Consider the following 114,700-nt stretch of genomic DNA (forward strand, 5'->3'; position numbering starts at 1 on the left):
TCTGATACAATGGATACATACTCATATACTGAAAATATTATGAGGCCAAGGAGGGCCTTGCAGTTCCTTAAAAGGGGTGGTTAATTTTATTTTGGCATAATTGTTACTAAATTAGTATTTGCTTTAGAATCAATGTGGGGACTTTAAAAATGCAGATGTCCGGGTCCCATCCACATATATTTTGCTTCAGTAGATCCGATGTGTGGTCCAAGACTCTAAATACTCAACAAGCTCCCCAAGCACTCTTGAAAATTGTCCATTGTCAAAAACGACCCCTCTGGTTCAAGGTTCAGCAAACCTGTTTGTTTGTTTGTTTGTTTTGCTTTTTAAGAAGTTGAGTTGAGATATTTTTGAAATATAAAAATTGTGTTTCTTTTCCCACCCCATCATTGTAAATAAAGGTTAATTAGAATGCAGACATGTCTATTCATTTATGTATCACTGTTTTCATGCTATAATGGCACAGTACTGAGTAATGGAGACAGAAACTGACCATATAACCCACAAAGAGTAAAATATTTACTATCTGGTCCTTTATATTAAAACAAATTCTAGACTCCTGCTCTCATCTGTTACTTATAAAGGAAACTAAGTAAAGCAATATAGATGATCACGACTGAAAATAACACGAACTGAATTCTTTGCAAATAGTCTTCATCTTGACGAGAAGTGAATCTTTTTTATATAGGGGTGGGCAAAGTAGATTTACAGTTTTAATACAAATAAACAATACAACAATTAATAAATAATAAACTGTTTCAAGTACTCACAACTGTAAACCTACTTTTACCCATTCCATATACAATATACACAATTTACCAATCAAATTAATTTTCCTGAGTTACACTGCTCCCTAGTGGTAGAAATTTTAAATCACAGATGCTTAATCAGATTAGATGTTCCCCACTGTTAATTATGTAATTCCTGAAATCAGTCATACTCACAGACTTTAGGAATCAGAGTTTATTTGGTAGAATTGACAAGCACTAAATAGCCTAGGGCAGTGGTCAGCAAACTCATTAGTCAACAGAGCCAAATATCAACAGTACAATGATTGAAATTTCTTTTAAGAGCCGAAAACCAACTTCTGTATACTGTATGTGCGCACCTGCACGGGTATTTTGACACTCTAGGTATCAAAGAGCTGCATGTGGCTCGAGAGCCGTAGTTTTCTGACCACTGGCCTAGGGCAAGGTTAACAATTCTAATCAGAATTAGAATCCCCTCCTTCTATAAAACCTTTCCTTTGAAGACCATGTATTTCTCCATATAGCATTACCAATTAGATAATGCTCATTTATCCCTAGGTGATACATTTTCTCAGGGATATTTTGGTCATTTGTGGTGCCATTCCAGTCTCTAAAATTGATTTTCTCCCTATTGATTAAAATTCTCTGAGGAGCTTTAAAAAAATAATGATGGCCAGATCTCCACCCCTGGAGAATCTGATCTAATTGGTCTGAGGATAGGCTTAAGCAGCAGTATTTTTTTTTTAAGTTATTCAAGTGATTGTAATGTGCAGCCAAGGTTATGAATCATTGTTCTACAGCAGTGTCTCTTAAATTTTAAGGTATATTCAAATTACTTGGGGGTATTTTAAATCTGTACTTTGTGATTCAGTGGGTACATGATGGCATCTGAGAATCTGATTCCTAATCAACTTTAAGGTGATGCCAATGCTGCTTTCTGTGGACCCAATTTTGAGTAGCAAGGAATTACATCATTCCTAATGTCCTAACCTAGCCCTAATTACGGTGTTTCCTGACAAACAAATGCCTTTTATATTTAAAGGAAAAGCAGGTACAAGTTCATGGAAAAGGACTATTGCAAATCTACCTTTTAAGACGCGGTGTTCATATCCTCCTAACACAGCATCATACTTCAGTGGTTCCAATGTCTTCAATTACATAAGCACCACCTGGGAGTTAACTAAATATGCAAATATGCAAGCTCTGGTCTCAGAAAATAAAATTCAGTGGATTTCAATTTTGAACAACTGTCCCAAGTGATTCTGAGATTCATAGTCTGAGAACCACACATACACTAACCTACGCAAATAATATTTACTTTACAAATCACATTTTTTACAAGGAGGCTGCCTTATTTATTAATTTCACAAGCTATCTTGACCAAACCTAAGGAAATTGTTTCCTTTGTTTCAGCTGTGGGAAGAAATTACCCCCAAAATCAGTGGCCTAAACCAGTGGTCAGCAAACTCATTAGTCAACAGAGCCAAATATTAAAGTACAACGATTGAAATTTCTTTCGAGAACCAAACTTTTGAAACTTAAACTTCTTCTAATGCCAATTCTTCAAAATAGACTCACCCAAGCCATGGTATTTTGTGGAAGAGTCATGTTCAATGGACCAAAGAGCCACATGTGGCTTGCAAGCCAGTTTGTCGACCTCGGGCCTAAACCAACAATTTTATTATGTCCCATGATTTTGTGTGAGAAATTTGAGTGGGGGTTGGCTGGGTGATTCTTCTGTTCCCCCTGTAGTGTCAACTGGTATCACTTAAGTTGTAAAGAATTCATGAATAGGCTGGTGTGACAAGTCCAAGACGGCTTCACTCCATGTCCCTTGGCTGGAAGGCTGGGATCAACTGGGATGATAGCCTAGAATGCCTATATCTAACCTCTCCAGGCATAGGAACTACCACAAAACCAAGATCGATAGAATGCAAACACAATTAATGAAAAACAAGGCCAGGAAAACAGTTTTAAGTACAGTGTTTTGCAGAGTGTAGGTGAAGATTGTTGAAATAAAATGTTGATGTGGTAAACTCTTAAGAGACATGATTATCTAGGAAATGAAAACAGTGAGGGTTGGCAGAGAGTACTGAAAGGAAATAGAAGCCATGATGGTTTGAGGAAGAGGAGAAAATCAGCCTGACTAGGATGGTGGTGAGTACAGGGATGTTGCCAGATAGATGAGAGGTGGAAAAAGGAGAGATTCATTGCTTTGGGGCACCCAGTCCCAAGCTGCAGAGTCTGAATTTACTCCACAAACTATGGGGAGTTAGCATAGTTTGTTTGTTATTAGTTTGCAGTTGGCTTATTTATGCAAACATCATAAGGGAAGTCTTCAGCTAAGACACATTCCAAAAGAGGTACAAGACTAAGATGCAGAATTTTCAAAGGAGGTAACCAGAAACCTAGTGGAATAATCCACATTGAAGGTACAAGACTTAGAAATCGGAGACCTGAAAGGGCTTTATAAAGGAAAGAATTCTTGAGAGACCCTGATGGTGAGGAATGTTTCCCTTTATCCCAGGAAAACTACCAGAGGAACCTAAGATATTTCTCTTGGACTTTGAAGGATATAAAGGCCTCGTACCTGGTTCCTTACTGAATAAACTCTTAAGGGGTAAGAGAAAGAATGACTAGCTACTTTGATGGAGGGAGTTAGAATTAGGCTGCATCCCCAGAGTTCTTTGGGGCAAAGATTGTGTTTCCTATTGTAGATGTCATGATGACTGAAAGACATGTTCCTCCAGCCACTGGAAGTGATGACAGCAGACAGCCCTCAATGGTCATCCTCCACATGGATTGTGTTGGCTGCAAAGAACTAATACCTGCCTGCTATGAGGGTATAAAGTCGCACCCCCACCCCCACCCCAATTTAGGACAACACTACAGGGCAATCTCATCTCTGAACTCCCAGATTGGCTAAGGTCTCCATTAAGAGTTCAACTAGTCCCACTGCCCAATTTTGCTTCTTTCCTTTCTTTTCCATAGGTGTTGACCCCAAAAGCACTCCCTAACAAACATCTTGCATTGTTATGTCCATCTCAGAGTCTGCTTCCAGAAAACCTGGCCTGTAATACCTGTGGATCAGATGTGGGACGCTGGGGAAATGAACCAGGATAGGTGATCTTTGGTTTTCCAAGGAATACCTAGAAGGGATGAACAAACATCAGTAGAGAGGATGCTTAAAAGTATCATTGGTGCCTGGCGGTGTGGCTCAATGGTTGAGTGTCAGCCTATGAACCTGGAGGTCATGTTTGGATTCCCCTTCTGGGCACATGCTCAGGTTGCAGCCTCGAACCCCTGGTGGGTGGTGTGCACGAGGCAGCCAATGGGTGATTCTCATCACTGATGTTTCTATCTCTATCTCCCTCTCCCTTCCTCTCTGAAATCATTAAAAATACATTATTTGTCTGGGTCGAGAGAATTGAAGGTGAAAGATATCCAGGTATGAGGAGGAGAGAGAGATCTTTGAAGAACTTATAAAACCATCTAAAAGAAAAGGGCCAGCTTTAAATTTTTACCTGGAGCCCAGCCCACAGCAGTGTCAATCAAATCGGAGCCTTTCCTGCCCTCTCCTCCGTCCTCTCTCCCAGGGCTCCAAACCCAGAGAAGTTACAAGGAGTTAGAAGGCAGAGGAGCAAGAACACAAGATAGAGTAAGAGAGAAGATGCCAATGCTACCCTTTCTCTGAATTTAAAATCTAAGACAGTCTCCCACCTCTCTTTTCCTTCTTTATATCAGTTAAACCTCACCCTTTCCCCCTAAACTCTAATACTCTACCCCCCCCCCCCTTATTTGATGAGGGGCTCCACAGTTTCCCTGATGTGCAGTCTCCATCCACTGTCAGTTGTTGCAAAAAAAAAAAAAGTCCCCCCCCAAAAAAAGCCTCACCTCGTCTAAGGACTGTTCCTGGTGGTCTCGTGCGGTAAAACCTAAAAGCTGCTTCTTTGCTGGTCCTATGCCTTTCTGGTCAAATCAGCTGCTTGCATACTGAGAGGCACGAGGGGAGAGACTAATAGCCAGCCGGCGCTCAATGAAATCCTCAGGTTTCCCAATTGCCTTCAGAGAGGAGCGCTGGGTCAGGAGCGGCCCTCGGACACGGACAACTCCAAGAGGGAGCAACCCGGAGCTCAGGCCAGTGCTCTCGGGAAGGTCTGCGCCCCTGTGGGAGCCTGGAGCCAGGTGGTGGCAGCGGAGCAAACCCATGCGTGCGCTCACCTGCGCAGCTGACGCCCCGCCCCACGCCCCGCCCCACGCTCCGCCCCACGCTCCGCCTCACGCTCCGCCCCACGCTCCGCCCCACGCTCCGCCCCGTCCCATGCCCCGCCCAATCCGCTCCTCGCCACTCTCCCCGCATCAAACTATTCTACTGCTCTGCCCCGCCCCGTCTCTAAGCCCCGCCCCATCCTCTAGCCCCGCCCCTCGCCCCACCCCGTCCCTTCCTGCGGCCCCGCCTGTCCAGCTCATCGGTCCCGCCCTGCTCGCTCCGCTCCGCCCCCTCTTGGTACCTGGGTCCAGAGGACCGCGAGCCAGCGCCATGGGGACCGCCTCATCGCTCGTGAGCCCCGCGGGCGGGGAGGTCATCGAGGACACCTACGGGGTCGGGGGAGGTGAGGCCTGCGAGATCCCGGTGGAGGTGAAACCCAAGGCCCGCCTGCTGCGCAGCTCGTTCCGCCGGGGCGCGGGGGCGGGGGCCGCGGGGGCCGGGCCCGGGTCGCTGCCCCGCGGGGCGGGCGGCGGCGGGCTGCTGGGGGCCAGCTTCAAGTCCACCGGCTCGTCCGTGCCCGAGCTGGAGTACGCGGTGGCCGAGTACGAGCGGCTGAAGAAGGAGTATGAGATCTTCCGGGTCAGCAAGAACCAGGAGTTGCTGTCCATGGGCCGCCGGGAGGCCAAGCTGGACACGGAGAACAAGCGGCTGCGGGCCGAGCTGCAGGTAACGCCGAGCCTGGCGCCCAACGAGGGCGGCCAGGACACCCCCCCACCCCGGGAAAGGGAGGCCCGGGCGGCCTGCCTGGCCGCGAGCCTCCTGGAGACACTGCCAGGCTGGACTCTGGACCTCGTTCCTTGCCCATCCTATCTTCTCTCCAAACCAACTACTTTGGAAAGTTGAGCAGAAAAATTCCTGTGCATTTTAATTTGAAGGGACATATTCTCTCGCTATCTGAACTGATTCCTTAACTAGTGCCAACCCTTTTCTGCTTCTAGTTCATTCATTCAGTAGCCTTGAAGCAGTCAGCCTGAAAGTGTCCAATGCCAATCTCCATGGGGCTCCAGGGAAGTAGGTACACACACAGGCCACACATACAAACTTTGTTGAAGCAACTCATCAAAACTTTCCCAGGAGTTTTTAACTCCCCATCCCTCCTAAAATGTTACCTACCTCCAAGGTGGGGTGTTCTGTCTCCGTTTCTTTGTGAAGCTCCATTGATCTTTTTTTTTTTTTAATATATTTTATTGATTTTTTTACAGAGAGGAAGGGAGAGAGATAGAGAGCTAGAAACATTGATGAGAGAGAACATCGACCAGCTGCCTCTTGCACACCCCCTACCGGGGATGTGCCTGCAACCAATGTACATGCCCCTGACCAGAATCGAACCCGGGACCTTTCAGTTCGCAGACAGAGCTCTACCACTGAGCCAAATCGGCTTCGGCTGATCTTGGTTTTTTTTTTAATGACGCTGAAGTGGATTTTCTGGAAGCCCCTGATTTTCATCATCTTAACTGCTGTGGTTGAGATGTAGTCAAATTCCCTTAATCCATTTAATTTACTTTTAAAAAAATTGCCTGCCCACTCTGTAGCAGATCTATTTAACTTATTAAAAATGTCTATAAAGCAAAAGGTTACTTTTCTGTGGACAGAGTTGTGAGACTTTGTGCCATTGGTTTGGGGCCCCTTTGCGAGTTGTGGTTCGTTTGCTCTCTTTTCTTTACTATGGAAGAGACTTCTGGACAGCCCAAGTGTTTCTGGGTGCATCACGCTGGGAATCGAACAAATACCTCAGACTGGGTTTTCTAAAAAGAAGCATTCTTCCTTCTAGACGAGGCGTGCTAGTTAACCCACCCTCCCTGCATTAGCTGTTATATATGGTCAGCACCGTTTTAAGGGAAGACATATTTATCAGCAGTCTATCTGTTGCCTTATCAGTTTTCCTAACTGGCAGTGTTAATACTTGTATGTATAAAATGGGTGTATGCATTTCAGATATCTGATCTCATGGGTCCAAGCCACTATCCAATAGGCAGGGCACATTGGAAATGACTGGGAGATGGAGGTAGAAAAGAGGTCTGGACCAACCAGGATAGAGTGTAGTAAAAGTGGACCACAGTCTCAGCTTCCTCCTGTTACCAGTCCTGATTCCTTATGTAATGCCTTTGATTCCTTTCTCACATATGTAGGCATTAAAAATGTTCTTCTTTATTTATTTAATGCATTCAGTCAGACATTAAGTGAAGGAAGTCTGCAGATAACAAGATGAATAAGACATGGAGGCAATGAGCACATGGTCTCTTAGAATTAATTATCTTGCAAGTTAAGTTTAGATATTATGTTTTATGTTCTCTTAAAGATCAGGAAAGTGAGGTGTAGGATTAAGAGCTGGTACAGTAAAGAAAAAGTATTTTCCATTGAAAGTGTAATGTTGAAGTGTCTTCATTTACTATAGTTCAAGCATGTTTGCATTATCTTATTATGTGTTTGAATAAAATGATAATATGCAGGTCTTGATAACTGGTAAAATTAGTAAGTATGTAGTTAAAAAATATATGTAATATGTATGTAAGATAATGTAAAATTTTGGAAGAACACTATTTTTGTTAGAAATAACAAGATAAATTATTCCAGGCACTTCAAAAAACTTACCAGAAGATACTTCGGGAAAAGGAGAGTGCTTTAGAAGCCAAATACCAAGCAATGGAAAGGGCAGCTACATTTGAACATGACCGAGATAAAGTTAAAAGGCAATTCAAGGTATTTTTTACATTTTTATCCTCAAAGTGAAGTGGAGTAATAACTACATATTTTCAAAGTTCATATAATGCTGCAATGAATATGTAATATAAGTGATATATAAATCATAAAAGTTAGAACTAGAGTAGAACACTGTTTCCATTTTTGATAAACTTGAGATGGTTTCAAAGAAAAGGTATAAAAGTGAACATTTTAATAAGATTTTGGAAAAAATGGAGTTTTTCTCTGTTGGGGAGGGCATTTGAAAATGTTTGGGGATGTTTTATATGGGAGGGCATCTTTTTAAAATATATGTTTATTGATTTCAGAGAGGAAGGGAAAGGAAGAGATAGATAGAAACATCGACTATGAGAGAATAATTGTTCGGCTGCCTCTTACATGACCCCACTAAGGATCGAGCCTGAGACCCCAGCATGTGTCCTGACCAGGAATTGAACAGTGACCTCCTGCTTCATAGATTGATGCTCAACCACTGAGCCACGCCCCATGGGCTGGGAGGGTATTACTATTGTACTATTAGCATTTAGTGGAAGTGGGGGGACAGATTTGCTAAACATGCAGACCACAGATAGCCCCACACCACAGATGTGCATCCTGCTGGAATTCCAGTGGATTCCAGTTACAAAACACTGCAGTGGAGGTTCTCAGATTATTCATCCTACAAAAGAGGAGATCAAAGACCAAATGAATGAAAGCTTTTTCCCTTCAAAGTTGAAAACAATGATTTTCATTATAGAAAAAGTTTCACAATTTGAATTCTTTCAAAGATTTTTAGGGAGACCAAGGAAAATGAAATTCAGGACTTACTGAGAGCCAAGCGAGAGCTGGAGAGCAAACTTCAGAGGCTACAAGCACAGGGGATCCAAGTATTCGATCCTGGGGAGTCTGATTCAGATGACAACTGTACAGATGTTACTGGTAAATGCATTTTCTGTTCATATTTTGAGCTTTCAATACAGGTGTACTGCTATTGTAAAGCCAACTTTGTTTGAATCCTTTTATTTACAAGTGATTGCTGTAATAGAATTGCATTTCTCTCTGGTTCTCAGCTGTTACAATAGCTCTTTCCTATGCAATGAATGCATGAGGTGGTCAGGGGCTGAGGTTCCTTCTATCTTGTTGCTCTGGCAACTATAGCCCACAGCTTTCCTCTTTGGTCTAAGATAGCTCCTCCAGGTACCACCATCACGTCTGCACCTTAGCCAGGGGAAAAAGGGAATACATTCCCTTCCTCGAAAGCACAATCTGAAAGCTATACGGATTACTCCCACTAAAATTCCATTGGCCAGAACTATGCCTAGAGTGATTAGAAAGTGTAATCATTAATAGGAGAGCCCTGTATCCACCTAAATTTGGCGTTCTTATTAAAGGAAGAAGGGGAAATGGATACTGGCAGACATGTAGTAGTCTCTGTCACATTATTTTTCCACATAATGATGTATTCTTTGCAACTATCAGAATGTCTGCATAGTATTTCATTGAGTAGTTTCCAATGCAGTGTTGTGAACTATTCAAAGAGTTTTTATTTTATAATTAAACAAATAAAATATGTTTTTTCTAGAAATAAAGAAAAGCCTGGAATCATAGAATGAAAGAGTCCACCATGTTCCAAGAGAATATTAATAAAGTGTGACTGATATTGGGGGGAAAAGGATTCTATTTTAAATGTGGTGGGGAAATGCAGCAACTTTCCCATTTATTAAAAAATTAATTATATTCTTAGAAATGATACATTTTGGAGTGAAGTATAGCAACTAATAATTCTCTTTTAATACATATTTTAATACCACTGGAATCTGACCAGCATCCTGGAATTTTTATTACTAACTTTTGAGGAGGGAAAAATGAAGTGATTCTTATTGGCTTAGAGTGACTAAGAAGATTCTTTTATGCCCCCATGTTAATACTAGTGGTTATTTCAATATTGACACAGGTTAAAATGTACAGTGTTTCAAAACTATTGTATTGTTTTGTCTTGGCAACTTAATAAAAACAACTTAATATTTCTTCCTAGGTCTTTCTTCATGTTTTACTTAACATGAAGGAAGAATGTCTGAGAGAATATGACTAACTCATTTGAGATTCAAAGACTTACAAATAATCAGCTCAATTTTGTGAGAGATTTAGCTCAATCTCCAGTTTACTTATGCTTAGTCAAGGATGCCATATAGATATTCTGGCAAATATAATTTACATAAAAAATCAGTAAGTTCTTAAGTACCTATTGATTCAGTTTTGTTGCTCTGGAAGATTGAAGGATGTATTCTTTATATCCTTAGCTTATAGCCTAATGAATTACCAACATTAATTATTGCTGTGTTAATAATAGTATTCCTTTGAAATTTTTTTCCTTGATACAAAATTTTAATTGATACCTAAACCATATAGTTGAAAGGTTTTTTAGAATTTTTATGTGGGGGTGTTTTTAATTTCTGTTATTATAATTCCTTTGGTTATTTTATTCATTTTTGAATTACATTTATTGTGATGACATAGGTTTCAAGTGTACAATTCTATGATACATCACCTGTATTGTATTCTTAATTTTTTTTATCTTTCTCTTTCTAATTCTCTCTTTGAATTTGAGATGATAATCAGAATTATATTAAACTGCAACTTAGAATTTGCCAGAAGTGGATGACAAAGTACTTTACAAATCATTAAAGGTTGAATATTTGTTGTATTTATAATATTGTAGTGTTTTTCTAAATTAACAATCCTGTGCAGAATATTCAGTAAGTTTCAGAAAACATTCAGATAAAATCTCGTGCTTTCACAGCTGCTGGAACCCAGTGTGAATATTGGCCTGGTGGAGCCTTGGGAAGCGAACCTTCCATAGGGAGTATGATCCAGCTTCAGCAGTCCTTCAGGGGCCCGGAGTTCGCACATAGTTCTATAGATGTGGAAGGACCCTTTGCAAACGTCAACAGAGGTAACACACACCATTTGCTAATTACCTTGGCTAATGGTAGTGACTGTTTATGTACTGTAATCTTGTGCTAGGCCAACTACTATCAGCAAAATATGAGATTTGTATACTGGGTGTCTTCCATTGTTAAACCATCATGTACTGGTGCTGTCACTGACCAGGGCTGATGAAGCTACCTTGTTCACATTAAGATTAGATGGTGCTCCCTGACCAGGCTGCTCATTCCGGTTCTAATAACTGAACTTCTAGTCTGAATTCTCAGGTAGTTTAGTTGAGCAGCAAGAATCTCCTATAGATTAACTAATAAATAGTAGTTTTCAGTCTTTCCCTCTGCATCTTTGATAAGTGTTGAAGGTAAGAGCAGGTTACAGAGTAGAGTACAAAACCTCAGTTATGTAATATAGTATTCTTAGTCAAAATAATATTTTCATTATTTTTATGTAATTTAGGTATCCAAAACAGCTCTAAGATCTGTATAGAATTTCAGTACTAATGAAAATCTGAGATTTTATAAGTAGCTCTACTCTTGTTTCTTAAAACTAAAATTATTTATCTACTGGAGGCCAAGCTGAGGGATCCACCAGTGCACAAATCCATGCATCAGGCCTCTAGTGTGCATTTAAGATCTTTGGTTAATCTCTTCCCACCTTCCCCACTCCCCCTATCCCTTTGAGATTCATCAGTCTGTTCCATGTTTCCATGCCTGTGCATTGAGCTTCTGCCTCCTGGTGGTCAGTGGGCATCAAAGCTACTGGTCAAATGGTCACTTAGGCTTTTATATATAGAGATTAGCAAAATGAAAATCATTTTTTAAATTATGCCTTTGTATTAACCAAATATTTCTTAAAATGTCTTTCACAGTAAATAGCATATGGTTACTTTTCATTTTATACCATTCTTGAACTTTCTTTTTGACTCAATATATTTCAAGAATAATAAGTAGGTAAAACCATAGGACAGCCTGGGAATATGGGCTGTCCTCAAGTGGCAAACTAATTGAACAGCCCATGTGGCACAGTTACGTGATATTTGACCAGAACCATCAGTACCCCAGCAAAGACCACTGGTGACATTGATTGCTTTAAGCCCCAGAATAGAATTTGGCATTGGAGGACTGATTGCCTTCTAATATGTTATTCCAGAAGCTATGTTAGTATTAACAAGTGAAAGTATATTCCATTCTGTGATGCCTATTGTGACTTTCTAAAAATCATCTTGTCAAATGTCCTCTGGTGATTTTTTTTTGTCCATTAACTTATGAGAAATTTTATTTTCAGATGACTGGGATATTGCTGTAGCTAGTTTGTTACAAGTTACTCCCTTGTTTTCACATTCTCTATGGAGTAACACTGTCAGATGTTACCTCATTTATACAGATGAAACCCAGCCTGAAATGGACCTTTTTCTTAAGGTAAGGACATTTGTAAATTCTCTATTCACTGATTTAAAATACAAGTTAATATTGTATCCTATTTCTGATTCTACTACGTCTAAACCAATTTGGCTGTTTCCTAGCTCAGAAAATTTGTATCCTAGGTATAATATGCTAGATTATATATCTTAAAGAGCAGGAAGCATTTTAGGCTTTTCTTAAGAGAAAATCTTACTCAGTGTTATCAGTATTTTTAAATTAAGGAACTGTGTGCTTTTAAGTGCTTCATTACACATTCTCCACAATGTTTAAGACCCTTGTTGATAGTGCCTGCTTTAGTAAATATCTGTCCCCCCAATCTTGAATCTGTTTCAAAGCAGTCATTAGGGGTAATTTAAGGCAGGGGTCAGCAGACTACAGCCTGTGGGCTAAATCTGGCCTGTTGCTATTTTTCTACGACCCAGAGCTAAGATTGCTTTTTACATTTTTTGAATGATTGAAAAAAATCCAATGAACAATACTATTTTTTGACCGTGCAAATTATATGAAATTCAAATTTTCTGAGCTAGGAAACAATAGTTATTAAGCTAGTATATTTTTGTTTTATAGGAAAACTTGCCTTTTCTGTTAAATACTTTTTAATATATTTTTAAAAATTTAACTCAGAAAATATCCCACATAACCTGTTCTAAAACATGCTTTTTTAAAGTAGTATGAAACTGTCTAGATCTTCAGTTAAATAAGTTGTGCTTTTACATGTTTTAATTTGTTTCTAGGAATATTCACCTAAACTTAAAAGAATGTGTGAGACAATGGGATATTTTTTCCATGCTATACATTTTCCAATAGATGTTGAAAATCAATACCTCACTGTAAGAAAATGGGAAATTGAGAAGAGTTCATTAGTTATCTTATTCATTCATCTAACTTTACCAAGGTAAACTAAAAGTTCTGTAATTTATTACAGGAGTTAAACTTATAACTTTTTCATTTATTTGCAAAGTCTCATGTGCCTGACCCATTATTGGAAGCCATGTGTAACAGTATATTTGGAGAGTGTTTTATACTAGATTTAAAAATATTAAAGTTATGTATGCCTTAAAATTTAATTTCATGCACAATTAAATTTAATGCACTCTTATTGTCTGATAATAAACATATTATATTTTAACACTAAGCTGGAACAGACTATAAAAACAACCAGTTCTGGAAAGCTAACTTGTTCTGCAACTGGCCTTTTTGGCCACTTTTTATTGCAGTAAGCCCCATTGCTGACACTTAGGTTGATTGACTCTTTGCTGTCACTGTGTAAGATAGTAAAAGACATACTGATTTCCATTCTAGCTTTCTATTGGAAGACTGTGAAGAAGCTTTCCTGAAAAATCCTGAAGGCAAACCACGATTAATTTATCATCGTTTGGAGGATGGGAAAGTCGGTTCCGACTCTGTCCAGCAATTGATTGACCAAGTTGCCAACCTGAACAAGACCAACAAAGCCAAGGTAAAATTCTGAGGGTTGCTTTTTAAGAACATGTTTGGCAGTGGCAAGTGCTAGAGCCAAGGCCATGGTGTAGGAGTGGTCTGGCATTTTTGAGAAAGGAAGGAAGGACAGAAGGGATTAATAGGAAAGGTAAGAGGGCACTGATAGTGAAGAACCCTGGAGACCATTTTAAGGACCTTGGTGTTTTTTTTTTACTTAGAGTGAGATGGGAAGCCATTGGAGGACTTAAAGCAGCAGCAGAAGAAATTTTATTCTGAGAAGGGTCTCTTAGGCTGCTGGGTGGAGAATGAACTAAGATTGGGGGTTTGTGGGAGAGGTCAGAGTTGGAGACATGTTGCATTCATCTGGTGAGAAGTGCTGGTGGCTTGGACCAGGGTGATGTAGAGGAAGTGATAAGAAATGGCAGGATTCTGGATAAATTTTACAGTAGAGTCAACAGATTTCCTGACAGATTAATTGCAGACTATGAGAGAAAGAGAGGAATAAATAGCAGTATATGGCAAAAAAATAAAAATAAATAAATAAATTATATATATATATGACCTGTGAGTGGTCAACTCAGATTCTTTCCTGTACTTTTTTCCCCTCCAACCTTTTTTATTTTCTTTCTTTCTCTTTCTCTTTTCTATCTACTGTTGACTACGGATTAGTGTAAGAAGGAGCCTTTTCATAGTAACCTTTTCTAAGAGCACTGGGAAAAGCAAAAAACTGATGATGAGTGAAGGAGATTTGATCATCCTAGATTCATGGTGGGATGGATACACTTTAGAATGGAGATTACAGGCTTTGTATGACTGCACACTGAGTTAACTTGGTAGATGAAATTGAAATAGAAAACAACTCTAGGATTTTTAAAAAGTTTTTGATTCTCTTTATTTCAGCCAGAAAATAGGATCAAATGTGAATTCAAGCATTTTTCTTACATCATGTAGTATTGAAAAAATAGCTTGATACCAGCATAACATTAAACCAGAGAGCCTAAGCCAAAATAAAGTGCTTTTTTTTTAATTACAGTTAATCTCCAGAACCATTTCTTTTTTGTTTTTTTATTACCACCTTAATCCACTAGATCTCATAAAAAATATATTAATTCATCTTCCTTATCTCTATTCTATTCTATAAATCTTGCTTTTACAAATTTGTATACTATAAGGATGAGTTTATTTTATGAAAATAGGATAAAATAAGATCTCTTTGCCATATTATAAATGTACATGTAGGCTAAACTTCCATACCAGTTCACTTGATATGCTTTCTAAAACCAGTGTCTTATTATAATCTTAAAAGATATTATAATTTATTCGTATTACAGATATCCTTTACAGATAGGGCATTCTTATTTTATTTTATTTTTCTAAGAATGAGAGAGTGAGAGAGAGACATATCAGTCATTTTTTTCCTACCTGGGGTCGAACCCAAAACCTGGGCATGTGCCCTGACCAGGAACCGAACCTGCCACCTTTGCGTGTATGGGACGATTCTCTAACCAACTTTATATAGCCAGATACCATTTTGCTTTTTTTGTTTTCTAGAATTAGCTTTCCTGACATAAAAATTGATTATGATGTATTTTAAAGGCTGTATATATTGAGTGGTTATTATAACATTGTTTTATTACAACATTGTTCACAATAAATCCCTTGTATGACCTTGGACAAGTTTAACTTGTCTCAGTTTCCTCTTCTGTGAAATGGAGGTAATCACAGTGTTTCCCTCAGAGGTTTGTTGTGGATAAATGAGCTACTACTATACACGGAACGTACTTAGTACAGTTCAGTTCATGACACATAAGCACTATGTTTATGTTTCCCACCCCCACTTCCTCCTGTTGTTATTGTTTCTTGTTGTTGTTGTTAAACTTCCTTTTTTCCCCCCCAGATTATTGATCATTCAGGAGATCCTGCAGAAGGTGTATATAAAACTTATAGTTATGTGGAAAAGATTATTAAACAGGTAAATATGCATCTCCTACAAGATTGCATGTAAAGTTTTTAAGACTGTTTTCCATAAATTTGTTTTTTCCAGAGAAAATTGCTTGTTTGTTTTTGAGAACAATACTCAGAGAGAGGGCCTCTGTTTCTGTTGGGAGTTCATCCTGTAGTATCATATGGTATTACTAGTACCATAAACCTTTACCTCTCATCTGTCTCACAAAGCTATTTGATGCTTCAATATCATTAAGTGTAAAATGGATTACAAAAGTGTTAGTTAAAAAGTATTTAAGAGAAAATGTTCATTCTACTTAATGGTAAATCTCCTCAGATTCTGTGTGCACCTTGAATTTTTTGTATTAGAAAAATCCTTCTCAAAATTTTCCACCATATTATTCCTAATAGCAGGGCTGAAAATACACCTTTAGAGGTTTGGAGGTATCTGGAGCTGAAAGTTTCTATGATGTCTCAAGTAATACCTTGAAAATATATGAGAGTTATAAATTCTACTTAATAGTATACCTGTGTTTAATTTTAATATAAAAATCATTTAAAATCATGTATCAGCAAAAAATGGTAATAATGATGAAAAGAAAAATAAACCTTCATCTTTAAGTGAAATGGGTGCAAGAGGAAGATGTACCATGTTTAGCCTGTGGTTGCCCATACTTGCTAAAACCTCCCCCAGGGTACTGAGGACCCTACTTGAGAAGTAAGGGATTAGATTACTTTTAAAAGTGAACTTGCATTACAAGTGCTATGGAGATATGTTATCAGAGAAAAAGTGAGCCCCAAAACATAATGATACGGCTTTGGCAATGCATTTTGTATAATGTCCCATAGTATACATAGTGACATAAGCAATTTTTATTTTTCACAACAATTTTGAACTTATGGTTCTAAGTTTATTCTTATGGGAACTATATGAAAGGCCATGGTTTGGGGCTTGCCTTCCTTCATAGGTGAAGCCTACCATAGACCTGTGTGCTAATGCTGCCGCAAGGTCTTGATGCGTTTCATCCATTTTCATGTGCTTGTTCTTGGTGTTCAGGACATTCTAGGCTATGAGAATACAGACCTGGACACTAAGGATTTGGGCAGTGAAGATTCTATTCCAGAAGAAGACGATTTTGGTGATGTTCTGTGGGACATACATGATGAACAGGAGCAAATGGAAACTTTTCAACAGGCTTCAAATTCAGCCCATGAGTTGGGATTTGAGAAAGTAAGTTAGAATATTGTTCCAACAAAGATCAATCTCTACTTAAAGGCTGTATTATCATTGTGTTTTGACCTAAATATAGTCAATGTTAATATTTGTGTTAGTGTCTGCCCTCATGGCTTGATTAACTGTTTTGAGACATGTGTTCAAGTACATATCATATGAAAGATAAGTGACACAAATCAAACCTTTTTAGTTACAAATTAGGATTTATAAACCACATGTTCATTATGCTTTCATCTGCAATTCACCAGATCAAGATTAGGATATCTAGGAAGTTTGATAAAAATAGTAAAGCAATCTGTTCTTCCAGTTCTTGAAGAAATCAAAATATCAAGCATTCAGAAAACAAAGCACAGTAGTTAATGTGATAGGCAGATCATGCCTTACATATCTAAGAAAATAACTGAAGAATTTGAAGTACTCCAAGAATCTAAGTCCAAGGTCAAAATATTTGGAGTGCTCTTTAAATTAATGTAAGAACTAATATTTTAAAGAATATTGTACAGTTGCTGTCACTAACAGCTAATTTTTATATTTTGAACTGTGTATGTTTATGTCCTAGTTCCATCATTTCCCAACTAGGAGTTTTGGTCAAGTAACTTAGCTCTAAACTTGGACTTTTTTGTCTATAAAATGATAATAATTAATAGCACCTATCACATGGTTGTTGGGTGGGTTAAACCAAATAATGCGTGTAAAGCACTTGGCACATACCTGGCACATGAAAAATGTAAAATTGTTATTTTATAAGAGAGCTATTATTATTGTTACTTTATAAACGAGGAACCTAAGATTCAGATTATGGTTTGCCTACGAGCACACAGTGAGTAGATTGCAGATCTGGGCTTTGAACCATAGACTTTTGGCTGCAGGTCCTATGCTCTTTCTTCTGTATTAAGAGGTTTTAATTTGGTAACCTTCGTATGGGTCTATAAATGGGCTTTATTTAGGACGGTGAACTAAATTGTTAGGATTTACAATTAAATCAGTGAAGCTTTTGCTTCTTCAGAGGCATCATTGCTATAAGTTCCTGGAGAATATATTCTGTATTTAGATTTGACAAATAGAAAACTGATTGAGAAACTATATAATCATTTATTGTAATTGCTGGAACTATCTGCTACCCTAAAGCAAGCCACAAACTGCTTACTACAAATTGCTTTAAGTCTTTATCAGCCGTCATTTAGACCACCAGTACAATTAATAAACATTTCAGCCCCGAAGGTAACTTTGGAATCTCCTTAATAGGTCCTGAGATATTTTGGTTTTCTGAACATGTCCTTTACAGCTCTGAACCAGTTTTTAGTGTCTGGGGAAGCCTGGGAAATATGGTTCTTGGACTTTGCCTAGAGCTCACTTATTTTCAGAAAGATCTCAGGTGGCCTGTCCTAACCTGATTCTCTGTAGCAACTGGGAGACTTCAAGTCCTCAGATGAAACCTGCTTTTGTTAGGATCTGTCCTCAGGAAACTCTAGAAACTGCTCTCCAGAACAGGTGTTTGACCAGGAGATCAAGGATGCCTGTGGGTACCCCCGTGAAGGCCTTCTGTGTATTTTCTGGGGTTTAGGTTAGTACAGTGGCCTCCCTGCAGCATTGTGCAAAACATCTGAGTTTTGTAAAGCCCCATGGGGTTCTGAAGTGTTGTCCCTCCTTCTTCATTCACCACAGTACTAGGTGTAGAAGAAATTGGGGCCCATTTGTCGTTTGCTACTTAAGGCATATTTAGCAAGTCATAAAATTAAACAATTATGAAGGGTCCCATTGACTGAAAGTAGATTCCATTTTCTCATGCAGCTTTTTACCAACGATTCCAGAGAGTGTTGACTCTATTTGCTATCCTAAGAGGCCTGTGCTTCCTCATAATTTAAATTCATATTTGTTTCTAGTATTATCAACGCCTCAATGACCTAGTGGCGGCACCAGCACCAATCCCACCCCTGCTCATATCTGGAGGACCAGGTTCTGGAAAGTCCCTACTTTTATCAAAGTGGTATGATGCAATGCAATTAAATTGTTATCATTGTGACGTTTGAATGACCGAATTCATTCAACAAATGTCTGCTTTCCTGCCTAGTCTGTACTAAACATTAAAAGAGCAAAAAGGAGTGAAATAATAGATTTGTGCTTGAAGTATACATAATATATATATTAGAAGATACAGAATGAGAAAGGAATAGGAAATGTGAGCATTTGTGATTATGTAGCTAAATGATATAGGTCAGAGCTAAGGGAGTGCTTTGTAAGGGAGTAGTCGGTATATGAGTGGTCGGTATATCATTGAATTAGGTGAATTCTAGAGGGGATGTGCCTTTATTTTCATTTATTGGCTTCATCTTAAAGGTTTCATTGGGATTTTAAATTATGTGAAACAAGACAAAGACTATTTAAAGTGAAGTAAGTCATAAAGAATATAAAAATAGATGATAACCTTTAATATGAATGCAAACTAGTTTTTCAAAGTATGGACTAAGGCTCATATAAACTAATAAACTTGTAATTTCATTTCAGTTCATCATATTATTTAAAGATAATTAGTAAAAATGTTTTCTTTCATAATTATTTATATTAAAGAGTTAGCACATGTTGGTTCTTTTTTATTGCCCTTTATTTAACGTTATGTTTGGAAAAATATTGTTTTTTATTTAATAAAAGAAACTTACTGTTTCCTCTAATACCATATTTGAAATTAGAGGGTAATGTTAATTTTACTAATACTTGAAATTCAAATGTATATTATTTTGGCTTATATTAGTTAATATCAACTTGTAATTTAATGAATCTATAATTTTTAAAATAAATTTTAATGGCTAATTTAAAAGGATCTAAAAGTAGAGTAAAAATGGAAACTTCTCATGTTTATTCAAAATGGACCATGTGATTGCTGATAGGTAGCATTTGATGCATAATGCACTGTGAATTCTTTTTTAGTTGGCAATAAAGGAGCTTTATCAGTCTTATAAAAGCTCTCCTTTCAGGATTCAATTACAACAGAAGAATTCCCCTAATACATTAATTCTTTCTCATTTTGTGGGGAGGCCCATGTCAACAAGCTCAGAGTCTTCCTTGATTATTAAACGACTTACTCTAAAGGTATAGTATGCCATCTTTTGGAATTTTCAGAATTCTTATTTAGATTCAGATTTTGTTGGGGCTAAGTACCTGACAATAAACCAATTTTCATTGATTACCCATTTGTTTTGGTTTTGCATAAGATTAAAAATAATGCTCAATATGATTGGTGGCTTGGTTTTGGTTCAGAGTGCAGAGATAGACATATTTATCACCAGCTGTGATAAAATACAACTACTTCGGTCTGTGTGCTCTCATCTGGCAGCTGATGCAGCACTCTTGGTCAGTGTCCGCTCTGACCCTGGATCCTGCTAAGCTTCTGGAAGAATTTCCTCGCTGGTTGGAAAAACTCTCTGCGCGTCATCAAGGCAGCATCATCATCATTATTGATTCTATAGATCAAGTTCAGGTACTGTTTTCACTTTGCAACCCATTGATATACTCAGAAAGAGACAAAAGTATCAATAATGACTATAGCAGGCATTTAATTTATATGTTCATGAAAAGAAAATATTGACATTATTTATTTCTGCTTAATTTCTAAAGAGGAAGCATGTAGACTTAAAAGAAAATAGTATATGCCAGTATATGCTAATATCTTATTGGGAAAGACCAACCGAATTTTCACAATTAGCAAAAATTGTTCATTTTGAGATATTTTTAGGGCCGGGACTTTTCCTTAAGTGTCCAGACTTTAGATCAGCAGCAATAGTCTTTTGTTCTTCTACTACTCTGAGATAAGTCTTCCAAAGATAAGATTTTATCCTTAACAGTAATGAGAAACTTAAAGAAAATGTTCATTTTACCTGGGGAGCTGTTATGGGTTGTTTTGAAATATTTTGAATTAATAGATTGAATTTTGTTTTTATATTTTTAAGCAAGTTGAAAAACACATGAAATGGCTGATAGATCCCCTGCCAGTGAATGTAAGAGTAATTGTTTCTGTGAATGTAGAAACATGCCCTCCAGCATGGAGGTACGATGCTAACTTTAGTTCTTTCAGATTACATGAAATGTTTTAAGTACAAACAAGGAAAGGTTTTTCATATGTGTTTGTGTTTTTTTGTATTTTTTATAAAAGTGGCAGTGAGGATGGGGAGAAGTGGACGATACCAGGATAAATATGCAATCTATAGGATTTGGTGGGAGGTTAAATCTGGGATGTGAGAGAGGAGAAGGCTGGGATGACTCCTCAGTTTCTGATTTGAGAAATTAAGTACATTGTTGTCCTATAAGCTGAATGAGAAGCACAAAGGACAGGCAGGTTTGTTTTCTAACATGGTTAGTTTGAGTTGCCAATTATAAGTTGACTAGTGATGTCTAGTAGACAAATTTATGGATGAAAATGGGGAAGGGCTGGGCTAAGACACCTGTTATCCTGAAATGCAAGCTCACTTTCACAGCCTTCAAAAAAGGGATGAAGTGGTTGAATTCAGTGGGGCAGTATTTCTCAACCTATTTTTGCCCCATGGAGCCTTTTTACTAATTTTATTCCTAATCACCTCCCTGCCAAGAAATTTAATACCACACATGTACTATATATCAGTTTATGCATAGAAACAGATATGTGTATATATTTGTGCTTTATACATCGAAAGAATAAGATTTTTTCACACACACCTCCCAACAAACAATTTTCCCCATTCCACTGAGAATACATATTGTAAAGTGAGTACATTTCAATTGGATTATAAGTTGCCTGTGGGCAAAGACTGTGTCTTGTACTATTCCTCATAGGTAGTAATACCTATGTTTACGATAGTGTACTTGGAACTAGAAATATTTTACCACTTTGCTATCTAATGTCCATGCTATTTATTTTACTACAGTCTTTGTTGTGATTAATAGCAGAAATGAATGATGTCAGAATAAATGAAATAATATTACTGAATAGAATTAACAAATTAGTTTTGCTTATTTAATAAAGGCAATATAAAAATTAATTTCTGTAGTGGGATTTTGACTTGTGGATAGAGTACAGCTTTGGTGGTATTAGAAGAGAATTTCATTTTTCTTTTCCTTAAATAAAAGGTTGTGGCCTACACTTCATCTTGATCCTTTAAATCCGAAAGATGCCAAATCTATTATAATTGCAGAGTGCCACTCTGTAGACATTAAATTGAGTAAAGAGCAGGTAAGTGTCTTTAATTGTGCTGCTATCTTTTTCTCTCCATCAGCTTTCCAATAAAACGCCTTGTATGAAACTTAATATTTAATATTTTCTATTGTTAATATAAATTGGAGCTTAATAATTACTGTGTTAAATGTATTTGCTTTTAAACCTATAATAGATACAGAAGAAGCAATAAAGAATATTTTGGTTATAGGTTTACTATATTATATTAAGCAGGTATTTTAATAGCAAAAAAAGCATTTACATGTCAACTTCACCTGTGGCCCACGACCACCCGGCAGTGAAGCTGCTGGTGAGATGGCAGGAACTGTGTTGTGCCTGCAGGGATGTTTGTGGATGGCTCAGTAGTAAAGGCCGCTTAATTCAGGGTGGTTTGTGTTTTTGTTTTGTTTTCTGGTAAACTGAGCAGGAGAAGAAGCTAGAACGACATTGTCGTTCTGCTGCAACCTGCAATGCCCTTTATGTCACCCTTTTCGGCAAAATGATTGCATGGTAAGTGGTGATTCTTTTACATGACTTTCTGCATGTTTTGTGTTTGCTACAGACTGCTTCCTCACCGTGTAAAACGGAGAACCGATCACTGTGACAATCTCTGGGGCCACTCAGATTCTGCTTATTCTAACAGTGATACTAACAACCTGTGAGAATGTGGCTTATAACTGAAGATCCATAACCTGTGAATTACCATAACTTGTTGACTATGTTTGTGTAATTTTCACCACACTAACCTTTTCCTTACTGGGGGTTGCAAAAGAAGGCCTATCTGTGAGTGCTCAATGTAACCTGCCTGAGACCCCTGGCTCTGGGGAAGTGAGGAGTCAACTGAGGCCTTAAAAATGTTACTTCGGTGTCTTTGACTGTCGGTAGGTAGGTAGAAATTTGTAGCTGTCTCTGTTATCAAATTCTGATAAACCTTTTACCTTAAGATAAATTATTCCATTTTACATATCCATCAGTATTTTACTTTTAGATAAGCATTAGAAAGTTTTATTAGTTTGATTTCTTCAGTACTGCCTCAGCCTATTTGCTTGTCCATTCAAAACCAGAGGTAAAAATGATTTTTTTCTTCATTACAATAGATAGTAATCCTAGCACAACGCATAATCTAGACCACATGTGTCAAACACAAGGCCCGCGGGCCAAATCCGTCCCACCAGGCCTTGCAATGTGGCCCGCACCGCGCTGTCATCACTGCACTCCACTGCGTTTCCATCACAATGACAGTTTATGACTGTTCAGTAAACCATTCGGCCCACGATTTAGGCTGGATTTTAGATTTTGGTCCCTTCTCTGATTGAGTTCGACACCCCTAATCTAGACACTGAATCTGGTACTCTTATCTCTTAATTCCACATTCTCATCTTAAGAACCAAATGAAAAAAACCTTCTAAAACCTCGACCTGTCCGTGATATTTACACTGTTCCTTCCTGCTTCCCAACTGAGCAGTGAATCTGGCCTTTGTGCCTATCAGTAGATTGAATAAGAATAATTCAAGAGTGCGAGTCACTTTCACAATTTTTATTGAAATTATCTACTTAGGAGGGACTATGGACCATTTCTTTTTGTTTTGATTTTTTTTTCTCTTTAGATATCTTTATATTTAAAAAAAATGACTGCTATGGTAAATATTGTATAAAAATTTAAAAAAACCCTCCTCTCCTGATGTTTTTCAAATTCTGGTTTTAAAAATTTTAATTTGCATGGCTAACTAACTAATAATACTTATTTATAATGATTTTCCTGCTTCTAATAGGTAGGTAGCATGCTTCTAGATGATAGGAACCATGTCTTACTCATTTATGCTCTATAATGCATAATGATTATTTGAATTTAATAAGAACAAGCATTTATTTATTGAATTGAATTAAATGGTACACTAAAATAAACTTCATGACTCCAGCAGCGCCATAAAACTACCATTTTTCTGTGTCATGTGTTATTGAATTTCTGTACTTATCAGTTGCACTATAAAATATAGAGATGACATGGTGATATTTTTTTTGTTTTTGTTTTTTATTGATTTCAGAGAAGAAGGGAAAAGGAGAGAGAGAAAGAAACATCAATGATGAGAAAAAAAATCATTGATCAGCTCCCTCCTGCCCGCCCCACACTGGGGATTGAGCCTGCAATCCAGGCATATGCCCTACAGGGAATCAAACTGTGACCTCCTGGTTCATAGGTCAATACTCAACCACTGAGCCATGCAGGCTGAGCAAGACCACATTGTTTTGAATCAACCCCCAGTGTTCACAGATGTTGGCAGTCTATAAGAAGTTAAATCTATTTTCAATTCCAACAGTGCTGGGAGATCAGGCAATTTAGATAAAATCCTTCATCAGTGTTTCCAGTGTCAAGATACGGTTTCATTATACAGACTTGTTCTGCGATCCATCCAGGAGTCCATGGCAAATGATGTGGATAAAGAACTCATGAAACAGGTAAGGTGTAGTAAATTTATCAAAGGAAGATTATTTTGCTTTGTTTGCATTTATATGTGAATTCAAGTAAATAGCAAATTTTGGTAAATTTGTGCTTAAATATGTTTCAAGCATATATAGGAATGTGCGCTTATGTCCAGAAGTGATATCTTGGGAAATCTGCATTTTCCTGATTGTCATTGAGATTTTTTATCTTTTAGTGTTCATTGGTTATTCTTGTTTCCCAGATGTGACTTCTTTGTTCTGAGTTGTTCGGATCTATAGGCATTCTTAAATGTTCTGCATGCTGAGTACAAAACTTTCGTCATAGAGTTTTCAAATGTATTTTTTCTTATATTTCCTTGTCTTATCTTTTAACTTTATGTGTCAAAATTTTATCAACAGTTGCTTTTAGGGTTTGTGCCTGTGTGTTTTCTTTTAAAAATCCTTTGTTCTCATATATATTTTCCCCTTCAAAATATTTGACAGTTTTACTCTTCATGTATAAACCCTTAATGCATGTTGATTTATTTTGTTTATTGTATGAGGAAGGAATCTGCTTTTTAATCTCTTATTATGTGGCTGATTTACTAAATAGTACACCTTTTCTACCGATATAGAATGCCATCTGTTGAGTGTCAAGAATATGGACACATGAATCCATTTCTAGGCTTTTCTTGATCCAATTTTGCCTATTCCTTGCCAATACCAGTGTCTTACCTATTAGAACTTTAAAGCGAACTTTAACATTTGGTTGGAAAAGCTCCCTGTTAATACTATTCTTCACAACTTTGTTGGCTAATTTCCTGTGTGTATTTTTAGAATTGGCTCAGCAAGTGCCGTGGAAACTTATTTTGGAATTCTTTGGAATTGGATTGAACTTAGAGATTAAGTTAAATAAATTATATGTCTTTTCCTCTATGGAAAGCTAAATGGCTCTTCATTATTTAGTCATCCTCTTTAATGACTTTCAATAAAGGTCTTACACAGCCTTTGTTAAGGTTTGTTTCTAAGGACTCTGTAGTTAAAATAATATTTTATTTGCTTTAATTTTTATTAAAGAGTAGTTGGCATACAACAGTATATCAGGTAATTGACATTTATTTATCTTATGATGTGATCACCACACTAAGTCTAGTAACATTTGTCACCTTGCCAAGTTACTATAATATTATTGAATATAACCCTCTGCTATACTCTATATTCCTGTAGCTTATTTATTTTATAACTGGAAGTTTATACCTTATTCCCCTTCACGTTTTTACCCATTGAGGATATAGAAAAGAGGAAAACCTAATGTACTGTTGATAGAACTGTGAATTGGTGCAGCCACTCTAGGAAACATTATGGAGATTCCTCAAAAAATTAAAAGTAGAACTACCATACAACCCAACAGTTCTATTTCTGGGTATTTATCTGAAGAAAACAAAAACACTATTTATTTGCAATATCCAATATATGGAAGTAACCTAGATGTTCATTGATAGATGAATGGATAAAGAAGATGTGGTACAGTTACACCGGGGAATATTACTCAGCAATAAAAAAAAAGAATAAAATCTTGCTATTTATAACACCATGGATGGAACTAGAGGGTATTATGCTAAGTGAAACGTCAGACAAAGAAATAAATAAAATGACATCTTAAAATTGTTCGTTATTAAATTCAGTTTTAATTCCCAAAAACTTACTTTATATTTAGCAACGTTGTTGAACTCTTATAGTTTGAACCTTGGTCCATTTTTATGTTAATTTCTCAACTTGGGGGCTCCTGGGGTTTTGCCTTTTCATCCTACCTCCTAGCTCATAAGTATCCCATGTCTGTGGGCTAACGTTTTCCTCATGTATCCCTTCACTGAGGGCACAGTCCTTGGGAGGCCCTGGTGGTTGTTGGCAGGCATTCTGGTTCCACCTCTTTGCCTCGTGGGGCATACGGGCTCACCTTCCATCCCCAATGTGGGTGTGAAAACGCAAGCCCTGAAGTTACTGGAGCGACTGCCTATCCTCTGTCCCCTCCTTCCAGGGGCAGCATCCTTAGCTCTTAGCTCTCTGATTTTCACTTTCCTATCATTTTTGGAACCTAGAGGATTTCCCTTTCTCTCCCCCGGCTCCGCTGTGCTTTTAGAAATATTTTGTTATATGTCATCTGACAATATATAGGTGTTTGTAGTAGAAGTGCTATTTTCTCCCACCATTTTCCCAGAATTGGGACTTCATTCATTTGTTTTAATACATTTCCTGCAGTTTTAACTTTCACTAAAAATTTTCTATATGTATCTTATCTTCAGCATGCTACCTTTTATATAGACACTATTGTCAACCTTAAAAATAAAGCAACCTGCCGAAACCGGTTTGGCTCAGTGGATAGAGCGTCGGCCTGCAGACTGAAAGGTCCCAGGTTCCATTACGGTCAAGGGCACGTACCTTGGTTGTGGGCACATCCCCAGTGGGAGATGCACAAGAGGCAGCAGGTTGATGTTTTTGTCTCATTGACGTTTCTAACTCTCTATCCCTCTCAATTCTTCTCTGTGTAAAATCAATAAAAATATAAAAATAAAAATAAAGCAACCAGTTATTTTATTAACAAAATGGGTTTATTCAAGAATGACAGAAAATTGCAGTTGGGGGACAAGCAAGTTATGGCAAAACCATAGGCAAGTCCAGATAACAAAGAAGGGCCTGTTTTTATGAGGTTTTAGAGGAAATTGGGGAGAGTTGTTTTGAACGAAAGTTCATTGGAGAACAAGAGTTGGAGGTTGTGACAGTTTCTCATTGGCTGCAGGGGCAGGAAGGGTCCTCTTTTCCCCTAAAAGCAGGAGATGAAATTCCCACGTGATTAACATCCTCCCTTGTTAAAAAACAATTCTCTTCCTTCTCCCTGCTGGGCATGCAGGCTGCAGTGAGTGACAGGTGCAGGAGATGTTCTCCTTTCAGGGCTGCCTGACACTTTAAGTGACATTTCCTTTATTTATTTTCACTCTATCATATTCTTGACTAGTGTCTTTTGGGAAGTGTGTTTCATTCTAAAAAGTCTGTTTCTTTAGTAAATCATTTGAATTATAAATTTGAGGAAGAAATCAATAAGCTTAAAAGAATTATGGAAATCTTAATGGCAGTTTGTTATGAAAAGTACATTATGATCATTGTTAATGTGTTTTTCTGCCTAGATTCTTTGTCTCATAAATGTTAGTCATAATGGTGTGAGTGAATCGGAATTGATGGAACTCTATCCAGAGATGTCCTGGGCTGTCTTGACCTCTCTTATTCACAGTTTACACAAAATGTGCTTGTTGACTTATGGTTGTGGCTTGCTCAAGTTTCAACATCTACAGGTAAATGTTATTTTAATGAGGCTTTTTTTTTTAACTTACAAATGTCAACATATTATATGCTATATTATACTATATTATACATTATTATTTTAAGTGTTTCAATTGTAAGAAAAAATTGAAATCTGAAATTTGGCATTATAAATTTTTTGCAATGATTTTAACTTAGATGTAAAATTTGGCTAGTAGTATTACAGTATTAATTTGACTAATAATTTGTGTAGTAACTTTTTAAATATATATTTTTATTGATTTTAGAGAGTAAAAGAGAGGGAGAGAGAGAGAAACATCAATGATGAGAGTCATTGATCAGCTGCCTCCTGCACGCCCCCTACTGGGGATCGAACCTGCAACCGGGGCATGTGCCCTTGGACGGAATCAAACCCAGGATCCTTCAGTCCACAGGCTGATGCTCTATCCACTGAGCCAAATCAGCCAGGGCTATGTGTAGTATCTTTATGACATAGTTATTACTTTAAAAGTAGTTTTGAAAGAAAAAAATTTATTTTTCCTATTTTATGACTTATTGAATTGCAGGTATAGTTATATATGTATTAGGAGCTTAGATTCTGAGTGTCTGTTTACAACCACACTCTTTAGAGCTTAATAGCAAGTTCTTTAAGCCTTGGGCAGACTTTTCCAGCATACCACCAGGGGTTGTGAAGAGAATTAATTGAAAATGACCTTGGTCCTTGTAAGGTATTCGACATAATGTCTTGCACATCGTAGTAATTATCTAGGAAAGAGTGACTAATATAATTCTTATCTGCAATGCCATAGTATATATATATACACAAATGGAAATGAAGTCTTTCATTTGAGTATGCTACATTATATTTGTAGGTGTGAAATGTTTATAACTTCACAGGCTTATCTTTCTCCTTTATTGTTATTCTTTTTAGTACTTCTTAAATTCACATCTTTAAGACTTTTTTTATTGAATTATAATTGACATACAACATTGTATTAGTTTCAGGTATATAACATAATGATTTGACATTTGCATTTCTGAGATTTTAATGTATGTAATTAACTAAAAGTTTGAAATAATTGCATTTTGAGTTCTTAATATGTTAGTACAGGAATTTTTATTCTCATGTCAGTTTATCACATAAATCCATCCTGAATCTTAAAATATTCTAATGCCATTTCTATTGTACAACAGTAAGATTGAAATGATTGTAAATTCTGTTTTAGAAATTCATAGAACAAAAAATAGACTGCCGTATTGTTTTCTCTCCCTAGGCTTGGGAAACAGTGAGACTGCAGTACATGGAAGATGCCACCATTATTTCTTCTTATAGGCAGAAGCTAATCAACTACTTCACCATGCAGCTAAGGTATTAGAAATACCCATGTTGTTCTCCTATAACTTCTGCTACCCAATTTACCTCCGTGTCCTCACTTCTCTTTCTTAACTTATAACTTAAAGTATAACACTTAATTATTACAAAAAAGATTAAATTCTCTCCGTATTCTGTTAATGTCAAAAGGACATTAAGTCTTTTAACGCTATACTAAAGTGCAAAACTTTAGTAAAATCAATTTAGGATCACTTTATTACTTTTATTTTATCCCAGTTAAATAGTTTAAAAATATGTATATTGTTGTGTCCATTTGGGTCTATTGAGGAGTTTTTTTAAATAATTCAATTTTAGGAAAATATCTTTAGAGTTTGCTTGGTGTCCCTGATTATAACTATTTTCTTAGATTGGTAAAGTTTCTCGTTTTGACAATTAAAGAGTCAGAAACATATGTTAGATAAGTTTTCTTGCTTCAGCGTCTGGCTGAAGCCTTTGGAAGCGATGTCATGGCCGGAAGGCACTGCTGAGTGTTGTCCCTTCTCCTCTATAGTCAGGACCCAGTGACCTGGAGAAGCGCGGATGAACTCCCCTGGCTCTTTCAGCAGCAGGGAAGTAAACAGAGGCTGCACGATTGTCTTCTCAATCTCTTTGTGTCTCAAAACCTTTATAAAAGGTAAGGAACTTATATGTAGAACACCCTTTCCCAGAAAAACATATTGAAACAGTTGTTCTGCTTAACAACAAAAAAATAGAATTTTTTTTTTTTTTTCCACAGAGAGGAAGGGAGAGAGATAGAGAGTCAGAAACATCGATGAGAGAGAGTCATCGATCAGCTGCCTCTTGCACACCCCCCACAGGGGATATGCCCACAACCAAGGTACATGCCCTTGACCGGAATCGAACCCGGGACCTTTCAGTCCTCAAGCCGACACTCTATCCATTGAGCCAAACCGGTCTCGGCAAAAAAAAAAAAAAAATAGAATTTTTAAATTAAAAATTAGTCCAATTTAAGTGCTACCTAAAATATAAAACAGTGTGGGAGGAATTTAAGACAATTTGCAAATTACCATGAGATTTGCTTTTTTTTCTAAAAGAAAACGTAAAACAACAGAGTGGCTGTTTCATAAAATCAGAGCTAGAATGATCTTGAGACTGCTGTATACCTTAATCTTGCATTTAAGCAGGTTTGACTCTGAGTCAGGTAGAGAGGTGTGGTTTATGATATGTGACTCTCAAGGCTTTCAGAGACCTCAAAGTGTATCTGAGTCCTACAGAAAATCTGACTGGTGTTGAGTTTAAAGAAAGGATTACCCTTTAAAAATAAGAATATTGTTTTGTCTTCTCTGGTATATTTGAATTTGCCAATCTCAGAACCACACCTTCTTATGAGTCAAGCTACTGACCTGCTAAGACTGATGGAATTTTTCTGTCTCACTTAGAAATTTCGACATTTCTCATAATAGCTGCGTAATTTTTTTGCTCCTGAGTGAACTCTCAATTTTCTTTGTTGTACCTTGTAACATTTCTTCATTCCATGATTTTTTTTTTTCATGATTCCTTTGAAATCGGTTTCATTCTTTAGCTTACCAGCTCTCCTGGTTAATATCATCTACACATAATTAAGCTTACTTTTATTATTCAATTCCATGATGAAAATACAAAGTAGATATCCTATGACAGTTTGTGTTTCATTAGTTTCTCCTGTTCTAGTTTCCATCATTTAAAATCAGTTTTTGGAGTAACTCAAATTGATTATGTATCCTGAAGTGTCTAAAGGAATTCTGATAAATTATCATTGATGAGTAACCATTATGATGTTAATGATAATAACCCACGCTATGGAGATTTTCTAGGTGCAATAATCTCCTTACAGTAACACCTGAGGCAGGTAGTGTCAGTGTCTCCCTCTCTGCAAAAGAGGAAATTGAGGCAGAAGAGGTCAGACATCCTGTTCATGATCACGCTCCACAGCTGCGAGCTGTGGACTCAGGTGACAGTCTGAGTCCTCATTGTTACCTCACTACACCATACTTGCCTACTAATGAATTGTCAATAACTTGATATGAATTCTGGCGTTTTCACTTGACAATGGCTTTGAAAGTTTGTTTTCCTCTAATTACTGTTATTTGTTGAAACAGAGGACACTTTGCTGAGTTGCTGAGCTACTGGCAGTTTGTGGGCAAAGACAAAAGCGCGATGGCAGCCGAGTACTTCGATTCACTGAAGCAATATGAGAAAAACTGTGAGGGCGAAGAGAACATGATGTGCTTGGCAGACCTCTACGAAACCCTGGGGCGCTTCCTCAAGGACCTGGGCCTGCTCAGCCAGGTAACCGTAGCAGGCGTCAGAGCCAGGGTGGGTTTTTCCTGTTTGTTCTGCTCTCCCTTCAGGAGTTAGTGCAGCTTTTATTTGCTGTGCTAATCAGGTGGTAGAGCTTACACTTTTCTACTTTTCACTCATTTCAGTTGTCCTTGAATATTTCTTCCCCAGGCTGTGGTACCTTTGCAGAGGTCACTAGAAATTCGAGAAACGGCTTTGGATCCGGATCACCCCAGAGTAGCTCAGTCCCTTCACCAGTTGGCAAGTGTGTACGTGCAGTGGAAGAAGTTTGGCAATGCAGAGCAACTGTACAAACAGGCATTGGAAATCTCTGAAAATGCCTACGGCACAGACCATCCGCATATTGCTCGTGAACTTGAGGCACTTGCCACTTTGTACCAGAAACAAAATAAGTAAGATTGAGATCACTAATACTCTGGTTTTATGTTGGGGAGTTTCAGTTCTAAATGTACTCATGTGGTAGGCTTTGTTTTGTGGCTCAGTACCTTTCCTTATCCTATATCTTTTTAATGCATCATGTTCAAATACTGTTTGTTGGTCTGCGTCTTCTTGGGGCAAACAAAAAAATTAGAACTGTAAGACCCATCTCTATCTGAAGATGAGTGGAGGATAGAGCATGGAGTTTGGAGTCACATAGCTGGGTTGGAATCTGGGCTCCCTCACTGACCAGCTTTGTAACACAGAGTGCATCACTAACACAAGGGCTAAGAACCTCGGCCCCTGACCAAGTCCAGGTGGCTTCGTGCTTTGTAAACAAGGTTTTATGGGAACACATTTGCATTGTTTTCATTTACATATTGTCTGTGGTTACCTCCTCGCTTCAGCTTGGCGGTAGAGTTCATTCAGTATTTGAGACAGAGACTATATGGCCCACAAGGCCTAAAATACTATCTAGCCCTTTGTAGACAAAGTTTGCTGGTTAAAGTATAATAAGAAGTATCTATTTGATACCCACTGAATGGCATCTTTTCCTCTATCAGAAATCATTTCTTTTGCTCCATCATAACTGATACATATTGGAATATTTTTAACTTTTGAAATCTTGCTTACACAAATTTTGGATTTTGACCAAACATTAGCCTCTACAGGAGAAGGTGATATAGCAAGCTAAAATTTTAGATTTTCATTTAGATATGTTGTCTTTTAGAGATCCAAGTGAATTGTATCAGTTAAAAATCTGTTAAATGTCGATTACTTGGAGAACTAGGTTTGTTTTGTTAGATGTTGTTTTATGAAGGGTTATGTTAAAGATTTGTAATTACATATAACTACCACTTCCATATAATAGTGCCAGTTTTAATAGCCAGAAATAGCTTTACACTAGGTAAGGAGTGCTTTCACTTCACTGAAATATAGTACCTTGGATATATTTCTTTTGACTTACTTTACTTTTTTTTTTTTTAAGATATGAACAAGCTGAACATTTTAGGAAAATATCCTTTAAAATTCGTCAAAAGGCTATAAGGAGAAAAGGCAACTTGGTAATGAGAGTTTTCTTTTGTTTTGTGTTTTGAACAAAGAGGACAAGAGCATTTCTGACTATCAGATAGATGCATAAACCTCACAAGTTTTAAGAACTTTGGATTATAAGTGACTTCTAAAGTACTGATTAGTATTTTTATTTATTTATAATGTGTTTAAATATTAATATTACTGAGAGTTACAACTTAATAGACTTTTAAAAAGTATAATTATATATATTGTGTTAACCATTCTGTAATTTATATGTACATTAAATCATCACGCTGTACATCTTAAGCTTACACAGTGTGGTATGTGAATTATATCTGGAAATTTAAAATAATTTTAAGTGAAACCTAGTTCATTTGAAAGTTAGACTCTGGATGGTAGACTTGAAAGCTGCTTCAATTCTTTTCTTTAAAAGGTTGGAAAATGGAGTAAAAGTAATTTTATTAACATTTTATGTTGGATTCAAATGCAAAGAAATTATTACCCTTGAGAACAAAAAAAATATTTTCACATTTCTAAGCTGCTGTTAAATCTAAATAGAGTATATTTGTTTTAACTTAAATGCCATGTGCAGTTTTTAATTGAAATATATTTGACATGCAGTATAATATAAATTTAAGGTGTATAATATATTGATTTGTATACTGTAATATGATTGCCATTGAAGTGATACCACATCACATAATTATCATTTCTTTTTTGTGGGAATAATTATGATCTAGGTCTCTTAGCAAGTTTGATGATTATAATACAGTATTGTTGTCTATATTCATTATTCATTATACATTTGATCTCCAAAATTTATTTGTCTACAAGTTGGAAGTGCTACATGCAATTTAAATGCTTGATGTTTAAGTGGTTAGCAGTGGGACTGACAAATATCTGCAAGTTAATTCTGTTTCCTGCTCTTTTGAAGCACTTTGGGATTCAGTTCACTTTGCTAAAATATCTCATAATCATTTATTTGCTAAAATATCTCATAATCATTTTCACAATAGTTTTTAATGAATTTTGGAATGTGATGCCATGTGGGAATATGTGTATTTTCTATATCCATTAGATTAACTTAGTGTGATATTTAAAATAATTGTAATCTTCCTAAATTGGACAAAAGGTGAAAGGATTTTTTAGAACCCCAGTATATTGTTTCAGAACCTAAGATTGCATTTACTTTAGTGATTGCTGTGAATTTTTTGTGTTTGCTCCAGTATGGATTTGCCCTTTTGCGTAGACGGGCCCTACAGTTAGAAGAGCTTACCTCAGGTAAGGACACACCTGACAATGCTCGGACCCTCAATGAACTGGGCGTTCTCTACTATCTTCAGAATAACTTGGAGTGAGTACCATGGTGTTTATAATGAAAACAAGTATCCATTTTTCTCTAAAGTGCAAAGGTATTTTATATTTCTATCAAGTCAAGCTAGAAGAAATCAATAGAAACCATGCCAGATTTTATGTATATATTATGAACATAGCCACACTTAACAAAGACCATGGCATTCTTTCTGCTGTTTTCTTTCACATGGTTTCTTCAGTAACTAAAAAGTTATTCTATAGCTTCCTTAGTATTTTCCATGTTTATGAAAATTGAGTTTGTGTGGCTATCATACATGAGACCTCGTAGACTAAAGGAGAATAAAGAAAATAATGTAGATGGGTGCTAGTTTTCTTCATTTTAAATGGACATAAAAAATGATAATATTTATACTTTCTGGGAGGCAAAAGTGTTTTGGGGCTTTTTTGGATGTCAGAAATATATAACAAATTTGATACTTTGGACATAAAAAATGTAACAAAATTTAGTCTACTTCACAAAAAGTTTTTGTATTAAAAATTATTAAGTACTAACCCCAAAGGGAGAAAGAGTGAATATCAAAATCTTTTGTTTGAGTTAAGTCTAATTATTATATATATATACATATATATATATATACATATATATATATATATATATATATATATATTGACTTCAGAGAGGAAAGGAAAGATATAGAAACATCAATGATAAGAAAGAATAATTGATTGGCTGCCTCCTGCACATCCCCTACTGGGGATCTAGCCCGAAACCCAGGCACCTAGATCAAACCCAGGACCCTTCAGTCCGTAGGCCGATATTCTATCCACTGAGCCAAACCAGCTAGGGCAGGTCTAATTATTTTAAAGGTATAAAAAGTTTGTTTTGGAAAATATTTACGGGTTCATCTTTTTGGAGAAGTGAGGCAGGCGTCCAAATGTTCAGGCCTTCACACTGTCAGGAAGGCATTTTCACTTTTGGAAAAGAGCAGGAAGGGAAGAGGGCTGGGAAAGAAAAGAGAAAGGGCTTTGAGCTGAATCCTTCATTTTAACTCCCTTGGATTTAAAAATGAAAAATGCTTCAGTTCTCCACCTAACCAGGACTAGAGATTCTGATTTCTAGAGAATAAGCTGTTTAAACCTTTTTTGGGGTTTTGCTCATAGAACAGCTGACCAGTTCCTGAAACGTTCCTTAGAAATGAGGGAGCGTGTTCTGGGACCAGATCACCCTGACTGTGCCCAGTCTCTGAATAACCTGGCGGCTCTCTGCAATGAAATGAAGCAGTATGATAAAGCGGAAGAGCTTTATGAAAGAGCTTTGGACATTCGGAGGCGAGCACTAGCTCCTGATCACCCTTCTTTGGCTTACACAGTGAAGCATCTCGCAATCTTGTATAAGAAAATGGTAAGTAATCCCCGGAGTGCTTGCTTGTGCTTTATAATAACATAGCTATTAAACCATAATTGCCATCAGCAGCATCGTTTGCCTTCTGATAGATTTTTTAAAAGATTTTTTGTTGACTTTTAAAGAGAGGAAGGGAGATGGAGAGAAACATCAATGTGATGAACATCTTGGGTAGGAGGATGATCCTGCACTCCTCCTACCCAAGATCAAGCCTGCAACCTGGGCATGTGCCCTGAGAGGAATCAAACTGGCAACCTCTTGATGCTCTGGGCGATGCCCAAACATCTGAGCCACACTGGCCAGGGCTGGATAGATTATTTTCTATGAGCTTTTAAATCATAATGACATAGTTTTATAACAAATAGCTGAGTAGTACATTTAGAAATATTATTTCAGCCAAAACCGGTTTGGCTCAGTGGATAGACCATCGGCCTGTGGACTGAAGGGTCCCAGGTTCGATTCCGGTCAAGGGCATGTACCTTGGTTGTGGGCACATCCCCGGTGGGGGGTGTGCAGGAGGCAGCTGATTGATGTTTCTCTCTCATCAATGTTTCTAACTCTCTATTCCTCTCTCTTCCTCTCTCTAAAAAAAAAATATCAATAAAATACATTAAAAAAATAAAAATATTTCAGACAATAAATTAAAGCACTGGTTTGATTTTATTAAAATGTATTCTAAATACAAATGCATTCATCAGCATTCTAATTAAACTTACTCTCATTTTACATTTCAGAAGTTCTGAAATTCACCAGTGTTGTTTGCTGTGTTAAGTTATCATAAGCATAAGTAACCCAATTGTCCTGGCTAAAGGAAGAGTTTTTGTAGTTGGTTCAACAAGCATTTTAATTTCACTCTTTTCTTTGTCTACAAGTAAATGTAATGAACTAAACACCATTCTTTGCCATATGGTTCTAGCCAGAGTGATGTTTGGAACTTATATAGCTTTTTACCAAAATATGCCAGAGACATTTGCTTTCATTTGGTGGCAGTAACAGAGCAGCGATAGGCTGTCTCTGCACTTTGCAGGACCCTCTGCTGGCCATGCAGCCATGACGTTGTTGTAGTAAGAAGGCTCTGTTGTTATTATTTCTCCCCAACAAGTAAAAAAGAAATAATTGGAAAAATCTGAAAAGGATTTGGTGGAAAATTAATTTTTATTTTGATGCCATCTCCAAATTATGTATAGTAGCAAACATATAAGATGAGACAAAAGGTTTACATAAATAATGGTTATTAGTTATTATATTACTTTCCATACAAACAACTATAAACCTACTTTTGCCCACTGTACTTTAATTGCAAGGTTTTCACTTTACCAGAAACAGTGTGTAATAATGGGTGATCCTAAAGAGCCATCTGAATTACCAAACAAAATGTTTTATGCTCAATATTACTTACTAGAATTCTACTAGAATATTCTACTAGAATTTAGCTATCTTTAAACTTAACCATTAAATCTGGAGGTAATGCTGAATTTTTTTCTCAAAAATAACTTTTTGATACAAAAGTTATTTATGGAAAAGTTCTAGTCAGGTGATACATATTGCTTTAATAGTTTTATTAGATTTCACTTTTGTGTTTTAGGGGAAACTTGACAAAGCTGTACCTTTGTACGAGCTGGCTGTTGAAATCCGGCAGAAATCCTTTGGCCCAAAGCACCCTAGTGTAGCCACTGCCTTGGTGAACTTAGCTGTTCTCTATAGCCAAATGGTAAGTTCCCACACTTTAACTCTTTAAAAATGGTGTTTAGGTACGATATAGGTCAGTGGTCGGCAAACTGCAGCTCATGAGCCATGATTTGCTGCTTTGTTGACTAATGAGTTTGCTGACCACTGTGTAAGGCATAACCCTTACCCAGAAGTTTTGACTTCAGGTTAAAGACATTAGTACATTATTAAAATGTTTTTTAAGTGTTTTTCCCTAAGGCAGTGGATGGCAAACTGATTAGCCAACAGAGCAGCAAACTGCAGCTTGTGAGCCACATGTGGCTCAAGAGCCACAGTTTAGCGACCACTGATAAAGGTAAACATGAATTAGATGTGACTCAGTAAAAATAATTAAAGCAGATTGAAGGTAGTTTATCTCCAAGTGCTTCCTTTAGTACTTGAGAAATTACTGAAGTCCCACTCCTCTTCGTGTAAAGCACTGACTGACTGGTTCATTGCATAGGCTGGAGACTCCCTACATCTCTCTATCTAATATTATCTTTAAGCTTCAGCATTTGCCTGTGATGGGTGAGAAACAGGTATGGTACCAACTGGGCCATAAAGAAACACATAAAGTTTGTATTTATAACATTTGATTAAGGTCAGTGGTTACCAACCCAGGTCTAAAGCCAGTTTCTGATTTTCTATTATTTTGCCTCTCCCATGATGATTACTTATAAATTAAGCTATTAATTTACATGTTTTAGGAGGATGTTAACATTTAAAAAGAGCTTATTCAACTTCTCAGCTTAATCTAGATTACATTAATAGTAATTTCATAAACCCAGAGTGTCCAAATGAGTGTTGTTGATTTTTTTAATAAGAAAAAACACATCGAAGCCTTGCCACTGTATGAAAGAGCATTAAAGATTTACGAAGACAGCCTGGGTCGGATGCATCCTCGAGTTGGAGAAACTTTAAAAAACTTAGCTGTGCTTAGGTAAGAATTTTTTCACTTTCTGCATACAGCCTAATTGCCTTTTAGAACATCTTTTGACTCGTCATGGAACAACAACAAAATACCACTGAATGTTTTTATCTCCGACGTGGGTTGTTTCTGGTTGATTTTCTAAAACATACAATTGTATCTAGAAGTGAAATGAAGGCTACATGATGTATAGTAGCCTTCATTTCACTTCTAGATACAACTAGAAGTTTATCATGGCAAATAGTGAAGGATGGTTTACATGTGCAACCAGCTGGGTCTGGAATAATATGAGCAATTTGCTGTCCTCAGAGCTCACTTACCATGAAGTACATGTTGGCTTCTGCTTTGTGTGTGTTCAACTCAGGACATAGAGTATCTAATTTCCCTTAGCAGTTTCACTGCATCCTTCACAACAGTCTTAATGATGTCCATGAGAAACTTAAATGTTCCCTAGCAGTACAAACAGAAAGGAAAAGAGTTTGGGTGTTCTATTTTTTTCTGGTCTGTCTTAGTAAATAAATGCTCTGGAGGGGAAATGAGTGATTACTCACTTTTTTTGTGGGTGTTTTTGGAGGGGTGTATCCTATAAGATCATTTAGAATTGTTAAAAGGTTGTATTCTGATTTAAGAGGTTTTTATTTTCTCTCAAAGCTATGAAGAAGGGGATTTTGAAAAAGCTGCTGAACTGTACAAAAGAGCGATGGAAATAAAAGAAGCAGAAACATCACTTTTGGGTGGAAAAGCTCCTTCCCGACACTCATCAAGTGGAGATACATTTAGTGTAAAAACAACCCATTCTCCTAATGTTTTCCTTCATCAAGGACAAAGGTAGTAGCAGCAATCACAATTCACTGAAAGTGCGTATTATAAGAAAATAATGAAAAAACATTTGGGACATTAGAATTTAAAACTTACTAAAAATGTTTTTAAGAAATTTTATTTTTACTTTGTCTGATTTAAGATGTATTTGTATTAAATTGTACTGGGCTACATTGCAGTTTGAATCATAATTATGTCCTTTTAGTTAAAAGAGTTAACTTTCCAGTTGTGGGATCCAGGGCTACAGACGTTAGAACACTAAGATGCCGTGAAGAATGAGTTGGTCTCTGTTCAACAACAGCTGGCAGAGCAGTTACGCAGAGTTTAAGAACTGCGTGATTCTTCTCATCTCTCAAAAGCTACTTTACCTCACCATTCCTTATGTTCCTTTTCCAACAGTAGTCTAGCCCAGTTCTCTACCTCAAAAAAAGTTTCAAGGAATAAAGGGATAACGTTTATGAAACGTATGAATTGTCTCTATAAAGTGACTAGTAACGGGAATCTCTGCTACTTTTTTTTCTTCAAATTATACCTTTTCCTTGAGCAGATTGGGCCAAGTCCTCTACTTTCTGTGCTCTGTATATTGTATATAATTTGTCTGTGTAGTATATGCATAATCTGAAGTCATTAATGCAGCAACAAATCAAGCTGTTGGCATTCTTTGACCTTACCCAAAATATGGACGTGACATTCTCCTCGATTTTCTTAAATGGCCTAACTCTGTCTCTTCATTTATCTCCAACTCAAATTAGTCTGCCTTTTATACTGAAAATTAAATATTTTTGTAGCTTTTGTAAATATTGCCACATTTTGAATATTATTTTGTACCATCTATGTATTTATATATAATAAAATCTTCAATTTTAATACTTGGTAAAAGACATAATAACCATACTTGACTGTTTTAAAATAAAATGCAATTTTAAGTTCCCCTTTTTCTACTCAATACAAGAGGGTTATATAACTAAAAAAATACATTACCAAAAGGACTGCAGATTGTCACTACTCACTGAGTAGTTGACTCATCTTGAGCTTTGGTGACTGTATAGGCTTTGGTGACCTTAAGGCCTGGCTACTCACTGGGTGGTCCATGAACCCAACATTGTCAGCCTACAAATACAATTTAGACATTCCTATCTTCAAAGCAAAAAATAAAAAATAAAAAAATAAAAAATCGTCAAAATAGGAGATTGGCAATAACTGTCTACAGATCTTACCTTGGCTTCTGTCTTCTCCTCATGACATTGGGAACATGAGTGACATGGGCACTCACTCAAATAATGGTTACAAATGCATGTTTTTTTATTGGTCTCCAAACCATTAGAATTTTATTTTAACCAAGGCTCTCAAAGCCTTCATTATTTGTATACAACTCTAGGAAAAAAGTTTTATCAATTTATGATTTAGAAGTCATAATCTTGGAAAATAATACTCTTCCAGTAAATAAATATATCAGTCATTTCAGAGGCACTTTAGGCCTCTTTAATGCCCTATCCAGGACAACCCCTTTCCAATATTTAATTTCCTGGGGAATCAAATTTAAGTGAAATAAAGTATTTATAAGGTAGCCCATATCATGAGTACAATCTAGGTGAGCTTAGCCTGAATTTATCCATTACTCCTCAATAAAGCAGAGTGATTCCAGGTATATGTCCATAGATGCAATGATTTCCTTGGTCAATGCAGAAATATAATTTGTACTTCCTCAAAGGATCTGTATCTGTCTACCCATGGAAAAAAACTTTTTAGTTGCCTGATTTTGAATATAGAATCCATAAGTTTACAACTTTTCCATTGACTATATTTCAATTTGTAATCAGGAAACATTTGAAAAACTTATTATTTTATAGGTTAACTGTTTTAAATTCATTGCTTGCCAAGTTAGTAGTACTGGCAGTTCTCTTGTAGAGAACAATACCAAAACAATGACTACATGGCCTGCTAACTCAAATCAACAGGTTGTACCTCTTGCCCTTTTCCCTGTATTTCAGGACCACATGTTGCTTTATTGCCCACGGCCCAAACCACAAGGATTACTGGAAAGAAAAGGAATGTGTACATACAGCATCAAATTGGTCCTTTCTCCCAAAAGGCCAACACATTTCAATGGCTAAGTTTTCAACAAAACTTAAAACTGCCTAAAATAATCCTTTGAAATTTTCTTACTAGAATGAAACATGAGATTTAGGAGAGTTATTTAGTTGTGGGTGAGGTAATAAGAAGCAACAGTAATAGTATTTTCAAAAAGTATAACAATTTAGCAAAGAATACACATCAATTGATGTTCCCTAAGTTTTGTCAGTTTTAAAATGACTTTTTAATTGCAAAGGAATAGGTTTAAACTCAGAAAATATAGTCCAGTCCATTATCTACATATTCTTCATTTTGGCCATGAGATCTTCCAAGCTTTCACCAGAATCTTCCACTGTTACATCAGGAACAGAATCTTCTTGCTATCAACAAGTGAGGGAAACATAGTGAAAAAACAACCACATAAAATTCTTGATGCTTAGAAATATATAATCAGTAAGCTTTAACCATGTTCTACAAGTTTACAAAGTAAACTTTCTTTAGTACATATGCCTTCTAATTTTTAGGAGAGACAAAGTCCTTTACTTTCCTCACTAGTATTTTGATTTATAAGGCAGTAATTTCAATATTCCTACGACATCTACTAAAGTGATACTTTTAAATGGTATTGTGGCTAAAGCTACCAATTTAGAAATACGATATTTTCATTTAATCCAAATCTATTTTACCTGATCCATTAATAACTGAACAAAACTATTTTATATTTGTTTTCAAACAGTTAAATTGTGCTGTGCATATGTCCATAATAGAATACATCTCTTTCAGAAATCTTAATGCCTATAGTAAAATATCTAATACAGGAAGTACTGTGTTGGCATTATAAAGGATGAAGATGAAAGATAAACACTTTTTTCATGTTATTTACTTGTGGTAAATCAGATTTTAGATGTACCTGTTGGGGAACTGTATAGGCCACTGTAATGCCTTCAGGTAAGTCAGGAACTGGACCTGAAGAATTTTTTAGTTCCTCTTCTGAAACCTCAGATACCAACTCAATACCTGTAGAGTTAAATTTGACCTTATTACAGTTTTCGAGGAACTTAAGCAATAACAACTCAAAACTTGTATAATGTTAATTATAATGGCATTCCCTCCCATAAAAGATATGTCGTATGCTGCTATTTCCATTTATGAAAAGATTCCTACCCCACTCATTGTCTTCATGTATTATCTCTTCCTCTTCTTGAACAACCTCCTTTTTGGGCAGTGCTGCTACCTTTTTCTGTAGAAATCAAACAGTATCAAAGTATTTTTATTCATTCTCAGTTCTCCCAAGCATCCTATATGATAAAAACCTAATATTCTAAGTGTCAGGCCATCTGTTCAACCAATCAAAGTGTAATATGCTAATGATAAGCTAAAGCAGCTCAACCGCTCGCTATGATGTGCACTAACCACCAGGGGATAGTCGATAGGTCGACCAGTCGCTATGATATGTTCTGACCACCAGGGGGTATGTGCTCCAACTGGTAGGTTAGCTTGCTGCTGGGGTCTGGCCAATTGTGACAGTGAGCGGGTTGGACACGCCCCGGAGCACTCCTGAGGTATCTCCCCAGCTGGCCAACTTCCCGCATCCCTCCCCAGCCCTGATCATGCACCAGTGGGATCCCTTGACCTGGCCTGCATCCTCTCACAATCTGGGACCCCTTGGGGTAGGGGTGTCGAACTCAATCAGAGAAGGGGCCAAAATCTAAAATCCAGCCTAAATCGCGGGCCGAATGGTTTACTGAACAGTCATAAACTGTCATTGTGATGGAAACGCAGCGGAGTGCAGTGATGACAGCGCAGTGCGGGCCACATTGCAAGGCCTGGCGGGACGGATTTGGCCCGCGGGCCTTGTGTTTGACACATGTGCCTTGGGGAATGTCAGAGAGCCGGTTTTAGCCCAATCCCGCAGGCCAGGCTGAGGGATGCCACTGGTACACGATTTTGTGCACTGGGCCACTAGTTAATAATTCAGGTAGGCTTTTTATCCTACCAAAAGCAAAAAAGGACTTTTAACAGAATTTTCATTTGGAGACATGGTGAATAAATTAAAAGCTTAAGGACCCAGAATCCAATTATCTTAAATTCCAAATCTAAGTTTTTGGGTTTTTTTTCTTTTTTAAAGCTATTAACTTATGCAACATGTTCTCTCACACATTCTCACAGACTGGATATACCTTATATTCTTCCTGCTGTTTCCTACAGTTTTTGTCATTGCACTGAGGATTTGGCTTCATGGACATAGTAGGAAAGAAATCTTGCATTGCATTGTATCCGAGGTAAAAACTAACAGTACCAAATTTTAACAGAAACCTACAAAAACAAATCAAAGTAGACTTAAATAAATAAAAAGATAAAAATATTTTTAAAAACAGATTACAGGGCCTGGCTCATATTTGTTGGACGAAAGCAGGAAAGAAAACTCTATCAGCCATAGAACTCATTTTTGAACTTCTAATAAAGATAAAATGCTGCTGAAACCAGTTTGGCTCAATGGATAGAGCATCAGCTTGGGGACTGAAGGGTCCCAGGTTCAATTCCAGTGAAGGGCATGTACCTTGGTTGCGGGCATATCCCCAGTAGGGGGTATGCAAGAGGCAGCTGATTGATGACTCTCTCTCATCGATGTTTCTAACTCTCTATCTCTCTCCCTTCCTCTCTGTACAAAATCAATAAAATATATTAAAAAAAAAGATAAAATGCTGCCAATTAAACTAAGATTATGTTAACAACTTTAAAAAGCATGCTGATTTTAGAGAGATTAAATGTAGAAGAATGATATATTAAAAATTCCTGAGATATACTAAATCTAACCAATTTAAAATATTTTTATATAAAACTTACTATAAAGTTTACAATCTTAAATGTATAGTTCAATACAATTTTATAAATGTATTCACCCATGTAGTCACTACCAGATCAAAATTATAGAACATTTCCAGTATACCACAAAGCTTTCTATGCTCCCTGCTGGTCAAATCTGATTCTTTTTAGAAAATCATGTATATAAAGTAAACAACAAAAGAAAAAATATTTGCAAATTTATGTTCTTTTTTTTATTGTTTTATAGAAAGAGAAACATCAATCTTTGTTTTGCTGGTTGATTCTTGTTTTTTAAATTTTATTTATTGACTGATTTTTGGAGAAAGGAAGGGAGGAGGAGAAAAAGAAACATTGGTTTGTTGTTCCATATATTTATGCATTCTTTGGTTGTTTCTTATATGTGCCCTGACAGGGGATCGAACCTGCAACCTTCATGCATCAGGATGTCACACTAACCAACTGAGCTACTCAGCCAGGGTGTAAATTTATTTTCTTAACCCTTTGCACTCCGAACCATTCTGGACATTGGCTACCAGCTACTCGACGCTACTTTGCGGTGGAAACATGCGTTAAAATAACTCAATTCCTCGTAATCATTAATAAACTGCAATGTCCCCTGAGAGGGGACATCCGAGTGATATGCTAGAATTCCGATGTCCCCTGAGAGGGGACAGCGGAGTGCAAAGGGTTAATATACATAAAGGAAAAAACAAATTGAGCAGAGAATATGAGCAAATAATTCACACAAAAGTACAAGTGCTCAAATTATCACAAATAACAAAATTGAGATACCCATTCTTCACCTATTAGATTCACCCAGATTAAATAGTTTTGCAATATCAAATTATATCAAAGGTGTGGATGGATTAGGTACTCCTACACTGTGATGGAATGTACAATCCCTCTGAAAGAAAAATTTAGTAATTAGTCAAAAAAATTTTGCATAAGCCCAGAAAATCCACGCCTAAAAATTAAAACTGTACAAAAATCTAGTATACCAAGATATATGAAAAGCTACTGTTTGCAGCATTAATAACTTAAAATCAATAAGTAGCCTAAATGTCCATCAATAGAGGGCTTATACTATAAATATGACATGTAAGAGAGTAATTTATAGCCATGATTTTCCCCCACTTCAGATCATTCTATGAAATGTTTAGGGAGTTTGCACAAGCTATAAAATAGCTCTAAACAGTTGCTTTAAGAGTTCTTATGTATGCTTTTGACAATATCTTTGCTAGTTGTGGACACTTCTGATATCAGAGTGCCTCACTATAGCATGTTGCAGTTTGTTCTTACATTGGAGGCTTAGGAAACATACCTAAGCTTATTCGAGTTGCAACAAAAAATGGCCTGAGAGAGGGAACACCTAAAGGACTTATACTTTTAATTAAGAGTGAATTGATTCAAAATCTCTTTGACATTAATTTTAGCTGTAAAGAAACCTTTGTCCTTTTTAGTTACATTCTAAGTCAATGATTTTCAACTGGTGTGTTGTAATAATTTTTTTTTAATTTGTTTTTATGACTTCAGAGAGAAAGAGGAAGGGAGAGAGAGAGGGAAAAAAAACATTGATGAGAGAGAAGCATTGATTGGCCACCTCCTGCATGCCATCAAGCCTGTAACAGAGTATGTGCCCTGACCAGGAATGGAATCAGTGATCTCCTGGTACACAGGACAACACCCAACCGAGCCACACTGACCAGGGATGCAAGAATTTTTAAAACATGCAATACCTGTCCATTTAAATTATGTCTAGTAAGGTATATTACATACAAATAAAAAGAATATGATATACATAGTATATAAAATAAAAATATATGTATATTTAAAACTAAATTTAAAAAACTAAGTTAAATACTTTGCTGATAGTTCCTATATTTAAAACACTTCATGAAGTAGCTTTTTAAAAAAAATCAAACAAGACTATTCAGAAAAATTAACCTTCACTCACTTTAACACATTTTGTACCAAGATCCCAGCAACCACGCCCATAGTGGTAGGAAGACTGGCTGCACAAACACCCTCTCGTTTCAGAGTCTTTTCATCAATATTTGCAGCAACTACAAGTGGCGGGGCACACTACATGAAAAAGAATGAGAGAAAATATATTTCAAAGAAAGGGAAAAAGTATGTGTGCCAAGTAGCAGTTAATCATATTCAAAGTCTGTTTTTCTTTGAACTGTAATAAATATTCAATGCCCCTAAGAACTCTTGTATTTAGTGAAAAATAATTCAAAATTTATTATACATACCGCAAAACAAGCAGATTCTCCGGGAATCATAAGCTGTATGTGCCCCGAAACGGCATTTTCACTGACCCCAGACTCCATCCATGTTTGTCCAAGTTCATTACAAGCCTTGGTAGAAGTAGACAAAAATAAAATAAAAGAACATAAAAGAACAAGATATAATTTACCATGATGTCTTTTCCTAAAAAAAGCGGCATTAACTAAATGGATTACCATGAATTTTTTTAAATTAGTTTTCAAAATAAAAAAATTAAAGTTATAAAAAATGGAATTCCTTGGCAATTGTCACACTCTGTTTAAAATAAACTGACAGGTCTGGGGAGAGGTTAATGGGGGGGGGGGGAGGAAACATACTTTCAACAATAAAGAATTAAAAATTTAAAAAATAATAAATAAAAATAAACTGACAGGTAAGCAGTCAATAAATATCTAATTAAATTAATTTTATTGGATTTCTTATCATATTAATGTAAAACTTCATTTTTCTAAAATAATTTTGGCAACAAAAATGCAAAACTTCATTTGAAAAGCTGAAAGCACAACAATTTAAAGATTCAGTTTTATTTTTCAGAAACCATGTTTAAAGGCAATTTATATGTATTTCATCTTTATTGAAAAGTAAAGTAACAAAAGTTAAAACCAAAGCTGACCAAGAGTATTGTAAGATATTCATTTATTTTAAAAACTGTACACCACAACTATCTGCTATTTTATAGTTTCCTCTTTTGACATCATTGAGTGGGATATTGAAACCTATGAGATAATAGCAAGGCTAAGCAGGTCCCACAGCCATTAGAAAACATTTCAAAAGTAAACTAAGGGAACATTAAAAATAAATAAAACACATTATAAAAGAGTTTAGATGCAGAACAATTTTTAGGATGGGAAATATATACTGATAGGAGATATAGAATAGATAAGTCCATGAGAGTAACATTTTACACAGTAAGAATACTCACTGTATTTATTGTCATTCGAGCTTCAAAATTATCCACACAGCTAAGAACTAGGTCAACAGGTTTTCCATCTTCTAATCCACCATTACTAGGCATAGGAAATAAATATTATTTGAAAAAATCAGGACACAAATACATTCTAATTAGATTTTATTTGTTCAGTCACACAATTACTATTTCAGTAAATGTTTAAGTATAATTATAATATACTAAGTATTGAATATTAAAGATCCAGTATATATAAAGTATTGAGTAACTATTATGAATATAACATCAATGATACTATGGTATTTTTTACACAAGACCTACAAGGATGCAAGTATAAATTCTGTTTACAAAAGTTACCATTTACATATTAGCTTTCAGACTTTTATTCAAATGTAATGAGTTAATTGAATAAAATTCATTATTTTAGTGGTGTCACAAGAGTCTCTGCAGAAAACCACTTTCAGACAGAAACATATTCTAGAACACAAAAATGTATAATTAAGGATTCCTTATTATACTATTATAATAATAGGGGTTTTTTTTTATTGGTTTTTCTTTTGTTATTACCACTGTATTTTGGACAATACATACTTTTTACTGAGCTCCCAGTATGTAAAAATTACGCAAAAATTAATTATTCTAAAAACAAAACTATGTTTCATTCTATCAATGCATTGCATTAATCATCAGCACATTTTCTATAATACTTATTTAACTGAGCTGGACATGTGCAAAATATTCATAAATAAAATTTTACCTTATTCTATCCATGAAATGTTGAAAGTTTTCTACTGTGGTTATATTATAGTTGTGTACTTCAAAAAGAACATCAGGATTAATGTTCCTAAGAGGGGAAAAAGGAATGATTATAGTAGGAATAGTGAGAGAAAGCAAGAAAAAGTACTAAAGATCATTTAACAGAGATCAGAGAAATGGAATTTAAGCTATCCAAAGAAAATCCTGTCCTCTTCTACTTCTTTTGTCCCACATCAAGGATACATTCAAGGACTAGGTTTATAACGTGATTATCAGAAGGCTTACAAAAATGTTCCCACAGCCTGTGAACTGGAAATTAAGTCTTATCCTCTCTGTTAGCTACATTTCAGCCTGACAAAAGAGCTCCTAATTCCTTTTTCAATTCAGTGCAGCATGTTTGGGCTCACAAAGAAAATTCCTAGAGCAAGGGTTGGCCACTTATGGCCTTTCCAAAATTGACCTGCCACGTATTTTGTAAGGTCTGCAAGCTAATAATGGCTTTTAAATTTTTAAGTGGGTGCAAAAAAGAAAGTCAAAAGAACAACAATCATTTCATGACATATAAAAAAACATAAAATTTTTATTTCAGAGCATAAAGTTTTATTGGAGCAGAGCCTTCTTCATTCATTTTTATATTGCCTATAGATGCTATCACACTATAAGTGCACAGTTGAGCAGTTTTGACAGAAACCATACGGCCCTCAAAGCCTAAAGTATTTACTATCTAGTCCTATAAGGAAAAAGGTTGCCAAATCAGATCCAAGAGATAAGAGAATTCTTTGAAATCTGCATTCCTGTAGAGAAAAATGCAGGTCCATTTATGCATTAGATTCACTCATACCAAATACACAAAGATTTCACTAAATAGTCTTTAATTGCTATTCCACTTACCTCAAAGTATGTTCTGCTGCTTGAACTTTACTTAATCCTGCTTGATGAGGTTGGAAGAAAAGTCTATTCATATTGGCCAGTTCCACTTTGTCATAGTCAAAGAGTAGTAACTAAAATGAAAATAGTGATATTCTGATGAAAAACCTAAGAATGAATGGACTGGTGGGTTTTACAGTTGATGGGTTTAACAGTTTGGCAGTAATAATAAACTCTGAAACTCTAGGTGTCAATATTAACTCATTCAATGACCATATGAGGTAAGTATGTAGATACTATTATCCTCATTTTAGAAAGAACTAGGACACTTGCTCAAAAGCCACTGAGTTAATTTACAACAGAAAAGGGATTTGAATTCAAACATTCTCAAGGCAGCATCTCCAAAATATGATTTATTTAAGCTCAACAGTATTTACTAGATCAGGCCACAATGCAGTACTGACTCTAAATTATTTGTTAAGAAATTAATGTTCATTTTATTTCATTCCTATTTTTGACAAAAGCCAAGAACTCATTAGATAAATAAAAATTTTCAATAAGAAAAATACGAATGCCATAACTATAGTAAAGCAAGACTCCTTTTGTGAATCTGACACTACATCTACAACCATGCCATGGCTTATGCATTATTCCAAACAGAATTACTAACCAACCACTTAATTATTGTTTCCTGCTATATATTTAGAAATGACACTGTTATACACACACACACACACACACACACTTTAAAACAACCAAAAGATCCCAATTTTTATGAGACCAGGTTGGACCCAAGGATTGCCAAGTTCCCTTCCTTGGTCTAAAATTCTGTGACTTTGTGATACAATTCTCAGCATCCTAAACTTAACAGTAAAAACAAAAATGGTATTTTCTTCTCAATACAGAAACACTAAGCTGGCCCATAAAAACGGCATATAAGTAACCCTTAAAATCTTGGTAGAAAAGATAATACTTATGACTCCTATGATAATTTTCTAAACCTGCAGTCTCCAAAATATGATTTATTTAAGCTCAACAATATTTACTAGATCAGGCCAAGCATTAAGTCTGATTTTTGGCCTCAAAGCTGATTTATGAATAAGTTGCAGGAAATCCTAAATTTGGGGACAAGTGGTGTGACTCTGTCACTAATTAGCTCCAATCATGAATAAGACACTTTCACTTTTTTAGGGCTTTTCCTCATCTATAAAATAAAGCAGCTGATATGGATCTGGTAATCCAGGCTATGCTGAGGATTCTGGAAACTTTCAGGAATAAGACATGGTCTCTGAGTCTCCAATCTTTCACTTCCCTACTTCAAGAATTACCTTTTTTTTTTTTTTAATCTGTTTTACACATTGGAGAAAGAGTTTTGAAATTTACCTATGTGTAGATCCTTAGCATATAACCTTGAGTGCACACTGGAATCACTTAGGAAGTTTTTTAAAAATACAGATGTCTGGGTCCCATTCCCAGAGATTCTGATTAACTTTTTATGGGGTGCAGTGTGGACATCAGAATTTTTTTAAACTTCTCAGGTAATTCTCATTACAGCAGTGTCTGATAATCACTGTTCTAGATCCTTGCTACTCATAATGTGGCCTAGGCTAGCAATATCAGCATTACCTAAAACTAGTTAAAAATACGGAAGCACTTCCTCAACTTAAGTATGCATATGAATCATCAGCAATCTTGTTAAATACAGATTCTGATTCATGTCTAGGGTGGGCCTGGGAGTCTTCATATCTAACAAGCTCCCAGGTGATGTTGATGCTACTACTTCAGGGACCCGCCTTTGAGTAGCAAAGATCCAGAGATTCTTAAACTGCCATTCCTGGAATAACATCAGAATCACATGGGAACTTGTTAAAAATTAAAATTCTTAGATCCACCTGAAGCCTACAGGATCAAAACCACCAAGGCAGGATCTGGCAAACTGTGGTTTAATAAGCCTTCCAAGGGCTTCTGATGCACACTCAAACCTGAAAATCATGGATCTTATCCTTGGTCAGTCAACTATAAGCAACTGTTGACTGGCTTTTGTAAGTCTCTTTATAGACTGAAATGTTAAATATTTTTAGTATTTTGATGTTGTCTTTTCTATATTGATAAATGAATGCCAACTTTGAAACCACTTTCCTTTAAAAATTTGGTGCATGGAGTAAACCAACATATTAAAAAAATATTGATAAACTTTATGGGAAAGTGCATGCTTTATCAAAATGACAAATTAAAGGGTATACATTTGTGGAAAGCTCATGTATTCAACCATATATATTTAACATCATGGAATCAAGCTTTATAAGCCTAAGATTGGTAGACTGATACCTAGTATAATGTCACTTCTCTTTCTTATCCACAATGTAAACCAATTTAGAAAAAAAAATAAACATACTATATATATATATATATATATATATATAGTACACACACACACACAATACATGAAATTAAAAAACATCTGGAGCATTCTCTAGTTCAATTTCAAACTCTTAAATCCAAATTATTTATATATTACTCCAAACAAAAATGTTCCTGAACATAATTAGGTAGTCCTTGTTTTAAATCAGCAATAATATCAGCTTCCAATTTGGTGGGGTTATGTCTTAACCCCCTCAGGTAGAAAGAAAAATCTGAATAAATACACCACAAATCAATAAACCATCAATAATGGGGGAGGGGGGGGTTACGCAGATTATAATTTGTACCTGATTTATTCCAGAAGTGAGTAGTTCTCTACATGATAGGCCAAGAGAAATGTTTTTACCTTACCAATGCCACATCTTGTCAGCATTTCAGCAGTCACACTACCAACTCCACCAACACCTACTATTGCTACAGCAAAGGTACGGATTTTCTGTAAAATGAAAATTTATATATGTCTTGGTTAATAAGTCTTCCTCAAAAATTATTTTAATTTACTGAAATCATCTTCAAAAACTTGGAAAAGTTTATCATACCTCATAGTCGCTTACAATTCCCATTCGTTTCAATGCCATCAGGCGGCTTAAAACAAAGAAAAAAAAATGTTTTAAAGGTTACACAATCTTAGTGACATAGGTAAACGTACATCACAGAAAACAAACGCCAAATTTCAATCGTTACTGATCTTTTAAAAGAGGAGAAATCTTTTCATCAGTTCCATTTTACCAGATGAAACTAAATCAGTGGAGCAGCTTTAAGAACACTAAAGCCTGAATACACTTTCAGCCCATGGAACAAGATTTTTTAAATTGGAAATAATTTTCTCCCTATGTTTCTAAGATATGACTGCAGTGTCTTCTAGCTTCTGGAATTTTATGAGGTGCCTACTGTGAATCTATTTTCATCCATTGTGCTGAGTACTTAGTGGACACTATCTAATTGTTTTTCAGTTCTGGGAAATTTCCTTGAATTTGATGATTTCTTGTTTGTTTGGTTTGTTTTTCCTGGATTATCTTTCTGGAATTCCTATTATTTGCAAGCTGAGGACCACTTGAACTGGCCCTCTATTCTTTTTTCTTTTTGTTTTTTTAATATATATTTTATTGATTTTTTTTTTTTTTTTTTTACAGAGAGGAAGGGAGAGGGATAGAGAGTTAGAAACATCAGTGAGAGAGAAACATGGATCAGCTGCCTCCTGCACACTCCCAACTGGGTATGTGCACGCAACCAAGGTACATGCCCTTGTCTGGTATCAAATCTGGGACCCTTCACAGACTGACGCTCTATCCACTGAGCCAAACCGGTTAGGGCACAACTGCCATTTCTTACACAGCAGTGTTAATAAAGACAAAAGGTGCAAATAAGAAAATACTAAATGTTTAGATTTGAGTTCTGAAAGTTTGAGATCATTACAATGTCAACGGGTCATCTCATGTTAAAATAATGCCTGAAAGATTCATCTAAATATATCCTCTACATCTCTTTGCTTCTCAGTCTTGGGTGGAAAATTTCAAAATTTCCATTTGTAAAATTAGAAAATGTTTAAGGATGCCAAATGGAGTAGTTTCCACTCGTTCTGGTTAGAGACGTCAGCTCATACTTACTCAAACTCTTAAAAATGTTGATCATAAACTCTTCTTGTTTGGCAACACAGTTAAAATACATGCACTTTCCTTAAAGAAAAAGAGCAACAGTAACACCTTTCCTGTTTCACCTACTTTCAAAACTATCCAATTGTTTAGCCACACTAAGTGGCTTATTTCTTTTTAATGGGGAGACAGTTTCAAGTGAACATGGAGCAGGCCAGGCCTTTTTATGTAGCACCAGTTCCATGACCCGAGGCAAGTCCCAGCAGCATTCCAAGCCTCAATGATCTCACCTATAAAAAGGAAGTAAAATAACAGTAGACAGCTCCTAGGGTTGTGGTGAGGAGGAAAATGCATGAGTGACATCGCATGCAAAGTGCTCAGCAGGTTAGTGAAAGCTCAGGTAATGTCAGCCTGGGTACTGACAATCAAGTCTTGTACAACGCTTCACATGCATGTACAAACTAGTCTAAGAATTGTACATACACCGAGGTTTCCCATACACAGCGCTCACACCTCTGACAGAGACAGATAACACCATTCTCCCCTCGCCCAAAGTTAAGCAGCTACTAAGAGTGGGGATGGGAATCCAATGGGGCTGACGCTCCTGTCCTTCCCCTAACCCAGTGGTCAGCAAACGCATCAGTCAACAGAGCCCAATGTCAACAACAGTACGACGATTGAAATTTCTTTGGAGAGCCACATTTTTTAAACTTAAACTTCTTCTAACGCCACTTCTTCAAAATAGACTCGGCCAGGCCGTGGTGTTTTGTGGAAGAGCCACACTCAAGGGGCCAGAGAGCCTCAGTTTGCCAACCATGGCCCTAACCACTGCGCGGTATTCAGCCTGTGGAATTAACAAACCTTCTTAGGACACGAGAAAAAAAGAGGGGGCAGATCTCGTAAAACCCAATGGCTTCAGAGCTAAACAAGCTCTGCCCACTACGCCCCCGATTGAGAAGCGTTTATGATGTGACCAGATTTTAAAATTGGTAAAGCGGGACACCATTGACAGGAGGGTGGGGATGGGGGGGTTCTTGATTAAAAATTTGGTCTATATGGAGCAACAAAAATTTTCATAGAACGCAAAAATAGTATTGTAATATTTTTAAAACGCAGCGGGACACGGGACAAATTGTTGAAAAGCGGGACTGTCCCGCCCAAAGCGGGACGTCTGGTCACCTTATTTTATGAGACTCGAAGTTTACGTTTAGCGGATTTTATATTTGATGTTGTGGCTTTCTGCAAGTTGTTCCTGTGGGTTTTATGGGGCCGACACACGGAGCCAGGCGCATCAGGAAACTGGACACGTGTCCGGGGCAGGCACGGGAGCAGTACCATATGGCTGATTCACTTGTGGTTTTTATTAGTTTAAGAGAAAGAACATCTTCGATCTGTATTAAGGCCTTGCCTCGTCTGTTTGGAAACAGGACCCCAACCCAAGGGAAGGGAGGTGGGAGGCCGCGCGGGGTGTGCGGAGCGCCCCAGTCCCGGCCGCTCCGGGAAGGCGGCCTCGCCCCCCACGCCCGCCCCCGGCCCGCGGTCACCTGTAGGGGTTGGAGTCCACCACCTCCGGGCTCATCTTCGCGATGCGGACGCGGCCGCCCCCTCCGTCGCCGGCCCCCAGCGCCCGCCGGCTTCGCTCCTGGGCCAGCTCCCGCTCCAGCTCCTGCACCCGCTGCCGCAGCCGCTCCTCCGCCGGCTCGGCCATGGCTGCGGGGACTCCGGCCGCCAACGCTCCCTGCCCCGGCCGCCGCCGCCGCCGCCGCCCCACAGTGACAGGGTCGCTGGCCCGAACGAACGGAGAATCTAAGGGGGCACCGATCGGCCCCCCGAGCCCAGAACCCTGGGGAAGGGCTCCCAGCGCCTCACAGAAAGACACGTCTCCGCTGCTCCAGCGGCACCACTTCCGGTTGCAGTCACCGCTCCCTCTGAGCACACACACACACAACACCACACACACACACACACACACACTCCCTCTAACTTGTCTCCTTTGCCGGGTCCTGTGAGACCAGGCCTCAGCAGGGCCGAGGTCCTAAGCGTCCAGAGCGGGCGGCCGGCGATATTGCCATTTCGAGTGGGCGGCTCAGGGAAACACTGGGAACTTTTCTTCCTGGGCTCGGGGTCCACACGGACCCTTTTCCGAAGCGGACCCTCTAGGTCTTCCGCCACAGGCTTAGAGGGGGCAGAGGCCCCTGCGTTCTTCGTTGCCGGTAGCGACGGACGCGGCTTTGCTGGCGTTAAGATGGAGGTCTCCGATTGTGAGGCTGACCGCTCATTTAAAATCCCAACACAAGAGAGGTTCTCCGGGCATTTCCCAAACAGAGCGGAAACCACCAGGGTTCCGCGGGCCAGTGTTGCTCAGCAACGGTGCCTAGCTCGTGTGTGATTGGCTGGAGCCGGGCTGGGCGCAGGCGGGCCTCGTCCCAGGCCACGCCCACTTGGCTATAAAGGAACCCCTCCCGGCGTGGAAAGTGTGTGGGTTCCACAGCGGCCGACATGGAGAACCGAGTCTCCTGCGAGCCAGATGCCGCCGAAGTGCTGCCTCAGCACAAGTTCGACTGCGGGCCCTTGGAGGCCTACCTCAGCCAGCACTTGCCCGGCTTTGGGGCCCAGCCCGAGGCCAAGCTGACCATTGCCCAGTACAGGTATCTCCACTAGCCTCCTCCTCCTCCTCCAGTGGAAACAAATCTGTGCTTCGTGCTTTTCTCCCTTGGTCCCTGGGTGGGTTCCCAATGCCCCGCCACCCCAGTTTCTTCTGTAAGGACACACTCTGCAGGCGGGAGCTGGCATTGCACTCGGGGGAATTTCCAATTCGCGGCCAATAATGGAAGAGATTCTATTCACGATTCCAACTAGGAGAAAGGAATCTCTGTTCAAGGATCCAATTATGTGCCTCCGGGATTCACTGAGGCTTGGAAGCTCTGTGGGGTACACAGAGGCCTTCGCTCAACTTTTTTTCTATAACCATTAACTTCTTCCCCCATACACCGAGAAACAAGTGTCATTCCTCTTCCCCCACACCGAGAAACAGGTGTTAGTCCTTCATAATCGGCCATATTCTCGAAGGCTTAATGGCCCCTGCTGCGGGATTCGAATTCTAATGGCAGATTTTCCACTTGGCAAATCTCACCACCAGTTTGGGCTTTGGTGTTTTTTTTTTGAAGTGAGGGATTGGAACTGAAAGACAATCCTGACAGTACTGTTTTCCACCTTGAGTCTAGCCCTAGCCTGATGTTTTATAATAGAAATTGTTTTTAAGAAATACTTTATTCTAAAAAATAGTATTTTGGTAAACAGAGAGGTAGAAAAACAGTCCCGGCTTCCAGAAAATTAGATCTGCCAGTTACTGGAAATGTAAATATCTATAATAACAAAAGCATAATGTGCTAATTAGACTGGATGTTCTTCCAGGTGCTCTAGTGTTACATAAACTCTCTGAGAGTTAGTTTTCTAATCTGTAATAAATACCCAACTGTCCCGAGTAATCCTGATAATAAGTGAAAGGACTTAAACATTCAACCGAACTATGTACCAGTGGTATTTATCACTACCATCTATATTCCTGATTAGAGTGGGGGGGGGGGGGGAGAAATAGTGGCAAAGGTCATGGATAAAAGAGGGTTTTGAGGTATAATTCAGGCATAAGGCACCTGGTCCCAATAGTCAACGGAGGATGAAGGAGAAGATGGAATAAAATAAAAAAAATAGCTGAGATTTCTAGCTTAGACATTTGTGTGTTGTAACAAACTAAAACCAAAGTTCAAATTTCAACTAAGCCATTTGCTGTGGAAATCTGGACGACGATTTAACCCCTTTGAGCAGTAAGTTCTCCTTTGGCAAAATGGAGACAGTCATATGTATCTCCGAGAATTGTTGGAGATTTATCTAATTGAAAAAGACCTAATTCTGAATCAGATTGGATGCTAAATTAACCAGGATTGTGCTTGATAAATGTAATAAAATGTGGCGTAAATAGTACAGGCATACCTATTCTATTGCAATTCCTTATTTCACTTCACAGGTGTTGTGTTTTTTACAAATTGAAGGCAAAAACCTTCCTCCAGCAAAAAGACTAAAACTCACTTATTGCATTAGTCTGGAACCAAATCTGCAGTATCTCTGAGGTATGCCTACATAGAATATGGGTAGAACGATCCCACAGAAAATACAGATTTCCTTCCAGGACACATGAAAAAAGCTTATGAAAATTGAAGACATGTTGGGCCACAAAGAAAGTTTCAAAAATTCTGAAGTGTCAATCTTAAAAAAAAAAAAAAATCGGAATATAAATGCCAGAAGTTTATAAAACAACTGAAGAAAGACAGCTATCATATACATGTTTAGAAATGAATTGATTCATGGATTTAAAAAGCCAATAATTAAATAAACTGGTTAAAAGGTTACTAAACAGAATGTATAAAGAACTCTAATAGCCCAACAGAAAAATGGTTAACAGACTGGAAGATGCCCAAGGTCATTGCACTGTAGTATTCAGTGAAAGGCAAATTGAAATGATGAGATACCATTCCACACCTCCATATTGCCTTTTTTTTTTTTTTTTTTAATCTGACAGTTTCAAACAAGTGGCTGGAATATGGGGCACCAGGGACTCATATCCACAGTTGTGGGAATGAGAATTTACTACTTTGGGAAACAATCTGATATGATTTTTTAAAGATTAAGATGGAAAAATAGACATGCCCCAGGACACAGCAATTCTATTCCTGACCATTGGTAAGGATCCCTACTTTCTTATGCTAAAAGGCACCCACCCAAGATTAGATGATGCCAAGATCAGTGATCTTTGATATGATTGTTAGGAAGGATGGCTCTGGCTTATAGGAGAAAGATGCTGCTGTGCCCAATCTGACCTCTTGTTCTTTGCAGATGGAGGCTGGAGGGCTAGGTAGAAACTTGGAAGGAATAATTTTATTTCACTTTCCTTTAGTAGTTCTTACCTTAGGGATTGATTCTTCTGCTTGCTTATTTTTTATTTATTTTTTTAAACATTTTTTATTGATTTTGTACAGAGAGGAAGGGAGAGAGAGAATTAGAAACATCGATGAGAGAGAGTCATCGATCAGCTGCCTCTTGCACACCCCCTACTGGGGTTGTGCCAGCAACCAAGGTACATGCCCTTGACTGGAATCGAACCCGGGACCTTTCGGTCCCCAAGCCGACGCTCTATCCATTGAGCCAAACCGGTTTCGGCTGCTTGCTTATTTTTAAGGCCTCTCTCTTTCATGTTGTTGGATTCTTTAGAAGTTGGGTAATTCTCAATTGCTCATATAGCAAATGAAGATATAGATTGGATAGTTTGGATATGGTAGCTGGAGTGTATTTCCTTAGCGTACGTGAGAATTTCTATTCACCTCGTGAGGAAAGCCAGTGCCCTGGTGTCTGTGAGTTACTGGAGCACTGTTGCACTTCCCTAATCCAGATATCCACTCTAGTATCTTGCTTATGAAAATTCCCGTTATAGAGGGCTGTACTTGGGTACTAACCTCGGAGATGCATATGGGTTTATCTTTCCAATGGCAGATGAGGGGACACTAACCAGCTATCCCAGCATCCTTTAGATGAATTTCTGACTGATCACCTCCAGTGGTTGTTCTCCCAGCCTTCCTTTGATTGGATGTGAGCATTGTCTAGGGGTACTTCTGATGAAACTCATGATTTACAGACAGTGAGTAATGTCCTCTCCTCTGTCCATGGGAGTTATAGTTCCTCTAACTGCCACTAGGTTGCTGCTGCAGAAGACCAAAGAAAACCAAGGACACTTCTGAGAAAAAAAGGAAGGACACTGTTTAATACACCAGCGGACTCAGGGAACAGTCTTCCAAATCTGAGTGAAGGAACCCGCACGGGGTTTTTTCTTTATATCCCCCTCCCTGTGATCTTTGCCCCACAAACATAGATTATGCTTCCGGTCCTTTTCTCAGGCCTTGCAAGAAGGCCCCCAGGTGTTGGGAGATCTCCCGGTCATATCTGATGGTCTGGCCTGGCACTAGTATTAATAACCCTCCCTCCAGGGCAGTGCACTGTTCACCATAACAGGTTCTGCAAGACCAGTATTTGGGAAGGAGAGAGGAACTTAATTATAGGTTATTAGGAATGTACACTGAGCTTGCTGGCTTGGATTCAGGTCACTAGCCCCGAATATCAGGGTTACATTGGAATTAGTCCTTTTAGCCTTCTCATTGCCATCTGCATTTTATCATCCCAAACTCATGTTCTGAGCTTCTGGCAGCACCGCTCTTGGCTTTCCAACATTGAAATGGATGTATTTTCATTCTGTGTTTCTTACGACATTTCAGTAGGATTTGTGGGAGAAGGACAATAAGTCTTTGTAATCGACCATTTCTTTTCTCTTGTCTAGATCAGGACAGTCCAATCCAACCTTTTATCTCCAGAAGGGCTTTCAAGGATATGTACTCAGAAAAAAACCACCTGGTTCACTTCTTCCTAAAGCACATAAGGTGTGGTAATGATACATTGTAATACAAGTGCATTAATACATTCTTTGTTGACAAATAAATGCATTTTATAGACACAAAAACAATTTAAATTGCTTTTAAAAGTCACCTCGTGATTATTAAATAATAGAAAATTCATTTTATTTCTTAGATAAAAATTTCGCTTAAATTGTATTTCCCATTTGTGTTTTGAAAAAGGATTTGAGGCTGAAATTAAGTCTACAGGCTATTAATATCAGACAACATCCAGACGTCATGTGGATTTAAATCCTTTTTGTACAGTTGGCTATAAATATAGTCATCAAGAGAATATTTTCAGTGCCACTCATTTATAGATACATTGCACCTTGATTCTATATTTAAATTGTTTTTAAAAGCACATTATATCTTATATCTATTCACTGACTTATTCTAAAATATTTGCTATAACAATCCCCTGATATTTTGGTGATAAAAAGAAATATTTGAATATCATTTAATAGTATTTTCTAAATACTATACTTATAATTATAAAATACTTTTTAATTGAGGCTTTCTATTTTCAGAAAACATGAATATTTAGAGAAGAAAATGAAAGAAGAAAGAAACCAAAGTCCTGGAGAACATTAATATTTATAATTACAGTATTATTATTATCATGTATAATAGGTGCTTCCCAGGTCCAGCTGACTTCCCAGACCTTTGAGGGGTGGGCTTAATAGCATAGTAATGGGAAATGCTGATTCTGACTTTCTTGGTTCCTAACATATTCCCAGATACATGAAGTAACTTGGATGCTTAAGATTAAAAAAAAAAGTTGGGTAACTTTTAAAAAAAATCCTTACCTGAGGATATGTGGGTTGTTTTTTTTTTTGTTTTTTTGTTTTGTTTGTTTTTTTTTGTGTGTGTGTGTGTGTGTGTGTGTGTTTTAGAAAGGAGGGGATATAAAGGGAGGGGAGAAAGGAGGGATTCAGACAAGGAGGAAAGAGGGAGGGAGGGAGAGAGACATTGATTGGTTGCTTCCCACACACACACCCTTACCTGGGATTAAACCCACAACCTGGGTATGTGCCCTGATCAGAATAGAACCTGCAACCTTTTGGGGTACAGCATGATGCTCTAACCAATTGAACCACCCAGCCAGGGCAAGTTGGGTAACTTTTATGAAACTTAACATGACATGGCTGAAGGAGAATCCCTACCTATCAGCGATTTATGCCCCAATAAACAGCTCTTCTTGATGCTCTTTTTTATAACATCCTCCCGCAAGACATTGAGCACAACATAATGCTCTCAGCTCAAGGATCTGGAGTACTTTGTTTCAAGTCCCTTTATTTTTCCCAGATCTGCATTGAAAAATATCAGCGCTCCCATAGTGTAATCCTCTTTGTGACTCCCTGACCCACCACCATCCCACCCCACCCCCATTTCCCAGGACCAAGGTGGTTCTAAACATTTCTTCCTACAGCCATTGGCACTGCTGGCTTCTCTCGCAGTGGTCATAGGTTTAGTCACTGCCCTGCTCTAGTTATTGCAGCAATAGCTGCTTTATCCGTGCTGTCCAAGTGAGCATGGTTTCTTCTCCTGAGGAGGGACCAGGAGCACCACAGGGCAAGGGGACTTTGCTTGCAGATGAGTCGGCATCACAGTTCTCTGTAAGCTGTGTCCTCAGGTCCTGAGTGAAAGGCCCATATTGTTAGCTCACAAGTAGTTACTAAACTGTTCTGGTTGAGGAGGCCCACGCTTCTCACTACCTTATTTGGGCTCCTGTTTCAGTACCAGCTTGCTTCATGTTGCCTCCTTTTCCAAAAGATATCTTTAGTTGTACAGCAGCTTCAATTACCCGGAAGCATCCCATGCCCTGCCTTGGACACAAGCACCTCCATTGATCTCCAGAAGGAGCAGTTGATTTTTCCTTCTCCAAGTACCCACTGGCCCCTGGAGCTGACTGTGCCAAGAGCATTAGAATAGAGACTTGCCTGAGCCCCCTGGGGAGACATGAGAGAGACAGAGTAAGCCAGTGATCAGGGAACTGCTGAGAACAAAGAGATGTTTATGATAATACCTGTGAAATATTGTGATCAGCATCGGTTGCCTTCATATATTCAGAACCATGAATATGCCTATCCTAGTTAGCATAATTTATCATGTCTTAGTGCTGGCCTAATTTAGTGCTGCACAAAACTACATTTAAGGAAAATAATAAGGAAATTATTATCCTCTGGGTCATTTAAAAATTGAATTGTAGCCTTAATATTAGCTCACAAGTAGTTATTAAATGTCTGTGTCTCTGATTTGTAATAATATGTCATCCTATTTAGATTGATAGAGAATTTAAAGTCCAGAAAGCTTTGTTTTCTATTGGATTTCCTGTTCCCAAGCCTTTATTGTACTGCAGCGATGCTTCTGTCATTGGAACAGAATTTTATGTGATGGAACATGTGCAGGTAAATTAATGCAATATTGCTTTGTTGTTCTTTTATTTTCAATTAATAAATTAGATGTTAATAAATAATAGTTTATTAATCATTTTAGGTCATTAGTTTGCTTTGCAAACTTTTAATTTCAGCATAATATTTTCCTCTAGGTGTCAGTAAAGAGCTATTTGTAATGGTAATACCAAAATTGTCCAGAAAAGTAGTGGGGGGGAGAAACTCCAAATAATAAATCAGTCCATTAGGATGATACATTTAAATTTTTTAAAAGCTTTTTCTTTTTGTTTTTATTTTTTTAATATATTTTATTCATTTTTTTTACAGATAGGAAGGGAGATGGATAGAAAATTAGAAACATCGATGAGAGAGAAACATCAATCAGCTGCCTCCTGCACACCCCCTACTGTGGATGTGCCTGCAACCAAAGTACACACCCTTGGCTGGAATCAAACCTGGGACCTTTCAGTCCACAGGCCGACGCTCTATCCACTGAGCCAAACCAATTAAGGCAAAGCTTTTTCTTGTTGTAAAATATAACCTGAAAGTCATTTTTGTCCTTTAAGTTCACCTTGGCATATCTTTGCATTTTCCATCTGATATTATATACTCTTATATCAGACCTGTTTCACTTATGAACATTTTTCTAGTATATTCTACAAATAATTGGTTTTGGCTGCAAAACTGTCATCCTTTTGTTTTGTCAGCAGTAGGGAATGGTGACACTGCGAAGAGTTAGTATGAAAAGATTTACTTTGGTTTAAATTATCTATTGTAATTGCTTTCATAGGGTCGAATTTTTCGTGATATCACAATTCCTGGAGTTAGCCCAGCAGAACGCGCAGCCATATATGTAGCCATGATAGAAACCTTGGCTCGGTTACATTCTTTGAATATAAACTCATTGCAGCTGGAAGGATACGGTATAAGTGCCGGGTACTGCAAAAGACAGGTAAGGAATCCACATACAGAGCTCTTTTCCTCAAGTTCTTAAAATAATACACATTATTAGTCAAAATAAAAACCTATTACTTTATACTTTTCTGATACTTTGGTTCTAACATTTAAAATACTTTATTTAAAAATTGGCTTTTAGAGAAAGGAGGGGGGGTGGAAAAAGAGAACTGTGTAGGAAACATGATCAGTTGCCTTCCACACACACCCGGACCAGGTATGGAGCCTGCGGCCTGGGTATATGCTTTGACCAGGTATCGAATTGCCACCTTTTGGTGTATGGGACGAGGCTCTAACCAACTGAGCAACCCAGCCAGGGCAGCTCTTTCTTATCTACTAAAAGAGTAATATGCAAGTTGACTGTCACTCCAACACACAAGATGGCTGCCCCCATGTAGACACAAGATGTCTGCCACAAGATGGCCAGCAGGGAGGGCAGTTGGGAGAGACCAGGCCTGCAAGGTAGGGCAGTTTGGGGGCAACTAGGCCTACAGGGGAGGGCAGTAGGGGGAGACCAGGTCTGCAGGGGAGGGCAGTGGTGGGGGAGGGACACAGGCCTGCAGGAGAGGGCAGTTGGGAGGGACCAGGCCTGCAGGGGAGAGTAATTGGGGAGGACCAGGCCTGCAGAGGAGGGCAGTTGGGGGCAACCAGGCCTGCAAGGGAGAGCAATTGGGGGGAGGAGGTGGCGGGAAACAGGCCTTCAGGAGAGGACAGTTTGGGGTGAACAGGCTGGCAGGGGAAGGCAGTTAGGGTGCCAAGCCAGCAGAGGAGCAGTTAGGCGTCAATCAAGCTGGCAGGGGAGTGGTTAGGGGGTTATCTGGCTGGCAGGTAGAAGCAGTTAGGGTTAATCAGGCAGGCAGGCAAACAAAGTTAGAAGCTAGCAGTCCTGGATTGTGAAAGGGATGTTCCACATTGGAGAGGGTGCCGGCTGGGCTGAAGGACACACACCCCTTCCCTCCTCCCACTGTGCACAAATTTCATGCATCGGGCCTCTAGTATTTAATAATAGCCTTTAGTTTGACTTGTTTTAAAGATAAAATAACTTTATATTCTAGGATTAGATTTTGTTTATCAAACTTTTGAAAGGGACAGAATATAAATTCAAGACTGTTTCAGATTTTCATTTAATTTGCCAACATATTTTTATACAATTTTTCCCTTTTAAATTAGGTTAACATATTTATTAAGCATCATTGTGTTTATATCTTAAATACTGTGTTAAATATTAAGAAAATAGAAATACATTCTTTTGTCAATGGAACTATAGTCATTTTAAGAAACCTATTCATGAATTTTACTTACATGAAACTTGAAAATGTTATAAAAAGAGTATGTAATCTAGTAGCAAATTGTTTGGTATGCATCATGAGAGCTGTTCTATTCAGATGGTAGATATCAGTATACCCTTGCTTGAGCTTCCAGAGAGAGACATATCATACACTGTGTATTTAAGGAAGGATAAAATCTATACTGATAGGGAAGAGAGATGGTGAGTATTTCAAATCAAAGGAACAGCAAGAACAGATATGAATGGACCTGTTTTCCTTTGTATACATGTCTTTTTGAGGGAGTTGAGGGGAAAGAAAAGAGAACTAAGGTTTTGTTTTGTTTTTAAGAAAAAATATTTTTATTGATTTAGAGAGAAAGGAGTGGGAGAGAGCTATAGAAACATCAATGATGGGAGAAAATTATTGATAGGCTGCTTCCTGCACATTCCCTATTGGGGATCGAGCCTGCAACCCAGGCATGTGCCCTTGACTGGAATCAAACCTGGGATCCTTCAGTCCGCAAGCCGACGCTCTATCCCCTGAGCCAAACCAGCTAGGGGTGAGAACTAAGGTTTGGAGAGTACTTACTATATGCCAGGTCTTTTTCATTTTTGTGAGAGCCGTAAGACATTATTACTCCCATTCTATAGATGGGGGTACAGGTTTTCAGGTCTCAAAACACAAATGGCTTAGATATAATTTAAATCCAGGTTCATATGATTTCAAACAAATATCTTTACTGCACTAAATTGAACAGAGATAACCTCGAGGAGTGGAGAGACCATTATAAGCAGGTGTCTCCACTACTTATATAATAATATGGTCTCAATTGATAGAGGACTTTGAGAATAGGTTGATTTGTTTACATTTGAGTCTAAGAACAATAAAAAGTCTTTATACTTCTCATACCTGTAATGCATTTAGAAGATTCTATGGGTAATAAAGAATATTTAAATGAAAAGTAAAAAAATTCCCTTCTTCTAGTCTCATATTTCCTTTTTCAAGGGTTGCTGCTTGTGACCCTTCTATAATTTATTTTTCTGTGCTTATGTGTGTGCGTGTGTGTGTGCATGCACACGTGTGTGTGTGCATTCTTTTTTTTTCAAAATAGTTGCTTAATAAAAAGAGCCAACATCTCTTGATTCCTAGGCCAGTATTTTGTTTATATGTGTGATTAAAAAAAAATCTGTATAAGTATAATGGAACTAGATGGAAGAAAGATTTAAATGTTTATGTTTTTAGGCTGATATAAGCATCATAGGCATTTCTCTTGAGCATTTAAAAATAAAACCAACTTTGATATAATTGAATTTTGTTTGAATTTTAGAACTGCTGGATTTTATACTTTACCTTTAGCACTATTATTTTTCTTATTTATTCTTTAGGTATCAACTTGGACAAAGCAATATCGAGCAGCAGCTCACCAGGACATTCCTGCCATGAACCAGCTCTCTGACTGGCTAATGAAAAACTTGCCAGATAATGACAATGAAGAAAATTTAATTCATGGAGATTTCAGGCTAGATAACATAATTTTCCATCCTAAAGAGGTAATATAAGTCACATTTACAATAAATTAAGAAGGTTTGATATGGGACACATGTACTAAGTAGTTGTTCCTCCCATAGTACTGAGGGAGCCCAGTCCATCTCCATTTTCCCCTACTGTCAGGACTGTCTTCACCACTCAAACTTTTAGAAATGAGTCCTGAAGATTTTCTGGCATAGTTGCCTACTTTTAAGGTGGATCTAATCCTGTTTAAATAGGATTTTCTAATTTACACATATGTGCTCTTTACTTCAACGACATTTTCCATCTAAAAATATTAGCTTATCCATGTTTACAGTTCTTTCTTCTGGCTCATTTTAATTTCATTTTACTATCTCATGAAGAATTTTTCATTTGTTATTTTAACATCAGTGAGGACAGAATTCCAAAAGCCTCTTTTGAAACCTGGAAAGAATTGCATGAGATTTATGTAAACTTGCTCTGTGTAATGTACACAGTGTAGTCTTTATAGAGTAAAAACAAATAAAAAATTATAACCTCCTCCACTGGGCACCAACAATAAGGCCTAGGATTGGAAGCGTATGGTGTGGATGAGGTAACTACTTCTGTTCTCTCTTACCACCTATATTTTAGGCAAGACACGTGGCCCTTAGTATTCTGACATTAATGTGAAGGTTTTACAGTTCCCTAAATTATGACAGCAATGCACTATAAACTGCATTGCTGTCATAATTCAAAGTAGTACTATATCATTTGCAGGTTCAAATATAGTATAAACACATGTGAGCACAGTCACCAGCAAGACAAATTTTTTCCTAGAAAAGTCAATTTGGATATTAAAATTATGTAAATATATGTAATTATATGTGTGTGTAACCTTTTGTTAATGGCACTGATGAATTCTTATTTCTAACTTTGTTAAATATAGAGGAGAATTTAAAATGTTAACTTATAACCTGGAAAAATTATAAAAGTTTATAACTTAAAACATAGCAGGATCTAACCTGTATTTTACCTATACCATTTGATTCATTAATATGTTAGAGCCTTTTATAAGACGTCTGAGTCCTCTATATGTTCTGTAACTATAGTTCTATTATATTCACTACTTAAGCAAAGAAAGAAAAATTCAGACTGAGATCTCCTGAATTATGTGTTGTCTTCCAAGGTATTTAAATTTTAGGATGAGCATAATATACTGAAAGTAATGACTTACTCAGTTACCGTAGTATCAAAAAGTTATTCCTTCATTATATTTAAACACATATTAGAAAATTATTTCTTATAGAATTAAAATTGACCAACAGATATCATCTTCTTTTGGACAAGCAGAATATTCAGTAGTTGGGGAGAGGTTTTGTTTTTTTTTTAAGAACTTTCTTTAGTGGCATAGCTTTCAGCTAGTTAGCTGCACTAGTGATTTGGTAGCTATATAATTACTTTTAATGTTTTAGGATTATTTAGTAGCTATTAAGATGTCTTGTACTTTGTATTTAGTAATCCCATAACCAAATGGGATTTAATCAATTTCTGCCTCCTACAACTATTACAGCTAATTTTTTATGAAAGTAACATGTGGTTGGCAGAGTACAAGTCAACTAGCATTTATTTATTACCAGTTATGTGCTCTGACACATGATTTTGTAAAGGAAATATAGCTCTTAATATGCTCAAAATACCAATGGAGATAAAACATACTCAGGAAATGACTGAGAACAATATTACCCAAGCACTAAAGTGTATCAAACAATCTATATATATAAAAGCCTAAGTGACTATTACAACTGGTCAATGACTGGTTGCTATGATGCCCACTGACCACTAGGGAGCAGATAATTAATGCAGGAGCTGCCCTCTAATGGTCAGTGTGCTTCCACAGCCAACCTCCCATGGTCCCTCTCCCTGGGATAGGCCCCAATTGGGACTGGGCGAGATGGCCCTGATGGCCCCGATTGCCAGCCAGGCCAAGGGACCCCATCCGTGCATGAATCTGTGAATTATAAGAGTAGTCAAAGAGGGAAAAGTACCCACTGTGGACTGGCACTAAGAGTTATAAAACTTTAGACTTTAGTCAATATTCTCTTTCCCACTTCATTTTTAAAATGTCACAAATAAATAGAATATTAGACTTTTCTTTTGTATGCAGGCACTCCACAAATTGGAGTTGAAATGTGCATGTATTCACCAGTATATATTTATGGGAATACTAGAGGCGCGATGCATGAAATTTGTGCAAGGGGGTTGGCCCCGGCTGCTCTGCCCTCGCACTCACAGCTCGGGCTTTGTCTGGAATGTCTTCTGGACTGTCATCCGGAAGGTCATCCAGATGGTCGTTCTTTTGTTCTAATTAGCATATTAGTTCAATCATCCTATATAGGATGATTGAAAGCTTTTTAATTTTTCCCTTAAGTGTAAGGATTTAATTTTTTTTTAACCTTTGCCTGTAAAGTCTATATGGTAGGTCCTCAATAAGTGAAGATCTACTAAACTGAGTGCTCCTTTAAAGCAGCAACTGTATCTTATTCATTTATGTAGCACATGGCTACGTGTTTCTGAATGAATCCATATTGAAGGAATTGATTTTAGTTAATCACTAAGTTACTATTTCCATCTCATATATTTTATGCTTAATTTTTTCTATAGTAGTGTGACCCTAAAGCAAATTATTATTTTTTTTTTCAGCAGCTTTGGAAATTCTTACACTTCACTGCAATGTAGTATTACACTCTATGACATAGTTTTTTTTGTTTTTGTTTTTTTTTAAGACTATTTTTATTTATTAAGTCAAGTGGCATAATTACCAAATAAATTAATGTGGAGGGGAGCAAGGCACTCCCTATTATTCTATTCTATTCTATTCTATTCTATTCTATTCTATTCTATTCTATTCTTTCTTTCCCATTCTTTCCCATTCTATTCTTTTTTTTTAAATATATTTTATTGATTTTTTTTTTTTGCCCCCCTCCCTCCCTCCCATACATACTCTCCTTCCCCAGAGTTTTATGTCCATTGGTTGTACTTATATGCATGTACACAAGTCCTTCGGTTGATCTATTATCTCCCCCAGATCTTCCTCCCCTCCCTACTGTAATTTGACAGTCTGCCTGTTGCTCTAAAGCAAATTATTTAACTCTTCTGTTCCTAAATTTTTAACTTTTTATTTTGAAATAATTATAGACTCAGAAGAAATTGTAAAAATAGTATAGAACTATTCGATGTTCCCATCATCCAGATTCCCAAATGATTTCACACAACTATAGTATTGTATATTATCAAATCCAGGAAATTCACATTGTGTGTGTGCCTTTTAAATTGGGAGGCAGGGGGAGATTTCAGGGTTCTGTTTTTTGTCATCTTTTCTAATACTGACTATCTGTTCTTCAGAAAAAATATTAAGGTAAAAGTAAATATTCCATAATACTTATTAAAATGTAAACAATGGTTGTAAGGGATGAAATTATAAGAAACTTGAAAGTTATACATTTCTGTAATATCTAAGTTTTGAGGTTTTATTGGTGTTTTTTTTCTTTTCTGTTTTTCTTTTTTAAAACATCATGTTTTATTTTTATCATCAAAAAACCTAGCAATTATGAAAGAAAGCAAAAACAATTTTAAGTGATAAACCTTCCAGGAATTTGTGTGTTTAGCCAGTAAAGGGTTACTAAAGTTTATAGCAAACTAAAGTATGTTACTTAATTTTCCAATCCCTAGTTATTTTCCATTTATTTTTTGTAAAGTATTTGAAACATGTTCAAGCATGTATTTTAGCAAAGCAACTACTCATGGAAATGTTTAAAAGAAATTCAGTTTTCCTGGAAAATACTATTAATTTTCAAAATATAAATCTTACTCATCGGCAGAGAAGTATGTAAGATTTTGGAGTTTCGTGTGAGTATTGAAAGACAAGTATTCTTTGAAACAGATAAACCATATATACTTCATTTGCATTCATTAATTAGTAGTCAGATGTATTTAAAAAAATTATACAACACTGGTTTTTTGGAAGTCATCTGCCTTGCAGTCTATATTAATTAACTTCTGAAGAAAAAAAAATGATTTGGTATGAAAAACAAAACATATTTTAATGGCTTTTTCTTTTTAATTTTCCCCATTGTCTTTAACATGTCAGTGTAGTTGGAGAAAAGCATAATTATAAATCTTAATTTTATTCCTAGGGAAGACATGGGGATTGGGTCTTTTCAACCTTTCTGTGACAGATTATTTTTCAAATACTCCTTAGTAAATGCTCCTTAGCAGTAAAGTCAGGTTCTGAACTCAGGCCTGTAGACTTCCAGGGCTGTGTAATTCTTCCTGCATTGTGCTGCTTCTCATCTCCACTGGAACTGGTTAGCTTCAGGGATCTAGCCCTGTTCACTCTCTACTTCTCTTACTTCTTTATATGTCTCCTGATGCTGAAAACTTGATTGTTCTTACTCTGGAATCCATGAACCCCTTATGACTTCATTTGATTTCTTATCCTGCCTGGCCCATATATGGCATGATGAACCACTTAAAAATTGCCTTCTTTATTATCAATTGAATTGTTATTTATTGACTGTGGATGTGTACAAGTAATATAAGAATTATAGAGTTTCCTGACCTTAGGTAAGTTGTTATTCCAGAACCCTCTCACCTCTTGACTTGACACAACCTGCAACGCTGAGCTTGAGTCATTCTGTTTTTGCTACAGAATAGTCATGGCCAGGAAGACAGATTAACTGCTATATAGTTTCATCTAATCTTCAGTTCACCTCTTAGTAACAGCTGTGATTTTTTTTTATTGCTTTTTTTTTTTTTTTACATCTTTTCCATTCTTTCTCAAGTCATTGCTTATCTTATCCAGATTCCCACTCTTAGCATATTGTGTTGCCTTGAATTTGACTCATTTTGTCTTTTTAGTCACTTTCTGGGGATTATATGCACCTTAAAGTTCTCTTGAAGTTCATTTCAGCCCTCTGTGTAATTTCTCTTTATGAAATTATTAGGTGTCATTTTTCTTAAGGCTCATTGTCAAAAAAAATTGTGACTCTTGAGCAGCTGGTTTGTTTTAATCTACGTACACTATAAACATTGTGGCTGATCATACTTCACACTACTTTATGCATAGAAAACAGCAAATATGACTACCTACACAATTATATTTGACTTAAGGCATTTAATTTTATGTAATAACCTTACTCCTAGTTTCTATTATCTTGCCCTAGCCATTTTGACTCAGTGGATAGAGCGTCGGACACTGACTGAAGTGTCCCAGGTACAATTCCTGTCAAGGACACGTACCTTGGTGGTAGGCTACTCCCTGGCCCAGGCCCTGGTTAGGACGTGTGCAGGAGACAACCAATTGATGTGTTTCTCTCTCTTCAGTGTTTCTCTCTGTCGTTCCCTCTCTCTCCCACTCCTTCTAAGAATCAATGGAAGAATGTCCTCAGGTGAGAATTTTAAAAACTGCAATTCCTATCATGTCTGTAGAGAATACTCCAATGGAGGTTCCCTTTCCTATACCCCCTCCTCCTCCTTAATCCTTTGAAGTAATGACAGCCATTGATATTAGTTTGGTGTATATCCTTTCAACTTTGAGTATTCATTTATAACCATTTTTATTTAAACAAAAATACTATACAGTCCTGGCTGGGTAGCTCAGTTGGTTAGAGCAACATCCTGACGGTAAAGATTTCAGGTTCCATCTCCAGTCAGGGCACATACAAGAAGTAACCAAAGAACCCAGCTGGCACGGCTCAGTGATTGAGTGTTGACCTATGAACCAGGGTGTCATGGTTTGATTCCCAGTCAGGACACATGCCCAGGTTGTGGCCTCGAACCCCAGTGTGAGGCATGCAGGGGCAGCCAGTAATTGATTCTCATTAGTGATGTTTCTATCTCTCTCTTTCTCCCTTCCTCTCTGAAATTAATAACAATATATTTTTAAAAATAATTAATCAATGAATGCAGAACTGAATGAAAAAACAAATTGATGTCTCTCTCTCCCCTCCCTTCTTTTCTCTCTCTCAAAATAATAATAATAATAATAATAATAATAATAATATATATGTTATTTTGCAAAATGCTTTTCTCCCTGTATTTACAGCTAAATGTCATGTTTTCTTAACATAAAAATATATATTCCCTTGTAACATATTGTTCCAAAATAGAATGAAAAAATTTTGTTTTATTCTAAATTACATGACTGTTATTTTGCTGTATGTTGCTATATAATGGTAGATTTTGTATTCATAAAACAAACCTCTTTTTTTTAACAATTTTATTTTTGTATTTATACCAAAAAATAACCTATTTTTAAAAATTGCTATTGCCATAAGATTCTAATATTTGTTATGTTGTAAGATTCATCACCAAACAAACTCTTAATTACATATGACATTTATAAGTAATTATTAGAATTTTTTCTTTACAACAGTTATTTACAACAGTGGGAAATTTCAACTGTTTTTGCCTCCACTCATTAGGAGAGTGTAAAGTAAAGTAAAATGCTGTGTAAAGTAAAATGCTGGAGAACAATGGCTAGTAGTGGAATCAGAGGACTTGGCTCTGAACATGTCAAACTCATGGCTGGTGGGCCACAGGTTTGACATGTTTGCAAGGCTAATTAGTTGATAAGTGAGATGCACAATTGTGGGTAAAGACTATGAACTATAGTCTCAGCTTTGCTTTTGATGGAAAACATAATTTTGAGCGTATTCTGTTTCACTTTTTTTTCTTTTTTTGTATAGCAAAGGTGGAAGTTTATTGAACAATTACAGACTCCTATGTAGAGAGGGGGGAAAAGTCCCCCACTTATTTTAGTTGTTTTCAATTGAATATGTCCAAATTGTTTTCTTTTTCATTGCAGTCTCGAGTTATAGCTGTACTGGACTGGGAGCTGTCAACCATTGGGCATCCTTTGTCAGATTTAGCTCATCTCTCCTTGTTCTACTTTTGGCCCAGGACAATTCCAATAGTAAACCAAGGCTCTTATTTTAAAGAAAACATAGGTATGAGAACATAATGATACTTAAATTGATATTAATATAAAATTTTATTTATTTTCCTCAAACTTAAAAATAAGAGTATATTAAAATTTATATAATTAGATTTTATTTGTTTTTGAAATGTTTCTAAATAATTTTATTCTTTATTGATTTTTCTGAATATAGCATTCTATTTTTAGTAATTTATGACAATGTATAATCCTTTGTATATAGTATCCTTTTGGAAATCAGTATTTTGAACATGCTTTGTTACATGGACTAATGGCTATTTTATAAACATATGCAATATTACTACATTTTGAAATATTCACTATGAGGTTTTTATGAAAGTTTACAATGCGTGCTGTTTTTATAGGGATACCATCAATGGAAGAACTAATTTCAATATATTGCAGCTGCAGGGGACTTAATCCTATTCTTCCTAACTGGAATTTCTTTCTTGCTCTTGAATGTTTTAAAATGGCTGGAATAGCACAGGTAATGAATTGTTTTTAACATGTTCCACCATTATTTATTAGTCTACTATTGACAGTATTTTCTGGTCTTCAAGGATTTTATACTTTTTTATGCCTAGACCATTTAGCTTTTCATAATGACAAATACCAAACATTAGTAAAATGTAACTCCAGAATTAATAGAATAGCAATTTGGCAAAGAAAAAAGTTGAGTAACAAAATGTATTACTATTTTTTGGTATAATAAACTTACCAGATGGAGGAAGTAAGAGAGGCCTAATGACAAAAAGAGAAAAGTTTGTGAGAATTGACTATTTCCTGCATATCCAATGTAAGACAGGGCTAAACTATTTTAATGATATCTGCTTCAGACTATAAACCAGGGGTGATGATGAGGAAAGAATTAACTTTGAACTTTCCAAAGTCTGGCATAGTACTAGTACCTATCATATAGGAGCCTCTTAATATAATTTTTTGAGTGAATAGATGAGTAAGTTTTTCCATTTTTCTAATAATGTCATATGTATGTGATTGAGCATAAATTCATTTTTTTAATTATAGCTTGATCTAAAGAAATGCAATCTTTATTATCGTAATTAAGTTTCCATGTACTTTGAATCTTGGAGGTTTATTTCAAAAATTGAAATACTTCATAATTGGCAATGAGGCAGGGACTGGAGAAAGAAAATGTAAATGAGATTTTGGAAACAAGAAAAAATGGGAAAAGAACGATTAAAGACAAGTATCTCTCTGCCCTTCAGCGTTCATTGCATCCACAACCAACTAAAATTATCTTCTAGGAAATAGTTGTGTTACATCTCATCCTGTATTTTATAATCTTACTAATCATGTTAGTTATGTTGGATGGGTTTCTCAAAACAGAGTTTATGCTGTTTCTATATCTGTCAGTTTCCATAAATCAGATACCAGTTAGGCTTTGAATTTAAAATGGATTTTCATTTCAAATAAAAGTTTGACATGAGTTATGATTGATATTAATATGTCATAAATTATATACAGGATGGGGCAAAAGCAGATTTACAGTAAGTATGGAAAATGATACAATAATCTATAATAATAAAAGCATAATATGCTAATTAGACCAGACAGCCGAACTACCTTCCAGATCTCATTCCAGCCATTGTTCCAGACAAAACCACCACTGAAGGGGCCAAGGCAGAAGCAGTTAGGGACAATCAGGCATGTAGGCGAGAAGTTAGGGAGGGAGAGTGATTAGGGTAATCAGGGAGGCAGGCAAGAGGTTAGGGGCAATTAGGCAGGCAGCCGAGTGATTAGGGATGTTCAGGCAGGCAGAAAGAGGGAGGCAGTTAGGGGTGATCAGGCAGATAGGTAGAGGCAGTTAGGGGCATCAGGCAGGCAGGCAGGCAGGTGAGTGGTTAGGGGCAATCAGGCAGGCAGGTGAGTGGTTAGGGGTGATCAGGCAGGCAGGCAAGCAGTTAGGGGCAATCAGGCAGGCAGGCAAGCAATTAGGGGCTATCAGGCAGGCAAGCGAGTGGTTTGGAGCCAGCAGTCCTGGATTGCGAGAGGGATGTCTGACTGCTAGACATCCCCCGATGGGTCCTGGATTGTGAGAGGGTGCAGGCCGGGCTGAGGAACCCCTTCCACCCCCATACATGAATTTTGTGCACTGGGCCTCTAGTTAATAAATAATAATACAAGGATATACATGTTTCTTGTACTCACAACTACAATAAAAGCCTGTATTTGCCCCATCCTCTAGTAATAGCCTTAGAGATTATCATAATCCTATATAATAAAAGCCTAATATGCAAATTGTCCCCACGGGCAGTCGTTCCACTGGGAGTTCGGCCTCTCGCTATGTTGTGTGCTGACCACCAGGGGGAGGCATGGAATTAGCAATGTTTGGTTGGCCCAGAGGCCCATGCTGCACCCTGGCCCATGGTGTCTGGCCATGCTCACCGCATCTCTGTGTGGGGGCTTGGGCGCTGTGACTCAGGTGGATGGGGGCATGCAGGGGTCTGGGGGCCAAGGTGCTGTCCAGGGCCCCAAGGTAAGCTGAGACCTGCCCTTCCACACCAGATGTTTGTGCTTTGATTGCCAGCCAGGCCTATGGACCGCACCCATTCACGATTTTCATGCACTGGGCCTCTAGTTTCATTATAACTATAAATACGAAATTGGAAATAATGGAAAAACTGTTAGTGTTTTAGTACATAAAGAATTATAAGCTGCCTGGCCAGCTTGGCTCAGTGGCTGAGTATTGACCTATGAACCAGGAGGTCACGGTTAGATTCCTCTGGTCAGGGCATGTGCCCAAGTTTCCCAGCTCAGTCCTCAGTATGGGGCATGCAGGAAGCAGCCAATCGATGATTCTTTCTTATCATTGGTGTCTCTGTCTCTCTCTTCCTCTCCCTTCCCCTACTCCTAAATCAATTTTTAAAATGTACTTATTTTTAAAATATAAGAATTATATAAAAAAATAATAATGAAATTCAGTTAATTGGATTTTGGTGGGGAGAGGAGAGTATTATGATGGAAGCACAGCACATGGAGAATTAAGAAAGAAAAAACTGGTTAGCATTTAGCTAACACTGTTCAAAGGAGGTAATTTCATCTAAAATAGGGGTCCAAAACATTCGATAAAATATTCTTAGAGGTCATCTCATTGCAATCTTTTCAGTTTTATAGTTTTCATTTTGTTTTGGTTTCTTTAGATTTTCCCCCACTATGAAGGGAAAGCATTGATTTTTAGAGGTAATATAACTTGCCAATTTGGTATCTTTGGTAACTGCTGAACTCATTTTCAAGTTTGGTTTGATTCTCAGTTTCAATCTGTTAGGATAAGAGTGTATTAACCACATGATATAAGTATGGCTCTTTAATTTGGAGAAGGGGGGGAGTAATAAGTATTCCTTTATGTAAATTAATAAAAATGATAATCTCATTTATATCGTGGTACCTTGTGAGTTTAGTGACTCACATAGCTGGGAAACGGCAAAGACTGGATAGTTGAATGGTACTTTTCAGTGACTTTAATTGCTCTGTGTTAATTTACTTTAGGGAATATATAGTAGATATCTTCTGGGGAATAGCGCATCTGAGAATAGCTTTCAGTTTGCCAATTTTGTGCAACCTATGGCAGAAACCGGATTGCAACTCTCAAAAAGGTAAGCAAAATAGATTTCCCTGGCTAACCCAAACTAGAACCTTTATTAGGTATGTGAAGGTTATAAACTTTATCAGGACAGGGATTGTTCTTATTTCTTATACCAGGATTGCTGCTTCCAATCACAATAGTTAGCTTGGTATTAGTAAATGTGTTATCTGCTTGAAAATAAATTGACTATAAATATAAAGAAAATACCCATATTTATGATTAAAAGTATTTCTGACAACATGAATATATAAACTTTTAAGAATAGAGATAAAACTCTCAAATGTTTCCTTCTAATATTTGTTATTTACATATACCTATTTAAAATTATAAATTATATAAGGTGATTTGTTAAATTTAGAAATACTGCTCTCTCCCACCATCACTTGCCATTAAGTTGTATTCAGACATTTTGTAAGGGTCTTTGAAATCCATGTCTCCATCACTTTTTGAGGCATTTAATACACTTTGCCAACCGCACTCCTATCTAAGTGGTGTGATATATGGCACTTATTGAATTTGTTGATGATGCTGTCCCTGGAAATTCTGCCCAAGATACAATGTACTTAAGTACTTAAGGCACAAAGTTAGAATAATTCTATGGGTTGTTTGTGTTTTTTTTTTTGTGTGTGTGTGTGTGTGTGTGTGTGTGTTTATATACATTTTATTGATTTTTTTACAGGGAGGAAGGGAGGGGGATAGAGAGTTAGAAACATCGATGAGAGAGAAACATCGATCAGCTGCCTCCTGCACACCCCCCATTGGGTATGAGCCCTCAACCAAGATACATGCTCTCGACTGGAATTGAACCTGGGACCCTTGAGTCTGCAGGCCGATGCTCTATCCATTGAGCCAAACTGGCTAGGGCAAGACAATTCTGTTTTTACAGTTCACTTCATGGGTGGATATTTGTGATTTCTATAACAACAACCGTGTTGTACTTGATAAACATCCTTAAAGATCTTGTTTGTAATGACAACCAACAGTTATTTGTGAGGCATATACTAAAAGAATTATTAAATTTGTATTCAATTTCTTTGGTTCCTTTGAGGTCATGCCAGGCTTATGTTTTCCCCAATAAATGTTTAAGTATAAAGTTTGATGTGTACAATAAAGTGATTCTGCATTCACCTTGTAACATGAAAGACTGAAAACATTCCAAAATATGGCAACTTCTGCCCTGGCATGGTGGCTCCACAATGTGTCAGGTTAGATTCCCAGTCAGAGCACATACCTGGGTTTTAGGTTCAACCCTCATTCAACTCATACAGAAGGCAACCAATCAGTGTTTCTCTCTCTTTCCCTTTTCCCCCCATCAATAAAAACATATCCCCTAGTGAGGAATATATATAGCAACTACTTCTGAGTGCTATTTTGGGGAACTATGGAAGACTTCACATTAGACTCAGAAATTAATAATTTGGGATATCTTTGTAACTTTTTTTTGTTTTGTTTGTTTGTTTTTGTTTTGTGTTTTTTTTTTTTTTACAAAGAACCTTCAGAACTACACTATCCCAGATTGATACCACCCGAGAGTTGTTTGTACAGACTAGGAGAGGCCAGGAAATTCTTACCAGGGTAAAGCATTTCATGAAACAGTACATCCTTCCAGCTGAAAAGGTAAGTATTGTGTGAACAGAATGTATTTGTGCTCAAGGACTATGGAATTACTCCTGTTATCTCTGCTGAAAGTCCCATGGTGTCATAGCTTTGCAGTCAGTCCTTAATTAGATATTCCTCCTAGCCTTAGCACTGACCTGCTACAGGCCTGATCCTGAAAAATTCCAAGCTTCTAAAATATGCCAAGGGAATGCTACAAATCAACCTGTGGAATAAAAAGTAAGCTAAAAGGTATTAACTTTTTTTGTAAAGTTGACATTCTTAGTATTGTAGAGTAAAACACTACCTTGGGAATCTTTGCCCAAGGCAATGATTTAGAGCTTTTTTTTCTTTTTCTTTTTTTTCTTTTTTTTTTCTTTTTTTCTTTTTTAGAGCGAATCCCTTTGAGAACTAAGAGAACTGTAGAGGGAATGATTTAGACATATTCTGAAAATTTTGCATATCATTTCAAGCTTTCACAAAAACTTATCATATGCTATTACTTTAAGGTGTTAAATTTCAGTCAGTTCACTGAGTATGAAGAAGTAACTTGATACATTCATTCATTCAGTTAACAACTAATTATCAGGAATCTAATAATGGGTTAGGCACCTAGAGAGCCATTGAAAATAAGAGAGAGAACAAGACAGGGCTTATACTTCAGCATAAAAGAAAGATTAAATAAGAGATGATAAATGCTGTGAAGAGAAAAGTTATTATGAAAATATGTAAGGCAGATGGGGTGGGGTATGTGTGTGGGTAGAACAAAGGGATGAAAATTGTAAGGATGTGATTCTAGCCCATTTCTGCCACAAGTTAGGAATCTTGGGCTCATAATAGTCTCTTAGAGCCCAAGTTCTTCATTTACAATGTGAATAGATATGACCAAATGTACAGTAAATTCCCATTTTAATCTTCTATGATTCTGAGAAGTCTAGAGCCAGAAAATCAAACAGGAAACTGAAAGAGGCCAAAAGTCTTTCATCAAAAACATTCAGTCAATATGTGTTTAGAGGGCAGTTAGTGTTATTGCTTGAATTGTATGAATAATTATATTTTTAGTAAAGATCTGTCATGAGATTAACCTTGCACACAGAATGGGATACAGTGTTTTAAAGAAAATACTACTACTTAAATATGAGGAAATTCTAAAATAGTCAACTCATATATGTTCAATGGTCAGGCTTCAGTCATTTTTCTTTCTTGTTTCACTATTAAACTCTTTTTCATACTTTAAGAACGAAAGCAAGCTTCTTTGTAACACGGTATTTTATTTCAGTCTGCCTCTTTGCTTATTACAAATAGACTTTGCAAATCTCTAAATGGATAGACTTTAGAACAGGAAGTATTAAATAATATAAGTTTTTAAATAATTATCAACACTGGCATCATTTCTCAGAACTGTAGTATCATGAAGAGGTTGTCAGAGGTGAGGAATTTGTAAATGCACTACATAATATATTTCTTATCAAGCACAATAGCATTGGCTATTTCTATAGCAATATGAGGGATGGAAATAATAAACAACCCTAAACAGGAAATTTAACTGACTTCCTGACAGAAATAGCAAGAGCTATTCATACTGGTGCCTTTGATAGAGCCATCCTGTGTCTACTTGACATTTTCACTAAATATAGCATTACTCTAGACCAGTGATTTTCAGTCTTTTCACCTCATGACACACATAAACTAATTAATAATATTCTCCATACACAAAAATATACTTCTTGCCTATCTGACCCCCAAAAAAAAGGTATAATTTTTTATTTATTTACATCAGATGACTATTGTTGTATTGGCTGTTGTCTTTTCTTTTTTCTTTTTTTTTCAATATGGAACACTTCATGAATTTGCATGTCTACCTTGCACAGGTGTTGTCATTTCCTTATTTGACAATCTAAGGCACATGTGTCAAACACAAGGCCCGCGGGCCAAATCCGTCCCGCCAGGCCTTGCAATGTGGCCCGCACCGCGCTGTCATCACTGCACTCCGCTGCGTTTCCATCACAATGACAGTTTATGACTGTTCAGTAAACCATTCGGCCTGCGATTTAGGCTGGATTTTAGATTTTGGCCCCTTCTCTGATTGAGTTCGACACCCCTAAAAGGGAAAAGAGGCCAGTACCCCTGACTAAAAACTGGATTGTCACATGTTTTAAAAATTCTTACAGCACACCAGTTGAAAATCACTGTTCTAGATTGACCGCATTATAATTAAAGGAACATTGTAGTGTATTACTTATCCTATCTAATAAAAGGGTAACATGCAAATTAACCATCACTCCATCACAAAGATGGTGACGCCCATAGCCACAAGATGGTGGTGCCCAGTGCTCTCAGCCCTGGTGGAGTCCCCCAGTTCCGGGGAGGGCCATCGCTGAGAGTGGGCAGCATGAGTGGCCTGGTGGAATGCTTGCTTTGTTGCCCCAGCAACGAGGCAAGCATTCTGCACCCAGCCGCGGGTGAGCCTCTGGGCCATGGAGAGCCTCTGGGTAGCGGGCATGGAGTGGCCAGGCCCTGCAGAGAGCTACTGGTCCATGGATTCATGCAAAGGGCTACTAGTATGATTATAAGTTGGTGGGAAAATTTTAGAAAATAATTTTGTAATACTGACTTTTGACAATGTTCATAGCCATTATTCCAGGGAAGTAATTCTACTAGCCCAGTTGTAGAAAATAGGTAGATGCTATGATAGAAAAATATTGAAGAATGACATTAGACTCCAAAATTTTAGTTGCACAAACTAGAGATTACTGTTACTGCTTTATGTGTCTATTACCCATGTAATTATCACTTCATTTACTATTTATTCCTTCTTGCAACTCAGATGTTTTTTCTAGGATGAAGTTCCTTTAATGAGAATCTTCTGATAAGCTTTTGCCTTTCTTTTTTCCTTCTTTTTCTTTTTTTCCCAGGAAAGGGAAGAACTATTTTATATTCATCTCTTCTCTCTATCTTTATCTATACCTCTGTATCTATCTCCCTGTTTCTTTCATTCTAATGCCTTTTTTTTTGCCCTAATTCTTGAAAGACCATTTTATTAGATATAGAATTCTAGATTGTCAGTTATTTTCTCTCAGCAATTGATGATGATATCCCACTGATATCTATCTTCATTTGTTGCTCTGGGAAGTCAGCTCTCAGTCTTAATTGTTTAATTATCTGTAATTGTCTTAATTGTTTAATTATCTGTAATTGTCCTTCTTTATGAGCCTTTCTTTTAACTTTGATGTTCTGCAGCTTAATGGTGCTCTGGCTTCACTGTGCTTTCTGAATTTGAGGATTGGTATCTTTTTTTTTTTTTTAATATATATTTTATTAATTTTGTACAGAGAGGAAGAGAGAGGGATAGAGAGTTAGAAACATTGATGAGAGAGAGTCATCGATCAGCTGCCTCTTGCACACCCCCTACTGGGGATATGCCCGCAACCAAGGTACATGCCCTTGACCGGAATCGAACCCGGGACCTTTCAGTCCCCAAGCCGACGCTCTATCCATTGAGCCAAACCGGTTTCGGCAGGATTGGTATCTTATCAGTTCTGAAAACGTCTTAGACATAATTTTTACAACATTTCATCTCCTCATTCTCTTCATCTAGTACTAGAATTAGACTTATGTGAGACTTCCGTGTTCATCATATCCTTTAACCACTCATATTTTCCTTCTACTGAATTTCTATACTTCAAGAAAGGAAAAATTTCCTCAGGCCCCTCTTTTGATTTGTCTTTTCAGCTGTATCTAATCTTACTTTCCAGCAGTCCATAGAGCAATGGCTTTCAAAAACTGGATTGTCACAGTTGCCTGAAAAAATACTAAAGAGTATAGAAGCACCAGGCTCACTGAAGTAAGACAGGCCTATACCCCTGTATTTTTACCAAGTTCCCCAAGTGATTCTGAAACCCACCAAAGTTTGAGAACCACTGCCATGAGTTTTCAAGTTTAAGGACTATGGTTTTGCTTTTCCTCAAAATGCATTCAGTTCTTTTCCAAATTTGTCTGACCTATTTTGAAAATCCTTTGTCATATTTTTAATTCCTTCCTTTATTCTTGAAATTTTTAGACACAAATATTTTATACCTTAGATCATTCTTCTATCTATAGTCTTTGGGAGTGTGTTTCTGTTTTGTTGAACTATTGTTTTTGCTAATTCTTGCCAATAGTGGCTTATTTTCTTTGAGTGTTTAGTAATTTTTCATTTTAAACTCACGTTCTTTGAGATGGAATTTTATCGGCTGGGATTATTTAAGGTTTTGTTTACAGCATTCCTCCAGAGAGGATTTGCTTTTGATTCTGCCAGCTCCTTGCAAGCACAGTCACCAGGAACACTCTAAACTTCATTTCAGCTTGAGATTTTAGGGCTCCATGGGTCTCTGAATTCAAATCCCAAACTTGGTTGAAGACAGGCTTCAGGCTAGAAATGTTTCTTTTTTTTCTATTCCATCTTATATATGGTTTATTCCCCATGATTTACGTCTGAGGAGTGGGTGTGTTTTTTTCACTTAGGTTTTACCCCTGAGGTACCCTTGCTTTGGTGACAGGAAGAGATGATCTTTGTTTGGGACATTTGGCTTTTATCCTGACCCCTGTCTACATGGCTCATTAAAAACTAAGGCTCAGCCTAGGCAGTTTTGCTCAGTGGATAGAGGGTCAGCCCACAGACTGAGGGGTATTGGGCTGGATTCCGGTCAAGAGCATGTACCTCAGTTGCAGGCTCAATCCCCAGCCCTTGTCCAGACACAACCAATCAACATGTCTCTCTCACATGATGTTTCTTTCACTATGTCTCTCCCCTCTCCCTTTCTCTCTCTCTAAAAATCAATGGAAAAAATATCCTCAGGTAAGGATTTAAAAAAAATAAAACCAATACGGCCCAGACTAACGTGGATCAGCCAATATCCCCCAGACAAACGTGGCTCTAGTGCTCACTCTCAAAGAGTCAGGCTTTATTCCTGGCCTCTGAGGTGTTTTCTTAATTTCCTCCCAGCACAGCTGTGCATTACTAAATGTATTTTTAACATTATTTTAAGTATTTTATCTGATATTTTTAGTTGTACTACCCTGGAGGGGGTCTCTATGACCATTTAGGGTGCCATATTGCTGAATGAAGCATTCAGACTTTGGTGTAACTTTTTGGGAATCTATTATCTACTATTAAGGGAGCATAATTTGTGAGCAGCAAGATTCTAGAATATTTTATACTTCTGTTTCTGGATTTAGAAATATCACTGATTTAACTGCAGCTGAAAAAGCTGCTTCACCTAAATATGTTCCCTATAGATAGTAACAGTTTGTGGCATTATTTACTTTGTATTAACTTTAGCTAATTAACTTTTTCTTTTCATTACTTTAAGGAGGTAATTGAGTTTTATGCCCAAAAGGAAAACTCAGTAGACCAGTGGAAAAAACCTTTAGTGATTGATAAACTCAAGGTAAGGAAAAAAAGCAAACCTTTAATATTGGAAAATTTACATGCAGATGTTTTTTAAGACCTTTGTTGTTGCTATTGCTATTATATACGTAGCGGATAATTATATCAATAACATTTTAAAGGAAATTAAAAATAGCACCAGTAATATACAAATTAGGTTGCATAGTGTTGTATATTTGGTATATGGTGTTCAAAGAAAAAGTATCATCAACACTACTCACTGCCACCTGTCACTAAATTGAGACTGAAGTCCAGGCAAGACATTTATCTTACATGGACTTAATTTCATGTTTTCAAATCCTAAGAGCAATACATGTTAGAAATCACAATGCAAAAAAAATAATTATTTGGCATAATTATACTCAATCATGGAATCTTTTAAAATAGCTATGATTCAATAAGAAGATTTTGATTCAAAATTTAAATAAATTTAAATTTTCAGCCAAATCCAAGGAAGGGGAAGAAAAGTCATTTAATAGTTAAATGATTGATTCATAATGAATTAGTAACTACTTGTTTTTTGCACACTAGGATACAATGAAATAAGATATATGTTTTTAAATGTCAAAAAGATAAATACTAACATATTTTTATTTATTTATTTATTTATTTTTTAACATTTATTGATTTTTTTAAAATATATATTTTATTGATTTTGTACAGAGAGGAAGGGAGAGAGATAGAGAGTTAGAAACATAGATGGGAGAGAGTCATCGATCAGCTGCCTCTTGCACACCACCCTACTGGGGATATGCCCGCAACCAAGGTACATGCCCTTGACTGGAATCGAACCCGGGACCTTTCAGTCCCCAAGCCGACGCTCTATCCATTGAGCCAAACCAGTTTCGGCAATACTAACATATTTTTAAAAAACACCTATTTTTGGTCATGGCAAATTATGATCACTCTGGCATATCCATCTCCTCAACAGGAAATAGCCAAAGCAGATGGCCTCTGGAACTTGTTCCTGCCAGCTGTCAGCGGCCTCAGCCAGGTTGACTATGCCCTGATTGCTGAAGAAACCGGAAAGTGCTTTTTCGCTCCAGATGTCTTTAACTGCCAAGCACCAGGTTACTACATTATTTAAGAGCAGACTTCTGCAGATGTTTTGAGCAGTGTTGGTAATTTCTCTGTTTTATGACAAGGAAGTTTTCCTGCAAGAAGTCATTGATTTATAAATTTATCCAGAATTTTACTTTTATTTATTTTGATTTAAATATTAAAAAATGGATCTAATGTTCTCAGTGGATTACTCTCTTGTTAAATATCATGACATTAAGAATATTAGTGAATAGAATCTTCTATGAAAAGGATTGGACTGCAGTTTCTTGACTGGATATTGGACACTTCTATGGCTATTGGAATGAATAGAGTTCCACATCTTTTGGTTAGCCTCACTATCTTTCCATTTATGCACCAATTATTTATTATATACTATATGCCAAGCCCTGTTCTAGATCCTTGAAATATACCAAGGGATAAAATAAAGATCCCTGCCCTCGTGGAGCTGATATTCTAATGGAGGGATGCAAAAATAATAAGTATAGTAAATAAAAAAAGTTATGTAGTAAGTTTGAAGATAAAAAGTGCTTTAGGGGGGGGAAATCTCTGTAATAGGGGAGCTCTGGAATGCTCAGGGACAAGGAATATGGATTACAATTTAAAACAGAATGGTTGGGCTAGGCCTCATGTAAAAAAGGACATTTGATAAAGGTGAGCGAGGTAGCCATGCTGATGTCTGGGGAAGAGTTTTCTTAGCAGAGGGAACAGAATATGCACAGGCCGTAGGGCCATAGCATGATTGGTGTGTGCCAGGAGTAGCCAAGGAGGCTAGTATGGCTGGACGAAGAATAGTAGAAGATATCAGAGAGAAAAGGGCCTTATTTATATGTTGGGCTGATAGAGAAGATAAGGGTTTATAACAGTGAAATGGGAAGCCATTGGGGATTTGAGTAGAGCAGTGACAAGATGTAACTTAGGTTTTAAAAGGATCGCTTTGGCTGCTATTTTGAGAATTAAAAGGAGGAAAGGAGAGAAGCAGGGAGTCTGTTGAAATAATCCTACTGAGAGATGATTTGTTCTAGCGTACTAGCAGTGGAAGGGATAAAGAGTGGAAAGATTCTAAATATAATTTGAAGGCAGAGCCAAGAGGATTTCCTGATTGGATATGGGGTATAAATGGTGGAGTCAGGGATGCTGCTAAGGACTTTGGCATGAAAATTGAAAGGCTGAGGGAAGGAGGCCAACTTTTCTTTAAAAAGATAATATAGAATGTAATCTGTAGAAGGTGTTTTGCAGAAGAACCACATAAGGAACTTAAAAAAACCCAGATTCACAGGCTCCATCCCTGGAGATTGTGGTTCTGTAGGTTTAGGGTAGACCCTTGGAATGCCTTTTCTGTTTATTAAAACAAGTTATTCTCATGCCACTAGTCAAGAGCTAGCATTTGACTCATAGGAGGAGGAGGATGGTATGATAGCCTATAGTGTTCCTAAACAAGTTAGGCCTAGGTATGGCCTTTTGTGTTTATTGTCTGGCTCTTGTGCTAACGCTCTCCCAAAAAGAGTTCATGAAGGTGTACGTGCCAAAAGAGACAGATTGGATATTTGAGAGAAAACAGTCTGGTGTTTTAGCAAAGTGTTCCCTCCCTGTTTTTTGACTCTCATTTTTGAAATAATTGAGATAGTTCATGGACTTCTGTTGAAGGTTTTCCTTCTTCAAAACCCTGATTTTTCAAATTATTGTTACACATTTTAATCTAATAATAAAGCTATTGTTAAAGTACAGAAATATATTCACAAAGTTTTTAAAGATTAATCTCATTTGTATGAAGCTATTACATCATGCTAGATAGGTGGCTTAATTTTGTGAAAAAGAACTGGTAGTCTTTTGTTTAAAACCTTTTACTGCTATTCAATAGTAAGAAACATATTTTATATCATGACCTAATATGTAGCATATGTAGTTGTATGTGTCTTCATTGATAAATGGATGGGAGTGGGTGGGGAGGAGAGGAAGAGATACTGATATGTTATTGAAAAAAGGCTTCATAAAACTACTACATGCAATGCACTCAGATATTTTTCTCTGAGTCTAATCTAATGTACTCTGTTTTGATTTATCTTAGTATTTATACATTGTTGCCCATATTCCATTAAAATGATTTCAAAACACACTAATGGGTCATAATATGAAAAATAATGCTATAGAAGACATCCTTTGCAGATGCAACTCTGCACTATTTCTCCTGTGAACTTAATTTTCACTAGATGGTCATGGACATTTTTTAGTATTAAAATTTCATGAGTCTATCAGTTGTACTGTCTAAAGTAGGGGTGTCGAACTCAATCAGAGAAGGGGCCAAAATCTAAAATCCAGCCTAAATCGCAGGCCGAATGGTTTACTGAACAGTCATAAACTGTCATTGTGATGGAAACGCAGCGGAGTGCAGTGATGACAGCGCGGTGCGGGCCACATTGCAAGGCCTGGCGGGACGGATTTGGCCCGCGGGCCTTGTGTTTGACACATGTGGTCTAAAGGATATCACCAAACTGCTGAAATTTTTAATTGGCCAGGGAAATACATTTTCTTTGATCCAAGTATGATCAACAACTCTACTCAGCAAACAAGATGTGTCAAATCATAAGTAGAAAACCAGACATTTTCTTTTTGCTGTGGAGATACAGCCTCATCAAGGGGTTGGGCGTTGTGTTTTGGAATATTTCCAAAGCAGAAAGAAATGGAATGTAATTGATGCCAGTTAAATACTTTGGGAGGTTTCTTAGGTGTAAAAGATTAATTTCTACTCAAGCTACCAGAATTATTTCCCAAGTAGTTATAAAAGCTTATGAGAAACATATGGGATCTTCCAATTTTTCTTTTTTTTTGTTTTTTGCCCTTCAATAAGTCATACAATATTGTATTTTTGAATGTTGAAACTAGCAATTTTAATTATAAAGTTATTATTGGATAACTCAGAGGGCATTGGGCTGGTTTGGAGGAGGGATTTGTAGAAGTAATTTATGTAGGCTCTTTTCCCAACCCATAAGTGATAGCTTCGTTTTGCCAGCTTCTCAGAATGAACAGTAATTTTTGGAGAGTTTATATCTAATATTTACCTCATTTGAACTATAAGAGAAACACTGGATTGAAAATAAGCAAAGAAAACACTGAGCTACATTAATTCCAACTCAGAACTCAATTTTCCCTCAGTCAAAAAGAATTTTCAGTTTGTTAACCTAAAAGTCTTTCATTTTTAACATAACTTTGGCTTCATTAGGAGTGTCTAAACAGAGGACAAACATATTTTGAGAGACTTATCTTAGACTTAACTCAATTTCATAGGCATCTTAATGATTATCTTTAAAGTCATTATAAGAGGTAATGTTGAAAAATCTTTAAAATCTTATAAGAAATCAGTATTCAAAGAAACGGTTTTAGAAATAATTTTTAGAAATTTGATAGGAGTGAAAATCAAAGAAAGGCATCTAGAACATTTTGCTTGATGGCAAATGTGAAGCTTTTTTTTTTTTTTTTAATAGAGTGATACTAAATAGTGTTATCATGTACTGAACAGTTCCCTCGGAGGGTTGGAGAGCATCTTTGATGTTATCTACTATTACTTTCTCCCCAGAGCAGGGATCCTGTGGTTAGCATTTTTTAGATATGACTGGTACTTTTCTAGATGGTATGGGGTGTACAAAAGTCAGAGCAATGTCAGCAGTAAAGAGACAATTAATTACTGAGATCAGGAGATATTTCTGATTGAGGAAGCAGAGAGTCTTCACAATGCACGTGGCTCAGAAGCAGAATTTAGTCAGGAATGATGGGTGCAATTTCACTTGAGAGGAGGCCTGGAAGGAACAAACAGGGTGTGTTTGAGGTACTAGTGTCTCTTGTTTGCCAGCAGTGTTGCAATCACTTTTGGCAGAGCATATTTGCAAGATACGTACCAGGCAAAGGTTAGGCCAGCAGATTGTTTTCAGCCATTCTAATTGAGTTAGACCTCATGAGAGCCAGGCTTCACAGAGACGAGAAGACAAGTGTCTGTGATCCACAACAAGCTGAATAAATATGCACGGAATGCCAAGTACTTGTAACTACTTATGGCACATCTTCATTGAGGATTATATTCACTATTATGCTTCAAAATTATATTCACTATTCTGCAAAATGTTAGTAAACATATGCTTTAAAACTATGCATGTCTGCATTGTCCACATAAAGTTTGGATTTCATATTAGTAAATTTTTAAATTAGAAATAAAGGCTTTTCTTGTTCCCTGTAGACACAGGGAACATGGAGCTGCTCCACCTGTATGGAAGTGAAAAACAGAAGCAGCAGTGGCTTGAGCCTCTTCTTCAAGGGACCATTGCCTCCTGCTTCTGTATGACAGGTAAAAGCAGATCACTGTGCTCTGTGCAACCAGCCCCCCACACCCACCCCCGCCCCCGGGTTATGGATGAGCTGAAGAATGTGGGGTGTGGCTCTGTGTTTTGGGTAAATTTGCCTGTGGTCATAAATGTGAATATCCAGTTTTAAATTTGGAAATGTAGAAATGTGCAGAATAAAATTACCCTCCCCTTAGGCCAGACACCAGGTGATGTTTTCTGGTAATCTATAGGCATACACAGCAGAGAAAACCTAGTTTCATAATCTTTTGACTTGCATTTCTAAAATTACCTTTTGTGGATATTTAAGATCGTTTTTGCTCTTGTGTATGGAATATTCCTCTTTATGGTCATTTTATATTGATGCTTACAAAATACTTTACACTGCATAAATCTGGAAAAATAGAACTTTCACCAATGCTGGTCATATTGCTCAATTTATAATCATGGGGTGGTGTGGAATAAAGCTAGAAGCATGTTAATAAAAATAGTTTGGTACCATTTGTACATAGGAAACACATTAAGAACTCTTGAAGGGACCAACACATTTCATAATTGAGTTTAGAATTAAACTAAACTTCATCTGGTCATAATTTTGGTCAGATTTCTTTTGTCTTCTATAACCTTGCATACATTTATAATAGCAAAACTGATCTCCATTTAAATCAGTAAAGAGGCATTTATTGAACATCTGCAGTATGATGTGTTAGCTACAGAGCACTAATTTGAGGTTACAAAATAAGTAGAGTAGACAGCCCCCTTTCTAAAGGAACTGAGTCTCTAATTTTGGAAACATAACATGAGAAGTATCTGAAGGACCCATTGAAAAGGGCATGCATGACCAAGGGCAGGTAACTGTGAGTGCTGGCCTGTGACTTCCGAAATGCCGTGCAGTACAGCAGCCGTGTAAGGGTTTCATGGAAAACCTTGTGCAGACAGGAAGTGTTGGGAGGCTTTATAGAATGCAAAATAAATAAGTCAGTGAAAGCATTCCTGATGGAATTTGCAAGGCAAATTGTTTAAGATAGTAAACTGCATGGTAAGGAAATCTGGCTTGCAAATATTTACTATAGACTTCCGTTGTGGCAAGAACAGTACTCTTAATCTACTTTTGATGACTGGAAAAAGAATTGCGTTTTATCTGAAATCGGGTATCAGTGAGGAAGCCAAGAACACAATTCAGAGTGCAGATCCCCACTGTCCTAAATACTTCCTTAATTCCTTCTTCCAATGCACCTGTATTGAGTACCTGCTCTTTGCGGGTTATGGGGAACCAGGGTGGGAAGGGGAAAGGATAGGAAAATGAAAAAAATAAAGATGCTCTCTGTCCTCAGAGAGTTCACATTTCCTTATCTAACTCCCTTCGTAAACCAATGGTATCTGCCTTCCTGTAAATTCAGCCTTTGCTTATTTATAGAGCCAGATGTAGCATCCAGTGATGCCACAAATATTGAATGCAGCATCCAACGAGATGGAGACAGCTATGTAGTCAATGGCAAAAAATGGTGGAGCAGTGGTGAGTATTCAGACTGACCCTTTGTGCTCAATGCTGTGCTAAAAGAATTTGAACATAGTGATTGGTTTTCTGATCACAGTTCTTTAAATTCTACCTTACCATTTCCAAATATATAAATGGATGATAAAAAGAAAAGTAACTTTAAAATAACATCTTAATTAGGTGGTGCTTATATTAAGTGCAGAAAGCATCTTTTTTTTGTATAGTTTGTGAAAAATAACCTTCATATTGGTGTACAATATTTTTGACCATTTTCTACCAAAATTAAATTTTAATAGAGACATATCACATGGACTATAATAATTTATATATTATTATCTTTAAAGAGAAAGTGTACGTTATTAAAAATAATTTATTGTGCTACATATTTTCATTGCTTAAAAATACAAGTGTATAAGTGAAAAATAAGAATCTTTACACATAGAAAAATACATTATCAACTCCCAGTAAAGACTCACATAAATGGATGAACCCTTAAAAAGTCATAAAAATAACATTATAATAATCAGGTATGATTGAAGATTATTTCATACATGATAAATCTAATGGGATAACAAGTTTATTACTAAAGAAAGATGACATATGGAAGCAAATTATGTGTTTAGAAACTTAGCAGGGATGTATTAAAAGAGCCAGAAATGCTTTTTAAGTACTTTTGTTGTTGTTGGTTATTATGAAATCACTTACAAATTAAGAAACAGGAAAAAGGATAGATTATATTTTGTTGTGTAGCTAATCAAGTATTAAAATCATGCAGGGAAATCATTCTTATATGATTTAAAATAATTACAAATGCCCCTTAATATAAGCCTCTTTATTAATGTTTTAGATGGCCTAACATAGCAAAATGTTTTTATTACTTATGCCTGTTGTTACTGTTTTCCAATATTGTTCATTTTAATTTTCTTGTTTTATGCATTGATTATTGTGTTTCCTCTTCTTGGTTTCTACCCTCCCCCCTTCTTCATCCCAACCTCTTCTTTGTAATAAGTTTCAACCACAGTGTCTTGAGATTTGAATTTCAGAATAATGCAGATGTTTTAGCTGAGGGCGAAGCATCACTCATGTGTATCAAAGCAGCAGTTTTACATTTAAATGCTGAATGTACTGGTTGGCTCTGTAGGGACTTCAGAATCGAAAGGAACCTCCTCCACATTCTGTCTTTGTCTTCTCCAGGTCCCGTATTTCTTGGCCACTTTCATGATGTAGTTTTTAAAAGAGGATCCCATGAAAACGTACAGGACTGGGTTGAGGCAGCTGTGAAAGAGCGCGATGCTCTCTGTGACCTGGATGGCGACATCCATGCGCTTGCTCATGTCGCAGTTGGTGATCAGGGAGTAGATGATGTCTATGGCTTGGCAGAACTTGACAATGTTATAAGGCAGCTGAGTGGCAATGAAAACGAGAACCACTGCGAGCAGAACTTTGAGGGGTCGAGATTTCTTAATGTTCGGCATCTTGATGAGTGTCCTTGCTGTGATAAAGTAGCACACTCCCATAATAAGAAAGGGTATCACAAATCCAATGCAGATCTCCAGCATTTGAATCCATGCTTTCAGTGAAGTTTTTAGGTGATATGGGAAAATGGGAACACACCTAGCCTTGTGATTTACAGTATAAAAAACCAGCTGAGGTATGCTCAGCAAGATAGCGGCCATCCAGACACAGAAACAGATGAGCCGGCATGGTCTTCCCACTCCTGAGTGACTTGGGGCTTTAGTTACTGCCCAACATCTGTCTAGGCTGATACAAGCCAAAAACTGCATCCCAGAGACAAAGTTGACTGTGTACAAGGCCGAAGTGACCTTGCACATGAATTTCCCTAAAACCCACCCATGAACTGCATTAACTGCCCAAAAAGGCAGAGTGAATAGGAGGAGCAAATCTGCCACTGCCAAATTCAGGATGTACACATCTGTTTTGGTCCTCTGCTTCTTGTAATAGGCATAAATCGCCACTACGGTGGAGTTACCTGCAACTCCAATGATGAAAGCGACTGTGAAGAAGGCAGGCAGGAAAACTTTGGCAAAATTTCTGACCTCCTCTTTTACACACACCACTTCATACTGACTGTAGTCATGGGTGCCATTTATCTCACTTTCCTCATAATAGTAATCTGCCGATTCATTGTGCTCCAAAGCCATGGCTGCAATCTAAATGGCAAAAAAAGAACACAGGATATTCATTTTAATGTTGCTTGCAAGGAAACCTTTTTTATCTAGCATATACTTTGTTCTCTTACTAAAGAAGAGAAGAGATAACATGTGTGAGCCTGAATCTAGCATTCTTTGAAATCCTTTAGTGGAAGCCACATTGGAGTATATCCCTAAAACTAATTTTCATCCACAGGCACATGCCATGCTATAGCACATGTACTCATTCTGCTCCTTTATCTCATGTAGTATTTCCTGCCCTTCCCTTGGGGGGCCAATTCCTGCTCATTTTCCCTTGGATGTTACCTCCCCAGAAGACTTTCCTGATCCAGATGCTATATAGACAAATCTCCCAAAAAACTAACCCCATCCAATTACATTTTCTTCTATGTACTAAGTTCCCTACCATTGTAATTAATACCTTACAGAGTGTCTGGCACACACTAGTTGCTCAGTAAACATCTGTCAAATGCATGTTCTACCATCAGATATAAAGCTGTTATTGTCCTGCCTCACCACTGTTACTTTACTACTTTGGCTATTAATATGCAGCAATAGTAAGATAAACTTATGCAGAATTCTCAATCTTTAAAACGTATTTAATAATGTCCTTCAGTGTGTTTGTTAAAGTGCTCAGTTTTGTTTTGCTTTTTCTTACCCTGTCTGTCTCCCTTTGGTTAGTTTTGTCCTTAGAAGAATCCAAAATATTCTCACAGAATCATGAACATCTTACTTTCAGAACAGTGTGACAACTTATGGTACATTTTCAAAAGCATGTTGTTATGCTTGCTGCCTTTTGGGGATGATAAAGCAAAGTGAAGAAGGCCCCCCTGAAGAGAGCTATCACTTAATAGAACTACTTTTAACAACTTAAAATGACTACTTTTATCCTTACTGTTATTTGAAAAGTTCCAATCCGAAAAATTACCCTAGTTTTCATTAATGATTAACACAGCGTGCACTTTGTTCTTTCCTTCTCTTTTATCACAGAAATCTTGAACCTGATGATAAGGAACAATGTGGCCACATAATATAAGATATTAAGGAAGGTTATTTTAAAATAAGCATTAATCTTATTAAAAATGTGCATAAATAGGAGTAGGAATGAACATGATTTCCAGAAACTATCCTCTGGCAATGGCATAGAAACATATTTAGATAGCTCTATATAATTATTACAGGAAAACAAAAAAAATTAGTGTTTGTAAAAGTAAAAATAATGGTATAACAAAACCTATTTCTCATTAATAAAATTTCATAGGCAATAATGGTATTAAAATAACATATTTTCTTCTTGCTATATTCAAGTGTTTAAGTTTTAAAAAATAATGCTTTCAAATAGCTCTTCTTTATACATAAATGTTCAGAATTTTATGCATCAATACTCCCTCTACATAAATATACAAAATTTTTGAGCTTTCAAAAAAAATCATATCCACATCAGAATGAGAAGAGAAAAACTAACCTGTTTCAGTGTGCAGAAAGAGAGCAGCAGTCTTGAGTGCAGTGCGGAGTGAAATCAAATGACCTCGCCAACTGGGGCTACTTTTGTTTTCGTTTTATACCCCGCCTTTAACTTGCATCCAAGAGGGCTTTCCTGAAATTTAACCTCCTGAACACTTGATCTTTATTTTATGTATATCCATCCTGTGAAGCCAAATCCAAGTTCTTAAGTGTCCTACAACACAAACCTGAAAGAATTTCATCTTGTTTCAACAACTACAGACCTTTCAAAGTTTCCACTTAGCTGAAGGCATCCAGAAAGTGCCTGTGGCTTAGGAGCTGACTGCCAAGTCAAAAGAACTCACTCAAGAGCATCCAGGCAGCTAAGGAGCACTGTGGGTAACATCAGAGAAATGCTCTCTAAAGTTATCTTGTCTAGGAAAGAAAATAAAAATTATTTTTCACCCAGAAAATTATCTTTTGAAGACTACAATAGAAGTAATGGTTAGGCATAACTAGGAGTTAATGTGGGTTTTTTTTTTTTGTTTGTTTTTTTGCCACATTACTATTTTACTTAAGCTATGAGACTCCTCTTGCTTCACTATTCCTCTGTCCTTGATCCCAGAGTATGCCTTTCCCCATGACCTTAAACTCTTTTTCTTTCTTGTAACCTTTTTTTTTAATCTTTTTAATATATTTTATTGATTTTTCACAGAGAGGAAGGGAGAGAGCTAGAGAGCTAGAAACGTTTATGAGAGAGAAACATCGACCAGCTGCCTCTTGCACACCCCCTACCGGGCATGTGCCCACAACCAACATACATGCCCTTGACCGGAATTGAACCTGGGACCTTTCAGTCCGCAGACCAACGCTCTACCACTGAGCCAAACCGGTTTCGGCTTCTTGTAACCTTTTTCTTCAAAGACTGGCATCCTATCCTATGTCTTAGTCAGTTTATTTTTCTGATTCTAAACAAATGAAAATGTATGCAGCTTTAGCCTTTGTGGTTTATTCCAAGTTGACTCACCTCACATTTACGTAACATTTCTCTTGTTTACTACATATTCATGCAAGGCTAGGCTTAGTCTCCACCTGAGAAGTTATTTTAGACCCATGTCATTTTTTTCTCCAAGCAACTCAATTCACAGAAAAGAGGTTCTGGGTCATTGGGGCCTTTATCTTTCTTCCCCTCACTGCAGTACATATGTGAGGGTACAGCCAGATTCTTCTCCTTGTTATCCACAGTCTTTGAGAAAGAGTCATTTACAGGCAGCTAAGCCAATACTTTAGGAAAAAGATTGCCTGGATTGGTGGTGTTTGTCATTTTTCAGTGCAAATGCTTTTAAGCCACCAATGTGAAGTCACTGAAAGCAAAATTGCTAAGAGGCTGGCAGAAAGCTCTCCTGAGCGGGCTCCAGCACACTCCTTCCAAAGAAGGAGCCTCTTCTACTTACCAACCCGATCCTTTCTCCAGTTTCTTGCTGCCTTCTGAAGGACACTGCTCTTAAAGTCATCCCTATCCCTGTTCTTTCTAGACTGTCTGGTCTTTCCCCTCTAACTCTTGTTCTTCACCTGATATTGATTGGGGCAGGAGGGGAAAAAAGCAACCTTCCACTAAATTTTTAGAGTGGCCTACAAAACCCCTATATCCCTCATTACCTCTCTGACCTTATTTCATAGGATTCGCCCTTTGCCTGCTTGTGCTGTCATGCCAACCTCCTCTCTGTTTTTGAATGTACCAGGCACATGTCCTACGGAGGTCTTCTCCTATTCATAATTCTCCCATCTGTTGGAATGTGCTTCTTCCCTACTTTAAGTCTTTGTCCAGTCACCACCTTCTCACCGAGGCAATTCCTTACTTCATTATTTAAAATGCACGCCTGCCTCTACTCCAATCCACTTTCCATGAGCTAATGTACTGTATCAGTTGTCTATTGCCTCTTGCCCTGTATTAGAATATAAACACTACCAGAACAGCTACCTCCGTTTGCTTCTGCACTGATATATCCCAAGTGCCTGGGATAGTGTTTTTATTTAATAAATAATCCTACTTTTCCTTCTGATTAGTTCTATTTTTATCATACTATTTCTTATATATCTTAGTTATTTTTTGTGGATTACCATAATTTGCCTTACCATTTCAATTATTATAGGACTTTTAGAATGTCTCTAATATTTTGCTTTTACAAATGATTTTACAGAGCTCTCATAGTTATAAATGTTGTGAGAAACAACTTAATCTAAATCTTACTATGAAGTATTGAAGAATGTGACTCGGTAACTATTCCTTTTTTTCTTTTTACACAAAAGATAGCATTCTTCTATTCTACTGTAGAATAATCCTAGAAAGCTAATTGCATAGAAAACTTCATTCTTTTTGGAAGGGTTCCATTATGTGGACATTCCACAGTATATTTAAATAGTCTCCTGATGGATACTGATTTATGCCCAATTATTTGCAAATGCAAACAATACTACTGCAATGAATGATCTGATGCATCAGTTGTTTTGTTCAGGAATAGCTATATCTGTAGGCTATACCCAGAATTTTAATTGATGAATCAAACACTAAATGAATCTGTAATTTTGATGGATATTGCCAAATTATACTCTATAGAGATGGTATTACTTTGTATTCTTACCAATCATGTATGGAAGTATCTACCCTGTTTCCCCGAAAATAAGACAGTGTCTTATATTAATTTTTGCTCCCAAAGGTGCGCTAGGTCTTATTTTCAGGGGATGTCTTATTTTTCCATGAAGAAGAATACGGTACACAATTATTGTTAAATGAAAATAAAGGAAATTTATTACCTGTATACGGTACGGTACTACGATAGTTGTCAACACAAACCAGACAAACTGTGAATCCTTCAATATCAAGAATTTACTCATTTATTCAATGACAATCATGTCATCATCTTCTGGAACATCATCATAACAATCCAATTCCTGAATTTCCTGGTGAATTTCTTGTGACTATTTCTTTCAGAATCAGTGGATCAAATCTCTCATGTTTAGCCTAAGGGGCCTTATATTTCACTCAGAAGGAAACCTGTAAGTAGGTCTTATTTTCGGAGGATGTCTTATTTTGGGGGAAACTCGGTATTTTCCCTAAAACCTTGATAAGAGAATGTTTTACTTGATTAACACTTTGCTTCTTTCTAAATGACTTCTAACAGTTTAGAACTCCTCTCTCCCATGCCCTTGCCAGCCATGTGTGAAATATTTCCCAAAAATTGGTGGTTTTTTTTGTTTTTGCTTTTTAATTTTGTTTTTTAATGTATAATAATTTATATAGATAAGCCAACTTACCTTTTTCTTTGATTTCATTTATCATTTTTAAAGTTTAAAAATTTTTTCCCATCCAGAGATTTCTTTAAAAATTATTTTTTTCCTCTAATTTCTTATGGCTTATTAAAATTTTTTAATTTTTCAATTCTGCTCTATTTGGAATTGATTTTGATCCTATGGTATTCTGTAACTACAACAGCAATAGTAGTTGCAGCAAATAACATTTATTAAACACTTACTATATGTCTAGGAAAATTCATATCTAATAAGTGAATTTCAGAGTGGATTTCAGAGTGCTTCCCGCATTAAAAACACACATACTTTTAGAGAACACATAAGATTGCTTTTTCAAAAAACTGTATGATTGTATGATAAAACATTATTTTTAACAAGTGGGAATTTCATTGTAAAATGGTACTTAATTCATAATGATTTTTATTCCAACTTGGATTAAGTATTAGTTTTAAAGCTAAGACCAAATGAAGTTTAAGTATTTCACCTCAGAAATTCAATGTTAGTAGAAGAAATAGCTTTGAGACTTTGCAGATGGCTACCTGTGCTTCATATTATATAACTGTTTAAAATCACTTTCTCTTAAAAAAAATGTTTTATTGATTTTTAGAGAAAGATAGGGAGAAGGATAGAGATAGAAACATCGATGAGAGAGAAACATCATAGATCCCCATTGGGGATCGAGCTGCAATCAGGGCATGTACCCTAAGAATTGAACCATGACCTTCTGGTTCATATGTCGACACGCAACCACTGAGCCACACCAGCCGGGCACTTTCTTTATTGTTACAGACCACATCCAAAACCAGCTGTCAAGTTTCTTCCCCACCTGTCATTTTTCATTGTGTTGGGAAATGACTTCGTTTAATAATCATGTGGTTTGTAAGAGTCTAAGAAATTAAAATTCATCAGCAAATATCATGGAGATGTCATTTTTCAGCCTGACTTATTCTGGCACTTGCAGTCTTGAAATACCACAGAGTTTGAATTCAAAATAAAAATATTTTACCAATGCCATCTATTTTCATTAATGAAGGTACATGACAGGACATATACTTAAATGTTTCTGGTCTACTCAGATTTCCTCTAATATATTTCATTTTTGACATCTGGTATCCTGTTCACTAACTAAAATAATATAAAAGAGCAAAACTCTCTTTTGAAGAGGGACATTTTAGCTGCTATACTTGCCAAATTCTGCTTGTAGCTAAGATGAGATGATATATGAGGGTTTTTTTCTATTTTATGAGACATCAAGGTTAAATAAAAATATTTCAAAATTTACAACCTATGCATCCACCCATATTTCCTTACTTATTAACCCCCCAAAGAAGAGCCAATTCAGAAGTTTTATTTTTTAAATCTGAATTGTTTTAGATTAGGGAGAATCAAATAATTATTTACTTCTTTTGTTGTTAGTCCTCACCCAAGGATAATTTTTTCCATTGATTTTTTTTTAGAGTGGAGGGAGTTAGAAACATGGATGTGAGAGAGACACATTGATAGGTTGCCTCCCAGACATCCCCAAGTACTATGTTCCCTTGACTGGGAACCAAACTCACGACCCTTTAGTGCACAGGCTAACACTGTAAACACTGAGCAAAGCCAGCCAGAGTATACTGTGTACTATCTATCTATCTATCTATCTATCTATCTATCTATCTATAGATAGATAGATAGATAGATAGATAGATAGATGGTACACAACATTTGTGCACTTTGAGGGGGTGGTCCCTCAGCCTAGCCTGCACCCTTTTGCAGTCTGGGAGCCCTTGGGGGATGTCAAACTGATGGCTTAGGCCCGCTCCCTGGGAGTGGGCCTAAGCCACAGTTGGACAGCCTTAGTGCTACCATGGAGGCAGGCCCCTGTGCTCACCAGCCATCAGCCCTGCTTGTGGCTGAGCGGTGCTCCCCCTGTGGGAACACACTCACCTTTAGGGGGCAGCTCTTGCATTGAGCATCAGTCCCCTGGTGGTCAGTGCGCATCATAGCAACTGATCGTTCCGCTGTTCAGTAGATTTGCATATTGCCCTTTTATTATATAGGACTAGAAGCCCAGTGCACAAATTCTTTTTTGTTTTTAATTTTTAATTATTTTTGTTGTTGTTAATCCTCACTCGAGGATATTTTACCATTGATTTTTTAAGGAGAGTAGAAGAAAGAGGGAAAGACAGAGAGGAACATCAATGTGAGAGAAACACATCAATTGGTTGCCTCCTACAGGAGCCCTGACCAGGGCCTGGGCATTGGGAGAAACCTGCAACTGAGGTATGTGCCCTTGACTGGAATTGAACCTGGACCTTTGGTCCACAGACCAAGGCTCTATCCACTGAGCCAAACCAGCTAGGGCATTTTATTGATTTTTAAAGAGAGAAAAGGGGAGAGGGATAGATTAAAAACATCAGTGAGAGAGAAACATCATTGATCTGCTGTCTTCTGCTTACCTGCTACTGGGGTTTAAGCCCACAACCCAGGCATGTGCCCTGACTTGGTCAACACTTCACCCCTGAGCCAGAGCCACACCGCCCAGGCTACCTTATTTTTTAGTTTCTTCAAAATTTACCAGATATCTGAAATGTATTGGGCACTAACACAAAGTCATAGCAACAATTTTTTATGATAGAGCAAGGCAAGAAATGCTATTGGGAAATATTAGAGAAAACTACATATATTCTGAATATTAGGAAAATGGGGCTTTCAACTAAGGTTTAAAGGAGTTAGAAGATTTTACTTTTGAAGGATTTAGCTTCTGGCCATCTTGATGAAGATCCATGAAACATTAAAAGATTTACCCAAAATGTTCTTGATTACCAAGATAGAAATTGAGAAAGAAAAGATCCTAGTGAAAATGAAGCCCAAGTCATACCATTATGTCCTAATCTGATTACAGTGTGGTATTTAATGGCCAATTTAATATTGGTGTTTTTTTTTTTTTAAATGTCCTAAGTTAATGAAAAGGCTTCTCCTTTACTTCCTAGTCACGATTTGAATTACATGTGTGAACATGTGATTGCATGTTCTGCCAAGTCTAGGGAGTAGTCATGGGCTTCAAGATCAAAATCAGTCTAAGGTGCTTCCTTATTCCACTCCCAGCCGGTAAGTGAATAGTCATCAGTTGTAGGCACGCTACCTTCTTCCCGTTTATTCCCTTTCCTGGATGGAAGTTTTTTTTTAGTGGGTTTTTAAAAATCAGTTTAACTGCAAGGCAGAGTGTGCATGAAGGACTTCTGGAGTTGTGTGTTATCACATAGAAGAGGAGGGGAAACGCCCCACCCTGTGTAGGAAATGGGTCCTCCAGGGCCATGTTAGATGTTCTAATTGAGAGGAGATTAGGAAAGAGAAAAGAGAACATACTGCAGTTTACTCAGCAAGTTTCTGTCTCCTCCTCCGAAGGGATCTACAGATTTGTTTACAAGATGGCAGGCTAGTGTTTAAACATTATGATTTTTAAATTAGAAGTGGTAATGAATCAGAATCTAGTTAAGAGCATACGCTTCCAATCCCTCATCACCCCAATAGCCTACCCCAGAGAAGACTCTCCTACAAGTTTCTGGTTTTAGTTCTCTGGTTTCTGCTAATTTTAAGTAAAATGTTTTTTATTTCTCTCTCTCCCAGTTTATTCATTTTAGATACAACCCATTGACTCTCCAACTCCCTGCCTTTCCTAATATATATATATATTGTTGTTTCAAAGTTTTTGTTACTTTTTAAATGTTAAATGATCTTTAAATTTTTTCTCCAAATCCTCGTTGGACATTGGACAGCATCTCCTCCGGCTTCACTATAACACAAGCCTATGGGTGCACCGACCCCTTTCTCTATCTGTATCCCTTCCTTCCATCTTGTACCTAGTATCAGCCACAGCTGCCACTTGTTTTTTCTTCAGAGTAACTTTTTATTTTTATTTATTTATTTTTTTAAACATTTATTTATTTATTTTTACATATTTTATTGATTTCCCCCTCCCTCCCTCCCACACATCCCCTCCCTCCCCAGAGTTTTATGTTCATTGGTTGTACTTATATGCATGGATATAAGTCCTTCAGTTGATCTATTATCTCCCCCAGATCCTCCTCCCCTCCCTGCTGAAATTTAACAATCTGCTTGTTGCTTTACTGTCTCTGTATCTATCTTTTGGTTCATCAGTTTATAATGATCTTTATTATCCACAAATGAGTGAGGTCATGTGGTGTTTCTCTTTCATTGATTGGCTTATTTCACTCAGCATGATGTTCTCCAATTCCATCCAGGTTGCTGCAAATGATGAGAATTCCTTGTTTTTTTTATGGCAGCATAGTATTCCGTTGTGTAGATGTACCATAGTTTTTGGATCCAATCATCTGCTGACGGGCACCTAGGCTGTTTCCAAATTCTGGCTATTGTAGATTGTCACAGCTGCCACTTTTACATCGTCAGGAGAAGTAGCATTTATGTTCTTTCTTGCAGCCACAGACATAGTTAACCACAGGATGTCTCTAAACTTTGAAACCAACACATAGCACTTGCCTTATAGGACTATGTTAATATTGGGTGTCCCAAAATATATATACACACTTCTTTTTTCAAAGCTTAGTCAGGCTTCACCCTTTATTTCAAATCAGTTAACCTGAAAGGAAGTGAAAATTAGGTGAGTTATCAGATGTTAAAGTGTATACACATTATTTTTTGATACCATAATTATAAAGGCAGTGTTTGTATTTAACTGCATTTTCAAATTTCCAGTAGCATTTTAGGATGAATTTCCTTTGTTCAACATTTAGTCTGGCTGCAAAGAAGAGAACATCAGTTGAGCGATATCAACTGTAAAGTGGGCGCTCATGTTTTGGGACACCCTGTATTGTTCAGTGCTGGTCCAAGTAGTCTGATAGGTTGCGTGTCCTTCTCTGAGGTAATATCACCTTGGCCATTTTCAGGAGCATCGAGGACAATTAGAATAGCTTTCCTTACACTTTATATTACTTAAGTTCATGCCATATTGCAATTGGTTTTATATTTGAATCATGGTTCACTTGTATATTTAAAAAAGTATTTTTGAGTTTCTCATTGCCATTTTTCTTGCACTGCATTGTTTTCTGGGACCAGGTTCTTCAACTAACTGGTGAAAATGAAATGTACTTTTTTGAAAATAGGTTCCTTTAGGGAATTGTCCCAGACCTCTGAACTGTAAAAACAAAACAAAACAAAACAAAACAAAACAAAACAAAAAAAACACAAAACATTAAAATGAGAGAAGCTACATTTCAAATTTCTAACCCTTCCATACATACACACAAACATACAATCATAGGCTTACCGAAGGTGGAATCAGGGCCTCACACATGTGGAGAGCTCCCAGTAGACCCTCTTCAGCTGCTCCACAGTATGGCTAGGGCCACGGATGGAGTCTGGGACTGGTGCTGAGACCCTCACTCGAGTAGGTTCCTCCTTGTCCAGCTGTCTTGCTGGGGAAATAAGTTTTCTCAGCCACTGGTTGGGGAGTAAATATAGAGTTTTAACAGCTCCTTGTCCATAGTCAGAAAACAGATCTAAACAGGAGGAAATGCACTAGCAGGATCTCACAGCCTTCCTGGCTGGCTGCATCTGAAGTGGTGTGAATGGGAGTGCTTGTCACCTTGTCTGAAAGGCTGCAGCTGTTCGTGGCTTCTTTGACTTCCGGGTACTTCTGTACACAGCTTCCATTGATGGCCTTGCCAAGTCATCTTTCTTGAGTTGTTCAGTTTAGTACATAAGCATTTTTTTTTTAAATCAAGGATTTTTCCTGTTTTGTTTGTGGGGGTTTTTTTTGTTTTGTTTTGTTTTTTGTTTTGTTTTGTTTTTTTTGCCAGGGATAAACTTGGAAGGATTAGTACTTTTAGGATACAAAGTCAGACTAAAAAATTATTTTTGTGATGCATCCTGCTTATTTTCCCCTTGGTTTTAGGAGCTGGAAATCCAGAGTGCAAAGTTGCAATTGTTTTGGGAAGAACTAAAAATGCCACAGCCGCAAGGTAATAAAACAATTGTGATTGAGATCTTTGTAGGAGCACAAGTCAGTCTTCCTCCCTATCCGTTTCATTTACTTAAAATGCACCATTTGGGCTCATAAATCATAACAAAATATATTATGATATTGAATGTCACACATTCGCATTTCACTAATTTTTTGCTTAAAGATATATTTAGGACATATTTTAGGAAATGTTGCTGTACATTCTTCACTGTGGCAATTCCTGTATTAAAAGTTGTCGCTACTTCCCAAAGCTTTTTGGGTCAGATTACAAGACATAAAATTTTTCAGAACTGTCTGTAAGTAATTAAGTGATATTCAGATCAAACTCTTGAAATGTTTAACACTGTATATCAGTTCCCATTGTTGCACAATGAGAAGCCTCATTTACATAACTTTCACTATTGTTCCAGATCCCAGCCTGCATCCGACTGCTGGATATATTATTTTTACACCCCGTTTTAGACTTCATTACTTAAGTGATTATATGATGGCAACAACAAAAATGACAGTCATAATTCCACCTAACATCTGTTTTATTTTTCCACTTCACAGACTTCTCCTAACATTTTTTTCTTTTGATCAGACACAAACAACACAGCATGATCCTTGTTCCTCTCAACACACCTGGAGTAGAAGTGATAAGGCCTTTGTCAGTTTTTGGCTACATGGGTAAGCGCTCCATCAACACGGCTATGCTGGAAGACTGGAGTGTGTAGTTAGACTGAAGGGGAACAGATTGCATTTTAATGTAGGACATATGTTCTTAGAAGTCTTTTGGCCCTAACGACTGCCTTAATATAAATGCCAACAAATAAAGAGAGAGGTGGTGCATTTTGTTTACTTTGGGGAAAGGGTGTATTCCAGGAACAACTCTGACTGCCAGCCTTCTGTCATCCAGGAGGATGGACCAATGTAAAATATACCTAGAAAAATGAAATCTAGGCAATCCACAATAACATTTATTTTTAGCTTTCTTAATCATCCTATAAGAGCTGTTAGTAATGAGTTTTGACTGAATTGAATGCAAAACTTTTCCTTCTGTCCTTGCATGAAATTTCTAAGAAGAAACGATACCTTTTTAAAATATATATATATTATTTTTTAAAATATATATATATTATTGATTTCAGAGAGGAAAGGAGAGGGAGAGAAGGATAGAAACATCAATGATGAAAGAGAATCACTGACCAGCTGCCTCCTACCTGCCCCACACAGGGATTGAGCCTCAGCCTGGCCATGTGCCCTGACTGGGAATAGAACCGTGATCTCCTGGTTCATAGGTTGGCACTCAACCACTGAGCCATGCTGGCCAGGCAGCAAGGACACTTTCGTTACCTGCCACCTACATCAGGCTCATGACGTTGTTTCCTTGCTACTCAGGTCATTCACTCAGCAAGTATCTGAGTGCTGAACTGTTCTTAGTGCTTAGTGTACATTAGTGAAAACGAGAGTGACCTCTCATAGAGCTTACATGCTTCAGGGAGGAGACAAAGATTAACTACAAACATGTATAAAAAAAAAAAAAAAGGAAGAGTACATTAGGTAGCCTGGTGATTATATAGCAGTTGATATTGCTATGAAAAAGTTTATTGAATTTCTGGTTCTGTGGTGACACTGGCTTTCTCTTTGTTGTTGTGCAATGAAAATGTGCAAGTTTTGCTCTAGCTAGTATGGCTCAGTGGACAGAGCATCGGCTTGTGGACTGAAGGGTCCTGAGTTTGATTTCGGTCGGGGGCACATGCCCAGGTTGTGGGCTTGATCCCTGGTGGGGGGCATGCAGGAGGCAGCCAATCAATGATTCTCAACATTGATATTTCTCTCTTTTCCTCTTTGAAATCAATAAAAATATATATATATTTTTTTAAAAGTTCAAGTTTCGCAGAACATCTGACATGATCACCTTCTATGAGAATCGGCTATAGAATGCACCCACAGATGAAGCGTTGGTGAGAGGGGGATGAAGCAGCTCACCGAAGCAAGTTGTGCACAGGAAGTTAGGTAGCAGACCAACAGCCTGAAAGACTCCCACAATGGGCTCATAACATCGACTGGCTGCAAATACCCTCCAGTGCAGAGCCTGTGTTAGAATTTTCAGTATGAGAAATCCACCAGCACTTCTCCAACGCCCTATGTCCAAGGCCAAAAGAAACAGTGTGGAGAAGATTGATTACTAACCTCACTCTGACAGGAAAAGGGTGTGGGGTTAGCATGAGATTATCTCCAGAACTGGGCAGGAGGAGCAGTGCTGTAAGACAAGTGTGAATGTGTTCCCAGTCTCGGTGATAAGCCAGCATTTTCAAGAAGTGACACATTGTGATCAAGCCTACACTGCGGAAAACATTCCTGAAGGCCCAGCCTGCTTCATCTCCAGTGCTGAGCTGGCTGTGATAAGAAACTTAAATTACATTGCTCATTTTCAATTATTGAACTATTAGAACCTTTTTTTGTTCGGAAGCAAAATTTTCTTCAGAAGCCCATATAGAAAAAAATTCAAAGCAGCAGCAATAATAAAATAATCTGATTTGAGATGTGGGGCCATCTTCCCCCTTTTAAAAATACAGGTTTTTTTGTTGTTGTTTTTTTCCAATTGATTTCAGGGAGGAAGAGACAGAAACACCAAAGATGAGAATCATTGATTGGCTGCAGCCTGCATGGCCCCTGTTAGGGATCGAGTCCACAAACCAGGCATGTGCCCTGACCAGGAATGAAACCGTGACCTCATAAGTCGGTGTTCAACCACTAAGCCATATTGGCCAGGCCCATCTTCCCTTTTAATGGTCCTACAACTCTAGGATAGTTCAAAAGCCGTGAGTCAAATTTATTTTTAAAAACTCTTGTAACTTGGCTGAAACCGGTTTGGCTCAGTGGATAGAGCGTCGGTCTGTGGACTGAGGGGTCCCAGGTTCCATTCCGGTCAAGGGCATGTACCTTGGTTGCGGGCACATCCCCAGCAGAGGTTGTGCAGGAGGCAGCTGGTCAATGTTTCTCTCTCATCGACATTTCTAGCTCTCTATCCCTCTCCCTCCTCTCTGTGGAAAATCAATAAAATATATATATATATATATATATATATATATATATATATATATATATATAAAATAAAAAAAACTCTTCTAACTTGAACATTTGATGAGTGTTCTAGGGCACGGGATTCTAGGGGCTGGCTCAGGGCTCCGATCTACCTGGGAATGTCTGTGCCATATGAGGCTTTTAAATCCTACTGTCTAAGTAATTATACTTCAGATTAATTATATGGAACTATTTTTTTTTTTGTTAACTCATTTTGTTCTTTAAAATTTTATTTTCTAATTGATAGATTATTTGCATGGAGGACATTTTGAGATCCATTTTAATCAAGTTCGAGTTCCTGCCACCAATTTAATACTAGGTGAGAAAAGTTTGCAAAAATGATTCTACTATATTGTGTATTAAAATATTTCCAGGTCTAAATAGGGAAAAGACATGAAGTCTGCCTTAATTTAGATACTCTCCCTCTTACTCCATTTACAAGGGAATATTATTCCACTTTGTGGATTTTCTTACATGGAAAAATGTTTTATTAGAGTGTTTGATTGTGGTTTTGTATCACATCAATTGAAAACATAAACAGCTATAGAATTCAGAGCCACATGCTTTTTCCTAAAACATGACCTCCAGGCCTCTGTTTAAGAAAACCTCAGAACTCTAAATTCAACTCTTACAAACACGTTAGAAGCATAAATAACCTAGAACACTGTGTGCCTGGAAGGACTCCGCCCTCCTGTTTACTGGAATCCTACCCTCCTTCAGAGAATTGCAGATGGCACCTCTTCTGGAAGGCTTTAGTGCTCCCCACCCCATCCACTCTGCAAGACCCAGGCCTGCCAGCCAAGGCTCCAGTCTCTTCTCCTTCGTCGCCTTTGTCCTCCACATCCTGTATTCCCACCCACCCGGTCTCCTCTTCTTGTCTCTAAACTCCTAGTGGCTAATCTTCCTTTGTAACATCATGGCACTAATAAATAGCTTATGCATAGTGGGTACTCAAGAGTTCTTAAATTTGATCACAGTGTTTAATGATGGCGATTTAAAAATCAGAGAAATCCAAGGTTCTGTAAATGTGTAATGAACCTAATTACAGAACTGACTTGTTTCCTACCAGAATGTCATTTATATTGAAGGGCAGCTCATCATTTTCTCAGGATTTGAGTAACTAACACAAGGAATGGGCTGCAGCTACTTTGCTCTTCATGTTTCTTTCTCACAGGGGAAGGAAGGGGATTTGAAATTGCCCAAGGCCGCCTTGGGCCTGGCAGAATCCACCACTGTATGCGGACTGTCGGTATGGCTGAGCGAGCTCTGCAGATCATGTGCGAACGGGCGGCACAAAGGGTGGCCTTTAAGAAAAAACTGCACTCACATGTAAGGACAATTATTTACTGTTTCAATCTGTTACAGCCCCATGCGCTACACTAACTTGGAACCAAAGCAGCATTTGGTCAGAGAGAGATTTCTTCTACATAAAACACGGTGATTCTTCCCCCCAAAGTACATTTATGTCTGTATTTAAATATAGTCTGCTGGGAGAGATTTACCTTTGTGCAAGATTAAGTAACTCCTAAAGTGCTTCAACACTTCAGCATGGAGAGTGTGGACCACCCTTCAGCTTTCTCAGATTCTCGTTCTCTAGAGATTCTGGAACATTATACTGTATGTGGACATGAGAAGGCTGTCATAGGAGGAGGGACTGCTTTGCTTTTGAATTTTTTGGAAGAATTAGTATAGATAAGTATAAAGATAGAGGAAAACAGCTTAAAATTCAGTGAGAGGAGAGAGATTTAAAAATGAAATGGATGCTTCAGGAAGAAGTGAGTTCCCTGTCACTGGGAAATGTAAGTAGACAAGGAACCAATAGTTGGTGGGATATTCATGATTTTTAAAAAATTCTCTCTATAAATGACATACTACTGAGTCTGCTGTTTACAAAGCACAATCAAAATTAGAGAACATTTATCATGAGAGAAGGTATTTCAGATTCCTTGAAAACCTTTTTTTTAAGTATATATTTTTACTGATGTCAGAGAGGAAGGGGAGAGGGAGAGATAGAAACATCAATGATGAAAAAGAATCATTGATCGGCTGCCTCCTGCACGCCCCACACTGGTGATTGAGCCACAACCCAGGCATGTGCCCTAGACTGGAATCGAACCTGGGACCCTTCAGTCTGCAGGTTGATGCTCTATCCACTGAGCCAAACCAACTAGGGCTGAAAACTTGCCTTTAAGGTAAGTAGGATATCCAAATCATCCTCAGAAAACCCTTCTAAGTTTTAAGAAGACAAAATTATCGTTAAATATTTAATACTTAAATTGCTGACATATTAATATAACTTACATTGTGACAAAATTTTACTTGTGTTTGTTGGACAAATATATTTTAGGGCATTGATTTCCTTGTAGATTTGTTTTTCACTTTAAACTTTTCTGTAGGCTATCTTTGCTTTTTTGTGAAATATTTCCAGCAATATATTTAGTCATAGCATTGTTCTTTTGGAAAAACACAGCCTGCTTTGTGGCACACACAGAGGAATCATGCATGGGGAACCCCTTTAGTACATGGCCGGGGCAAGGGTTCGGAGGTAAGAAGGTGTGAATTTGGGGGCCGTGGATGCCACTCCACACTGCTGCTGGCGTAGTAGCCACAGCGCTGCTCATGGCACCAGCTATCACTTCTTACGCTTTCTCCTTCCAGGACTGCATCCAACCCCTGGAGCAGGGTGAAGGGAGGACACAGAAAGGTTGGGGGACAGCATCTTGAATACACAAAAGCACTCTGCTCGGTTGTTGCTTTCATGAGAGAGGTTTCAATACTGCACTACAGGGACATTTCCCTCCTGCTCTTTAAAATTAATGTATCAAGTAGAGCAAGCCTGGGCTTTACCAAGGTATGACTTCCTGGGACCTTCTTGATTTGACAGAAGTAATAAAAGATGTGTAAGCGTATCAACAAAAATCCAGGCCAGCCTTTTCTTTTTTTCTAATTTGTGAAAGTAACATTCGTTTTCCCTGAATTTGGAGACTCCTTCCAGCTGCCTTCTAAACATTCCAGGCGCTAAAGCTAGCAGCTCTGTATTAAAGTTCTGTCTTAATAACTAATCTGGCAATTCCGTAGAGCACTCAGTTTCTACCCACTGAATCCTTTTCAGCAAATCCCCAGTCTGTAGAGTCCCAACTGCACACACATTCCTTTGTGCTGAAGCTAGGCAGCCAATTCCTCTGGGTCTGTCTGTGAAGTTAGGATCCCGTTTCAGACCATCAAAAAGGATACTCAGCACTAGTGGCTCATATGAAGTTGTCAGTTCAGAGCTTGTTCCAGCCCCTAGGGTAGAGCCATCTAATAGAAATAGATTGTGTCACAAATGCAATGTAAAATTTTCTAGTTGCTACTTTTTTAAGGTATAAAGAAATAGATGAAATTGATTTTAATAATTCTATTTAACCTAATATATCTAAAGTGTTATTTCTTTTTACTTTAAATCATTGATATTTTCAATTACTGGTGACATACAATATTGTATTAGTTTCAGGTGTACAACCCAGTGATTAGACAGTATATAATAACTTAGTGATCATTTTGATAAATCTCATACCCATCTGACACCTTACATAATTATCATATGCTGTACTTCACATCCCTGTGACTATAACTATCATTTTGTATTTTTTAATCCCTTCACCTTTTCCTATTCAGGTCCTCTGCCCCTTATATAATTTTTTTTATGTTGAGCTGTTTAAGTTTGGATATTAACCACTTATGGGCTTTATCATTTGCAAATATCTTCTCCCATTCAGTAGGTTGCCTTTTTTGTTGTTGGCTTTTGTGGTATAAAAGCTTTCAGCAATTTGATGTAGGCCCGTCTGTTTATTTTTGCCTTTGTCTTTGTCCCCAGGGAACATACCCAAAAATATTGCTAACATCAGTATCAGAGTTTACTACTGTTTTTTTTTCAAGGGGTTTTACGGTTTCAGGACTTACACTTAAGTCTTTAATCCATTTGAGTTTATTTTTATATATAGTTTAAGAAAGTGGTCTAATTTCATTTTCTTGTATTTAAGTTTTCCCAACACCATTTATTGAAGAGATTGCCTTTACCCCATTGTATATTTTTGCCTCTTTTGTTGTAGATTGACCATATAGGCATGGGCTTATATATGGGCTATCTATTCTGTTCCATTAATCTATATGTCTGTTTTGATTACTATAGCCTTATAGTTTGATATCAGGTAGCATGATACCTCCAAATTTATTCTTTTTTCTCAAGATTCTTTGGCTATTCGGGGTCTTTTGTGGTTCTTATAAATTCTAAGATTATTTGTTCTAGTTCTGTGAAAAATGTCACTAGTATTTTGATAGGAATTGCATCGAATCTGCACATTGCTTTAACAATATTAATTCTGCCGAAACCGGTTTGGCTCAGTGGATAGAGTGTCGGCCTGTGGACTGAAGGGTCCCGGGTTCGATTCCGGTCAAGGACATGTACCTTGGTTGTGGGCACATCCCCAGCAGGGGGCATGCAAGAGGCAGCTGATCGATGACTCTCTCATGGATGTTTCTAACTCTATATATAAAATATATTTAAAAAAAAAAACCAACAACAATATTAATTCTTCCAATCAATGACCATGGAATTGCCTTCCATTTTCTTGGCATTTCTAAGTTACTGGCTTCTTCAGCCCCAAGTCTGAGATACATGAGGTAAAAAAGAAAACCCAGGGAAGTCACCACCAAGTAGTTCTTTTCGTCTGAGGTTTCTAATAGCAGGTCTGCCTTCTCTCGGCCTTTTCGAATCCTCTTAAATATAGATAATGCCCCACGTTTTTAGTTGTACTTAGCAAGAGCAACAGGGTAAATTACATCTATGTCATGTTCCTGGAAGTACCATTTTCACAGTCTGTGTTGCTTCTCCATAACTCACAACGCAGAGCTGTCTGGGAAAAGCTGGACTGGAGAGGGCTAAAGTGGAATCTCCTTCACTCTGGGCCTTGGGATACAGTCAAGCATGTATCCAAAGCATATAAATATAACAACTTAGATGAATTGGATTAATTCCTCAAAAGCCACAACTGCCAAAATCATGAAAGGTAAAATAGATCATCTTTATGGTTCTACAACTAATAAAGAAGTTATATCAAATGAATAAACTATATATATTCTGAAAGATATATAGAGTAAGGCTTGGAAACAGCCCTTGGACTAGTGTTTTCGCCAAACTACTAGGGTGCATTGCATGTGACATAAGATGCCGGCTTATCTCCGTCTTTTGCTGCCCTTGGCTCCCCTGCAGGAGGTTGTGGCTCACTGGATTGCTGAAAGCCGCATTGCCATTGAAGAGATCCGCTTGTTGACCCTGAAAGCCGCCCACACCATTGACACGCTGGGCAACACTGGCGCTAGAAAGCAGGTGAGGCCCTTGTAGCAGCCATATGTCAAGCCTGCTCTAGATTCTCCCTCCCTCTGGGCACTGCGGGATGTGTGGTGCCTAGATGGCATTCAGAAGCTTCCCTGCGATTTTGGTTCAAATATTATAGATGTATGGCACTTGCTTTAGGGAAGGATTTTCAGGATGCAATGTATCTTCAGCGTTCTTTTGTTTTGTTGTTTGTTAATCCTCATCCAAGGATATTTTTCCATTAACTTTTAGAAAGAGTGGGAGGAGAAGAAATACCGATGTGAGAAAAGACACATCAGTTGGTTGCCTTCTGCATGTATCTAGTCTAGATTCTAGACTCAGGCTGGGGATCCAACATGCAACCGATGTATTGTACATGTCTGTGACCAGAATCCAACCTGGGATCCTTCAGTCTGTGGGCCATTGCTCAATCCATTCAGGCAAACTTACTAGGGTTCTTCAGCATTTATATACAACAAGAAAAAGTAGGAAACCCTAGATTTTATACTGGGCTTGTGATTGTATACACTATCTCCCTTTTTGCTAGCTTTGTGGCCTTGGGCACAATATCTAACCTTTCTGCCTGGGGCCTAGGGTTCTGGTGAAGCGTGGCCAAAATGATATAAAATACACAGCACTGTGTATATGTTTCATAAAACATCTTGACCCTTCCTTATATGAATTAAGAACATGATCACTTATTTCTAAAAGCCAATCAAGTTGCTAAGAGAAACAGATTATTGAAAACTCTTGAACTTATTTTATGATCCCTAAGGTGATGAATGTAATGTATCAGCTGCCTGAAATTCTGAAACAAGGCAAGGTATAAATAAATAGTGACTTAGAAGAGATACCTCTTTTCAAAAGATCCTATTGAATGAAATATGGCATGAGCTGCATTACAGCGGACTTCTCTGTTGGCTTTCATCAGATCCTGTTTTAGTGGTGAATGCCTGTGGAAAAGTTCCCTTGTTATCTCAAAAGAAAATATTGATCCTATCAAATTCTGCCACATGGTGTATTGTCAGAGAAAAGGACATTCTTTCTGTATCTTGCTTTTGTAGATTGCAATGATTAAAGTGGCCGCCCCTCGGGCTGTCTGCAAAATTATTGACCGGGCCATCCAAGTGTGTGGAGGTGCAGGTGTTTCCCAGGATTACCCTCTGGCTAACATGTGAGTAGGTGCTATTTCACAACCATCTATCTAGCTCTCTATCTCCTAGCCTATCTGCATTTGATAGGCTAGGAGTTAAAAATCTACAGCTGCCTTGACACTGTTTAAGAAGAAAAAGATACTAACTTACCTTAAAGTATAATTGAATGCTAAATAAAGTACTAATTCTAGACACTGCATGGGAGGTCAGTGCCAAACTGTCTAAGGTACGTTGGTACTTTACCCTGTTAACCGAGCGGGACCTATAAATATGTCAAACATAAACACTATCGGGAACGGGCAGGACATATGAATACGTCCTTGAAATATATGTTGCGCCCTGAGAGGGACGGTATATATTTTTTGTAATTTTTTAAAAATATGTATTTTTAAATATATTATAATTTTTTTAAAATAGATTTTCTTACAGAGAGGAAGGGAGAGAGATAGAGAGCTAGAAACATCGATGAGAAACATCGACCAGCTGCCTCCTGCACACCCCCCACCAGGGATGTGCCCGCAACCAATGTACATGCCCATGGCCGGAATCTAACCTGGGACCTTTTAGTCCGCAGACCGATGCTCTACCACTGAGCCAAACTGGCTTCAGCCGTAATCTTTATAATTGTTTGTAAAATTTATAATTTTGTATTTTACTTTGTGCTTTATACATAAATAAACAAAAAAATATATTTTATTTTAATTAAGTATAAATAAAAAAATAATATAAAATTAAGTCCGCTGGGTGTGATGTACTGACACGTCCTAGTGAAAGAGTATGCGCCCGTTGTACATTGTGTAATTAAAAAGGGAACTCCCCGGTTAACAGGTTAATATAGAGCTCAGTACCAAAAAAAATTGCTCTTATGATTACAACTAGAGGCCTGATGCACGAAATTTTGCAAGAGTAGACCTTCCTTCTCATGGCTGCCAGGACCAGCTTCTCTCTGGCACCTGGAACCCAGGCTTATCTCGCAACCCTGGCTTCATCTGGAGGAATGTCCAATCTAATTAGCATATTATGCTTTTATTATTATAGACTAGAGGCCTGATGCAATAAATTTGTGTAAGAGTAGGCTCTGTAACTGCCTCAATCTCTCAGCTGCAGTCCTGGCTTCGTCTGGACAGCCATTCAGTTGATTTGCATATTATGTTTTTAATATTATAGATGACCAATGCACTCAATTACATTAACTTTTACACTGGGGTTCATTCTGCACCAGGAAAAAGAGGAGGGGCAAGCAACAAGGCCAAAGGGAGCCCTGGGCCAGGCTTAGATACAGACTTAGGATGGCCTACCCCTCCACAGGGAGTTCTCGGTCCACTTTGCAGCAGTAGCTGCCAGTGACCATCTCCTGTTGATCTGGTTGCTGGGAGTCAGGAAGGAATGGATACCCACCTCCACTGCCACCACCTCTCGCACAGAAGCAGTGCCCCATCAAGTTCTGATCTTAAGAAAGCACTAAATATAGTGTTATATAGTTATGCTTGTGGCTTACCTAAGAGACCTCTCAGTGCTAGCATATTCTATAATAATAACCTACAGCAAACTGAGACTGAGATTAAGCCCGCTGCTCTGGACCAAGTCCCAAGGGAAGAACTTAAAAGGGCATTTCAGAAATCCTCGAGCTATGCTCTTATCACTGCCTTGGTCAGACTTTCAAAATTAATGGTTTTGGCTTAAAATCAGATGACTGGTGTGAAAGCATCATGTTCCTCTCTGATAACTCCTGCCATCCCTGTTTTTTGTTTTTCCAGGTATGCCCTCATGAGAACTTTGCGCTTAGCAGATGGACCAGATGAAGTCCACCTCTCAACAATCGCAAAACTAGAGCTTGCAGATCAAGCCAGGAGCCTGATGGCCAAGATGTAAGGAGGCAACACCCTCTCATCTCAACTGCCTGGGATCCAGAATTTGAATCACATTCTGTTTTTGGAGCAGTTTTAGCTCAGAGTAATTACTCATTTTTAGTAAAGATTTTAGGATCTTTTTAATCATTTCAAGGGTCACACAAGATTACATTAAATAAGAAATTTTAAAATGGTTATTCAGTCTAATACCTGTTTACTTGTTGAGTGTTTAAATACTAAATGTTGATGACATAATGAAATAAATTGGAGAGCTAACGCATAAGCATATTTTTATTCTTTGATTCTCAATAACTGCTCCACTTCAATAAATATTCAATCATTACTTCATAAGAAACATGGTGGTATCTCCTTTTTAATACCTATTTAGGGGTTGGTTTAGCACTGTGGAGTCACTGGAGAAAAATGCATGACCAATGGGTCATTTTAGAGTTCATATAAGCTTCATATTCAACAAAGCATTTATACATAAAATCTGAATGCAGTTTAAACTTTATTAGAAAACATGGCATATTATGAGACAGTCTGTATATATAAAAGCGTAATATGGAAATAGACCAGATGGCAGAACGACCAGTCGCTTTGACATGCACTGACCACCAGAGGG

General features: G+C 37.4%; 4 protein-coding genes across 18 annotated transcripts; 2 read left to right on the top strand and 2 right to left on the bottom strand.

Annotated features, from left to right (window-relative positions):
* Positions 1-5,231: 5,231 nt before the first annotated feature.
* NPHP3 (nephrocystin 3) lies at positions 5,232-43,256 on the top strand. 11 transcript variants are annotated; one of them, XM_036431457.2, is made up of 28 exons: positions 5,233-5,685; positions 7,594-7,719; positions 8,487-8,637; positions 10,499-10,651; positions 11,926-12,059; positions 12,797-12,957; positions 13,365-13,521; positions 15,400-15,474; positions 16,504-16,677; positions 18,564-18,667; positions 19,653-19,767; positions 20,012-20,155; positions 20,625-20,722; positions 21,778-21,880; positions 22,290-22,372; positions 24,181-24,319; positions 27,466-27,630; positions 28,873-28,967; positions 29,482-29,604; positions 31,070-31,259; positions 31,422-31,663; positions 32,677-32,752; positions 33,950-34,077; positions 35,199-35,439; positions 37,025-37,150; positions 37,971-38,086; positions 38,726-38,902; positions 43,095-43,256. In XM_036431457.2, the coding sequence occupies exons 1-28, from the start codon at positions 5,290-5,292 to the stop codon at positions 43,099-43,101; spliced, it is 3,999 nt and encodes a 1,332-aa protein (XP_036287350.1). In that variant the 5' UTR covers positions 5,233-5,289; the 3' UTR covers positions 43,102-43,256. The 11 variants fall into 11 exon arrangements, with proteins under 11 accessions (XP_036287355.1, XP_036287356.1, XP_036287359.1 ...); XM_036431460.2 differs by having other exon boundaries at positions 19,713-19,767; XM_036431459.2 differs by lacking the exon at positions 43,095-43,256 and adding an exon at positions 39,099-40,626.
* UBA5 (ubiquitin like modifier activating enzyme 5) lies at positions 40,197-54,559 on the bottom strand. 3 transcript variants are annotated; one of them, XR_006741138.1, is made up of 13 exons: positions 54,169-54,559; positions 51,572-51,617; positions 51,379-51,468; positions 48,636-48,745; positions 47,746-47,832; positions 47,004-47,088; positions 46,048-46,152; positions 45,747-45,874; positions 43,147-43,282; positions 42,131-42,206; positions 41,877-41,983; positions 41,172-41,346; positions 40,197-41,137 (listed from the first exon to the last, which is right to left on the bottom strand). XR_006741138.1 is itself a non-coding variant. In XM_036431470.2 (12 exons), exons 1-12 carry the CDS (start codon positions 54,330-54,332, stop codon positions 41,263-41,265), a joined length of 1,218 nt encoding a protein of 405 aa, XP_036287363.1. In that variant the 5' UTR covers positions 54,333-54,559; the 3' UTR covers positions 40,197-41,262. The 3 variants fall into 3 exon arrangements, 2 of the variants coding, with proteins under 2 accessions (XP_036287363.1, XP_036287365.1); XM_036431470.2 differs by having other exon boundaries at positions 40,197-41,346; XM_036431472.1 differs by lacking the exons at positions 51,572-51,617; positions 54,169-54,559 and having other exon boundaries at positions 40,197-41,346; positions 51,320-51,457.
* Positions 54,560-55,077: 518 nt separating this feature from the next.
* ACAD11 (acyl-CoA dehydrogenase family member 11) lies at positions 55,078-114,358 on the top strand. Of its 2 annotated transcripts, XM_036431468.2 has the most exons (20): positions 55,080-55,272; positions 59,007-59,106; positions 61,404-61,529; positions 62,305-62,466; positions 65,122-65,286; positions 72,093-72,234; positions 72,587-72,708; positions 75,729-75,835; positions 77,316-77,442; positions 82,773-82,850; positions 83,781-83,919; positions 88,137-88,244; positions 89,657-89,755; positions 102,578-102,644; positions 103,230-103,315; positions 105,963-106,034; positions 106,890-107,044; positions 110,967-111,083; positions 112,136-112,245; positions 113,983-114,358. In XM_036431468.2, the coding sequence occupies exons 1-20, from the start codon at positions 55,124-55,126 to the stop codon at positions 114,095-114,097; spliced, it is 2,346 nt and encodes a 781-aa protein (XP_036287361.1). In that variant the 5' UTR covers positions 55,080-55,123; the 3' UTR covers positions 114,098-114,358. The 2 variants fall into 2 exon arrangements, with proteins under 2 accessions (XP_045435241.1, XP_036287361.1); XM_045579285.1 differs by lacking the exons at positions 112,136-112,245; positions 113,983-114,358 and adding an exon at positions 111,847-112,085 and having other exon boundaries at positions 55,078-55,272.
* ACKR4 (atypical chemokine receptor 4) lies at positions 90,411-93,740 on the bottom strand. 2 transcript variants are annotated; one of them, XM_036431474.1, is made up of 2 exons: positions 93,717-93,740; positions 90,411-91,908 (listed from the first exon to the last, which is right to left on the bottom strand). In XM_036431474.1, the coding sequence occupies exon 2, from the start codon at positions 91,897-91,899 to the stop codon at positions 90,847-90,849; it is 1,053 nt and encodes a 350-aa protein (XP_036287367.1). In that variant the 5' UTR covers positions 91,900-91,908; positions 93,717-93,740; the 3' UTR covers positions 90,411-90,846. The 2 variants fall into 2 exon arrangements, with proteins under 2 accessions (XP_036287367.1, XP_036287366.1); XM_036431473.2 differs by lacking the exon at positions 93,717-93,740 and adding an exon at positions 93,374-93,631.
* Positions 114,359-114,700: the final 342 nt, after the last annotated feature.

Source organism: Pipistrellus kuhlii, unplaced genomic scaffold, assembly GCF_014108245.1.
Source record: "Pipistrellus kuhlii isolate mPipKuh1 unplaced genomic scaffold, mPipKuh1.p scaffold_m20_p_11, whole genome shotgun sequence".
NCBI classification, from domain to species: domain Eukaryota; kingdom Metazoa; phylum Chordata; class Mammalia; order Chiroptera; family Vespertilionidae; genus Pipistrellus; species Pipistrellus kuhlii.

What these genes read in the sequence shown, in the direction of transcription:
- UBA5 (XM_036431470.2), bottom strand. Translation starts at nt 54,332, where the DNA reads ATGGCCGAGCCGGCGGAGGAGCGGCTGCGGCAGCGGGTGCAGGAGCTG. An exon ending in CATTTCATGGATAGAATAAG is followed by an intron (nt 47,089 to 47,745) that starts GTAAAATTTTAT and finishes TCCTATGCCTAG; the next exon opens with TAATGGTGGATTAGAAGATG. An exon ending in AACAGCAGGAAGAATATAAG is followed by an intron (nt 42,207 to 43,146) that starts GTATATCCAGTC and finishes TGATTTCTACAG; the next exon opens with AAAAAGGTAGCAGCACTGCC.
- ACAD11 (XM_036431468.2), top strand. Translation starts at nt 55,124, where the DNA reads ATGGAGAACCGAGTCTCCTGCGAGCCAGATGCCGCCGAAGTGCTGCCT. An exon ending in TTATTTTAAAGAAAACATAG is followed by an intron (nt 72,235 to 72,586) that starts GTATGAGAACAT and finishes CTGTTTTTATAG; the next exon opens with GGATACCATCAATGGAAGAA. An exon ending in TAGTGATTGATAAACTCAAG is followed by an intron (nt 82,851 to 83,780) that starts GTAAGGAAAAAA and finishes TCTCCTCAACAG; the next exon opens with GAAATAGCCAAAGCAGATGG.
- ACKR4 (XM_036431474.1), bottom strand. Translation starts at nt 91,899, where the DNA reads ATGGCTTTGGAGCACAATGAATCGGCAGATTACTATTATGAGGAAAGT.
- NPHP3 (XM_036431457.2), top strand. Translation starts at nt 5,290, where the DNA reads ATGGGGACCGCCTCATCGCTCGTGAGCCCCGCGGGCGGGGAGGTCATC. An exon ending in GGCTGCGGGCCGAGCTGCAG is followed by an intron (nt 5,686 to 7,593) that starts GTAACGCCGAGC and finishes AAATTATTCCAG; the next exon opens with GCACTTCAAAAAACTTACCA. An exon ending in TAAGGAGAAAAGGCAACTTG is followed by an intron (nt 32,753 to 33,949) that starts GTAATGAGAGTT and finishes TGTTTGCTCCAG; the next exon opens with TATGGATTTGCCCTTTTGCG.